Source organism: Myzus persicae, unplaced genomic scaffold (genome assembly GCF_001856785.1).
Source record: "Myzus persicae strain clone G006 unplaced genomic scaffold, MPER_G0061.0, whole genome shotgun sequence".
Lineage (NCBI taxonomy): Eukaryota > Metazoa > Arthropoda > Insecta > Hemiptera > Aphididae > Myzus > Myzus persicae.
Window position 1 is genome coordinate 1,389,455 of NW_019100470.1, and position 136,672 is coordinate 1,526,126.

At 30.6% G+C, this 136,672-nt stretch overlaps 15 protein-coding genes and 1 long non-coding RNA gene across 29 annotated transcripts; 7 read left to right on the forward strand and 9 right to left on the reverse strand.

Moving 5' to 3' along the window:
* Positions 1-262: 262 nt before the first annotated feature.
* On the reverse strand, positions 263-3,233 carry LOC111042717 (zinc finger protein 830). Its single transcript, XM_022327419.1, has 5 exons — positions 3,112-3,233; positions 2,060-2,280; positions 1,775-1,980; positions 1,529-1,698; positions 263-685 (listed from the first exon to the last, which is right to left on the reverse strand). The coding sequence occupies exons 1-5, from the start codon at positions 3,231-3,233 to the stop codon at positions 538-540; spliced, it is 867 nt and encodes a 288-aa protein (XP_022183111.1). The 3' UTR covers positions 263-537.
* A 16-nt stretch (positions 3,234-3,249) lies between these two features.
* LOC111042728 lies at positions 3,250-6,438 on the forward strand. Of its 4 annotated transcripts, none has more exons than XM_022327447.1 (6): positions 3,250-4,307; positions 4,380-4,497; positions 4,562-4,744; positions 4,836-5,259; positions 5,439-5,648; positions 5,726-6,438. In XM_022327447.1, exons 1-4 carry the CDS (start codon positions 4,136-4,138, stop codon positions 4,912-4,914), a joined length of 552 nt encoding a protein of 183 aa, XP_022183139.1. In that variant the 5' UTR covers positions 3,250-4,135; the 3' UTR covers positions 4,915-5,259; positions 5,439-5,648; positions 5,726-6,438. The 4 variants fall into 4 exon arrangements, with proteins under 4 accessions (XP_022183139.1, XP_022183130.1, XP_022183144.1 ...); XM_022327438.1 differs by having other exon boundaries at positions 4,836-5,024; positions 5,102-5,648; XM_022327452.1 differs by having other exon boundaries at positions 4,836-5,024.
* Positions 6,439-9,367: 2,929 nt separating this feature from the next.
* On the forward strand, positions 9,368-11,353 carry LOC111042537 (signal recognition particle 19 kDa protein). Its single transcript, XM_022327173.1, has 3 exons — positions 9,368-9,610; positions 9,703-9,959; positions 11,102-11,353. The coding sequence occupies exons 1-3, from the start codon at positions 9,567-9,569 to the stop codon at positions 11,230-11,232; spliced, it is 432 nt and encodes a 143-aa protein (XP_022182865.1). The 5' UTR covers positions 9,368-9,566; the 3' UTR covers positions 11,233-11,353.
* An 82-nt stretch (positions 11,354-11,435) lies between these two features.
* LOC111042530 (cytochrome b-c1 complex subunit 2, mitochondrial) lies at positions 11,436-12,946 on the reverse strand. The gene has a single exon (XM_022327162.1). The coding sequence runs from the start codon at positions 12,837-12,839 to the stop codon at positions 11,508-11,510; it is 1,332 nt and encodes a 443-aa protein (XP_022182854.1). The 5' UTR covers positions 12,840-12,946; the 3' UTR covers positions 11,436-11,507.
* Positions 12,947-16,601: 3,655 nt separating this feature from the next.
* LOC111042514 (UDP-glucuronosyltransferase 2C1-like) lies at positions 16,602-20,652 on the forward strand. 2 transcript variants are annotated; one of them, XM_022327145.1, is made up of 5 exons: positions 16,602-16,753; positions 16,808-17,706; positions 19,453-19,672; positions 19,755-19,974; positions 20,190-20,652. In XM_022327145.1, exons 2-5 carry the CDS (start codon positions 16,810-16,812, stop codon positions 20,482-20,484), a joined length of 1,632 nt encoding a protein of 543 aa, XP_022182837.1. In that variant the 5' UTR covers positions 16,602-16,753; positions 16,808-16,809; the 3' UTR covers positions 20,485-20,652. The 2 variants fall into 2 exon arrangements, with proteins under 2 accessions (XP_022182837.1, XP_022182844.1); XM_022327152.1 differs by having other exon boundaries at positions 16,602-16,706.
* Positions 20,653-22,211: 1,559 nt separating this feature from the next.
* LOC111042850 (UDP-glucuronosyltransferase 2C1-like) lies at positions 22,212-26,681 on the reverse strand. Its single transcript, XM_022327555.1, has 7 exons — positions 25,860-26,681; positions 24,960-25,179; positions 24,364-24,583; positions 24,030-24,262; positions 22,945-22,989; positions 22,437-22,587; positions 22,212-22,299 (listed from the first exon to the last, which is right to left on the reverse strand). Exons 1-7 carry the CDS (start codon positions 26,679-26,681, stop codon positions 22,212-22,214), a joined length of 1,779 nt encoding a protein of 592 aa, XP_022183247.1.
* An 8,308-nt stretch (positions 26,682-34,989) lies between these two features.
* Positions 34,990-78,247, reverse strand: LOC111040906 (sodium-dependent nutrient amino acid transporter 1-like). Of its 6 annotated transcripts, none has more exons than XM_022325009.1 (13): positions 77,969-78,247; positions 64,604-65,191; positions 44,985-45,105; positions 40,938-41,069; positions 40,701-40,843; positions 40,439-40,575; positions 38,435-38,594; positions 37,784-37,887; positions 37,456-37,693; positions 36,897-37,022; positions 36,632-36,829; positions 36,249-36,422; positions 34,990-36,137 (listed from the first exon to the last, which is right to left on the reverse strand). In XM_022325009.1, exons 1-13 carry the CDS (start codon positions 77,996-77,998, stop codon positions 35,706-35,708), a joined length of 2,583 nt encoding a protein of 860 aa, XP_022180701.1. In that variant the 5' UTR covers positions 77,999-78,247; the 3' UTR covers positions 34,990-35,705. The 6 variants fall into 6 exon arrangements, with proteins under 6 accessions (XP_022180701.1, XP_022180986.1, XP_022180852.1 ...); XM_022325079.1 differs by lacking the exon at positions 77,969-78,247 and adding an exon at positions 75,466-75,701 and having other exon boundaries at positions 35,706-36,137; XM_022325294.1 differs by lacking the exons at positions 64,604-65,191; positions 77,969-78,247 and adding an exon at positions 51,323-51,909.
* Positions 78,248-83,721: 5,474 nt separating this feature from the next.
* On the reverse strand, positions 83,722-87,764 carry LOC111042544 (cullin-3-B-like). Of its 2 annotated transcripts, XM_022327186.1 has the most exons (3): positions 87,335-87,764; positions 84,699-87,171; positions 83,722-83,815 (listed from the first exon to the last, which is right to left on the reverse strand). In XM_022327186.1, the coding sequence occupies exon 2, from the start codon at positions 87,132-87,134 to the stop codon at positions 84,753-84,755; it is 2,382 nt and encodes a 793-aa protein (XP_022182878.1). In that variant the 5' UTR covers positions 87,135-87,171; positions 87,335-87,764; the 3' UTR covers positions 83,722-83,815; positions 84,699-84,752. The 2 variants fall into 2 exon arrangements, with proteins under 2 accessions (XP_022182878.1, XP_022182886.1); XM_022327194.1 differs by lacking the exon at positions 87,335-87,764 and having other exon boundaries at positions 84,699-87,325.
* A 723-nt stretch (positions 87,765-88,487) lies between these two features.
* LOC111042555 lies at positions 88,488-89,939 on the forward strand. Of its 2 annotated transcripts, XM_022327213.1 has the most exons (5): positions 88,488-88,649; positions 88,735-89,037; positions 89,123-89,206; positions 89,269-89,548; positions 89,653-89,939. In XM_022327213.1, the coding sequence occupies exons 1-5, from the start codon at positions 88,585-88,587 to the stop codon at positions 89,677-89,679; spliced, it is 759 nt and encodes a 252-aa protein (XP_022182905.1). In that variant the 5' UTR covers positions 88,488-88,584; the 3' UTR covers positions 89,680-89,939. The 2 variants fall into 2 exon arrangements, with proteins under 2 accessions (XP_022182905.1, XP_022182896.1); XM_022327204.1 differs by having other exon boundaries at positions 89,269-89,939.
* Positions 89,940-93,426: 3,487 nt separating this feature from the next.
* LOC111026307 (U1 small nuclear ribonucleoprotein 70 kDa) lies at positions 93,427-98,898 on the reverse strand. 2 transcript variants are annotated; one of them, XM_022304372.1, is made up of 11 exons: positions 98,805-98,898; positions 98,539-98,746; positions 98,312-98,429; positions 98,167-98,231; positions 97,466-97,528; positions 97,310-97,391; positions 95,657-95,758; positions 95,332-95,575; positions 94,192-94,389; positions 94,046-94,128; positions 93,427-93,740 (listed from the first exon to the last, which is right to left on the reverse strand). In XM_022304372.1, exons 2-11 carry the CDS (start codon positions 98,680-98,682, stop codon positions 93,595-93,597), a joined length of 1,245 nt encoding a protein of 414 aa, XP_022160064.1. In that variant the 5' UTR covers positions 98,683-98,746; positions 98,805-98,898; the 3' UTR covers positions 93,427-93,594. The 2 variants fall into 2 exon arrangements, with proteins under 2 accessions (XP_022160064.1, XP_022160056.1); XM_022304364.1 differs by having other exon boundaries at positions 98,539-98,862.
* Positions 98,899-98,994: 96 nt separating this feature from the next.
* On the forward strand, positions 98,995-104,971 carry LOC111026329. The gene is made up of 2 exons (XR_002603684.1): positions 98,995-99,199; positions 104,898-104,971. It is a non-coding gene; the product is annotated as an uncharacterized LOC111026329 (long non-coding RNA).
* A 1,778-nt stretch (positions 104,972-106,749) lies between these two features.
* Positions 106,750-108,247, forward strand: LOC111026320 (proteasome subunit beta type-4). Its single transcript, XM_022304383.1, has 4 exons — positions 106,750-106,959; positions 107,214-107,368; positions 107,459-107,877; positions 108,015-108,247. The coding sequence occupies exons 1-4, from the start codon at positions 106,893-106,895 to the stop codon at positions 108,133-108,135; spliced, it is 762 nt and encodes a 253-aa protein (XP_022160075.1). The 5' UTR covers positions 106,750-106,892; the 3' UTR covers positions 108,136-108,247.
* Positions 108,248-109,294: 1,047 nt separating this feature from the next.
* LOC111042655 (uncharacterized protein CG1161) lies at positions 109,295-112,992 on the reverse strand. Of its 2 annotated transcripts, none has more exons than XM_022327350.1 (5): positions 112,459-112,992; positions 110,798-110,898; positions 110,602-110,713; positions 110,414-110,542; positions 109,295-109,787 (listed from the first exon to the last, which is right to left on the reverse strand). In XM_022327350.1, exons 1-5 carry the CDS (start codon positions 112,510-112,512, stop codon positions 109,611-109,613), a joined length of 573 nt encoding a protein of 190 aa, XP_022183042.1. In that variant the 5' UTR covers positions 112,513-112,992; the 3' UTR covers positions 109,295-109,610. The 2 variants fall into 2 exon arrangements, with proteins under 2 accessions (XP_022183042.1, XP_022183036.1); XM_022327344.1 differs by having other exon boundaries at positions 110,369-110,542.
* Positions 112,993-113,136: 144 nt separating this feature from the next.
* On the forward strand, positions 113,137-115,789 carry LOC111042671 (DNA-directed RNA polymerase III subunit RPC8). Its single transcript, XM_022327359.1, has 2 exons — positions 113,137-113,586; positions 115,338-115,789. Exons 1-2 carry the CDS (start codon positions 113,354-113,356, stop codon positions 115,714-115,716), a joined length of 612 nt encoding a protein of 203 aa, XP_022183051.1. The 5' UTR covers positions 113,137-113,353; the 3' UTR covers positions 115,717-115,789.
* Positions 115,790-116,950: 1,161 nt separating this feature from the next.
* On the reverse strand, positions 116,951-124,697 carry LOC111042646 (5'-3' exoribonuclease 2 homolog). Its single transcript, XM_022327333.1, has 20 exons — positions 124,243-124,697; positions 124,058-124,185; positions 123,884-123,995; positions 123,632-123,805; positions 121,228-121,390; positions 120,998-121,156; positions 120,396-120,703; positions 120,093-120,311; positions 119,942-120,010; positions 119,539-119,868; positions 119,382-119,471; positions 119,149-119,305; positions 118,245-118,419; positions 118,119-118,175; positions 117,987-118,055; positions 117,787-117,915; positions 117,658-117,731; positions 117,335-117,581; positions 117,183-117,270; positions 116,951-117,113 (listed from the first exon to the last, which is right to left on the reverse strand). Exons 1-20 carry the CDS (start codon positions 124,315-124,317, stop codon positions 117,069-117,071), a joined length of 2,868 nt encoding a protein of 955 aa, XP_022183025.1. The 5' UTR covers positions 124,318-124,697; the 3' UTR covers positions 116,951-117,068.
* Positions 124,698-129,668: 4,971 nt separating this feature from the next.
* LOC111042866 (leucine-rich repeat and guanylate kinase domain-containing protein-like) lies at positions 129,669-134,944 on the reverse strand. The gene is made up of 6 exons (XM_022327578.1): positions 134,756-134,944; positions 134,010-134,087; positions 133,657-133,955; positions 132,880-133,007; positions 130,492-130,626; positions 129,669-129,997 (listed from the first exon to the last, which is right to left on the reverse strand). Exons 1-6 carry the CDS (start codon positions 134,942-134,944, stop codon positions 129,669-129,671), a joined length of 1,158 nt encoding a protein of 385 aa, XP_022183270.1.
* Positions 134,945-136,672: the final 1,728 nt, after the last annotated feature.

The window sequence follows — 136,672 nt, forward strand, 5'->3', positions numbered from 1 at the left end:
GAAGAGTGCAAATGATAGCCTATATTGCATTAATATACATAAATAATAATTATTTATAAATAAAGGCTGAAAAAAGCATTTCACAGGCCACTGACTACACTTTGCGTTCTGCTAAATCAAAAAGTTTTTCATATACTTGTAACTGGTAAAGATAACTATCATTTATATTTTAAAATATTTCACTATTTTCTTGAACATAAATAATAGCACACCACATTTTTGTAATCATTTTCAAAAATATGAAAATATAGTTTATTCAGTATTATGTCCAAAGTATATATTCAATGATTTTAACTTTTAGACCAGATAGCCAATACATGCGTTAAATATTATACTACTGCATTCTCTTAAATCAAAAAGTTTTTCCTATACTCTAACGCAGTAATGAAAAATAACTATAATTTATATTTTGTAATAATTTACAATTAACTTGTTGAAAAATTACAGCACAAGACATTTTCTTAAACAATTTTATACACATAAAATAAATAATATACTTGACATTACGTCTCAAGAATAATATTAAGCTCAATGTTTTTATTTTTTTGACCGCCAATCAATAAACTCGTCCACGTCAGAATCATCTGATTCTTCGGTTTCATCTGGTTCATTTTTAATTTCCATGTTATTCATATTTTCTGTAGCCAAAGCAATTTTTTCTCTTTTCTTTTCCAGTTCGATAACTCTATAATATAAACAAAATAATATAAATAATATAGTCAATTATTAAGAGTAAATGCATATTTATCAAAGCTTGTTTGTTTGTGGATAACTATAAATGGTTTACTATTGCTAAAATAAATTACTGCATTAAACGCTACAACAAAATGTGATAATTCAATAATTGTTGAATCAGAGTTTGGCAAAAAAAAATGATTAATGTCAACTTTGACACATTTACACCTATGTTTAATAAAATATAATTTTAAGCTATTAGAACATATACAAATATAAGGAAAGTATAAAGTGTATTGATTATGATATAATTTTTTAAATCAGACAAGTTAATAATTGTTAAAAATTATTAGTTGTTAATGATAAAAAATAATAGGTATATGAATAGATACCACATAAATGTATATAAAGTTGAATTAAATATTTTTTTAAACATTTTAATGATCTTTTTAAGCTAAAATGTTTATTACATACTTTTTAAATGCTAATTTATATCCAACCAACTACATTTTAAGAATTTTATATCAACAAAACTATAATATAAACTTATTGTCCATATCTTTCATACTCAACTAACACTAATTAGTTATTATTCATAGAATATAAAACAATCTAAAATATTATCACGATTATGACAGCCTTCTTCAAGAGAGTGCTCATTTGGTGAGAGAGTGAACATTTCATATCCCCCTCCCTCTTTGGATTATTTTTGTCTTTAAAATATAAAATAAAGCAATGCAGATACATTTACTGCTATAAAACGTGGTCTGAGAATAGTCAAAAATTCATATCTGCCTTTCCACATAGAGCTGAGCACACCACTGATTGTCTTAATTATTAAAATGAAACATACTTTGACCAATGTTTGATTTGTTCATCAATTTCTTCTACTTGTCTTCCATAAGTAGTTTCATCTTCATTATCTGCCATTATCTGTTCAGATAACATATTCTCTTCTTTAATTTCTTTTTGAAATTTTATAAATTCTTCATCTATTGAGTTAACATATTCCTCTTTTCTAATCTAATAAAACATACAAAACGGCATAACATTTAATAATGAAATATTACAATCATTTATTAACTAATGCAAGACCCACTTTAGCATCCAACATTGGATCATCAAAAAATCCTTTGGGTAGTTCACCTCTGTCGAGATTTAAATCATCAAGAGTCTCTTGTTGTACATCCATTTTTTCATCAGTTTCTTGATTAACATTTGTATTTTCTGATGAGGCTGGAATGGGGCTTTCGAAGAAATCACTAGGAACTTTTTCTGGAGGAGCTTTATAATTTTTTAAAATACCTAAGTAAATGCATTAAAAAAATATATTATATATTTCAAATTAGATATATCTTAATAAAGATATAGAATTTCAATTAACCTTTTAATTTTTTTGGAGGTACAAAACTTTCTTGTTTAGGCAGAGTTCGTTTTAAGCTTTCTGTAGTAACCGCTAATCTTTCAGTCATTCTTGATGATTCTGGTTTACGTTTGGAAATATTTTCTTTGTGAACTTTGGAAGAGATATGAACACTCCACGAAGAATCATCTTTTATGTTCAATTTACACACAACACATGACAACTGACCACTTATGCTATATGTGTACGCCAATAATTAAGGATTTTAATTCAACCAAATAATACCATGCATAAATTTATTTACATTTATTATCAAAAGTTATAATAAGATAGGTACCTATGTTCAAATATTAAGTTCACAATGATGAACATATTAATTATAATCAAATTTACTTTTAGATGTGTATGGGATATTTGACTCATAGTTATAATAAAAGAAATCAAAGTCAAAATTTCATAGTAAAACTTGCATCTTGAGAAACTAAGAATTGTCATTGAATGTGCAAAATAAAAAATAAAAATATATTGGAGAATCAAATTTTAATAATTTTCATTTGATTTCTGATAATCAGACAAATTAAATTTATTCATATTATTCATATCAGTTTAAATAAATTCATTAAATTCTCAATATACAATCCAATATTATCAAATTTTTTCTCACAGCAGGGTTTTGCATAAAAAAACAATTTCTAAAATTACCCACTAAAATAAATTTTAACTCAATTTGTTAGGTATTATTATATTAATAGTAATTACACAATATTTAACATACCTAATTATTATGTTGATAAGGAAAGAATCAAAGACATAATAGAATTCTATTCTATTGCCTATATAATGAACACAGTATTAAATTGTAAAATTACTACTTGATACAGAATAGTATTTCCAACCTTGTAATAAATTTTACGGACTACATAATAATTTATAAGAATTAACAAAAAGTGCGAAATGCACTAAATGCAAAAATTAGTAAAAATTTTAAAAATGTTAAAAAAGTAATATGGTAGTTAGTTTATCAAACACAGCCATCAGGCAATGCAAATTGATTACAAATATTAAAAGGATATTTTGCTAGAGGCGACTCGATTTTCTTCTTCACCCTTTGGGTCTGTAGTTTTTGCTTGAGCATTAATAAACGCAATTCATTCTGAGACACTTGTTTCTTCTTCGCTGCACTCATCGCTGCCATGTTTCACACAACGATTTTTGAAAACTCACAAATAAATTCAACACATGCAATACAACAAGACAATCGTAATTTATTTAAAACTTAACATTCGTAACGTAACATGCAAGGCACAATTAATGAATTGACATATACTATTATAATTTATAAGTACAGACAGTCACTAGCACAATTGAAATTCAAGTTTTGACCAACAATTACAAACGACATCAATAATCAACATAATATTATTATCAAATTTGTTATCTTTTCAGCGTAGATCACGGATAGAAGATAGCACACATCGAAATTTGAATACCACTTTTTGATAATTTAGTGACCTAACCACAGAATAAACCACAGATATTAAGATATCTTAATTCATGGACCTAACTTAACCGTAACTTCAACCGTGGAATGGGTAAACCATGATAAAAGAACATGATATTATGACAATGAAGATTTTCAAGAAAGAATTTGGAGTGTATCGGTACGCATTGGGTCAATTTTGAGCGTTCAAGATATTACACGTGCAATATACAAGCGATACGTACCGACCCGTATCGGACTCGAACTCCGATACAAGGTGGTACGTAACTATTTCGTATCGATACGTATCGAATTTTTCTTCTTGAAAATCTTGATCTTTTCCAAATAATTGACGGACTGCGCACACAAATCGCGGTTCTTTTGATTGGTCAATAGATTCCCGCCAAAATGTATTAATTTTAAATACTTTATCATCATTTATCTAAAATAAATAGTACATTTCTATCATTTAATATACTATTAAATTATTATCTTAATCATGATAAAAGAACTTAGATCTTAGTATTATCTTCCATATTTTTGATTTTTAACTTAATTACCACGGAATAAGTTATTGTGTAAGCTAATGCTGCAAGTTTATTAGTTATCCCTTCGTCATGCCTGTTTGTGTGTATTATGGTTGTACAACCGATAGCAAAAAAAAATCGATTATAAAGGATACCTCGGTGCATATCCATTCTTTCCCAAAAGATGAACAGCTAAGAACTATTTGGCTCAAACGAATTCATTGGGGCAACAAGAAAATAAAAAATATAAATTTTAATACAGGTATCACTAAAATGTTTTATAGCTAAATTCTACCAAGATTTTTTGTTAATAATTTATTTATTAAAATTTTAGATGTAGTATGTTCCTTACATTTTTCTGAATGCCAATATGTTGAGAAATCTTTGCAACAACAACTATTAAATCATTCTCCTAAACGTAGACGTTTAAAACCAGATGCAATACCTATGAGGTAGGTTTATTATAATTAATAAATAGTTATAATTGTATTATTAAAACATAATGAAATATTTTAGTTCTTATGGTTTTGAGTATGATGACGTACCTTTCTGTAGAAGTACTACCAATACTGTTGATCATGTTAAAACTCCAAGTGGCTTATTTACAGTGACTAACAATAATCTTGAAGTACTGAATAAAACATATAGTAATGAATTTAAAAGTCCTGTTGGTTTATTTACTGTAACTTGTGAGGAAAGGTAGTATTTTATTTAAGCATAAGAATATATATATTTTTTCTTTTATTTATAATAATTTAGTTTTAATATTTCCCTTCTAATTATAATTTAGCCGTGTAAATGATATAAATCCGCAGCCTGAAAGTTATCGAAAGTTTATTGTTCTTTTATCATGGGGTAAACCATTTTAATGAAAAATGTCTGTATTGAACACTAAAAGTGTTTACTACTTTAGTTCTTTGCTGCTGTTACTTGTTGCATTTGCACAATGCACAGAATATCTAAGAAAGCCTGAACCAAGGTAGTTATAATATTATTATATTATTAAAGTATTTTAATCTGTGAGAAGCATAAGTAGTCAATGGTTCAACATTGCAGCACACTGCACACACCGTCACATTAGCCACACGAAAATCCTCAACGGCAAACCTCCGGAGAGACATTCATGGTGCGCGTTGACATGGTTCCTAAGACATAACAATAACACCTAACCTCCAGGTTCCAGATATCGGCTGATGGCTATCGACCATATTTGAGTAAACAAAAGTGTTGTACTGTCGCTTCTATAGAAATAACAATAATATCTTTTATACTTTTATAATAATATATAAATTAACGACTATCGTTTTTACATAATAAACTTGTATGATCACTGTTGAAGACTAAACCACAGTATAAACAATAAAAATGTAATAAAACCTTATTATTTATACAGACTGTACTGTGAAACTGTTGGGTGTTTGTTAATTTGGATGTGGACATGCAAGCAGCAAGCTGATACATTATACGTACACATTCAAGGGTCAAAAAGAGACGAGTGATGAAGTATGACTAGATGGAGGCAAAGAGTTGTATTTATCTACATATGTATATAATTTTATGTGCATTTTAAAATATTGAAAACATTGCTTATATGATATTTAAGGTAAAATTTATCTTGATACTTATATTGTAGCTAAAAGTACGACTTAATCTAATAAGGTTTTTTGTTTATACTATTAGGTTGAAGGCGTACCCATATTGAAAATAGCATAACACCTGCAAATGTTTAAAACTATACCCCAATGTTTCTTCACTCGCTTAAACCTGAACTACAATAAGACTATCAAACTTTAACTCAAGATTACAGAACAGGTAACTTATTCTGGCAATTGTAGTGGTTTCACATTAAAGTGCATTGACTTAATAAGTTATGGTATACAAGAATTTCAAGCATCTAAAGATGCACCATTAGGTTTATTAGTAACTAACCTTTTTTAAAAATAAATGAGGCTGCTGAATTTTTTGGTTCGAGAACCATTCCAAAAGCATGAAATATTCAGCTAACATTTAACCTAACTAAAAATAAAACTTGTTATGGAATCAGATGTGCAGGTTTTGATAACTTGTTGTTTGATTTACATTGGTTGATATCTGGTAGTATCAGAAATAATTGAATTTTTATTCAGCTCGATTGCTTATACTGCAAGTCACTGTAGTTGTCTCTCGCATAAGAATTTACTTCTTTAATGGAAAAAATTAAGTTTAAATGTTAGATTTCTTCAAAGACCCAAGTATAGAAGTCGTCAAACTCCATCAACTATTGACTCAAAAAAGGAATAAAACTTTGACCAACACTAAGGAGAAATAGACATTGTGTAATGAGTAATGACCTATGATTGCAATGGTTTTAAATTCGGCCAACTGAAAGAAAAGAATCATTTTGGAATCAACTGTGTGTATGTTTTGATAATTTGTAGTTAATCGACTACTTATCAGTTTTATAAAAATTATTCTAATAGTATTTACATTCAAAATAAAGTCTATGTTCAAACTATTTAAAATTGACTTGAAAATTATTACACTTTGTCATCTATCACCATTGTACATCACCATCTGTAGGCTGGACCACTACAGACATGATCCGACACAATAGTTGTGAATGCGCCTTTAATTTGTATTCAAAGTTTGATTAATTTGTGATGAATGATTTTGGAGAATATAAATTTAGAATAAATGGAATATAATGAAATTTGCTAATAAGTTAAGTTTTATTATAACATTTATATAATAATAAAAAACTTTTTATACTCTATTATGCAAAACAAATTTTCGTTTCTTTTATTTCATACAATTTGCTTCGGGTGAAAATATATGCAGTCATGCAATTATTGCATATAATATAAAAAGTAAATTATTCAAAAATGCATTCATTATTTAGTGTCTAAATCTTTCTAATGCCTAAATTATATTTAACAGCAATAAATTGTTACACATTTATGAGTCATTCATTATTGTATTATTATATGAACTATTTGTCATAACTCATAATGTCGTTATTATTAATATATTGATATGATATTTTGTTAATTTTAAGTAAAACATGTAAATATTTTTCATATGGCCATGGCTGTTTTTATTATATTATACATTATTTTTTTTTATATATATTAAATATCAGCATCAGTTGTTTAACTAATTATTCAAAAAAAAAAATCAATCAATTCTGACTTCTGAGTGTCATTAATGGATGACTTCTCACGTCAAGCGTATCATGATGTAAATTACCTACTCTAATCATATGAACTTATTGTGCCCCTAAGGTATAGATTATTTATCTCAAATAAAGAAGAAAAAAAATATATTAAATATTAATATTGATTTATTTCAAATAAGGAGATAAACTAAGTTCACTAAATTTATTTGTAATTGAAACTGAACTAGTAAACAAAATGGACTTCGATGCCATAATAGATGATTTTGCGACTCAAAAGTCGAGCAGAAAGCCGATGAATACTAGGCACTATTTAATTTTGAATATAATATTTAAGTATTTTTTACTACCATGTTTTTTATCATTTTATTTTATATCATATTTTTTATATTTAAGTTTTTTTTATATAAATGTACATGTATGCATTTTTATAACAGCTGTATATTTTATTTTGCATAATTAAAATTTATGCTTTAATAACATTTTTTAGACTCGAAAAATATTTATATTAAAAAGCAGCAATTTGTTTAGGTGCTTAAAGCGGCACAATGGTTAAATGTGGCACTGTTTATTTGGCTTATAGCAAATGACTAGGAGAGCAGTTTCAAACCGTCGAGTTGATTCAACCCACTTTAATCATACAAAATTAACTAGGAATTGTTATTGTGTTATTATAGGTACTTGAAATTAAAAATAGTGTTGTATAAAGATATACACATTATTGTTACTTACACGTTTTTTTATAAGTGTTTAAAGTTCCAATTTTAACAAAGTTTGATACTTAAACTAAACTATAGCTTCTTTGTTGCATTTCAAAAAAATATTGATTATAGAGAATGAAACTTTACCATAACGTCCATAACTTACCTATAACAGTAATTTCAAATATCTATAAGTATAGGTACTCTTAGAAATTAAATAATAAAAATATTTATTACAATAGTAATTTATTTACCACAAACTCATCCACACAATATTACTGTAGGCGCCCACTGTTAGCTGTTGGATTCATAACTCGTATGTTAGTTTCCAATGTTTTTGGCAAAAATGAGCTCAATGAATGAAGCTCCTTCGTTCAGAATATTTTTTCATATTATGCAATGATTTATCAATACATAATAAATAAATTTTAATCGAAAACATAACCTGTACTATACAATGACAAAGTGAGTTCTACAATTTGTAACACCAAAATCTTATTCTCTTATGATATGTGTAATGTGATATAATTTTTATGAAATGACGATTTAGTTTAGATCATGATAAATTAGCTTTAGTCGATGAATGTCAGAATGTCCAACCAAGGAACGATAGTAATGAACATAATATTAAATTATGTGATATTATCAACACATACTATTACTGGTTTCTAGCAGAAGTAATCAATTTAAGAATCAAATTACATCATCATACAAAACTATGGGTTTTTACATACAGATACCTCTAAGTTACCTATATGTTTGAATTTGCAATATTTAAATACAAAATAATAAACAAATCAACTTAAATAGATAAGGGTACTTTCCTTATTTTTTTTTTTTTTTTGACTTTTTTTGAAAGTTTCACCATTTGAAATATGCAAAAGCCTGTGTTTTGAAAAAATTCCCAAAAACAGCTCAGAGAGGAGCTAAACTACATCATTTCTAAATCTTTTCATGCAGTCTGCGGTATACTGGTATACCCATTTGGCTTATGCCAATATTGTTCCAATCATTTTTACACATGCTGACAGGCTGTTTCAAAAATGTGATCAACATGCCACTAAGTTTGTATCAAAGTTGCCAATTCGGAACTTTTCTGCTTTACCGGACACCCCCACTTTGTTGCAAGAAAAAGGTTGTCCGGTAATGAGGAAATATACCGCCAATTTTAGCAGTTTGTCAAAATCAACACCATTTAAATGCTACAAGACGCGAGAACTAAGAATCTATATTATACCACATCATGTCCATATTGTACAACGTCATGATCTAAGCTGTGGCCTGTGAACTGACTAAAAGTGACAAAATATGACAATATTGACGATGGTTCTACGGTTGGAGGGGTGAAGGGAAAATAAATAGCAATTAGCAATCCAGCCCCTAGCGCTACCTATGTTATATAGTCATAATATTATAAACGTGTCACTAACTCGCCACGGCTATTATAGATAATATAATATTATCAATGATAATCACGAAAATGTGAAATTGTATTACCTACTATTATAGTATTATTAATATATTCTTATTTGTCTGTACTAAAATACTAATATCAAATTATCAGTGCTGAATCGGTAGTAATAGTAGAGGGGCACGACTATGACTGTGCACTAGAATTTTGGAATTTCGTTTTATAATAGTTTAATGCTTGTGGGCTTCAAGAAAAAACATGTCTAGCATTTACGCCGAGAAGAAACCGAGCGATCGGTCCAGGTACGTTGATCTGTCGATTCGACAAGTGCTTGGTATCTGGTAGGTACCTATTTATGTACCTACGATATTAACCGACTTTGTTTCCGTTGTAGGTGGATATGCATATACCCAGCGTATTTGAACAATAAGAAAACGTTGGCCGAGGGACGTATTGTGCCAAAAAAATTTGCCGTGGAGAATCCAACTTACCAAGAGATCCTCGAAGTGGTCAAGGCGTCCGGTTTCAACGCCGAAGTCGAAAACAAGCAGTATTCCCGCGAATGTAGCAAAGAATGGCACTTCCGCGGTCGGATACGGGTACAGCTCAAGAATGATGACGGGACACCTTTCAACCAAACGTTTCCTTCGAGTGAGTTTTTAAAAATTGACGTATTGAGAAGTAGTAAATACAGATTTTAAAACTAATGCTGGAATTTCAGTCAATCCCTCTTAAATTTATGATTTATTAAGATGCACAATCATTCCAATCCCAATGTAACTATTGGAGTAGATAGGTACCCTGATACACAATTACGACAAAACCTAATAAACTTAACTAAACACAATATTGAAATTTTTAATGATGTTGTTGTGATACTCTGAACGGAAGTGTTTCAATGGTTTTATTGTTGACCATAGTGTTTGTTAGTTGACTTTCAGTATTTAACATGGAGAGTGTTAAAAGTTTAAAACTGTTGTGAAACATTGGACTACTTCACCAGTTTTTGCACACCTCAAGGCGACAAAGCTTCATTCACACGTAGCAGAACTAGAAGGAAATTTTATTAATTTGTTAAAATCAGGATATACCGTTTTTGAAATGCTAAATTTCAAGTGTTTTGCAGAATTTCACATTTGCCACTTAGGTATACTTGTAATAACAGTTCTTTACAACAGTCATTCATTTTGATACCAACAACTAATAAGTAATAATTAATTACCAATAAAGAATAATTTTTAAAAGAAATATGAAACTAATATAATATTAAAAATATTTCAGGGCTATACTCCCTCAAGCCCCCCCCCCCCCGCCCCATCCTCAATATCATCTAAATTAATTAATTCCTATTTTAATTGTTTAAATATGGTATTAGGTAAGTATATGAGTATTATGAAAAATATATCTTGTTTTTATAATAAATCAGTTGTAAAACAGTAAAAACCCCCTTTTCGTGTAAATATTAATACCTACCTAAAAATAATTATAATTGCAACAATAGTAATGAAATTCAGTGCACAAATTCTAAAAACTCAATATCAATACCTATACATTTCTGTGATAACTTTGAACTTCGCTTTAAACCGAAATCATTACAACAATAATTTATTATCATCTTTTAATTTTCTCTAAGTTAAGACATTTTTTGCAATTTGTTTAGTAATAGATTCATTTTTCTACAGCTATGAATGTACTTGGGTATTTTCATTATTGACATCTCATTTTTTATTTGTGTATGTTTTATCAAATAGGTACTCAACTTTATTGTTAAAAATGTAAAAATTGTGTTTCAGGAGAGAGTTTGATGAAGCATTGTGGTGTACAAATACCCAAACTAAAAAGTCGTGTTATGAAGGTACCAGGCCCCGAGCAACAAAACAAAAATGAACCAAGTGGAAGCAAAAAGAAAAAAGGCCGTAAATAGAATACCACCAAGGAAATGATTTTATTTAAACTCTAACATATTATTTTATTTTAACGCATTTTTGTGATGAATTAAGTTGTGCAACTTTATTACAATATAAATAATACAATGTTAAGCTTGATGTTTTATTTTTATTTTTTTTTATATTCTATAAATGTATTTAATTATAACAGACATTTAGGTAAATGTAAAAAAAAAAATCATTAAAACAATAAAAGTATATTTAGAGTTTAATGTTTTACTAACAAAGGTTCAAGTTAAAATTAAACACTAAATTACAAATTATCCAAATAAGGTGTAGTTGCTACATTACCGTAACCAGCCAACGACAACTTGCTACCTGCTACTTTGCTGGCTGCTTTCTTTACATCTTCAACAGTAACTGCTTGAACAGCAGCAATTAACTTTTCAAATGGAATTACTTGTCCAGTGGTGGCAGCTTGATGAGTAATATTTTCTAAGATTCCGGCACTAGATTCTGATGCTGATACAAGAGAGAGAATCAATTGGTTCTTGGCCCTGCTCACTTCGGTTTCAGTAACTGTAGGACTCCTTAGACTCTGTACCGCAGCCTTTAATACATTACTGACATCTTTGCCGTTGTATGCTAACAGGAAACCAAAAAGACCGGAATCTGAATAGTTATAGTTTACGGCGGATACAGCAAAGTTATCTGAACAGTTTGTTTTTAAGATATTTTGTTCCAAGACTCCTTGTCCAACTCCCCATTTTACTGATGATCCTTTGCCAAGCAAGTATTGAAGTACTGCGTATGAGGCGCTTTGCGAATCTTTATAGCTTACTCCTTCGCCAACGACGGCCAAATAGGTGGAGTCCAATGGCTTGGACTTCCTCAGGTCCCCGCCAAAGTATTTGGATTTTGGTGAACAGTTTGCGTCTCCGTTGGGCAAACACAAGTCTTCCGAAACGTGCACCAGTGTGTCCATGTCAACGCCGACACTAGATATGATGGCGTTTTGGTTGGTGAAATTTTTCTTGACATAATACAAGAGATGTTCCGATCCCAGTTTCTTGATGTTGTATTTGGGCACGAACACAGTGTTGCCGAGGGAGTTCCTGTAAGCTGCCTTGTGTGCCAAGTCCAAAACCCTCAGCTCGGGCGACACGGTCAGCAGTTCGTATTGCAAGCGTTTCGAGTTGTCGGACAGCTCCCAAGGCTTGAACGTCTGGTTCGAAATGGATTCAATGTAGTACTTGAGACTGCTGACGAGGTTGTCCTTGTGCGCCTCGATGGTGTAAGTGATCGTCTCGCGGTCGGATGTCACGTAGTAGTTGGTGCCCAAGTGACCCAAGTTCCGGATGATCGAAAACGTGGACGACGACTCGGTGCTGAGCCCGGCCGAGCTGCGGACCAGGTGAGCGATGCCCGCGTTTTCCGGTTCTTCGTACCGCGATCCGGCCAAGAAAGTCACCGACACCCGACCGATCTTGGTCGGATGGTCGGGGACGGCTACGACCAGCGAGTTGTTGGGCAATTTTTTCGTCTGCACCTGCGGGCCCTTGATGGACAGCGCCGCCGCCTTGTTGGCGTAACAGCGTTTGGCGAAGTTGTTCATGACGGGGGTCTTCAACGTTGACATGGACATCTTATGCGGACCTATATACGATTTGTCGGTGAACTATTTGATCTTGAGCACGAATTGCGCGATTCACAATTGCGGGTAGAGTAATCGCGTTAGGGCAAACGGGTAGCTGAACGAAAATCTATGATTGAAAAACAGCTGCAATGATAACAAGCTCGCCGTTTGTTTAAGCTCTTTGGAATATTTTTACAAGAAATCGTGATAACATAATGCACGGTTATTGATACTGGAGAGCCTTATTATTGTTCTGTGCTAAAAAGACACCAGTTGTATTTTTATTGTTATATGCATGAAAAGTCTAGAGATGAGTGGGTCGAACTCTACCAAAAAAACGTCCCGTAAAACATCGCTCACAAATTTCTCCACCAGTCAGCGTGGCGGTCAAATCCGAGGCCTATTCAGAGTGTAATTAATTTATTCGTATTAGATAGGGACATACTCGACTTTATTACCTTTAAAGTTTTAACAATTATAATTAGAAAACTAAAAATCATATTTTAAATTTTAATTACACCATCGTATTCAGCGAAAATGTATCATTAAATTACTAAAATAATATTAGGGTTCAATATTTACGTAATAAATGTTCATATACGTAAATAGTGAAAATAGGTAGGTAAACTGTTACGTTTACATAATATTTGCACAATACTAGAATTGAAATATGATTTGACTATTTAATATATTATACAATTGATCGCTTAAAAAGAATCTTTCTTTCGTCACCAAGCAATGATGTAGGAAAATAAACTCTTAATTTTAATTGTTAAACTTTAATTAACTTAGTTTTTCAAATTGAACATTGCATACATTTTAAACCACAAAATGATTTGCAAATGTTCAAGATTTTCATAAATGTTGTCAAAATTTTAGTTTTTTATAAGCTTCAAAAAAAAAACCTTGTAGTGTAAAATCTTTAATACTTTTAAACTTATATTAGGCATAACAATTCATAGAGAATTTTACATTAAATCTTCAAGTTTCTAATATCGACAGCAGTTTAAAAAAAACATGTATGTAATAACTGAAAAAGAGTTAAAATTGTATGATGCATGTATAGTAATAAACATTTTATGAAAATCCAATGAATCCTATGGTTATTTATTTTTGATTTATAACAAAAAAAACATCCATTTTGTCGTATTAAAATTCATTTTTTTTTTGTTACTTAAAAAAAAACTACCAACAATTTCCTGTTTTTACCTTTTTTTCGGTCCCAATTAGATTCAATTTTTTTACCAGAAACCACTATTTAAAGTTGGAAATCGAAGCATTATTTGACTACCTTTTTATCGTGTACATAGACTCAAAAAATAAAAAAAACATTCACTCAGCGGCTCAGCTTAGAATCCAAAATATAAACTTTTAACTAACAATTAACTTACTAATCATACAAAATAAAGTTTACCCACCTACATATTTTATACCCAGCATATTATAGATAAGTGGGTACTTTTTTATAATAAAGTTATTTAAAAAAAACCCTTTAAGTAGAATTTTTTTCTAAAACCTTGCAGGTAACTCGAAAAAATTGCATTTCCGTTGAATTTTGATTTATCGAGGTTCCATGTATTAACATTCGGTGAGATCTGAACATTTGAATTATTTAAGGTTATTTGTTGTTTTTGAGTTACTCAAAAAAATTAAATGTATTTTGTCAAAAATGCATTTTGTGTAAAAATGCTCATGTTTCCTTAATTTGTTTTGTTTTTTTCTACAGCTTTTGAAAACTACTGAGAATTTTCAATTTTAATACCTCAAATTCATCAATTAGATTTACTTATTTCCTGTCAGAACAAATGCTGAAGTAGTATCCCGGAACATTTTTACTCTTCCAAAAGTTGACGATCGACAGAAAATAAACCATAGCACGGTACCCTATATTTTTAATCTGCAAAGAAAATCAATGACCCTTAAATATGTTTTTGCTGAAGCCCCCCAATAAGTTTCCCGATGGCGGTTTGCCCACTTCTGCATAACTCCATAACTGTGTGGCGACGCTATCTAATTAGGAAATTGAGCAGTTGTGATGGCCAGTGACTGCTCTATTCCTTAAAACTATTCTTCGCGTACGTGTTAGAGTTTAAAACTATTTGACGGCCTCAATATTTAGCTCGTCATAGCTTCTTTGCAGTTATCTGGGTTTGAATTATCTTATTGTTATTATTGATCTTACCCCATTCCCAGACGATAGCTTGTTCTCTTCGGATCTTAGGAGGAGCTATATTGCTAGTCATTAATATCATCATATTGAAACAAAAATGAACACTTTGCTACCCCAAGTATAATATAAATAAACAATGGGCAACAGTTGGCGTTATCAACAGTGAAATAAAATGATGGTAACTCAGCAGCCCGGAAATTGAATACTTAGTCAAACAATTTTACATTTTATAACTTATACATTTATATGGGTGCAGAGCCCCATGGGTACTTAGGCTACTATTAATTACGTTAGTCCTTCGACAAATTACACCAAATGCAAAATTGAACGTACAGTGGGTATTCGATTTTATTTCAGAGAAATTCTATTATGGTTTTTGAGTAAGTAGTTATACCACTCTGTTCTACTTAGAATTATTGTAAATGTGGCTTTTAGAATTTTTTTCATTTCGAATTCAATACGTGTGATTACAAATGATCACGACAATTGGTTACTGAACACTAAATAATTATATTGAAATGTTTGAACAGATTGTTTGTTGGTGCAAATGTTGATGTAAAGCTGTGCCCCACCCAAAGTAAAACAGCAAATGTTGCCATGAAGGGATTTGTATTACGAATTACAAATTAGCGATTATACTTCGTGAACGGGTTATTCAAAATGAAAAGTATAAACTTCAAAAATTGTTTTATATGTTTCTGGTATTAAAAATAGGTGTAAACACATAAAAAAATCAATAGCTACCGAGGTTGCCACCTCAGATATCATACAGTGTTTACGATAAATACACCGGTACCAAAAAATTAGAGAATTTATTGTACTTAAAAACGAATAATTTTCAAAATATTGACAGTGTGTCCTTTGATAAAAGTACCCATATAGTATTACCCATGGCCAATTACCGGTTATTTAGCCACGGTATTACCTAACCTAACCTATCATATACGTGCATGCGACCCGATCGCCAACAGAAGACACTAATAATTATTAATTAACCACCCATTTTGTTTTGTTTTGCTATGACAACACAATAATATTATAATTACATCGTAATACCATGTCACCATCATCATTATTCATTATACCTACTGTACTTTACACGCTATGATAATTACGTGTACCTATTATACGTTATTTAGTTATTATATGTATATCAATAACGTCACATATTTTGCGAACAGAATTCCATTCTTCGTGCGCCTACGCCCATGACCGCGATTTCCAAATCGCATTTAATAATTAATGTAACGATAATATACAATATTATTATATTATATTTATAAGGATTGCTCGCTACGGAGGCACCTGCAATGTGTCCGCGCTCGTGACGCACAAAGTACCTACCCATGTCCTATATCTAATGTATATATAAGTTATAAAATTATTATTTTTATCATTACCAGAGCACGCGTATATATAGGTACAATAATTATTAAAGTTTCTAAAGGTCGGCTGAATGTTACGTACATGCCGCGATAATTGACGGTAATAACCATATACGCGTTAACGTGTACAAGTACGACGGCGATACGAGGCCGACACGAGAAGTTTCCTGGTATACTTACACGATATATATTGACATTGCATCGATCGCCGCGGACGACAGATTCGCCGCGCGAGAACTGCAGCGCGTCGTTAAATTATATACCACGGCGCTGTACACGACATATACCACGACGCTATACCACGGTGCCGCACACGACCTGGTATTATATTTTATGATATCGTACCGCGTATACACCGCACCGGAGAAGTACCGTATTATTATTATTATTATTATTATTATTATTGTCATATATTATTATAGCGATGCCGAACGCCTGCAGCCACCGCAGCGGCCGCCGAAGCGATAGCACGGGCGCGGCCGCGATGCTGTGCCGGGCGGTGGTCTCCGCGGCCTGCTGCTTGCTGCTGGTGGCCGGCCCGTGGACGCCGCCGCCGGTCGGCGGCATGAGGGTGTTGGCCGTGGAAACGATCGCGGGCAAGAGCCACTGGAACTTCATGCGGGCCGTGCTCCGGGCGCTCACCGACGCCGGCCACACGGTCACGGTGTTCACGCCGTTCCTGGACGGCGGCCGGGACAACTACACGGAGGTGGACATATCTGCGGCGTTCCGCATGAAACTGGACGTGGACATGGCCGAGGTGATGGAGAAGCTCGTCGAGCCGTCGTCCATACTGCCGCTGATCGTCACCGTCAGCCGGTCGCTGTGCGACGCCATATTCTTGGACGACCGCATGAAGGCAGCGATGCGGCCTCCCGCCGACCGCGACGCGGGTTACGACGTGGTCATCGTCGAACCCATGGGCTCGGAGTGCGTCTCGCACGCGGCCACCGTGCTGGGGCTGCCACTGGTGTTCGTCGTCCCGTCGCCGATGATAAGCTACCACGAGGGCTCGTTCCTGGGACACGTCCCGAACCCGGCCGTCGTGTCCCACGTGATGGCCGACCACGCGGTGCCCAGGACGTTCGTCCAGCGGTTCAGCAACGCTGTCCTGTTGGCGTACAGTGTGTTCGTCGTCCGGTACACCGAGTGGTCGCTGAAGCGCGCCGATGCGCCAAGAGCGTACGACATCCTGGCGCCCGTCCGCCCGTCAGCGGTGTTTGTCAACAGCCACTTCGCTACCGAAGTCTCCAGGCCTGTACCACCGAACTTCGTACACGTCGGCGGACTGCATTTGGAAAAGCCGAAGAGCTTGCCGGCTGTAGGTGAACCTGCACACAGTATAATAATAATAATATATATTTCTATGTCAGTGTGGCTTTGTGTGTTTCAAACATTTTTTACGCGACGAGCCCGATTAAAAAACCATAAAATCAAGTGAAAAATCATGTAGGACCGTCGATTCAAAACTTCAACGATTTAGCAAACTTAAATAGAAACTTACACAATTTGTGATTTTGTAGGTTTTGATTTCAGAAACTTGGTTGAAATATGAAAAGATACGCTGTTTAAAAAATATGCATGTTGTTCACCCTCGACATATTTTGAAATCGCTAAATTAAATGCACTTCACTGCTGCTAAATACAGCTAAACCCCGGTTCAATCTGAAATTATCTCCTTTTAAAAATGCCGAAATTCTACAAGTGCGTATAGTTTTATTTTTTAGGACGTCGTTGTACAATGCAACACCCGCTGACTGCGTTTTAAGTATAGAGGTATACCATTGGTTAATTATATGGTATATAGAGGCGGATTTTCGTTATACCATGTCATGTTTCGTATGTCATATTTTTGAAATAATATTTTCAAGGTAACAAAATGTCGGTAACACGAGTACACGCCTACAGAGTAAACTACGTGTAAATTACAAGTGTACGGAACACGACCCGACATGGCGTAGTAGAAATCTGGCTAAAGATGACCAGATGATAATATATACATGTGAATATGTGATATAATTAAATTATAATCTGATAAAATACGCGGACAATAATCGATTATATACTACCTTTATGTACAAAAATACGGATTAAAGATAGTAAAATAATTAATAAGGAATACGCATAGTAGAAATATGCGTAGTATACATGCGGCATAATATTTAATCGGAAATTACAGACGTCGTTAAATGCGCGAAAATCGTAAAATAAAATCCTTAATATTTTATTAACACAATACAAAAACAGGCTGAAAAATTATGGCTATTGGCTGTTAAAGTCGCTGGGAATCGCGTTGCACATGGTGTGGTGATGGTCTCACAATATGAACTTGTACAACAAAGTTTTACTATACGGACACAGTAGTTTAAACCGAAGTCTGCAGCTGTGTGTGTAGTTTGATTCTATAATACACGCATTCAACGAGCAAGCGAATTAAATCTATATCATACGATTTAAATTTAATTAACTATATATAATACCTATAACGCCCGAGACGTAATATTACAAAAGTGTTGTATTCATTTCCCACGGTTGAATATATACATATATTGAAAATCGATGAGACGGGGCTAAGACGTTTGGATTCTAAGTCTGTTTAAAATAGTGTTGTGATTACTTATCGCGTGTCGTAATCACGCAGTTCAAATAGTTAAATCATATTATTATCTTAGAAGCGTAATGTACTGCTCGACTAATTTTTATCTAACTTATATAGGTACCCACCCATTAATCGGCAAGTTATAAATATTAAATTACATTGAATAATAAACAATTATTGATATTAATTGAATATAATTAAAAATACTCCACAGTTTTACAATATATTTTAAACCATCATATCAATCATATTATTTTATTATTATAAATTTTAAAAGTATATTTTAATGTACCGCAACTCTAGATTATTATGATTGTTGATAACTATTACAATAATGAATAAACAGTAGATGTTCCATAGTTCCATATTTTAATAATTCCATTATGCCACTGGGTTTACTCCATCTGGAAGGTCTTACGACTTACATAGCATAGTACTCTTTTTACAGTTGACTCATATTTTTTTCAGGATATTTTAGAATTTATCGACGAGTCCCCGAATGGGGTGATTTACTTTACTTTTGGTTCAGTGGTGAAAATGTCATCGATGCCGGATTATATTGAAAAATCATTTAAAGAAGCATTAGCTCAAGTCCCTCAAAGAGTTTTATGGAAATATGAAGGTCAAATGGAGGACATACCACCAAACGTGATGATAAAAAAATGGTTTCCTCAACGTGACATACTTTGTACGGTTTTCGGATCAAAACTCGTATTATTGTTAAGAACTGTAAACATTTCTTAGCGGATATTTTTATCTTTTTTTCTTAGTGCACCCTAAAGTGAAATTGTTTATCAGCCACGGAGGTATATCCGGAGTTTATGAGACTGTGGACGCTGGCGTTCCAGTTCTTGGATTTCCATTGTTTTATGATCAGCACAGAAATATTGCCAATTTAGTTGACGCTGGAATGGCGATTTCCATGGAACTATTATCTGTGTCTACAGACAGGGTTTTAAATTCTATTTTGGAACTCATTAACGACGAAAAGTAAGTACTTTAAATAAATAGGGTAAATATAAATATATTATAATGATAAATCGTCAAATCATAATTATTAGGTAACAACAATACCTTATAAATTAATAATGGAAAATAGAAATACCTATATGATATTATATTCCTAGTATGTGATAATATTAGTTTATATTAGTTATATGTATAATACACAAGTATTTAACGCAAAATTTCATATAATTTTATAGATACTCGATAAATGCTAAAATCACTTCTGAACGATTTAAGGACCGGCCGATGTCACCAGAAAAATTGATTGTTTACTGGACGGAGTACATACATCGTCACAATGGAGCCCCACATTTGAAATCACAGGCTCATAACCTAACGTGGTATCAGTACTTTCTGTTAGACGTGATTGCAGCAGTATTAATTTTAATTTTAACAATTGCATTCTTTAGCTTTACCATTTTTACAATTATTTATAAATACAGTCTGAAACATTTATACAATTTTAAACCGAAATCTGAGAAATTATCTTAGTTTTAATCTCCCGTCCACGTGGTACGCTTGTCGCTTGTACTCACACAATAACATTGACTATTTATTTATGTACTAAAATTGATCGTGTATTGTTATAATTTATTAGAGAAAATAATATTTTAAATTTCAAAAATGAAACTTACAATTTTTAACGGTAAATACAATTTATTTGGAAAAAAGTTGGCATTAACTTTATATACCTATATATAGTATATACCTATTATAATGCCCGGAAACATAGGCCATTGGGTAGCACGATAAGGAGTTTTTTGTATATGTTTAGTAGGTTTTAGTGTTGGTGGGATTGTAACACATGTTTGTGTATGTGTGGCAAGAATGTATAGTTAAAAACCCAGGTGGTCACCCATCCGAGAGCAAGCAACAACGGCTGGTACGTAGATACGCTCGGAACATTGGCGCGCCTCACCAAGCCACTGTAATATTGCTATACGGTTTTTGTCCAATTTAGTTTATTTTTCGATATTGTTTGATTATATGCCGAATAATATAGACATATTAATTGCATAATTAGTAGAATTTTTTACTCTTATACCGTGAATAGTGGTGAGCTTATTAAAATTCTAAAATCAAATTTAAAAAAAAGAAATAAGTAATAAATATGTTAAATTTGAATTCAATGACGTATAATTATTGTACCTATACGATAAACGATTCCGAGCTAACTAGCTAAGACCAAAGGTTTAATTCATTTTCGCCAAAAAAATTACATTTTATAATGCCATGTGTATAAAATATAATACTATGGGTACTCCAAACGTTTCATATACCCATGAGTAATCTGTTCAAGTTACAACAAAATAGTTAAAACTTTTATTCTTGGTTTTTATATGCAATTTTATATGTAATGTCCAAGTATGAATTTAAAATATATGTAAAAAAACCCTGTTTTTTATAATATATTTTTAGATTTGTTAGTTACAATATGAAATATTTATGACAATCTTTGTTTTTGATTTTAATTCCTTAGCTATAAACAACTAATATTTTTCAAAATTTGAACTTTAACTACTTAAATAAAAATTTGAAATCCTTATTCTTTTCATTGCGCTTAAAAGGAAATAGATTTACGATTTGTTAGATAAACTTGTGACTACCGAGTTCAAAACCTAAAACTCAAAGTAATATAATGTAATTTATTGAATTTAAAAAAAAGAAACATGTATCTATGCATATATATACATAGTATACTTTTTTTTGAAAGGTGATGAAGGTGATAACACTGCCTTTTCAGATATACTGCGTTTTATTATATAAGATTATAACTGTATACCTGATCTTCAAATAAAAAAAAGGATAATGAATTAAATATAAGCTTGTAAATTGCTATTTATAACATTTTACCTTACATTAATATATTAATTAAGGTATTGTAGTCAAGTGCTTTCAATCACTAATAATCATTGTTATATTGTCAGTAGGTTTGCTTAGTATTACATAAAAATGTTGGTCCTTTTTATAAGGGCGACCTTTGGTACTTGTTGCTCCATTTGAAATAATTGTTGCTGTTTATTAGAATAGGTATTAGGTACACATCGATTTATCTCTTGATTCTGTTAATGCATAGCCCCACAGATATAGATAATGAACACGAAAGACGATCATTAGTTTCTGAAATAAATAATAATACATCAATATTATAATTTGATTATCTCAATAATAAATTATTTTCAACTAACTTAAAATTAATTAGTATTTGAATATTTTGATTAGTTCTTAGTATTGCTATTTTCTTTTACAGGTTTCATTAAACATTTGAGAAAATTAAAAACACTAGGAACTGCTTCGTCATTTAACCTAAAATTAGATATCGTCAATAACTTACTAAAAGAAATAATGTTTGTAAAATTGTTTTTTTTTTATAAATATAATATTATGATACACAGCACCTATATAATAAACAATAAAAACTGGAAAAAAACCAAATAGTTTACCTTCGTAAATTAATATTTGGTCGAATAAGGAAGTCTTTTTCAACAAAATTGGCATTACAGTCTTCAAGTCCTATGGTACTTGGAAGGAATACAATTTTCTCTGTGAATAGCAAATAACCACTGATTTCCCCATTCAGTGCATGGAGGAAATCTAAAATTAATTAATTACATATTACTTTAGGTATTCATAATTATTTATTATAACTTCAATGATCTATAATATACCCCATGTACAAGGTGTAACAGAAAGATATGACAAATATCATGTATATCATATATCAGATATGTCATATGTTTCTGTTATACCATGTATATTTGACCGAATTAGTAGATACTTACGAAAAAAATTGCACTTGTCTCGCCCATCTCTATTAGAAGAACTCAACGCATAGCATGAAACTGTTTAAATTATTTAAAATTGAATGGAAAAACATTGTATCTTATAACATAATATTTATTAATATTGTCGGTGCCCTTTGATCACGTTATACTCATGAAACCTCGATACAGATTTTGAAATTTTGACTGGTTTGAGAAAAGTAATGGTAGTTTACTTGATTAATATTGTTGGTTACCAACCAACCCCCTTGTAATCAATTACATAGCATTTAAATCATTTAAACAACGAAAAAGAAACTTAAAGCTCAAATAATTTAAATTTTGAAGTAAGCTAGATATTCTATAGGTAATCTGAAGTAGTGGGTACTTTTCTTATTCTGAATAGAATGCAATATTGCATTATTGCCACTGTTTCCTTGAGACTTGGAGGGATGAGTAAATAGATTTTTTTTCAATAGCTGAAAGGCATCTCACAAATAGCGAGACATATCATATAATTGCTGCATACTAGGTTGGCTTGGCGCAGGGGTAGGCCGAAGACACTACTGTGTTATGAGGCCAAGCACTGTCTTAATCAACCATAAGACCTCCTACCCCACACAATTTTGGCCATAGTTCACAAAGTTTAAGATTATTGAAAAAAAAAAACTATTTGCGCCTAAATACTATAATTATAGATTTTTTAGTAAAAACACTAAGAACCATAACTTGTCGATTTCAAACCACAGATTTATTAAACATCATAATATTATGAACTAACACTGTATAGATATAGGTACCTAATAGGTAAACGTATATTGAAAAAAAACGAATCACTACCTTGAGTACACAACATTTTTTGGGATAAAATGTGACGAAAAGTGAATAAAGATCACGGTTATTATCTATAAGTAGTTCAATAAAAATACTATTTATTTAAATAATATCCAATATCTATAGTTATTTTTCGTAGATTATAATATCTATTTTATCCCGATCTATGAAATGTCAACTCTATCTTGGAATTTCCGCACAATTCAAAACTAATCAACAAAATCGTATAATATCGAACATATTAAATTATTAACTAAGTATTTGATTAATGTACCTATAATAATGTATATTATTAATGTATAGGTAGTTATTGTTTATTACAATAATTGTCAGGTAGTAATAAACTCAGTTACATCAGTTACTCATAGTTATATGTATACGCCACTTTTACTTCTACTTAAACATAAAATAATATGACTATTTACTATTTATATTTTACACACAAAATAAGTGTTTTATAAGTTATATAAACGGTCGATACAATTAATAATAATATTACAGCAAACACATCCAAAAGATAGTATTGATACCATGTCAGGTCGAAGGCGTAAGATTTTAAGTGAGTTGAGCTTTTATGACGATGAACATATTCTGTCCAATAAACAACCGAACTTACCGGACTCATGGGTCGATCTTTGAAACAATTAGAAACGATATTGGCATTTATCCGGTATCTTTAAAAAAAAAGTTCATATTCGAACACACATGTTTTCGTCAATTTCACCGACAACAAACTCATACGATAATTAAAATTAAAGCATATACTTCAACTCACTTTTCGTTGTTAATTAATTCATTTATAGCATTAGAAAGTTTCTCTCTAGTTACGGATAGTAAGTCCATAGATATTGCCATGCCTGCGTCTACTAAATTTTCTATATTCCTAGGCTGATCATAGAACATGGGAAGTCCAAGAACTGGAACGCCGGCATCTATAGCTTCATACACGCCAGATATACCTCCGTGACTGATGAATAATTTTACTTTGGGATGCACTATAAGAAACGTATTACAACTTAAAACAATATAATATCAGCTATTGTCATGTTTTTAATTGAAAAGCAATTGCATTATACAATATATATTTTTTATGGCATTAACTCATAGTTATATAATTCACCGGTTTTTACTGTGGTGAAGGGTACGGTTGGATCGGAGCACGTATACACGTGTGGCAAGGATTTGTCACCAAGAACCCGGGTGGTCACCCATCCGAGAACTAGTGACACTAACTGATGTGACTAGCACTCAGAATACGTTTCATAACTGAAGCCAAACACCATGTCACAATATATTTAAATATATGAAATACATATGTCATATGTCATATGTAGGTACGTAACTACAGGTGAGTAAATACTAAATACTTACAAAGTATTTCACGCTGAGGAAACCATTTACGTGTCATCACATTTGGTGGTTTGTTTTTCATTTCGCCTTCGTACTTCCACAATACTCTTTGAGGAACTTGCGACAACCCGTCTTTATATGCGTTTTGAATGTGATCCGGCAACGTTGACATATCCACGATCGATCCAAATGTAAAGTAAATTACTTCATGTGGTGAATTATCGATATACTCTAAAATATCCTGTAGTTCAAAGAATTATGTATATTTTTTTAATATTATATTAGTATGTATTAGTAATAATAACTCGCGGGGATAAGAGTAGAGTCATTTGAGTTTTGATGGCTGGGTGGTGCTACAAGGAGGGAATTTGTTTCCTTTTAATTTTAAAAATGTCCCGACTAATCGAGAATATTGGCGAGATAGGCCTAATTTTCTGTTAGATTCCTTCAGCAGACTATCGTTACCTACATGCATTATAAATTTTTTTCATGGGTAGTTTAATTTTTTTTATAGATTAATAATTAAATTTATTATTGGATAAATTTTTCTCGTATTACACACTTTTTTTTTTTTTTATTCATTTGTAAAATACAATTTAAGCGTAAACGAGTAAGTTGTACATGTATTACTTTTCTGAATCAAAAGATCTAGGTATAATATTAAGTATACCTAATAAATATTTAAAAATATTAAGATCGATATGTGCCTATAAAAAATACAATATTAAAAAACAGGAGATTATAAATTATAATTATATATGCTCAGAGTACAAAAATGAACAAGTGTAGGATAAACTTTGAACATTTTTCTGAGAGCCATTTAAAATGCCACATCCTTTTAAAATAAAAACCTGTAATAGTGATATTAATGACGCCACTGACTAATATTGACGCTAGATATATAAAACTTTTATAACTCACTGCAGGTATAATATCATCCTTGGGTGGTTGTAAATGAATTCCGCCTACTTGTATGACGTTCGGTGGAAACGGTCTTGGAGCCTCGGTGACGTAGTACGTATTAACAAACACGAGAGACGGCTTAACTGGTTCCACTAGATCGTGCTTGCTAGGATTGTTTGTCTTCATTTCAGACTCTTTTCGTTCACTTAAAAATGCGCTATACGCGAAAAATAGAGAATTTTCAAGCCTCTGAAGAAACGTTCTCGGGACCGAGTGATAGGCCATTACATGAGACACGGTTGCTGGATTCGGATTGTTTCCTATTAAACTATATTCAATAGTCGTTTTCAACGGCGAAGGCGACGAAAATATGATCGGTACGTCTAATTTGGCGGCTACGTAAGTGACACATTCAGATGCAGCTCGTTCGACAATAATTAAATCGTAACCAGACTTATCGCTATTCAATATATCTTTCATCTTGGGATGTTCATTGATGATATCGCAAATGCAACGGGTCCAGTTCATGACCAAAGGTATCATTACCGTAGATTTTCGAAAGCTTTCCATTACGAATTGCGAGTCGATGCCGACATCCAACGTGGAAATTTCTTTCGATATATCAATATCCGTATAGTTGATACGCTCTCCGTCGAGGATTGGAGTGAACGCGGTTACACGATGACCACTGTCTGTCAAAGCTCGGAGAAGTGCGCTCATGAAATTCCAATGGCTTTTTCCCGTAATCGGCTCTATAGCCAGAATGTTCATAGCTGTGATTGGGGTACCAGACCACGAAACAGTAATGGCAGCAATAAACAACATCGTACAAACAGACATGGTGTTTATATCATATTATTTACAAACGCCGTTTATATGAGTACTTGATGAGTTTTTACTCTAAAATAATAATACCTGTAAATTTGTCAAGAGTCAATAGTATTGTTTTTTGATTTTCTTACGATATGAGAAATGTTTAAAGCAGTAACACTTTGGGAGGGGGTGTGATTTATTTTGGGTCCAAACCTAGTGGACATGATTTTTTATAACTAAGTTAATTGTATTACATTTTAATTATTATCTCTTATATGGGATGATTCACCAAACCATGCCCCCCTCCTTTTTTCAATAATGCTGAAGTTGGCATTCAAAACGGATTTTTTGAATTATTTTATATATTTACTTAAAGACCACATTTTCAAGTAAATGGGGTTTTTTCTACTTAAGGAGTTTCTTATGGAGACATATAAACTTGGATTTTTCAAATAAGAATCCTTCTTTTCAACTGCACATTATTTAGCGTATAATTATTCTGAAAATGTTTACGTAGAAATAAAAATAAAAATTCAAACGAGTAATTTTTGAATTTACTAACTTTGTGTAGGTACTAAAGATAAAAATTATTACATCCATAATGATGATATTGGAAGATAATATCAGGGCTGTAGTGACTTGAATATTTTAGTAATTAGTATTAATCTGTCTACATTTATAATTTGTAAACATGATCAAAGTATAACAAACACTAGACCTAATATTATATATAATTTATATTTTCGTAAAAACATTTTTGAGGACTTTTAGCCTTAGTAAAAACATTTTAATAAATTAAAAACTATTTGGTTGAATTCTAAATTAGATAGGTACATCACATTTTTAAAAATATTTAAAAATCCAAAAATCAGAATTATTCTAAATGTATTCTTAAATTAAAAAATGAGAGGGACATGCTTCGTGAATCGCTCCTTTATAATTATAACTATGGGCTACGTCGCGTAACCTATAAGTACAATATATTTAGTATACTGGACACTTCGAAAGGACATACCTAACAAGTGACTTAATTGTTATAGATATCTACTCTCAACACCTATATCGATTTAAAATATTAATTTTAAAGTATTGAACTGTGAGTTATATACTCAAATGAATTTACACAAATAGCTAACATGCAGTTGCAGCTACTTATTGTTCATAAGTTAGTTATTTAATTAAATATCTTACAAAGCAACATAAAATTGCTGTAAACAGTCACTTTAGACTCTTAGAGAACTGTCAAAATTTGTCAAAATGGACCATGTTTTATAATTTTAAATATAAAATAATGTAAACTAAATAATAACATTTTTACTTACCTAGTTAACCAAACACCAAGTACTTATTAAACGATAACGGACATACAGTGACGACAAGTCCTTGATAATAACTAAATCATTGTAATTAAATATTAGATTAAGTAGGTACCTATACATTATACATAATATATATGATTAAAAATATTACTTTACATCAATTTAATGTGTATAGTACGTTTGTAGGGGGACAGAGTGGACTAAGGCATCGGTTGCAATTTGCACCGTCCGCCGGTTCGACCCTTGGCCACGGGCGGCACTTTTCTCCGGGCAGACATCTGTCTGAAGAGAAAGCCCCCCCCCCCCCCCCAACCGGGCATGGCAGAAACCTACGGGTGCCCAGTCAAAATTCTGCCAAACACAAACGTGTTAAAACCTACCGTTCCTCCCCCTACAAACCAACAAACATACAAACCTACAAAAACAGTTAATAGCCATAGTTGCCGGGCTTAAGATCAATTTAAAAATTACGTTTGTAATCCATTTAGAATATTCTTGTTCAGATGAAATATAAATTAAAGTCTATAGTATGTAATCTAATATTTTGTAGTGATAGTTTTAAAAATACTCAATTAGATTATAAATTATAATGTTGTTGTAAGAAATTATTATTAAAAACGTATTATAATATATAATCGATTAAAACACATAATATAGGTATTACATTTGTATTATAATTTATTACTTATACTTAATTTACTTTTAATTAAAAACACATCGTTGATACAAATATTTTTAACAATAACTAAAGTCAAACAGGCACATTTTGACATTTTGTACATATTATAAGTCAAGATTTTTTACAATTATATAAAGATTGAATTAATTAAACTACAGAAAATATCAGTAGTGTAAAGAGTAAGACTAGTACCTGCGTCAAAATTACCCAAATAGATAGAGCTCGGCCAACAATTTGTTCACTACAAGTAAGATAATAAGATGTTTTGCGTCTTACACCACTGTCGACTCCACGCCACGCCACTGGTAAGATGTTTTGCGTATAAAAAATCATCTGACAATCTCTCATAAATCGAACCACTCGTAAAGTTGTAACTTAATTAAACTTTATTTAGTAAGTACTATGTAGCATCATGTGTTTGGTTTCTAATGTGTACCGATAATCTTATCTGTAACAACCACTTGGTCTCTATACAAATATGACCAATTTTTGGATCAGTTCGTTTACATAAAAAAATGTTTGTACTCGCTATATTTAAAGAATAAGTGTTGAAACCGTAAAAACCTATTTATAAGTTATAACGAAATATAACAAATTTAGAGGATGGACAATATATGTTTTGATTTTTATGAAGAGATAAATCGTTATTTTACTTAATATTCGTCTTGACAGTCTGACGCGTCAGTTGGCAGCAGTCCGGTCGCTGTATGCAATTGAGTATAAGTGATTGTGTCTGACACTAACACCTAATATTTAAGACATATTTCTGTACAACTCGAAATCAATTAAGTAGGTACCTACACAATGTTCACGTTGCAGTAGGTGCCACGACGTCGAATATATAAGGTTGGGTAGTTTTACAACGAATATCTAGTACAAAATAAGGTATTACCTACCTTATTTTGGACTTTTTAGTTATATCCGACGTCGACGGGTGCTTGACTAGGCGGTGTTGTTGGACTCCCCACAAGATCTCTGGCTATCATCCAATTTTAAGTAAAAATTTGCGTTTTCTCTTAATTTTTCTTAACTAACAATAAACAGAGTGTTACGAAAATTTGCCTCTCGAAAATAGGATGGAAAAGTATTAGGTACAAAGCCCAAAAACATATATTTTATGTTGAAAATTCCCAGACTTGTCCACAGACCACATTTTATAATAAATACAAGATAATTTGAGCTTAAGTGTAAATTGACCAGTTTTCAAAATTAAATGTAAAAAATACTAAAACTGTTATCTCAATGCCCAGGTAGGTATCGAATTATTTTTACTACTAGACAATTACTTATTATTCTGTATTCAAATATTTTGAACGATTGTACAGCGTATATAATATCGACTATAGTTTTACAACGATGGCCAAGTGATAGGCACTTTTGAATAATTCTATTTTTGTGTTATCAAATACTATTATAAATAATATTATTTAACAAAATCTCAAAATTACTATCGTATATTGAAACATCGAAAAATACATAACATTGCTACTACACGTAGTAACACATTATTCAAACTAATTTCGGTTTAAGATTTCAATACACAATATTTTAGTTCAGTATGCCGAAATGTCGAATTCGTGTTTGGAGATTTTCTCCAAATTTTTGTTTTGGTTAGAAGGTTCGTTAAATATATAACAATGTGTGTACGATAATATTAAATGCTTAAATAATGATAAAAAAAAAAACTATTACCTACTGTTCGTCTAAATCGCAATGTTTGCAAACATGGTAGGCATGTAAATATTATATTACCTACAAGGCTACATTACTTTTTCTGCACTTTATGACACAATATTGTTACGAGTTATTATGACTAAGTTTTGTATTCGATAACATCGTAAAATATACTCTCCGGATTCACATCACGCAGAAAAATTATTATTTTCAAAAAAGTTAATACTTTGAACCATTGTCACATTCAAGCATGACTGCATTACTACAGTAGTCTAGTGTTAAGTCTATAGTGTCTACACTTATTGAAGAATCGCTATTCAACCTATATGCAAAAACATTAAATATACGCATTTAGGTATTCAGTAATAATTATTTATTTATTTATTTCCATAAACCTAAAGGTATACATTTGTAAAGTTTCAACCGCACAGGCAGTGATACAGCTGAAATAAAATAGGTTTAAAAGGTACTCAGTAGTCAGTACATAAAACAGCTTGTTACGATTATAATTTGTATACATTTTTCACTACTTCGGCCGTCCGTCCACTCCGATCACAGTCAGTGAAGTGATAGTGAAGTCGGATATTGAAAGCATTCGGAGCTCTAAAAATCAAACATTTACTCGTATGTAGATTGGAACACCTGTGTGATTAAATCATTCAGCGGAAGCCCAAAGCACTTCCATCAACTTTGCGAATTCGGCACCTGGCACGGGCCTCCGCTCCGCATTTCCACGAAACACCTGTTACCTACAACTGGTCTTGTCATCGTGAAATCATGAAAAAAGCTACTGTATATAAGTATAGGATAATATTCACAAATGAAATGTTACACGACATCGCCGTACACAGATACTATACAGGAAGTAATTTGCACTTCCGTTGTATTCACAGCAGACTATTCAAGGTGCAGAGGAATTATAATAATTAATGGCAAATAATAGCGCGATGACATTCCGAACAGCGTATTCTGTCGGGACCTACGAAAAATATGCGCAGGGCGTCCAATAAAGAGCAGACATTAACCAAATATTTGAAATTAAAAACTTTAAATTGGTTGTTACTATTATTAATCGACAGAGATATAATTGTTCAACGTTTGGTCATATCTTTCTTGGGCATCCTATACATATAAAAACTGCACTTGGACACTACAGGTACTCTTCGATAGCCGTACTATCTTAGTATCTTACGATGCAGTTTGAGCATTTCCGTTCGACCTATCGCCAAATACTGAACGAAATTCCACTCCAAATCCGAAATCGTATAATCTTGATAGTAACATTATGTCGATCGACGCCGTTTATCGTCCCGTTGCTACTTGATTCTGCGAAGCCGAAAAAATTTAATGCTATCGTAATTGATTTCTTATATTTTAATTTCAATAAATCGAATTTCTGATTTCATATTTTCATTACGGCCTTACGAGTATTATCTGGAAATATTGACACGCCTAATGTTTATGGTAACCTATAATCTACATACATATTTTGATCAACTTAAAACTATTTATGTAATAAATTATAAACGATGATTTGGACTTACATAGGTGCACTTAGGTACTTAGATACCTACTGACTAACAATTTTTTTATTTAATATATAAAATGTACAAAATATTTTTTAATATGAAATAAATCATTTAGCCGTTTAGGTAATTTGGTTACTAAATAAGTAACTAGATAAAGTTGTTCGTGGAATCCAATAATGGAATTATAGGTCGTTCAAATCCGTTTTCAATATCAAAACCCTATCGTTGGATCGATGGATATGATATAATTGATATAATTTATACTAATGGTTATTACGTAAACACTACCACTGTGGTGGCATTCACGGGAGTCCCAACAAAGGGAGTGAATGGTTAGATTAAAAAAAAAAATAATATGTACAACATGTTCATGTTTTTATAGTCTTATGATAGTAAATAATAGATCACACAATGAGCAATTTTCCCACCACGCCAACCTATTCAATACCTATAATCAATAATCATTTATAAAATTTAATATTTAATAATAGTTTTGTACAGTATAGGTTCATAATATTAATGAACGTAAACTATATACAGCATAAATAATGAGGGTGCTAATATAAAACAGGAATTGTACACCAAAGCAACCCCAAATAATATTATTACAATAATATTGGGAGATGGTATATTGCGCCAATTTAATTACCTGTAATTTACGCCATCAAAAGGTACATTTAAGGACGTATGTAATTTGTGCCGAAATATAAAAATATAACATGTATTTTGCGCCACATATACAAATTAATTTTGCTCATTTGCACCATGGCAGAAAACGAAATGGAATATATAATTTGCGCCACACCTTCTCCTTCAATATTGTTGGAATTTACCATCTCAGGTCAGACACATAAAGTGTAAAAAAAGAAAGTAAAAAGGTGTGAAAAAATTATATATTAAAGTAAATTAAATTAAAAAAATAAATTTTTTCACACCTTTTTACTAATTTTTCACAACTTTTTATAAATTTTTTCACACCTTTTTACCTTCTTTTTTCACACCTTTTTACAAATTTTTTTACACCTATTTACAAATTTTTTCACACCTTTTTACTAATTTTTTCACACCTTTTTACTAATTTTTTCACACCTTTTTACTAATTTTTTCACACTTTTTTACTAATTTTTTCACACTTTTTTACCTTCTTTTTTCACACATTTTTACAAATCTTTTCACACCTTTTTACTAATTTCTTCACACCTTTTTACTAAATTTCTCACACCATTTTACTAATTTCTACTAATTTTTTCACACCTTTTTACAAATTTTTTCACACCTTTTTACTAATATTTTCCAACCTTTTTACAAATTTTTAGACACCTTTATACCAACTTTTCACACCTTTTTACTAATTTCTTCAAACCTTTTACCAAATTTCTCACACCATTTTACTAATTTCTACTAATTTTTACACACCTTTTTAACTTCTTTTTTCACACCTTTTTACAAATTTTTTCACACTTTTTTACCTTTTTTTCACACCTTTTTACAAATTTTTTCACACCTTTTTACTAATTTTTTCACACCTTTTTACTAATATTTTCACACCTTTTTACAAATTTTTTCACAGCTTTTTACTAAATTTTTCACACCTCTTTACTGATTTTTGCTAATTTTTTCATACCTTTTTACTTTCTTTTTTCACACCTTTTTACTAATTTCTTCACACCTTTTTACTTTCTCTTTTCACACCTTTTTAATTTCTCTTTTCTAATTTTCTTTTTCTTTTATGACTGATTTTTATATGTTTTATTACTAAACGAAAATGTACTTAATATTAAAATATAAGTACATGGAGTTCGTTTAACTTGTGGTGCTAATTACAATTTCAATAAGGTGAACTATGGCGCAAATTACAATATTTTTATAGGTAAACGATGACGCAGATTACATATTGCCTTTTTATTTAGTTTTATTTGGCGCAAATTACAAACTTAAAAAGTGGAGCAAATTACCAAAATACAATTTTAGATGTGGCGCAAATTACATATATTTTTTTTTTGGGGGGGAGGGTTGTTTTCGGCGTAAATTACATACGCCCATTATATTATGTATGTTTTAATTTTTATAAACTACCGTTGATGATTCCGATCTACTCACATCAATAAGGAACCACTCACTTTTCTATCGCTTATCTAGTATATGGTTACAATCATTCCACACACAGAATGCTTCGACGGTGTAATAAATATTTTTTTGTTTTTAAGCTACCTTACTATTATTTAATGTATTCCGTTTCTCATGACTGAAGTTATAAACTATAAGCACTCCATCTTATACATTGTTTCGCTAATTGTTATTGATATATTATACATTTTGTCAAATGTCATATTATGGCATCAAAATAAATAAATAAAATGACAATTATAAACCTTTAAGTCAATGTACAAACTTAAGACTGTTAGAGGAAAAAATTATTTTGGTTTAGATATGCTGTCGTACATTTTGACCAAAGGCGCACCCAAGGGGGTGGCTAACGGGCTTTAGCCCCCCCCCTAAATGGCTAGCCCCAAAACATATTTTATTAGGTTTATTGACAATTGACATTTGACTTTAAATTATTATAAAAAAAAAATATCAACTATCGAAATTTAAACATTAGGTATAACAATATAATGTCATAATATTATATTTATACCTGTCATTCCGGGCCCCGGGAGAGACCTCTGTTGTTTATTATTATCGTCGCGACGTCGCTAGTTGAAACTGTGTACTGTGTAGGATACCGGAAACGTCTAAATTATACATTTTTATCGATACAATTTAGTTTATCTCAAACCGCTATGCTTCATATTCACAGAGAAATCGATGTTCACACTTCAGAAGTACTATCAATAATGGGGAACCAGGGGATAAAGGACCAAGGCGTCTCAACTTTATAAGATTGTAAACAAGCTTTAAGATTTCTGTACATATTTCAAAATAAATACTACCTATTAATATTAAAAATTTTTTGAATTTAGTCCCCCCCCTCAAAAAAAAAAAATCCTGGGTGCGCCCCTGATTTTGACCGAATACTGTGTTTAAGTCGCAGACCTTGGTTACGTACATTTTAAAAATATTTAAGTAATACACACACTTTAGAGCTTGTTTTGTTTATAGTCAATAATTTGAATAACACACAATTTTATGTGTTTCATGGTTTCATACGTATATATATTATGTGGTTCAATTATACTACACGTTAGCAGTTGTTATATAAACAATAACAAAACATTTCATAAACAACTTAATCATAATATATTATTTTATTATTTACATCGTAACAGTAATAATATATAGTTACTAATAAAAAATAAAGGTCAACGTTATTACATGTTAAACCTTTGAACAACTTAAACATGTAAAAAAAAAATATGTACAAATCAGTCCTTTAAAAAAACACGTGTATATAAAAACCACTGTCGTTAGACTACAACAAAAGTTGTCATGTTAATCAATGATGGTAACTTTAAATTATCCTAAACCTTACTCTAAACTTTGGAGAGACTTAAATATAGTACCTATTCGATAAATATAATTCAGTGATTTTGGTGTGGACATAAAACATTCATACCCTGGTTAAATTTAAAACCAACAATATTAGTCATCGAACACTTTTGTTGAAAAAAAATTAAAACAAAAAGTATTTAAGTCTCTCTTAACTCTTTTTAAAATAAGGATAGCTCATAATATAATGTATCATATAAAAATTAAAAAGATAACACAATGCGCAAGTAGAGAAAAAATCAAACAAATCAGACACTTCAATACGTTATCATTTCCATATGAATAAATAAATAAAATATCCTAACGTGTAATAATATAACTACAAGTTATAACACAAACGATGAATACTAGTCGTTACGGATCACATATAATTGATAGAAGTCCCACCGCTGTTTTTGGGTTCCGCGGCGGTCCACCGCCTTTGGTCGGCCATTGTGTGGTTGTAGTGGTACTGGTGAAGGTTTTGTTGTTGTTGTTGTTGTTGTTGTTGTTGTTGATGTTGTGATTGTTGATCAGAAGAGTGCTGACGAGACAAACCTCCAACACCATCTATGCTGTAACATGATGACGTACGATCCAACGACGTCGGGCTGACACTATATGCCGTGCCTGGAGGTGCAGCGTGTTTGCCCCGCTTGATGGAATGCGTGTAGTCCTTGGTACCACGTCGCCTCAACGTGAAGTCCCTCTCACCTGTAACCTGGTACTGTTTCTTCCACTGCACCCAACAGTGTCTATATATTGGGTCCACCGGACCCCAGTTCCGTGCAGGTTTGATGGTGCTCAGGAATTTCTGCGGAGAACATAAACCAACCGGTGAGTCAAAAACGTCATAACATAATACGACAATTACGATACGGCACCGACCGACCCATCGATCGAGTAGCATTGACCGAGTACTTACTTGCGAAAAGTTGTAATCCACCTGAGCGGATATCTGCCACACGGCTATGCCGATAATCATCGACCACATGAACAGGTAAACGATCCAACCGATCACATACAGCCACATGGAATCGTGAGAGCTATAATCAGACTCAGTTAGCGGCATCACGAACAGACTCCAAAACTCAAACACCTGTAGTGATGGAATTAATCATTACACATTTTAATTATGCTGACGAGTTTTATAAGTAGGGGAACCATGAAAAATAGGTTTTGAAATATTCAATATTGATTTAAAAATGTTCAAGTGTTTCAACAATTGATATTCGTTTTTCGAAAATATTTTACAACAAAATATTAAATTTTATAGGGGCGAACATACGGCAGATCTGTGGTACGTACCATAAACAAAATCGGAGTACCCAACCACACGAATTTCCACACGAAGCACAGTTTGTATCCTAGCACAAACTCGAAATCGTTGGATAGCGATTCCAGCCCATAGATCCAGACGAAAGCAATTAGTTCCAGCACCGTGGATGTGACTACCATTCGACCAATGATGTACTCGTCCAACAAGTGCACGGCTTGAAGGTTCTCCTGAAATTCAAAACGGTATCGATAAAATCAATACTATTATTTACAGGCACTCACGTCGTGTACTTACTGGCAAAAGGCACAGGACACCCATCAAGAAGGCGATAAAACAGACCATACAAGTTAATATCCACCACTTCCATTTTTCCTTGGTCTCCACGGATAACCCTACAATCGCAGTGTAAATGGCCGCTATCTATAAAACGAGAAGAAAAGCCAAGTTTATTTATATTTTTTTGTTCTGATTTTGAATTAATTGTATTTAAAATTATTTATGTAAGCAATTCGTCGAAGTTTTATTTTCGTAATTCAATCAATTTTCATACCCATGAAATACATAATATTGTATTGTTATATTATTTATTTTTTAAATATTCAATGTTTTTATGATTATTTGTATGTAATTAAATACAAGATTGTTCGCACTTTTATCTATTGTCACTTTAATCCCACTGTCGGGTGTTCTGTGATTCTTTTTCACCATGATTCAATGTCTACAATTTTAGAACGATTTTCAAATGTTTTTAATAGTGAAACTTCAATACTCATTACTAATTAGCAAGTGCCCAGATATAATACATAATGATGTTAAACAAAAACTATTTTATAAACGGTTTTCGGTCGCTTACCAGGCTCAGGAATCCTGAAAGGAACACGAGTGTATAGACCAAAGCGGCCCACAGATTGGACAGGATGCCTCTGGTCGTCAATTCGTACACAAATGTCAGGAACCAGACTTCCGATAGAGCCGTCGAAGCCAACATTTTTTGTCCGGCTTGTAATTGCAAGTCATATATCCACATTGTAACTATCGAAACGCTACACAAGCCGACCACGATGCTCACCACCGTGAGCATTACCGAAGTCCTGTCAATAATTTAAAAAAAAAATGTTTGAATTTCAGTCCACTAAAAAGAAAATGATTAAAATATTGAATAAACATTTCCGGGAGCTTACCAAAAAGGATTAGACTTTGAGTAAAGTCGACCAGCACTTGTTGAAATATTACCAAAACCTAAATGAGTAGTGAAAAAAAATTGTACAACGGCGTGATACCATATCTGAAAAAATAAATATATTTATGAGAAATGGTCTTCGATACATAACATATTCTTACTATACTCACCTCCTGCCTAAACGTTAACTCGCTATATTATTTGAACACTTTTTTAAATACGTAACAATAAAAAAATTCATCTCTATTACCTAATTTAATTAATTATATTAATTTGTATAACATGAAAACGTTATGTCTTAATTTTTTATTTAGAGTTCAAGTAAATCAAAAACTATCAGAAATTTTAACAATTTTGGCTGTATAATACAGTAATAATAATCTCGCCTAAAATCAAATTTAAAAAAAATTTTAATTGGAAAAAAGATTTTCATGGTAAAAAATAACAGAGAGACTAAATACTATTTAAGTTACTCTAAATAAAAATATACAAATCGCAATTCTAAATTTAAAACATTAAAAATATCGAAAATTAAATTTTAAAATATTGCGCATCTACTGGATAACAAATTAAATATATTGCTTTAAATTTTTTTCTAGGAGTGTAAAACTATAATATTCAAAGTAAAAATAAAAACAATTTATAAACTTACGTCTAGTTTCCACAAAGTATCCCATTGAATATCCAGCAGTATTTCCAGTCCTCTTTGATTTGCATTAAGTCCTTTGACCAATAAAACCGCAATAGTTACAAACGTTGCAGGTACGACGAGTAATGCTACTGTTCTGTATGATTTACTGTTTTTTATCAGGCTAAACAAATAATACAAATTAATGGGTTTTCTATTACTAATCTTGAGTATTTAATTGTGTACAATATCTATTTATATTAGACTAAATTAAATGTAAGTTGACTGAAACTCTGTGGAACAATAAATATTGTTGTCCACTCTGTTGTCCTACTCATTGCTCAACAACAATGTATATAACTTATAAGTAAAATGTCAATATTAGGATTTAGTTAATATTAGTCAATATTATTATTTTAAACGTTATATTATAACGTTTCGTGAAATGTGATGTTTTTAGGAGGTTTTAGGAAGTCCAAGTATCAAGTATTAAGACCAGGTGAACAGCGATAAGGTAATTATGAAATCAGAAACCGATTCACTCGATGTGATGGATAGCGTTAGGAATTGTTAGGAATTATATTTGACAGTTAGATCTTAATGGTCGTGCACGACAGAAGAATAAAAATAAGATTATATCCTAAGCCATATATTTATTCTAAACTAAAAAATTTTAAAAAAAGTTGAAAACCTAAGACAATAAGGTATAGTAAGTGACTGTAGTAATAACGTGAAATACTTTTATACCGAATTAATGCATTGGTAATAATAATATATCAACCTTTCAGATATTATCACTACGTACTTATGGTTTGCAAAAGCGTTGAATGAAGGGAAAATACTGCAAGCCTACCTTGATTGATTAGCTATCATTTATCATTTATCATGTATATGTTATGTAGAACTCGAGCATGGCTTGAATAGTTGCTTGAATAGTTGTATTGTATCCCCTTTGTACAAGACTCTCCCAAACCATAAGCGTCCCGGTTCCCTGGTAAGGCATTATTCCTTTATCTAGTCCATTCTACTTTAGACAGTTTTTTAAATAAACCGTTTTGACACCAATAGAAGCAACTTTTTTAGATTAAAATTAGGAGCAAAATTAATCAAAGCGTAAGACATGTTACTAGCTAATTGTATGATTGGATATTGATATAACTAAAAAACGATATTAATGTTAGTTAATTTAATACAAAGGCTAGTTTAATAGAGCAGAAAAAAATTAGCCCTTTGTCTAAACCTAACCTGGCCTTGGAGCTCGAGAGTCAAGGTTACTGTAACAAATTCATTTGAATAAAAAAAAAATTTATTTTAGAACCAGTTTTAAAAAACGTAACCGAAGTCAAAAAATGTGTTACTTAAGTACCCAAACCTGAACCGATATTTTGTTAAGCTATTCTAGTTATTAAAGTGTTTTAAATACGAGTCCAAAAACTATAAATCGAATAATTATTCATTCATCCAACTAGAAAATAAAGACTCAAGGTACCGAAGTTGTGTAAAATCTACACTGGAGAAAGATGTAATATAATTAATTATAGCACATAGACGACAAAAGACTGCAGTGAACAAACATAATAAATACAAAATGTTAATAGTTATTTTTTTAAGAACTAAAAGTATGAAAATTCATTAGATGATAAACTATATTTATTTACACAATCGGCTGTTTAAAGGTGCCAAACCATAATTTTAGCTATATAGTCGAATACCGTATTTACCTTAGGCCTATATAGCTAAGTATTATGCAAATAACATAAATAATACCCATGACCTATACATAAATGAGTAAGTCGTAAGTTGTTATTACTGTATGGATTTGTTGTTTGTTTAATTTTTTTACAATAAAAGTAACACACAACTATACAATATAGTTCCAATAATTAGTCATTATTTTATAAATAAACTTAATTTTGTATTTTCGTACGAAAGTGAAAACAAAATAGGCTCAATCGTTACACAGACCACTAAACAATATTTATTTAGCAGCGCAACTAGTGAAGTCCCAAAATAACAGAAGATACGCACCTTATCGCAACTACGATCCAAATAAGTAATATGAGCAAAACGTCCATCACAATCCAGTGCCAGCTCAAGTGCGGCGGCTTGATAAAAGTCTGCTGAAGACATTGGTCACTGCTGATAGCATCAGAACTCACCCCTTGCTATAATACAGGCAAACAAAAGTAAAAAACAAATGTTAGGAAAGCATCAGATTGAGATTTCTAAAAATCATTATTTCCGGTCGAAATTGCTTGTAGATGCCTACTAAAAATGCTGTGATACTCACATAAAAGCTGATGGAATTGCTACATTCCGGAAACGGGATACTTCCGATGATACTCCGCGAACCGTAAAATAACGATAATGCCATGATTATCGGGTAGTACGCGGAAAGTAACACGGACGCCAAGACTTTGACGAACCCGACACCTGTAAAATGTTTGAAGAAACAAAAGTTTGCATTAATATGTAGGTACGAACCCAATGACCGACATTTTATGCAATATTGTACGATGAAGTATACCTTTGAGCAGAGGCACGGCTCTCCATAGCTTAGTGGTGCCCTGTTGACAAAACTGACCGAGCGTTATCTCCAAAAACAACAGGGGTACTCCAAACACAATGGCTACTGCGAGATATGACACCAAAAATGTACCTATACATATAACAAACAATGCAAATCAATTAATTGATAGTAATATTTTGAAAGGTACCCACTTGGAGTGTAGGTACTTATTTTTTAACCCTCTACGAGTAACTATAACAATACGTATTACATCAATACATCATAATATAGGCATAATATTAATAAGGCTATTTTTTTGTGTCCATCTAAAAATGATATTCCCAGTATGATTTCCTTAATAATATGAAAAATAAACGAAAAACAGAGGGAAAATGGGAATATATATTATACTCACCGCCAGTTATCGATTTTATCTGACATTGTGATTCAGTATCGTAACTATATTAAAGTAAAATAAATTACTTATATAGAGCAATATTATAATAAAATATCGTTATTCTTAAAAAATAAGACAGGTAGTTTCCGCACAGAATCGTTTTTCATCGCACTCAACGACTTATTAGTTATTATTGAATTCAAATTTAAATCATTCATTAAGTGACCAACCCAATGGAGAAATACACTCGACACCTATTGTTGAGAGACATCTCTGGTTTTTTTCTATACATTTTTATGATTTAGTGCATAAATTATAATTTAAATAAATGGTTGATGGCTATTATTTAATATTTATACACTTCGTTTCAACGTAAAAACGTAAATATTTTTTTAGGATGGGTGCACGATAAAATGTTTCTGACCAATTTTTCGTAAGGTTTTCGTTGTCATGGCTACTTATTAACAAAAACATATTTATGATTCATAGATTTTTCCTTGTAGTGGAAAAATATCAAGTGGCGTGCCATGGTTTTTATACATAATTTAAACTACCTAAATATACATATAGTACTGCGCGCATAGTGCAAGTGTTTTTATTGAATTAATTAATTTACATTTACATAATTGTGCATAATATAATATTATGTAAAACGTAGGCGTCTATCGCGATACTCATCTATTACAAAATTCGTATTTTAAAAGTATAATTCTTAGAAATACGATACATATATTATCTTGAATAAGAAAAAATACTTTGATTCCAAAATTACGACTAACACGAAAATCGATACGGTCGCTTAAAACTTTTACATACTATAGAAAAACATTGTATTCCCAACTAGGTACACTATGCCTATTACACGGTGGTTTGTTTGTGAACCATATCTTAGAAAAATACAAGGAATTGAAATAGTTTTTTTTTAGTTCTAAAAACGAATACTGATAATCTAATATTACTTACTACTATATACTGAAAATAGTATGTTCAAGCGATTAAAAAAATAATAACTTAAAATGTCCTTGTAAGTTCTAAAACAGTGTCACAATAAAATATATAGGATGATTAACAAGCTTATGCTCATTCCTTTTTCCTTCAATAACGCAATTATTCAAAATCTGATTTTTGGAATTTTTAAATATACTTTTGAAGAACATAATGTTTTTAAATAACTAAGTATTACTTAAGGAGTGTTCTATAGGGATACAAACTCCCATTTTTCAAATGAAAACCCCAACTGTTAATTATTTGTTGGATGTTCTTCTGAAAATGTTGGTGAACCAAAATCAAAATTCGATCGGGTATTCATTAAGTTATTTGACTTTGCATACTAAGGATAATAGGTCCATGATAATGGGCTTAAAAGATATGGAGGCTATAATGATTTGAACATTTTGGTAATTAATATTAATCCATCAATATTTATAATTTGTAAAAATATAGTCAAAGCATAATGAATACTAGATCCAATGTTACATCTGGCTTATATATTTTACTAAAAAAATATTTAAGGGCTATTATCTTCAGTACACATTTCAATAACTAGGAAACTGCTAGATCGAATTTTTAATTAAATACCTGCATCGAAATTTCCAAAAAAAAAATGATCTACTAAATAATTTAAAGTGGAAGGAAAAAAATGGAGATGAACATGAGCTTGGTGAATCACCCTGTATAATGTATAACTGAATAAGTATATAATCACACTGCGCATTATACACAATAACGCAAAATGGACACGCCAGGACTGTACTGACGACTCACGGTCACATATCATAGTTGTAAAAATCAAAAAATCCCAGTCGTGTACCTATGCGTAAACCACGTAAATACGATTTATTAGGGTGGACTTAAAAAAAAACAATAATTCGTGTTTTTTTAGCGTGCCACAAAACAAGCGTAAAATATCTATAAATTGTATTGTGCCTATCGCGTGACGTTCGTAAAACAGTTCTGTCATTATGTTATATTATCAACGGGACATAGAGAACAGCAATTTTTGTGCTTCGTGGATATTTTAACGCGAACCATAAAATGTTTTATATTCTAATTACAGCAATACACACTGTATATAGTGTACATACTATTATATAAACACCAGTATTTCAGCATGTGTGTGACTTGATAAAGAGAACACTTGTGTGTATACTGCACGTAATAATACAATATGGTAATTCGTCATTATACGGTAATATAATACTACGCGCTGCAGTTATTTTGTCGCGTTTTCTATACACTTCACGTGCGCACACACATGCCTATACGCGATCCACGGTGTGTGTGTGCGCGCATACTTATTAAACAATTAATATTACTTTTACGGTTTTGACGGAAAGTCGCTCAATCCTCAATCGAACAAATCGGTGCGAATGTAAAACAAAGGAGGAAAACCTGACCTGACGGCATAGGCTAACACGATTATATAATATTATTATATATTATTATTATTATTACGTTTTACTATAAAAATAATAGTTATAATATATTACGCTGCTGCTGCAGCTGGCAGCTTCCTGATGGGTAGCCGCTGGTCGAGCTGTATAGCCTATAAGCGCAAAATATGACCCAAACGCGACCCAGAAGCGCAAAAATTACCTTTTTGGATTGCCTTTGAGCGCAAATCAATTTTATATAAAAAAAGTGTATTTTATTAAAAACGTAGTTATAATTAATTAAGGCATTTCCAGTGATATTAAAATTAGTAATATTGAAATAAGTTCAAAAAATCAGTAAAAATCAAAAAATTACTAATACAAATCAGTTACAAATAAAAATTATAATTTTGAGTATTATTTTAAAGGGCGCCCGGGAATTGGGCCACAATTCACCTTTTTTTCCAAAGGTATACGGTAATTGGGCCACTAAAATGTTATATTTATTACAGGTAGGTTCGGTAATTGGGCCACTAAAATTTTATATTTATAAAAGGCAGACACGGTAATTGGGCCACTATTACATTTTAAATTGTAATAAAATAATATTTAATATAATACACTGCAACGCACACGAAACTTTACTCGAAGCGACTGCGTATGATTTATCAAAAGGTAATAAATTATCCAATATCTTATGATATAGAATTATCAATTGTCAAATGAAATGGATAAAAATAGTCATACGCGTAGTGTGCAAAGATTATGAAACATTGTAAATTGTGATCGTTTAGTTGATTAGCAAACTTAGTATAGTATTATAGTATATTTGTGTGCTATACTTTTATGGCCCAATCTCCGGGTACACTTTAAAAATATAGATTTAATTTGTGGCCCAATCTCCGGGTAATAAAATGTAAACAAATATTTTATACGAAACAGGTAGTTAAAATGTGGCCCAATTCCCGGGCGCCCATTTTAAATTAGTTGAACGATATAGTATCAAGAATAAATAAATAAATATATTAAGCTATAATGTAATAATGAGTAGGTACCAAAATTTAATTTGAAATTTGAAGCCCACTGTCTGTTTCGAGTAAATTTATTTTGCGCTTATATCTCACTACCAAGGTACAAAAGCGCAAATTTCTTTTTGCGCTTTTGAGTTATCGACAAAAAAATAGAATTGCGCTTTCGGGTTTCACCGGCTGGTCGTCGTGAACTCGAAGGTTTTGGAAGGTATGATATTGTGTCTCAATATTTTACACTTTTTTATGGGTATAGGTAGGTACTCACCGCCGCCGTATAAAAACACCATCCGAGGCAGTCGTATGACGTTCGCCAGACTCAGTGTCAGCGAGACGGTCATCAACAGCGTGCCAAAACTCTGCAAACAATTTGATTTGCAGCAATATATCTGAAAGAAACAAAAAAAAAAAACCGTCAAACGTTGGAACTTGGTGTGGAAAACGGTTATTTTTGCGGCCACATTATATAATATGGTTTTCTATGATGTATTAAAAAAAAAACATATATATAATATGTACTATGTACATTGTAGCTGTATCTGAAAATGTGGAACGGTACACTTCTGTCGCACGGGAAGAGAAACATATTAACCACCGACGAACATTTTTGTGGGTGAATCACAACAATAATATTATAATATAAAATCGGCTCGAGACGAAAACACGACTGACGCTTAGAATGGTTAAATAAAATTGTAGCTGCACCGCCGGCTGCGGCAGACTGACTAATTACTGTGAGTTTTTTAATTCTGCCCACAGCTACTAGTTTTTAGTTTTTGTTTTTGCCCCGTTTGCGTTACCCGACGTCGAGACAAATAATAATTGGCGCTGTAAAAAAAACTTTTAAAAGTTTATAATATCGACTCCGCCGATGGGTATACCTGCTACTAAAATTTTCCCTATAGCGCTTATACTATATGTTCTGTAATAATTATATATAAGTACTAATTAGATTTAGTCGCAATAATACGTGTGATATTATAGTTATAATTATTATACCATATTGAATTAATTTAAGTTTTTTTTTTTAAATTTTTATGAATACACGATAAATTAAAATATAACACCTATTGAATGAGTATAAAAATTAAACCGTTACATAGGTAGGTCATTAGTTTATGAGCTGCAAAGATCAACACGTTTTGCAGATGAAATAGGAAATAGACTTGTGCCTATTACCTACGTTCAAATTGATAATATCGTTTACTTTTAAAAATTAAATTTCATACATTATAGTTGACTAACTCGGTAACTTACATTTTTTTGTAATTAATCATCAAAACAGGAATACACAACCACGCAGTCAACCCCCTCGGTCCCTCCCCTCATCAAAAAAAAAAATTGTCTCATTCTAGGTATTGCAATAACAATAGTACCTGCATAACATGATATTGACGATATAAAAAATAAAATATCACTTAAACAGAACGTGAAAAAAATATGTTTATCGAGTTACGGGTGAAATCCGAATCTACCTATGACGTCATTGAGTCAGTCGTCGCACAGCACTGGCAGGCGACCGAAGCGAACCGTTTGAATGATAATAGTATAATACCATTATTAATACTAGTATTATATATTTATAATCAATACCATTGTATATTTTAAAATCAATGTCAATAGGTATGAAAATATTCTCGTCGCCTGCCGATTGTTAAATATATTATTTATCATATTCATATTATATTATGTATATTAATTAATACTGATTTGATATTTTATTTTTAGTTTACAAATAATATCTAATACTGGCTACCAAAAATGCGTAACATAGTATTCCAGACTCCAAACCTAACACATTCCTACTCCTAACCCTAACACATTCGTGAGTACGTGTACGTGGTCACGCTCGTCACATCGGATCGTTGTCGGGTAATATTTTGTTCCATGTGTAGATTTTACTAGTAACTTTTACTTGCTCACTACTATGCCCTATTGTAGAGTATTTTCTTGTAGTAACAATAAAGGAACCAACTCGTCGATTTCCCAATCGTGAAAATTCACCTACTCGTTCTAAAAAAAGTTGTGTAGCCATTGGACGTAACATTACATTTCAAATAAATTTCAAATTACATGATTACTTAATTTATGGTAATAATTAATAACAAAAATAATGAAAAACAATAAAATTAAATACCTATTAAGTATTTGAAACAATTTAAAATTGATTTATAAGGTGAGTTTCTGATAGAAAGTAGATGAGCTTAGAAACGTTGTTGGGTTCAAAGTATAATCTATATTATAGTGCTGCATAAAAGTTATTTTATTTTTGTAGCCCAACATTTTTCTTGATTTTTATATTTTGAGAAAATTAAGACCCTTTTACTGCAATAGTGTGTGATTTCTTATGAAGGTGCCTTCATGGATACTTACCTATATAAAGTAATTTATACGTTAAGTTCAGTATCCAGACCTTATAAGTTATAGTCTATATAGATGAGACGTTTAGTTGATACTTCAGAAAGTTAATTATTCAAAATTCCCTACAGTTATATCAACATCGACTATTTGAATCAAACGTTAAAATTTTCAGTACCCAACTAGATATTAAATAAACTTCATTGAGTTATTTATTCATTTTTAGTAGTGTTAAAATTTTAAATCCAACAATTTATTATTCCATTGTACTCATTCTAAAATCCAAACTACAACTAAGGTATCGACTATCGTCATGTACTAACTAATTATTTTTATTTTATGTTAAGTATTAACAATCTCTAACAAAAAAATGGTGTGTTAAGTTTGATAGTTGTGTATTATAAAATATATAAATTGTAAAAGTTGTATTGGTTGAGTAAGTATTTAGTTTAGTAGAACAATATTTATTTTTTGAGCAAAGTGAGAAGAAAATAATTATTGGGTTATTTATTTGGAAAAATAAAGTATACCTAAAATACTTTTTAACAATATATTATTATACAACTCAAGGCAAAAAATCGTATTGATTATAATAAACATAATTTTGGTGGTTGATATTAATCGATCAATGTTAATAATTTGTAAAAATAGTCCAAGTACAATAAATACTAGATCCAATGTTACATAATTTGTTTTATATTAATTGTGTAAGATACATTAATGACAGTTATACTTTGAACAAACATTTGAATAACTCAAAAACTGCTTGTTTGAATTTCGATTCTGATACAGTGATAAATCAACATATTCAAAAAATTATCTGGTAAATGATTTACATTCGAAAAGGAGAGTTCTCGTTTGATAACAGGAGTTTATGACTCCATAAGACACTCCTTTAGTACTGCAACAAATTCAAGAATTTAAAATATAGTCTAAGTATATTTAAAAATTCCAAAAATCAAAATTTGAATAATTTTATTATGAAAGGAAGAAATGAGGGTGATCATATCCTTGTTGAATCACCCTGTATAGTGAACATAAGCAATTTCGTCAGATTTATATAATCAGCCGATTTGTTTGAAATCTTTATCACTGCAGGTGCTGTTGTGCTCACAGGTATTATTACTATAGGTATGCGCTTATTATTATAATTATATTTATATTATATTATGTGACACGATGGCGACCCCCTCGGGGCTTGAGGGCCTCAATGGAAGTATATTTCTTCTCACGTGGTACGACGAAGAAGAGTGTCCGCGGGCGAAATTAAATTCCAACCACATCATATCGAATGCGCATAATGTTTATACTACATACCTTCCTAGTTGGTTTATGATATTATATAAATGTAATTTATATATTTATATATCTACATAATAAGAACGTCGTCATCGAAGTCACCTTTTTCGAGGAGCCAGCGAATTCCGCAAGCACACCCAAATTACATAACGGCGAATACGAACTATATAATACACCCGAGACACTGTTTCAATAATATGACATATTATATTAAACGTAATTTATATACACGCACGTATAAATCAAGAAATGATTGCGGTGTTTTGACGACCCGAAACCCGATCGTGACACAAGAAAAATAAAATAATTATACAAAATTAAGTTGTTTTTAGCACTAGCCGTGCATGGAGACTACTTGCATTACATTATTATTATTATTATTATTATTATTATTATTTCTGTTGTTGTAAAATGCAGTAAGTATGGCTGGACGATGACGAAACGGCTCGCTATAACGATTTGGCCCGAACTACAGCTATATAGGTACCGTATAATATATTGTATTGAGTGTGCAAGCGGTGGCCGTTCTCAAGAGGGAAAAAAATAACGATATGAAATAATAATTATTATTGTAAATCGATTCTAGATGTTCTATATAATTACATGAGTACTGTTATATTGCCACTATCAAAATCTGTATACATAGGTACTCCCGTCCATGGCTATATAGATGACTGCACTAATATCTATGATGTAGCCGTGCTCCCGTCTGAGAAGTTAATTTTGAGCAACGAGCGTCTGGTTTTAAACTAAACGACGTATTTTTGTGACCTAAACATTATTAGTCTTATTTTTATGCGATATTATCTTATTTTTAAAGAACTCGATTGAATTCAAAACACTTGACCTCGCCGCTTACTCAATTAGCAGAATACAATATGCATTATATATACGATTTCAAGTACTATTTTCGTATATTTTATCGTTGTTAAGAACAATACGTTTTTTTGGAACCCGAAAGAATTATAAACCTAGCCCGTTTTATACTTTAATAATACATAATAATAATATTATAAAATGTGTAATACCCATGTAACCTAACCAGCTTTGCTTGTATATTATATTATAAACAAAACAATTTTTTTCGAATCTAAACATTTGAGCGTTAATGCGTTATCACTCAGCTTAATTTTGTTTTAATTTCTGTAGGAAATGTTTTTATATGTAAATAATATGATGCTTAATTTGAAGCAGTTTCAAATAACATTTTTTTTTTTTTAATTACTATACTCTGAGGTAATTTCTAAAAAATACTTTTTTAGCAGTTATCACGATTATAAACAATAATTTAATAATATAAATATACGTATATATAGTTATTTAAAATATACATATTATTGTTTAAAATCCAGGAATTGTATGTCGTATTAAACATTATCCACGTAAATGTATAATATATAAACAATCGATCGTAATTTATAGTATTAATTGATAACAAATATGAAAATAACATTTTGAATGTTGACGTTGTAATCTAAAATAATATGTAGTGAGGTACGTGTATCATTAGTAGACCTTGCAGTACTTTCGCCTGTTAAATATGATATTAAAACTACTATTAAAATATTTAGAGAAGATGCTATAGTAAAATATTTTATACGCCGTTTTACGTTATGGATCATTTTAAACTAGACATTTATCATAAAAAAATATCATAATTGTGTGTATTTAATTTTTAATTTTCCCACGATTTCTCATACTATGTAACTAATTAACAACAAGTTACGTTCACGATTTCATTTTCCCCAGTATACAGCGAATCTGCAGTTTTAAAACTAAAAAAAAATTAGCTTTTGTTGGAAACCAATAACAATATCGATTGACGCGGTATTCTATTATAAACCAATTACAGGTAGGGACCTACGCATTTAAAAATTTGTAAATAATAAAACCAAACAATTCTATGCTATAAATATAATAGCTAAATACTTTTTTAAAACTACGTAAATCTATATATTATAAATTATTATAAATATGTCGCGTAATATTCCATTTTAATTTAATGAAGCAATAAAATATTTCTAAAAATTGATTTATGACAAAATCGTGATCGTGAATAATACGGTAAACATGTGTTCGAAATTCCGATGCGAATAGGTGAGTAATAGGCACCTATAGATGGGGAAAAAACAAACAAACAAAATAAAATATTCAATCACATTTTAATTCGAACGGCGATTAGCGTATGTGACTCTTTTAGTATAATATAATAGTATACAATATGTGATAGATACTTGGAATTTTTTTATATCTTTTAAAATATAATCAACCCAGACCCAAGCAACATCCACAAAATTCTAGATTTCCTATTAAGAATAATCCTTTTCAGATATATATAATGAACATGCTTATGTTACTAGCTCTTTATGCAAACACCTTTAAATGTGATCAAAAGCATATTATTAAAAAAATGCTACTTACAATACGTATTACTTCCATTAGTCACGGACGGTGTTTTAATAAATAATAATAGTAATAATAATAAATATTATCATACCAAATATTTTTTATTTTTTATTTTTCATATACGCTTTTGGTGCCCCCTGTCTATATATTACACAGTGTAAACAGTTAGATCGGGGTGGCGATGCTTGTATAATATATTACTTCGGATAATCGAATTTGGAGAGTTAACAGCTCAATAACTATATCGAACATATATTTTGGATTAGATAGAGATGACTTATAAAGTAGTTTTTTTTTAGCTTGTGTTTGGGTGCCACGGTGATGGCGAGGAAGTTTATACAGCGGTCGAGGGGGAGACGAGACGGGAAGTCGTAACCCGATCGCGTCAAAACATTTTTAAAGCGTCACTGGTGAGGTCATATCGATATACACGCGTAATGCATACATTAAAACATATTTATAGAATATTGTAATATATATAATATGTATATTATTACATGTACACACCGAAATTCGCTTTCGCACTATTATGCAGCAACCTACGTCTAATGCTGCGAACTTTCGGCGGATGGCCGCCGTCAGAGACGACGAACACATGTTCAGGACAAAAACTCCGCCCTCTCCTCTCGGCACGGTACACACATCCGACGTACAAATCACGCCATCGCCTTGGTTTAGATAAGTCTCATCACCAGCTATAGCACCGTTCGTTCCCGATGGTCTAACTACACGATGTACATTAAGACGAAATTAATAAGACGTCAATAGGAGCGACGAAAAATATTGAATCGGTAAGATTATAATAATAGGATAGAAAATTATTTTTCGACATATAGTACAACGAGGGTTGACGTGCACCGAAAGCCAACAAACTTCTAGTGGATGATCGATGCAACACGCGACTACAAATTAACTCTGTTATTATATTATTATAATTATTATTATTATTGTTATTATTATTATGCACACGCGCACGCTTCGCTGATGACTACGTGTGTTGTGCAGATCATCGCGGAATCGAGGTAAATAATAGTATAACCTGCAGCCGAATGGACGAAATCACATAAATAAGACGACAACAGTGTTAAAATAATAAAATAATAATATATAGGTCTACCTATATCGACAGAGACCGCGATACTAGCCTCGTTATTATAGCGGAAGTGTTTGCCTCCCCCCGCTACACGTGAGCGTCGCGCGTGCGCAATTATTAACACGACGTGACGATTGTTTACACACATTTTGCGGCGATGATAAATGCACGAGCACGTGTCGATGACGACGAAATACTTGCATATTATTGCCGGCTGTAAATATTTGTTGTATATACGTTATTACTTATTACTTATTAATTCGTGATGTGTACAAGGTAAAAATTATTGATGCGGTCATGGTGTATACTTGACGCCTCCCCGTCGTGGCTCATCTCCTCTGGGGCCCAAGGATACCTTCCCTTATATTCATCAAGTGTCCTCCTCGATCTGTTGAATTGGCCTAGTTCCTAACCCCGCAGAGTCAGCTTCCACACATCGCCAGCATCGTGGATTATGATTTTCACGGTTTTCAGAAATATATAGTAATATCAATTTTCCTAAAATCGTAACGCTTGTAACATCCTATCCCTTCCGACTCCACATGCAGAATTTACATATACCAAGTCCACTAATTTCAAGCCCATAATATGTATAAAGCCGGAGCCATAAGTGATTAAAAAACGCTCCGGATGGCCTTTTTTGAATGTAGCTACTAGCTACACATACGCCTGTTTGATTATTGCAGCCGCATTCTATCATTTTGCAGAAAATACGCAGATGATAAGCCCTCCCTATGACCCTATGGCTCAATATGTTTTAATGGCAGTCCCATGAAAAACAGTTCTGAAAAACTTTGATTATTGAGTGTTCGTTTTAATAAAAATAGATTATATTATAAGTATGTACCTATGTAGATTGTACATACGAAACATTGCAGATATAATAATTATTTTGTAGAGGCAATTGCATATAGATGATGTGTAATGAAGAATAGAAAAAAATATACCTAACGCCTAAGCGAGAAACGACTGGAAACAACAATAGATTTATTACACTTCTATTGAGAATCAAAACATTTAAATATGTTGGCAGCACTGAAGGTATTAATTAAGACAAAGTTTCAAACTTATAAGAGTAAGACATTTTTATATATTTTTTTAATAGAAAATGAACAGCTAATCACCTCATACACGACTGAAATAATACTACTCTTGTACCATAATAAACCTAACCCCAAGTATAATTTGTTTTTAAAGAATGTCGATTAAATTATACAATTGACGGTCATAAAGATTTTTCGTTTAAATTTAAGTTTTGGTATTTTTACAGATAGTACAGAAATAAAACAATTCAACACTAAATGTCACTGACAAGTGAATTAATTATATATAACTTCACTTAATCAGCATGTAAGGTAATGTGTCGTTTCGAAGATTAGCCCGGACAAACAGACGAACACTTCAATTTTATTTATTAGTACGGATAAAGATAATATAGAGTATAGACTATGAAAATATTTGTAAAGAAATTGTTCTCTGTACCTTCAACACAACAGGTTCTATATAATAACTTATTTTATACGATACATATACAGGATTTAAGATATTGTTAGTAAGTATTGTTTTTTTCCTATTAAATAGGAAGGGAAATTAAAACCTAACTCGTCGGCCAAGCTTTACAGATTCGTATAATATGTATTCATGGTTATTCACGTTAATTCATATTTTAAATGATCATATTATGTATGCACAAAGACACATTGTATTGGTATTTAAATTTCTTACTCTACCTACTTCGTAATTACTTGAAAAACTTGTTTGTACAGTGAACAAGGAAAAATGGACGAAGCCGTTTGGGCGCGAGGACATTTAGACGCATCCATTTGGGTGCGAGTACATTGAGACGCAACAAAAAAATTAATAATAATTAAAATACAATAATGTTCTTCAAAAAAGTAGCCGTACAAAAAAGTTTAAGACATTCACAACCGTGTTTCGTAATCGTAATGTTTTCAATTTGTGTGAAAACAACATATCTTTTCATAAAAAGTTAATACTTCCCGCGACAATAATACAGGACTTAGGTACTATTAAACGAATCAATCAGTAGGTACTGGAAGACGATTTATTTAATCACTGGTGACAATACACAGATAATACAACGCACTCAAGGTTGATCTACGGCTTCTATGAATATAATTACAATCTCGAGTCTATCGGAGAAATCGAATCATAACCTTATTCAGGGACGTGAAGATGGATGGTACGTGTGGCAACGCGTTCGTTCATGACACCGTTTTACGAACGAAATATTTCCTGGCCGATGTTTTTTAAGCTACACGTCTATCATATAGCGATATGGCATATACCTACGTATATGATGCGCTAGCATGACGAGTATTTTATTATTATTATTATTATTATGTTTTACTTTTTAATAATACACGTTTTACAAGTTTTAGCGAGTTTTGTGAGAAAAATCGATAGGCATAAAACTATAAACGTAAAAATGTGCTACACAAAAGAAAAACCGGTTATCACTTTCCATATCACTATACCTGAACTTATTTTTAATGCTGTGGCATTTGAAAACGCATGGATTTGAAACATTTGACTTTCGATCACGGTGGCGTGTTTCATGCAGGTACACATATTGAATTCATATGTTTTTAAAACTAATCAAAAACAATAAGGAACGAGTTTAAATACTTTCCGAAAAAACAGCGTGCGTCATTATATTGTTTATCTTCATTTGTTTTGTCACGGGTCTTATTGTGTTTAAAATTAAGACTGGTTAGTAAATTTGATCTAAATACAAATTAGTATCATAAATATTTAAGTCCTGTATGATCATGATTTATGAGCAATCATGAATAATTTAATACGAATTTAATATCTTGTTGATAACTTTACACCATTTTATTGTATTTTATCAACGAATACGTGAAATCAATTAGTCACCGATGGAATACTAACATTTAATATTTAAAAACTCGTAACGAGTCGGCTTGAAATGTTCGCATATATTAGTATATTACACGGGTGACTAAAAGAAACATGTTTGGTATTGTAATACAGTATAATATTAATTTATTATGTACCTATATTTTTATAAGAACAACTTCTCTGGTTCAGGAAATAACCAAAAGAAAAGTCATCGAACTCGATTTACCCGTTTACATATTTTAATAACTTTCGCAGAGTAATAAACCGGACCATGCAGATAATGTCACAATGGCAATGATACTAATGATACTATTTAATGGTATCATTAAAACACTATCATTTCAATATTATCCAAAGGTTACAGGTGTCAGATGCGTTTCATAAGGATTAAACACGTCAAATGTATATTCAAGATAAAAAAAAATAATTAAATAACTCATTAAAAAGTACGAATTGATTTTATTATACTAATTTCGTTAACAAAGAAATTCAACCGCAGAACGTCATATCTAAACTGAATAAAAAAATATCAGTAAATAACGTCATTTCAGTTCATATCTTTTCTAAAACCAAATAACCGCAATACTTAATTAAATTGCATTTAAAACGAAATCGAGTTTATGGTTATTTTATTACACACTTCAAACTTAAAAATAATTGGAAAAGTAGCTCTGCTGTATAGTAGGAGTGGAGTATACCTGATCATTGTGTAGATCATTGTGCAGATCATTGTGTGATGAATATGTTAAATTTGAATTCAATGAGATATAATTGCATATTTTTTTCCATGAATTGGGAATACGACAGGTTGAACTAATTATTAGGTTCCGATTTTCTTCCAATACATATAGGTACTAATAAATAGCTTGACCTTATATTACGTATATACATTCGTCTACTATATAGACACATAGCTAATATACATACGTTAGCTTGAAAATTGGTACCTAGTGACTTTTAAAACAGATATCGTCAAATTATATTTGATTTGAATTCGGCTTGCGAAGTACGATAATTATAATAATTATTACTTCAAATACAACGGAAATGCGCATGCCTGCATAAATACTTCATCGACAATATAATATATTAATATATTAATGCACTGCAATATTACCGTATTCAGCTAAAGACCATCCTCACAAAAATTCATATTATTTTGTTCCTTAAAAATTGTATGGGCAATTTTTAAAATTAAATTAATGTTTAGGTACTAAGAAACAATTCCATTCAAATATTAAATGACAAATATATCATATTATTATCATATTAGTTATTATTCATATTCATGAGTTCATGACTCATGTAATTTATATACTTAGGCAGGTAATTTAAACGTTTAAATATTTGATATAACATTTATAAAATATACATTTTTATAAATATTTTTTTTTTTAGAACTCAACAATAATTATAATACAAAATAATGGTATATTGTATACACAATATAAGTAAGCAAATATGAAGTAAAACATTGTTGTATAAACACAATGGAAAAGTAATAATTTGTTATTTAATGCTATTTAGAAAAAAAAAATGTTTTCATGAATAAGCAATAAAATAAATAAAAGTAATGCTATTGTTTATGATGCATTGATGCCTATTCTTTTTCGATTTTAATATAATTGTTTTATTTATAAAAGCCCTCTTGATTATTATGTTTTCTCCTTCTCCGAGCATACATTGATGAGCTCGTTAAATCTTTAAATATTGTTTATGAAAAAATACTAGTTCAAATAAATTATTTATTTATGATTTATTATTTCCTTGTTTTGAAGATCCTTTTAGTGTAATTAATTTAACAATATATTCTAATGTTTCCTTAAATATATCTATACATAATAAGTATCAAGTATTTTATATTTTATCATATGTTTTAATGTTTACTATATTGCAAATAACTTATTTTACTATTATAGTATTAAGAAAGGTTGGTTTTATTTCTAAATACAGGCGTATACAATATTATAAAATATGACATGTGGTTAAACTAGCACATAAGTAGAATAAAAAAAAATAAGTTCCTTACTACATATTTTATCGGTTACATTTAATTATTAAGAAAAATGTTTGAAGTCCTTTTGACTTTAAGGCTTATTTTGAACTCAGTAATTGTCTAGGACTCTAGTCCACTGTAACTATACTATATTATAAATCCTAGTTACACCCATGTAAATACTTAATACAACCACCCATTTATGATAAGTATCTTTCAAACACAACTTACATAATGTAGGGCATGTATAATATATTTAAAATCGATTCAAAAACAAACTACAGATTACGTAATACCTACCTATCGACTATCGAGTTACTTGTAATAATTACTTTAAGATAGGTAGACCTACCTTGTAACACATACCTAAAAAATATCCGGCATCGGCGTTTCTCAAATTGTTTGTCGTGAGAAGTTAAAGTTTTTAAGCTGAATATAAACTATAAGCTTTGAAGTATTAAAAATCCCAAAAATTACCCAGAAATCGTCATATCATTCCTGTTATCATGTTTGTATATTGTCGGTGTGTCGTAAAGACCATCGAGATACGGCAACCAATAAATTCTCGAACTTTCACCAACCAGTGTCAAACCTATCACTGCGTCCGCAACAGAAATAAATATAGACCAGTGGCTGTAATGACTTTTATGTCCCGCAAAGCATGTGGGTCGCTTTAGATTTCGGTAGGAAATTTGGGCCAAAGTGCTAAAAAGACTGTGAAGCACTGACTTAGATAATTTTTATCGTGTACAATAATTGATAACAATTTATAAGACAAAGGCTAACAAGCATATAATAAACACGAGAGAAATATGTATATTGTATATTAGGAAAGAATATTTCCACTTTGAATTGCAACTAAAACGTCAAATAAAAAAACTCGCTAACTATACAATAGAATATATATACCTATGTATACCTATATATACCTATGTAACAATGCAGAATGCAGATACTCTGTAGCGGGATTATGTTATTTCTAACGAAGAAAATAAAAATCATTATTCTCAACAAAAAAAGAAAAAACGAAAGTTGTGTATAACTGCCGAAACGACGATGGGTGTAGGTAGCAGTTGGAAATTGAATCACAGACCGTCGATTGTTTACCTGAGCCTGAACCACTACCTCGAGAGTACCTATGCAAGTACTAAATATACACTAAACCAATTGTTTGCGTCGACTCACTCACATACAGTGTGTACACGGCACACATGTACTCTAGCTACGCACAAGGTGATCCATTTGCACAAACTATTTTGGGAATATTATTTTTGCATACATTTATGTCATTCCTAAACAACCCTTTTTGAAAAATTGTTTATTTAATTAATTATTTTCATTAAAAACGGACAGTGGTCCAGATTTGATACTGTGGTCCATACAATATGGCATTAGTTAGAAGATAACATATGAAATAGTAACTTGAGTTAATATCACAAAATAGAACGAAACGTAATAATACGTCAACAAATCACTGATATCTACATATTATGTTAATAGATGTATTGTATTGTTTATAGGTTGCGCACTCTACCAAAACCTTCAAACTGTCATCGATTCCTCTTTTATCAATATTTTCTAATCCTTTGAATATAAAAAAATAAGAATCACTAAACATAATATTTCAAAAGCTCCATGCCGTCTATACTTACGAACCTAACCAATTTTTGGAGTGTACAAGTCACGTAATCATTCTACAGATTGAATTATATAGATATGACAATGTTCTATTACAAAGTGATCCATGTTTACACTCACTATTTCGAAAATATGTGACTTTTTTGAAAACATTACATTATAGTTTTTGGAAAAAATTGATATTTATCTTAAATTCTGAAGTTTTTACTTTTTTGATAGACAACATACATTTTTAATTTCATATCCCGAAGCAGAATATTTTACTTATTGTTTCGATACGTTAAAATCGAATTACAAATTCCAAGTTAATAAAGTATTGTAATTTATTAATATTTCAATTTTAAAATTTAGATGGACAGAGTAAAGTGTTAGTAGGTACACTAGGCACTCAAGCACTTATAATGATGCCTAAGCATTGTGCGCCATGGCATTGTATCAGGTACCCCATCAATAATAATAAAAAATATTGTTTTCGTCCCGGTGACGCACGGCGTGTTCATTATACGCCCTTAAGACGAACCACACGAATTTAATATTATATAACCGAATTATCATTCTATTTCATATTCTATTTTTTCCTCGTTAAAATTAATATTCTGTGGACGGCGGTACGTGACGGTCATTGTTTGTGTGACAGTGTGACACCATTTGGGCACGAGCCTCTCACCGGTTTTTCTAAAAACAATTTTTTTTTCATAGTTCCGATTTACATTCTATTTCCTTCTATGTATATAGTATATAGGTAATATAATAAATAGGATATGTAGGCGATTCGTAATGGTCATCGTCTTCGTGGTAACTACCAAGGTCCTCTACGGACTAAATACTGAAGTATAATATTATTATTATTATTATTATTATTATTATTATTATTATTATTATTATTATTATTACCGTCAACCGCGCGAGGAGCGAATAACAAAAAGGGCGCATTATACACACGCTGTATATACATATACGTATAATAATATACACCTGTAGGTGACGGAGACGACTGTAGCGGACTGAGGCGCGGTTTACATATTATATATATATATATACGCTATTCGATTACAATGGAATGGTGCATGTAGACACACACACACACACACACACACACACACACACACATATATATATATATACGCTATTTGATTACAATGGAATGGTATGTGTCGTACATATGCACGACCGACACGAAAATTAAAAATTCTCATTACAAACCGTATAGTCTGTATACTCGATGTCAATGTCAACGTGCAACGGTGCTTATTGTGCCGGTGCGCGCCTACAAAAAATACAAACGAAAAGATGACAGTATGTGCGCGACAAATAAATTAATATATTATTATTATTATTAATATTATTATTATTATGTAGCACCTTTATCATTTGTATACATACATCGACACATACAGTGTAAATGGGTACCCACCTATACGTGTGGCGACGTAGCGTATCAAAAACTGTGCTATTGTCGTGTTATAGTATATCGAATACTACCATAAGTCGTAGTAATATATAGTAAAGCTGTGCGTATGCTCGACGCCCGCGGACAATGGATAGAGTGATTTTTTTTGGGCAGGGGGAATGCAGCGCATCGGACGATAATGGGTATCCTCCCCTCTACGACCGATCCAAAACAAAAAAGATAAAGCGCGTCTATAGTCTACACTCATTATTTCGAAGAGTCCTAACTTTTTTGAAAATACTCTTATCACTTAAATAGTTACACAGCAAAACAAAAATCTTGAAAACAAAACGGTAGTTCTTATGATTTTTAAGTTTTTACATTTTTGGATGACAATACATAATATTTAACTTCATTAAGTTTTGAAGAGCGGAATAGAGTGACACTGGAGAGCCTCGAAGAACGTTATTTCACTACTCTGCTTATCTAAACTTTATACATTTTTAACTAATAAGATCAATCGTTCGAAAAATATTCATCAAACATGAAATTAAATAGGTATAAAAAATAAAAACTTAAAAATGACAATGATAAAAAATTGTAATAAAATAAAAATATAAGTATGATATACCACACAGGTTTTTCTTTCAATTATTCTAATTTTCTTTTATTCGCGGACGGTTAGGTCGGGTTAAATCCCGAGGATTTTTGAACATTTTAATAATCTGGAGCATGCTGTGTTTCTGTAAAAAGATCTTAATAGTATTTTCAATTGTTGCATTCCTATGTATCTAAACAGCTTGTATCTTAAATTCTTAACATAAATAAGTGTCAATTTATTTCTTTTACAATAAAACATCATATTCTTATTTTTAATTATAACTTCTCGAGTCATGTTTTATTTCGCACTTCTCAAATCAAAGAACTAGTTGTAATAATAATATTTGACTCTAAACTTATACTTAATGTACATATATTTTCAATAGAGAAAAAATCTCTCTCTATATTTATCTAAATAAAACTCAATTGTTACGATTTTAATGACCTATTTACCAACATTAAAAAATCTTTATACAACCATTATTCGTTTACTAATAGAATATGAATCGATTAGTGGAAAACTTACAATATTAGTTACACTGTGCTCCAAGTGAAAAAATTCAAAAGAAATTTATAAATAAAATATTTGTGTCAAAATTCATTTTAACAGGCCTTTTAAATCAGGTTATGACAATATCCTCAAATACCCATATTCATTTATGATCTTTAAAATAGAAAAAAAAACAATAACGTTGGCGGTTCTTTTTTACTCTGTGAAATAACTTTTAAAATAAAAAATATTATAATATATGCGATAACTATCGTTTTTACATTCCACAACCTTCAAAAAAATATGCTTTACTCATTTATACATATTTTGTTATCTGTTGGTAATACACTATAGATAATACATATCTTTTTAAATAATTTAGGTGCTACATTTTTATCATAATGTCATGTCATATACATATTATCGGTTTATTTATAAATAATAACATATAAATATATTATTTTAAGTACCTGGAATGGACTAGAAGAAAATTAAAGGAAACTATAAGTTTGACATAAGGTTTGAATTTTATATCGTTTATCAATAAAATATATTTTTGCCTACCCACCACCTTAACGTAAATTATTTACATTACCATTTTATTGGTTCCATTATATCGAGTTATATGATACACCATATTTCATCGTATTATATCGTCTTATAACAAGACGACAAGTAAATATCCATCAAACAATAATATCAATATCAATATCAATCTAAAGCCACATGACACATAAAAAACGATTGTACTATTATTCGCCGTATGTAATATTAGTCATTAATATTATACACTATAATTCATTACGCAGAAGACAAGTATATAAAAAATTCAAATTAACTATAGACATAACTTATATTGCCGATAGGCGATAATACAATATAATATTGAACACTTTTTCTCTATAAAATTTTATTACACCCATAATATAATATGTGGTGATCGTTTCTAGAACAATGTTTATACAATGTGCATTACCAATTATTACCATGGATTATGAATTTGTACACATGATAATAATATACCCACGATAAGGAAAAAGTTAGTTCTACATATTACAGAATTCCTACTGTACAATAACATAATTAACTTCCAAAAAATAATACACTCTTTTTTGTATGAACCCTAAAATATTACTTGATTTGTATGCGCATTGAAAATTTACCACGCTCGTGATTTTGGTGATGTTTCCTTATGTTTATTCAGGAAACGAATCGAGTAAACCAAAATAATTTCCATTTCCATTTTTTGAGTTTGTTTTTTCTAAAATAATTTGAATAAACAGATTTGTGTGGGTCACGGTCCGCAGAGTTTAACGAGCTGTGCAATTTCGCCTTGTCAAGGCCGCCGCGCATGAAACTATTTGACTATACATAGGCACTTACTACCCATTATATAGTTAAAGGTTTTACGGTGATCGAACCCAAAATTCGGTTCAAAATATTACTTTATATCACAACAAAAGTTTTTTTTTAATGAGTTCGGCTTAAATTTATGCGCACTAAAAAAGTCACGAAATATGTTCTATTACATACGTGCTTATGTACCAAAAATGGTCAAATATGCGGTAAAATATGCTCGTAAAATCCATGTCTTAAAAATAAAAACAATAAAACATTTAAATTGGTAAAAACTAGTTAAAAAAAGTATGATTTTTCGTAAAAAAATGTGCTTAAAATTGTAAAATATGCTCTAGAAATAGTAAAATATTATACAGTATACATAAATAGCTCTATTGGAATTCGTAATTTTTATCACGCTTTCTTGAAATATAATATTTTTGTATATTTTGTGCTTACTTAGAATACTGTGCGATCGACCAGTAAAAATATGCAAATGCGCATGCAAATCCTAGTCCTAATCACTAATCAGTCATCACGATCACTTTTTGACTAAGTAAATTGGTAATTACCAACTTCAGCTTATCAGATAACGGTTATTTGTATTGATCTTTTGACTTCGCAACCGACGTAGCTACCTACCCACCGACATTCGAACGCATAACGATTTTAGTACCCACAATACGCGATACATACGCGGGTAAGGAGTTATATTAGTGTATGATATTTTCTTTATTAGTGCTACTATTGTTTGGTTTTTAAGCCCTGAAGATATTCAATTAGTTTCTAACGGAAAATAACAACAAAATTATTCATACTATAAAACCTCCATTGATTGTAGTTCAATTAAATCTTGCCAACAGCAGTACATTCCGTATGCGTGGATAGTATTTTGATTTACGCAATATATATTTTTCAAGATGTTTGATATATAGTATATAGGTACTATACAATATAGTATATACAGACAAATTAATAACCAAATCGTTACTAACATTAGGTACGTATAATTTTTTATTGTGGCCTTGATTGCGTTGACAAATAGCGTATTTTAATACTAAGTACGTTTATGTTATTATAAAAAAATAGTAATATTTAAAAATTCAAGTATGAAAACATGTAACTTGCTGCAGTTTGTCGAGTCAAATTACTATACGATTACAAACATATAATTTTGAATTTTGCTTGATACATAATAATTACTATCATAAATGTATCTATAACATGTTCTTGTCCTAAAATCAAGCGTGGTCAATCCGGTAATTAATAATATCAATAATAGGTCATTCACGGATTACATTTAAATAGATTTTTACTCCTTGCAAGTTGGATAATACAGACAAACATAATACGCGTTGAAGAATATTCTACATTCTATGATATAAGATATTTGGTTTATTTTGAGAAACAAATATTAAAGATGTGTATGTGTGTCTGGAACAAACATTACCACACAAATGTGTGTCAATCCTTATATCTATAAAAACACAAGACACTTATATAATCGATCAAAACAGATCCACGTGCAGTGCACTTAAAATATAATATCAACATCGCCCTTAAATTTACGTTCATTGCTTGTTGATAATACTAGGATACCTTTATAATAATATATGGTTATCCTATTAAGTATCCTAAATACACCACTATAGCTGCAAATACTTATAACTTCATCCCCAATTGTTCAGTGATCCACACCACGCAGTAATATACGTACATCATATATATCTTTATTATATTTAGCTTGAGCCAAGTAAGGAAATACTTTTATTAAGTATGAATATATACGATGTAGTAAATCTCAATATTATATGCACCTCGACATATCGGAAGGGAGAGTAAACAAAAAATGAAAAATAATTGCTTAAAAGACATTATAAGAATTGGTTAGTAAGAAAAGCGAAAACTCCGATATTTGGGAAAATTCTTATACCGGTAATATTGGACACCCCAACGGACACGAATAATACGTACACATAAAAATTACAAGTATGAGCAACGAGTATATGGCAAATGGTAATAACGGACATTGGACAATAACGACACTATATTTATTGGAATCATCAGATAATCTGGGTTTAACCGATATCTAGTGGGCAGTGACGTATTTAAGGGGAGGGTCAGGGGCACTGGACCCCCAGAACCCCAAAAATAAGGCGACTAAAGATATTGAAATTGTATTGTATATAATTATATTAGTATACACAATATAATCTCGATAGGTACCTTTTTTTCCCTCTGTTCGAAAACCCAGACAATATATATCAATAGGGACCTATAAAATGTTAGAATTAAAAAAATTGCTGGACTCCTCCCTCCCCCCCCCCCAAAAAAAAAAAAAAAAAGCTGAAAATACTCCTCCGGTAGTGGGTATACTATTAGTCGGTACGTACCTTTGGAGTGTCATCGCTGTTGGCATCGATCCCCACGAGCTTGGTAGTTGAGCCCATTGGGGTGTGACTGAATGGGGCGGCTGCGCCCCTGTGGAGATCGACCGTGGTTTCCACCGCGGTGGCCGCACTACAGCAGTAGTCGTAGTCGTCCCAAGCGACCGCACCACCGAAATCGCTCAGCCCGCAGTCGTCGCGGCCGCCGGTGGAAGCCGCGTCCGTCGTTACCGTGGCCGTGGTCGACGTAGTAACCGCCGTGGCCGTGTCACAACCGTACACCGAATACGTTTCGCGGTCGAAATTGCAACTGTCGTGGTCGTCGTCGGCCGCTGCGGTAACGTACACGAACGCTGGCACTCGCGGACTGACTGACGTTACCGGCGGTGACGGCACGGCCACGGGCGGTCGTGACTGCGGCGGCCGGTCGGCTGTGATGCGCTCTCCCCCGCCATGGACGGTTTCCAGTTTGCGGAACACGCCGTAACACGACATTTCGGCGCTCGCCACTTCCGACAAGGCGCGCGACGACGTCATCGACGTCGATTCATTCTTGCAGCGCATCGCCGAAATGTTCGACACCGACCTTGTTATCTGTAAATGCGCGAACAACATAATATTATGATTTTATCTGTTATTAAATATTATAATAATGGTAATAATAGCACCGTATAACGACTCGAACGTGTCGTTCGATATAATAGAATTCGTATATAATAGTAAAAATTGTTAAATTTTAACTTATACTGCAATGAGTTATAGGTAATAGGTGATAATTATTTCCTAATGATAATAATTTGAAAACAATTCAATGATTCAGATTTCAGATTCACGATACATGGCCGCCGGTTGAGGTTCAATTTTGCCATTTAACAATCCTTCAATGCGCGCGCGTCTTTGTTCAGCCAACATAGACTGAGCATATTTTTGATACCGGACCATGATCATGTGGAGGGCAAGGAATTTTTAGTTTACGTAACTAGCAAACCGAAAAAACTTGCTCTAATCTCTCTCAAGTCACCATTAGTCGCCAGCCGCGTATGAGAATCTTACACAACACAACCGTAGGTACTCCTATACTAGTCCCGCCGTATTGAGCGGACAAGAACATAATATTATACTTAGGTAATATTTTATCAGACATGCCTAACTGAAATTCTTTTGACAGCCTCGAGACGAAACCATGTGTTCCGAATGCCTTACAGCACCCGTATATATTCACACTCACAGGGGCCTTCTTGTATCATTAATGTTTTGAGAAAAATGTCTTAGGCACTTATAGCCACTTAATATCAGCTAATCACGGAGGAGTAAACTCATGTTGGGATCATGTACCTGTAGCGGTACTGTAATGGTGAAAACCATCATAACAGTATTCATATTTTATTAAAATATATTAATTATCCCGGGGTGTGTGATCTTACATTCGTCATCCTGTGTTATCACGGACTCCAGACATATTATATTAGGTACCTATAACTATTTTTGATTACCTTACAATATTTGTAATAATACTGCTTCGGCCCGCTACATATTATTATACATTTATACGTATGCCGAAGTATATTAATATATTATACCAAAATAGTAATTTAATATACGTTAAACTGCACTCGATATATAATTAAATGTCTTGTCAAATTATAAACATTAAAATCCTCTCGTATTCCTATGATTGATATATAAGAGATAGACAACGTTGCATAGTCGCTTAATAGTATACTACGTTTTGTTTATGATGGGCCAAATACATAAACCGATATTGTAAAGGTATTGTAATTTAATATATAGGGTCAATAAATTCGTATGATCATATGCATACAGGTACCTACTTTGGTTGGGCTAATATAGGTGCATAAACCAATGTTGTAAATATAAATACACCAGTAGGTCACAAGATGTAATTGTATATAAATCAGAGGAATTTTCGAAGGGGGGAGGGATTTTGGATTATGAACAGAGCGATTAATGTATTCGTTTTACAAAGATGTGTATTTTGTTTTGACAAAAAGAAGTAGAAAAAAGTGATTTTATTTTACACTTCCAGTTTCTGCTGGAAAATAGATCTATTTGGTACTTTTGAAAGATCAGAAATGAAAATACACAATATTTTTCAAAATAACCAGGAAAATCCGTTTTTAAACTTAGCGGAAGCATGAGAAGTACTAATTCACGCTATAAAATGTGTTCTTTTTTTGAATAATTCACAGACGATAAGTATATAAGTATAAGTATATAATAGTATATAATTATATATTATTATTATTATTATGCCACATTGGCATTTTCCATGGATGAGTGATAACATTTTAAAAATGTTTTGCCACTTTTTGAGCTTTTTATGGACACCATTGAACAATTCACATTTTCGATTTTTTTTTTTTTTAAATGTCGATAAAATTTTTTCGCTCATTCAGAGTTTGAAAATCTAATGCCAAGCTCCTTATATAAATTGTATCCATCAATTAAACATTTAGTTTGTTAACTACTTGTAAAGTTGTGGGTACGCTTTATTATACCGGATATAACTTAACGAGCTACTGCTGAGAGAAAAATAATTTACGGAAATAAAAAAGTTATTGTTCAATAGTTGGGCATCTAGAGACTTCACTATATAGTCCTTGAGATCTAGATGGCCTTCAAATAATCTACTATTTAGAACAAATGTGTGTATACTTTATTTACCAACTACAAATCGGTTATCCAGTTACCTATTGACAAATAAGTTTATTATCTTATTATATTTAAAGTTCATAAAAAAATTAAGAATACAAATATAAACTTTTGATAATTGCTGTATTGCATTCATTTTTAATAAATAAAAGCATTTAAAATAAAAATTTTAACTTTATTTTGTACACCCTTATAATTAAATACCTAACAAAATTATTTGAGCAATTATTTTCAACAATGTAACTTGTAAAAACAAAAAAACTATTGGAGGTCAATAGTTTATAATTACAACTTCATACAGCAATCTTCAAACCCGAAAAAATAGATTCATCTTTATTCAAATAATTATTTTTTCATTCTTAAAAATGTATAATAGTATATTTACCTAATGTCCAGTCACTAAATGTTTTAATCACCTCATCTCATCGTACATGTGATGTTTTAACATATTAATATATTATTGTCGAAAATCAACTAAGGACATTTCCCAAAACGTTATATTTAAAGTTTAAATACCTAAGTTCATTATACAAATCTACCAGCTATTGAAATTGTAGGATAAAAGTAAATGGAAAATGATTAACTTTAAATTTTTTTTGTGGAAACACTGGAAAGGAATTTTATTTTTAGCTATTCGTATTATTTGTTACCTACCTACCTACCTACCTACCAATTTCTATGTATTATACAATATAAACAATTTAAATAACTGTATAAATTGTTCAATTGATTTATGATTGATGGGTAATAGAAACGAAACTTTAATTTTATTGTTACCCATATAATATTATGTATACATTTTTTGTACGCTTGATCTAGTTAGAGTCTTGTATAGTCCATACGGCGTATTGAGAATGTATTATTATTAGGTATTACTTATTAAACTATTATATAATAGTGTAAAAAACTCACTCATACCATTAAATATAAACATCATAAGTATTTATTCTTTTTATCACTATGTTCAAAACATTTTTTACGTTCATTTTACAAGAATTAATTTATTAATTACACTAACCAAGGTGTGTCACACTGAGTCCCATTCCCGAATAAAGAAACAACAAATAATAACAACCAAGTATAATAGCTATAATAACACGATGATAAAATGTTGAGAATGTAATCGATTATGTATATTTTTTTAAATTGTTTTCATCATAATTGAAATCCAAATATTTATGCAGGTATAGTTAATCAATATTATACGAGTAAGTACTAAATAATTTATATAATTTACCTTAACTTTTATAGTATGAAGTTTAGCATTTGAATAAATGATTAAAGTTATTTTATGAGTTGAAAAAAGAGAAAAAATGTCTATAAGATATTACCTATTAATTAATTCGTTTACCATAATAATATTTTTAGATTTGATTATCTGTATTCTTAGATTTTTTACTATGACAAGTGCTTAAATTAAATTATTTTTTTTAATCTCAGTCTTCGATTATCAGCTTTAAGGATGGTTTCTGGTAGCAACTTTAGGAGGTCGAAAAATTCATAGTACTTTTCAAAATTACTAGGACAAATGAACAAAAAATTTGGAAAGAACTGGATTTTTACGCAAATCCAGTTACGAAAATCTATTTTGTTTTCTAAATTTCTTGTTAAAATGCAGGTCATTTAAGATCAAGATAACAGATTATTGTAGTCATCTTGAATCACTTTCATTTAAGTCTCCTTTTATGATACACAATACATATAAATACATAAACTACATGAAAGTTTAGTTCTTGAATAAATTATTAAAGTTATTTGTGTATCTCTAGCTCGATAAATTAGGAAATTGAAAATAATCGGGGAACACTCATTGCTGTTTAATTTATAGGTGTCAGGTGTACCTCATCATTGAGTAAATACTCAGTCTCAAAAAAGAGTAACATTAGGTGGCAGGCCTTTGTGGAGGGCTGCGGTAATGAGTGTGATGGATAACCGCTAACACAAGCCACACGACTATTATTATCGGGAGCGTCACTTAATAGAGTTTATTCTTAAAATTCTTGAATTCTTATAAGACTACACAGTAATTAATTTGTTTGGCTACCAATCATCGGAAACAAAAGCAGACGACGAAAGTCAACAAAAAACGATTTAATCGATTGGTGTAGTTTGACCGAGCGGGGCGAAAATGTGTCGTCCTGAGATTACTCTTATTTCAGACGAGTATACTCAATAACGAAGTATACTGATTGACAACTACTAAACAACAAAGACACTTTTCCAATATTTTCCTATTTTCTAATTTTTCGGGATTCAGGATATTTTATAACAACTTCAATATCTAAACTTTGATGTACCTATAGTTTATGTATTTATATATTATATATAAAACCTTAACATTTAAAATTAAAACTATTAAGTACAAATTACCCATACCTACAATGACTAACGTTTTTATTTTTTAATGTTTTAACATACAATTACTTACAATGATGTTCATAATTCGCAAAGCATTTTCGATAAACTATATAGGAAACTTAAATGGAAGTGATTCAATATGATTACTATAACCTTGAATCTTGACCATAAATTATCCTATAGAAAAATATTTAAATCATACATTTTTTGATTTTACAAAGATGATTAATAAATTATTAATATCATTGACTTATTGACCCCTCCCCCTTATACCAACGATCGAAAATCGATAATAGACAATTCTCTAATAGTATATTCCGTTTTCATACATACAAATATTACGTAATTTATTTTTTTTACCAATATGATCATCATTAAATTAAACAAAAAACGATTAACTATTTATCAATCCCACTTATTCATATAATATTATCGATGAATAAACATAAAATTATTTTGACAGAATGGGGAAAACATATGTGGTAGAACAGATTATATTTTATTGAAAAATTTTATATCAATGATTATAATCATTTTTAAACGATTTAGAACATTGTACTATAGTAATAGTAAATAAAGAACTATATTATAAATAAAGATAATAAAGATTTTTAATATAGCTAAGTATATTTTAGAATATATGATATATGAGTATTATTTGATTAACCTAGTATACGAATTCCCAGTTTTTGAATAACAATAACAAGGATTTCTATAAAAGGTATTAAATATACTATAGTACATTAGTACAATACGTCATGTGATGTCATTTATAATAAATTATATTTCATACAGTTATCATATATTTTTATAGTTTAAACTTATCATTTCCTGCAAAGAACTGTGTTCAATGGTCCAATTGGTAGGTAATGATGACTAATAAGTAATAACTATAATTACAATTTATGCTATAAAAATATATATGTTGAATTGAATAAAAATAAAAATTCGAAAAAAGGTTGATAAAAATATATAAGATTACATTCAACAAATTACAAAGTATACGTAAACTATAACTATAAACCTAATTTTCTTTTTTACTCATTACTCCTTAATACACTTGTTATAATAAACTGCATGCATTATTATTTCTGTGTACTTTGAGAAGTAGATACGCAGCATTATTAGGCATAATAATAATAATAATAATAATAATAATAATAAAATAATATGCAATGAATAATTATTTTTTTATTTGTATATCAAATTAAGTATGCAATAATTAATTATAGGCAATATAGTCATTAAAATAAACCGTCTATTACTCACTAATCACTTTTAGTAATCCTTTATTTATAGGTTCTTGTAAAAAAAAATATTTTTCTGCATGCAAATTACTCAATTAAGTATATACAGTAGCATATTTTTCACAGAATTTGCTTGTCTAGCTTAAGCCCAGTATTTGCGATGTTTTTAATATAATAAATACTTTGAAAGCTACATGAACGAAGTCAATTAAATAAGCAATAAAAACTTTGATACACTGATACCTATAATAACTCTATTGGAATTTGTCTGAAAAAAATATAGCATTTAGTTATAAATAGTAATCACTATTCACTATGATATTTAAGAAAAAATACAAATCATCCGATGGTGCATAATATTATTTTTGTTGCAGACCCTGAGAATTAAAAATGTATAAAAACATAGATAAAACAACTAGTCAAAATACATATATTATAAATGTAAAACCAAATAGAAAATCTCGCTCTGCTGTATTGCAGTAAATATCAGGGGACATTTTTTTGGAATATTTTATTATATGTAAATGTATACTTATATTTGTAATAAGGTAAGTTAAACTAATTTTTTAACGAATGCAAGTAGATTTTATTATATTATTTAACTTAATATCACTACCTAGCTTAATATTAACTAATACGTTTATACCAATGTACAGTAAAACAGTATGCATAGATTCGTGGTATAAACAGCTTAAAATTAATTCAAATATTTTGAAAATATGGTCGAGATGGTAAAAATAAAAAAGTGGTATTGGTTGGAGAAATTCTATTTTGGAAGGTTAGCGTCATACGGAATAAAAGCAGAAGGAATTAAGTAGAGGAAATATCTCAAGAAATTTTTGAAGAATAAATTCAAAGACCAGTACAAGAAGATTCTATGTAACAACATGGAACAAACGAGCTCTTTTTTTAAATTAAGTATACTGTATTTTTGACGATATAGAATTTAAAACAAATAAAAATGAAAATTGTCAATAACAACCAAATATAGTAGATTTCTTTACATTAAATATGTGTTCAAAAAAAAATTTCAACTACCTATGATTTTAGTATGAAAAGGCCAAAATATTTTGAAAATTATATTATTTCTAGACAATAAATAAAAACTATACGAATATGAAGCTGCGGAGGTTTCGGAAATATTGCCATTTTTTAACATTTTTTAATTCGACTTTTAAATTTTAAGTAAATTACTGAGAATTTTCTAGTCTTTTAAATACAAGCTATAGGTACAAATTACGACCAAAAACCACCCTATGGTGTTGGTGATGTTAGATACTTTAAAACAAGATGCCATAATTTTTTTCTTTATATAACTGATTCCTATATTTTACACTTAATATGCGTCTTAATCAGCTAAGAATTTACAAGTAATTAAAAATAGATGAACCTTTACAAAATTCTTTGATTTTCGAGTAGAAACAGAGTATAAAGTAATAAGACAATGTCTGAAGGTTGAATTAATGAAATTACAATAACAGTGTAATCTTTATTATTATAAAATCAAGGCCTAATGTTCCAATGTAATACCTCACCTAACCTGAATAACTTCATTATATTCGTAACAATTAATGTTTATTTAAAAAATCAATTATGATTACTGATCGAGGGACGAGGATATAAATAAATATAAAGGATAAAAAATTAACCTTTCTGAAAAAATTATTAACAATGTACTAACCAACCAATAATAAATAATAATCCAAACAACAAGTAGACAAAATCATAATAGTAATGTTTCGAATATTGCACTAATGCAATACATTTTAATATAATACCTAACCTAGTGCTGTGATGAAATCTGTGAGAATCATATTTCGATAAAACTATATTTATATTTTTCTCATTAGGTAGGTACCTACAGCAAAATTTGTAACGAAACGTATTTTCCCACGAGTTTTTATATACCTATTCTACTATATTTCTTAATACCACCTAATAGGGTTAACACATAGTTTTTAAAACCTATAGTTTCTAATACTATATTCTAGTAGTCAGTACTATACATTATACATTTAAACGCACCTATATCAATTTTTAATAAATATAATGTTAAGCAAAATTATAAAGTCACATGATGGATTAATTTCCAGTTCTTAACTTATGGATCAGTATTTTCTTTTTAAATTTCAAGAACCCATGACATGTCATTATTGTACATCCTTATATTAAGATGTAGACTTAATATTTAATAATGATTGTTCATTTGTTCGTCCTATATAGATTCAAAAAATACTGGACTGTGTTCAATAAAAGTTATATCAATAGATTCCTTAAGACTCGGGAAGGAATTGTAGATTAGTTTTTCAACTCATATGGATCGCTATAAGGTTTCGATTATTTCGGCTCACGGAAATTGAATATTTTTTTTGTTTTTACTTTACATAGATAGGTTTGCCATTGGTTGCACATAATAAAATAGTTATTATGATTGGTCATATAATTGTCTATATTATATTTTGTTTTTCAGGCCAAATTGAGTAACAGCTATTATATATATTAGAGGCAGAATGTATGGTTGAAGTTTATATATATAAAAAAAAATTGACCTACCTATTGAGACAAAAAAACAATTAAGAATATTTCAACTAAAACAAAACGAAAAGAATAGATTGATTGATTATAATAATTAATAGAGATAGTCGGCTCATACTGATATTATTAAATAGTCGGGTTGTATATAGACACATATGCAAATCCACAATACTCTACTGATCGTAAGACTATAAGAGTATAGCATTTAGAAGCCACGGGGGTAACTGCATTTATGTATAAAAGGCAAAGTGTATGGCTGATAGAATCAAAAAATACATGACTGAATAATAAATTAAACAATTCAAGGTTTAAATAACAGATTGAACCAATTACTTAACCGCTATTAATAATATTAAAATCATAACAAGCTGTTAATGTAAGAGAATAAAATTTCTTAAACAAGGATACTATATATATAGAAATTTCTTAAACGTCTATAACGTGGCTATAGCTAGCCCATCTCAGTGCCATTAATTTTCCAAGCCGGGTAATACAGCTATAGCTATATATTATAAATTAATAACCAAGTAGCCATATATATAAAAATATTTATTTTTTAATTTTATGTCTAAAGACACGTTTTCTAGTAGAAAAATGCTGTTATCATAAATTTCAGTGAAGGTTTCTGGTAGCAAATTAAAAATTCAAAAATAACTTATTGAAATAAGCGAAAAAAATTTTAAAAAATACAAACAATATTATGTTAAGATTGTAATATAATTCCTAAAATAAATGTATAAGAAGCCACTGTTACCAAAAAGATAAACCATCTTCGCTTAGAATCTTTTTTTTTCGTTTTTCAAATCAAATTATTTTCAACAACAATATAATTTAAATAAAAAAAAATGTTCAATATTTGTTTTTAATGTTATATTAAAGGTCCTGTGACCCTCGAACTTGGACATACCTAGTGGGCCCCAGTGGCTCTGGTCTAAATAAGACACTGGATACTTAATACTCTTGAGCAAGGAAGTTAAGTACCTTTTAAATAGTTACCTAGGTTACGCTATTAATTATTGAATCAGTGATACAGCCAGATTTTTAAGGTGGGTTCCCATGCTTTGTTGGATTATGTAACATTTCATAGTTTTCATAATTCTCTTATCATTTTTGTTGTATCATAACACAGAACTATCGCTATCAATTAAGTAGGTATAGTTACTTAATCAATGTTATCACAAAATAATTTGATAGTTTAATGTTTGTCCAATATCCATATTATGTTCTAGATTTAATAATTAGACTATTTTTAGAGTTTACATTTTCGACTTAACAAATTATTATACATAATCAAAGGGAAGGCGGCCAGGACTAAAAAAAAAATTGTACATAAGTGTAGTTACAAATTTTTAAAAACGACAAAAACGCGGTTCTAATCAATTTTCAAAAGTCGTTAACTACCATTATAGTTATCCCGAATCAATTAATGTGTTTTTCTCAACATCGTGTACCTGCTATACAACCATCGCAACATAATAATAATATTATATTTTATTAACATACACAACATACAGTGTATTTTGATATAAAAAATAAAAATGACACATTTTACTTGGGTGCACGTCTTTAAACTTTTGGAACAAAGAAAATCAATTTAAAAAATAATTAGTGATTTCTCAATTGCTGTGACTATAGGTACCTACTTTATATCAAAGTTAAGACATTTTTATGTAGGCAACACATTTTATTATGAATATCAGAAAACCAATGACATTGTGTTCCAATAGAAATAAATTGTTCAGTGTATTAAAATATGGCGAATATTAAAAATCGGTGCCTACATTATTACAATAATACAGTAGGTATTTTGAGTTAACTGAGCGGGTAAACCAAATAAACAATAATTTAATTTATTTTTAGCTTTTGAAAATTTATTTTTGCACGATTATTGCACCAAAACGAACAGAGGCCTACGACTTACAAGTAGGTGACCTACCCGAATTATTTAACATTTCAAATGATTAGACGGACGAACCCTTTTAGCGCTTCGTAGTGTAAATTTCAGCGAACGGTAGAATAATATAGGTAGGTGTATAGTATATTGTCATAACTCACTTTTTTCGGCAATCCCGCTAACATAATTATTTTTTGCTAGCCACGGAGTCTTCCAAAAAGAACTTTCTAGTTTCCCCTATAGTAGACGTGCGCACGATTATTATATTATTGTCGAGTCATTTATTGTGATAAAATCATTTTCAGATTAGGTATAATATTTTCGCAGGCGGAAAACGGTAGCACTCAGATATCACTGTACGCGTGGATACGGTAGATAAACGATCGCGCGGCTCGCCAGGGCGACCGTTGTCGCGATACTACGATTACGAGTGTGTGGTGTCTGATGTCTACGATCGCGATTCTCGGGCAACGGCCAACGGCAACGGCGGAAATCGAAAATACCGAATGCGTTGAATAAATGCACTCACACACTATAACGGTCACGTGAGAGTGTGAGTTCAAAAAACACCTGCTGCACAGTGCGCACACCCTCCGCCGGTGTGCATGCCTACACTACACCATGTGCACAGTGTACGACAACAACAATAATAATAATATATTATGATAAAATACGCGATCGACGACGGCCCGACCGGGTATAAGTGGTAACCGTCATAATAATAATCATATATAGTAATATCGCGAGTGTGCGTCGCTGACAGAATTCATAGGTGCATTTCGATAGCGATTCGGTTTTTTTTCTTTGACCCCGATACGCAGCTCCGTCATTCGCAGAGTGGTTTTTCGTCTACTTCCCGGTCAAGCGGCAACAGGCGACAAAGGCGATACATGTGGAGGTAAAACGTTACACAGTCGGATTGACGTATATTTTGTGCACTTTTGACGCGTTGCTTTATGATCATCGTTATTCATTAAATACAAACATACATTTTGATAGTGTCTGTTGTGTGGGAGGAGGGACGAATACGAACACATTTGATTACTTTGCAACTGAATGACAATATTACAACTGTACCTATTCATGCCTTGTGTAGTTGTGAGTTCTGCCTGTTGTGCATAATAAATAAATAATTCAAATATTCTGGTCCTACTCGTCTAGAATTTCAATATGTTATTATGGCCAGGCCTTGCACCCCGAATTAACTGAAACCCTTAACACCCCTAAAAACCATTGAGAAATCGAACACCCGAAAACCATTAAACCCGAATGATTTATTTTCAAAACGACCGAATTAACTGAGTCCAGAATATTTTATATTTTGAGCGGAACAGTGAATGCAATTGATTTTACCATAATATTGTGTTCTTTTTGTCTGTCTTCGCTCGTCTTTTGGGGCAGAAAAAATTCTTCGATTTTCAACTTAAGTGGTGGTTTCTGGTAGAAAATTGGATCCAGTTGAAATTTTGTAGGCTAGGTTAGAGACAACTTTACGAAATAATCGGAAAATTCAAAAAAGATTAGGCAAAACTGCCGAATTCACGAATACCAGTTATTTTGACCAAATCGATTTTGTTTTTTTGATTAACTCGAAAACAAACAACCATAGATAGATGCAATTTACACCAAAATTTTATATTATCATTTTTTCTGCATAAATTAATTTTCAAAATATTTTGGATCTTTTTGAGCTATTTATAAAAAAAAATGAAATTTGAAGTATGTTTTAGTTTTTATTCTAAAAATGTCGATGGATTTTTTTACCGAGTCAAAATTTAATACAAGGTTCCTCATAAAATCATAAGTATCAATTTGAAAATATTAAAGATGTATAAGCATGTTTTTTTTCATAGGTAGTCATTTGAATTTTAAATGTTGGCAAAGTACGTCAAAAATTATGAAAATTTTGAGAATCGTTTTGCAGTTAAAAATGTTCAACTTTTTTTAGCTAAGAATTATCTAAGAATATTGAATACAAGGTTATCTACTCGTAAGTAGAAAACATGGGAACCAAATCTTAAAAAAATAAATAAGTACACATTTTTGTATAGATATTCTTAGTTTAAACTTTAACGAAATTATAAATATTTAAACGAAGAATAAAGATTTTAGTTGGTTTTTCGTAATTTAAAAATAATATTCGTGAGTACCTAAAAATTTTAAAGTATATTATTATATTTTATACACACAATAATAGTTTCAAATACAATATTTTTGGCGAAACCTAGGGTACCCCAGTCGTTCAGTTTTTTTAATAAAACTCGTCCCCCATAATTTCTGTGAACGCTTCTGCTGGTTATAGCTTAAACTAAATTATAGTAACTATCTACAGTTCATGTAGAACAGTGACTTTACTGAGTATATTAACATTTAGTACGTAAAACGCACTTATAGATACCTATCATACTAACTAGCATTTAAATAATTAGTTCATGGACGATTTGATAACAGATTAGTCATTAGTCTACCCAAGGTTTTAAGGGTGTGAAACAATTACTAAATGAGTAAATGCAATAACTTATCTTTTTAACTACCTAACCAAAATATATCTTAATACCCAGGTAATTTATATATAGACTTATCAAAGACAATACGCTGACCATTAAAACCATTAAACCTTCACGTATAAATTAAAAATACATATATATTATTCAACTGCATTACCTGCTGTACTGAATAGGTAGTTTTTTGCATGATATAATATTATACATACAGTTATAATAACCGATGACAATCGGCGTCTGTTGATTTGAATTTTGTTCACGTGTATTGGCACCAAAAAATCTAAGTACTCGTACTTTTTTTGCGTTTATAAAATATTTACTGACCACTGCAAGGACGTAGTCCGTCTGGTTGTGGATGTGTATCTGTACTGAAAACGAAAATAAACTTGGTTTACACTACAACAATAATTAATAATAATAATAATAATACGTAGGTGCTGCACGTGTGTATAGTTTGCGACTGTGCGAGAGTACGAGTCTGCTCGTAGAGCAGTCACACGAGGGGTAACACAAAGAAGTAAGAACTAAAGAAGTGACCAGATGGGGGTATTCCATTGGGATCGGTGTGCGTGTGTGCAGGAAGGTTTGAGAGCACATGTTTGGGATTGAGAGAGAGAGAGAGAGGGAGTGAGTGAGTCGGGAAGAGGGCTAGAGAGACGTCGGGGCATAGATAGGTATTTCGTATATAGAACCTTTTTATAATAAAATACACTGAACCTAAAGAACAAATCGGCACTTGCCCATTATAATAATAATACCTAATTATGTAAAAAGGGAGGTAAGCATTAATATAAATATATAATAATGTAGGTATATAGCGTATTGTTATGTATACGTAATACGTATAACGTACTATAATATGTATTGTCATCAACATACCTATTATAATGATAATATTATTACTGCGATTAGTGAGTAAATTGTGCACATTGATCATTAAGGTCAACAATAAATTGTACACATTTGTTTTTTTCAAATATTAAAAAACGTTATCTCAAAATCGGCAATGACAGGGTCGTTTATTGTAAATATTGTTGGACGTGCATACACGTATACCTACAATGATTTACTGACGTTTCAGATAACTTGATTTAGATATTTTGGAAGAGTATGCAGACGTATTATACATTTATACATAATGACAGAATATATTATTATGGAGTACTTTACTATAGTAAAAAGTAAGTAATCTAATGTTAAAACAAATAAAGTGTGTCATAGGTATATAGCAACATATATAGACATAATTATAATGTGATACGTGACGTAATCTCGGACAATACCCTTCTCCTCCCTCCCGCGATAATTTGTTAAATAATCTTAGGGCTCCAAAACGAGTCTTATAAAGCCTCTCAAAATGTTAGCTACTAGTTGCATTTCACGGAAAAAATGTCTTCTGAATAATGGCTTAGACATTGGCGTTCATACGAATTGCAGCCCGTGATTTTTTTGGGTACATAGTACATACTAACTCAAAATATAAAAATAAATGACGGACCTTAATTTTCTTTGCTATCAGGGACGGATTCAGGGAGGGGGAAATGGGTCCAGCCCCCCCCCCTCCCCCAGACATATTATTTCGCAAATTCTTTTAAATAATTTTACAGATCCTGATATTCCTATATTTCAAATTACACGTATATCTGATGATATAATATATTTATTTATTATTATACATATCATTCTGGGGTACACAAACTAACATAGTACTATCTTAGTTCATGGCCGACAGTGATTCCAATATAGTAATTTTACATAAACAAACAATTGTACCCCCCCCCCCTCCAGATCTTTGCTCTGGATCCGTGTCTGCTTGCTATTATTACACAATATGTCTGTAGCATTATTACTACAGGCTGTATGGGTATAGGTTGAAAATGTTGTTTTACATGTTTGTCAAATTTTTTTAAAAAAACTAATATTTTGGATAATTTTTTTTATAAATTCAAATTTGTAAATTTATTACTGCCATCATCAAACAGTCAACAATAAGATAATATATGATAGATTTATCTTAAGATTATGTTCCACAAATTATTAACATTATAAAATTACGATAATATGACAATACATATGTCATAAATCTATGTGTATGATGATCGTCGAGTGTCGGCTGTCGTTACTGGTAGGTACTTATTATTAAAATGTGCAACGGTAGTAATTAATGTTATATACAGCAGAAATCGTTAATAATGAGACCGACTGTAGTGACATATTGGGTTTTATAACCTTTAAGTAAAGGACCCGAAAAATGCATAGGTAAGTTTTATAAGTTCATTTTTATCGGCAGTTGATAGTTATACGACAATCGGTTGTTATGACCTATTTTCCTTGGTCCCTTGAACGTCATTATAAACGATTTCTACTGGATATATTATGTATTGAAGGTACGATGGATACATCTTAAAATCGTAATTATTAGGGGCCCTCTAAAACGTGTCATTTTTAAGGAGTTGTGCTTAGGCAATTATTTAGTCCCTATTGGGGTCATTGCTCGTCTATGTGAGTGTAGTAAAAGTAAATGATCATTAGTTTATGACGTATATTGTATAGGTTTAAGAGGTATATATCATACATAAACGCACGTGCATGCACATATAATTTAGTCATTAGATCAAAATATTCAAAACTGATTTAGGGACGTGAAATAACTTTAAGCGCATGACAAAAATGTAAGTACCTACTTCCAGAGGTTCCAAAAAATGTAAAAACGATTGATTGCATAATGAATAAAATTACTTTGCTTTGGTCGGAACACTTCTTCAATCTTAGCAAATTATAGACGGCATTTAACATTTGAAATTGTATCAATTTTTATATTAAATATATTAAAAATATTTAATAAAATAAAGTTTTTGTCAGTTACTTTCGTCATTCTGTTTAACACAGAACAATTGTTATCACAATAATTCATAAACAGCGCATAAAACTCGGATAAAACGTACGAAAAACGGATTTTTTATATCTTGGCAGAAAGTTTACGGGGACAGTTTGTTACATTTAAAAAAAATTTCAGATTTCCAAATTATCAATATTCACTAGGTTAGGATACAAAATCATGTTTTGTATGACATTTATGCAATTCTGATTTTAAGGAGGAAAGATTTTCATGCGAACTTCCTAACAGATATTACAAAATTCATGAGAATGGTAACCTAATACCTATAGATATTGACATATAAAATATCGGAAAAGTAAATTATTTTTCTATCGATGAGCTGGTGAAACCTATTGCTTACCAACACACATTGAATGTGGAATTTGGATTCCAAAATAAATGCATTATGCATTTATGCATCCACCTTGGATTGAATATTTACCACGTTCATTATTTAGAACTTAGAAGTACAAGCATATAACATTATTCTTATATAATATATAACTATATAAGTACTATACTAGACAAAAACTACGGTGTATAACAAGTAACAACAACGTTACGAGCGGCGCCAAAATATCTCGCAGTGGTATGATAATATATGGACTGGCTTGACGAAAAATACAGTTATGTAATTATTTGATACAAAATAAGTCAATTCAAAATTTCAAAATTTCAAAAATTACAAACTCATTTGAACGGGGCCTCTGAAATAGCAGAGGCCCTGAACTTCAGGTTCAGCAGCCCATCCCCCTTGTGTGCACCCCGTAGGTAGTACCTAACTGCTAAATATAGATATTTTACAACGTTGTCAACAATATTGTTCTACGCCGATATAGCTCCTACAACTCGGCGGTTGGCTATACCGACTTGAGGTGTATAAGACGTACGGTTACACAAGAATGATTACAGGACTAGCTTAATACTTCATATTTCATATTTTCATAATATATATTTAAATAATGTGGGCGCCCAAAGTCATATATTAACAAGTAAGCGATCTAAAATGATCGAGCAATTAATGAAATACAAAAAAAAAAAACAATAATACAAAAGATGACCTGGCCGCAGCATCCGTGCAGCGTTGACTGCACAGCCACTCCGTTCCACACTCGAACCTGGTAAACGTGGCTGGAACCCTCTCCAAAATTAGGCAGCACACTTGGATTGCACACGGCGTGTTCGTTGCTGGCGGCTGGACTGCAGGCACGGGGTGTACGCACACGGCAAAAAGGTCCGCCAAAGTGACCAAACAATGGCACTTGGGCCGATTGCAAGCAAAACAAAACTCGGGCCGGCGAGGGACGAGGAGTTACGTCCAACTCGACGGCACAGAAAAACAGGACCCGAGCTCGACCGTATAATCGCAAACGGCGACAGGCAGCGGCGGTACGTAGGGGACGGAAGATGCTCTAGAGCAGCGTTTCCCAAACCACGGGTCGCTAACCTACCCAATAGCGAGTCGCGAAATTTTTTTGACGGGTGGCGACTCGGGGTTACGATTACTATTATTTTAGCCGCAAATTGGTATCTCTATATTGTATAGTAATAATGTTAAGTCCAACTAGAAATTGTAGAATGTATGATAGAATTTTTTTTAACAGGGGATCGCGTACTCAATAAATATTAAATTTATGAGCCGCTATTGTAAAAAGTTTGAGAACCACTGCTCTAGAGCTTCGGCGCCGGCAGCGTGGCGGGACGAACAAATATGGGTTTTAGTGTAACTTAGTAAGAACTGTCCAAAACGGATCTAATGTCGATGGATTCTATCTGAGAGGGAACTTATTTTATTTCTACAACACTGGTCTAAACTATAGTTGTGCTCCACTGGAATTCAAAAGAAAGATTCTACTTGAACCTTAATCTAACCTAATCTTAAAAGTAGGTATAAGTGTATTATACGTTATTCTATGCCTTGTTTGTATAAAATGGTAAACGGCCTGAAGCAGGAAAACTCAAAAACATGACAGATAAAAATGAAACATTTATATGAATGATAATATTTTTAAAATTATAATAAACTAATAAGTTAAAAATAAATCATTGTTAGGTAAATGTTTTTATATATATATATTTTTTTAGACTTAATACCTAAATAATTAATACTTAAAGACATTAAACATTCCCTTAAACCTTAATTTACCTAACCCATGAGGTTTAAGAGCTAAGGCTCGCTTAGGTACTATTCATCATAGTACGTAATAATACAAATTGAGCATGTTGATGTATGACAGACCAGTAATTGTTTTATTCCTTGTTATATTTATAAATAACTCTGCAGTTCAATTTATGGCATGCAAATTTTAGTTTTGCATTTGAATTTACAACAGAACACTTTTCTAAAATGTATAATTTATAAATATTAAGCAAATAGTTTTAGAATCTTACAAATACTGACAATCTACATAAAACGTACAATAATAAAATAAATGCATTTTTATTTATAAACAATGATATATTACATATTTTATAAAATTAAAATGAAAAACTATTCATTATTTTAATATATATAACATAAGTATAGGCATACAAGTTAAAACTGTATAACTGTATATGTGTAATAATTATAATGTTTATTATGATATCATGAAAATATTTTATTTTTAAAATCACACCTTAGCACAGAGGTGTTGATACAGATATATATAAATATGAAATAAAATATTTATATTGATTCATATAAAATACTAGATGATTTGCACTGAAAACCACATTAGTTCACAGTTAACAACATTGCATAATAATAATTATTAAAAAATTAGATACCTACTGGCTACAAATAATGAATACAATTCATTTTACACTAAGTTAAACATTTCAAACATCTGTTCATATATTTAAATTTGAAAAGTAGAATTTTTCAAAATTAAATCGATATCATTAAGATAAGACTGAAACTATAAAATGTTTATGCTACAAAATATTCAATTATTACATTTAATAGAAATAATATCTAAGTATCACTCTATTTTAAACATTAAAAAAAAACATAAATTATAAAATAATTGGTAGAATACATGTTTTTTTTTTTATTAAATTAAAACCAAATATAAAAAGTAATTTTGAAAATTATGTGTTATTCAGTGTTTTAAAATGTAGTTATTATTCTGCTCAAATACCAAAAACCTGCAAATAATAAAAAAAATTATTATTTAAGTACATTTTACATAATAACCATTATAGTACATATTATTAAGATCTTATATTATTGTTTCAAAAATAAAATTTTTTTTTTCGATAAAAGTATAACACATTTAAAATCATTATGGATTTTTTAAAATGAAATTAAAAACATCTCATATTATTTGATTTTAAAACAGTTAGTTTGATTACAATAGATGAATACGAGAAGAACTATATTTACTTTTATCTATCGATGCGAGCACACAACCAAATGGCCCTTCAAGGTCTTAATCCAATTTGGGATAAGTACAAACATACAGTTTTAAATAATTTACATTACTATAACATACTTAACAATTTATTTTTTTATTTACCATAATTAATAATTGGTTACATATGTTAAACCTAATACAATGAATTGTACTAAATAATAAATAGTGCAGTGTGAAATATTACATATTCATTATTGTTGCTGTAGTCTGTAGGTAGATATTTTAAATGTTTTTCCAATTTTAGTACTCTTATAATATTTTTACTATTTTTACAAATACAAGGGATTATATTGTATTTTAGAAGCATATTGAGATACAATTTAAGTAAATATTTAATGATACACCAGATATGTTAAATTGTTTAATAACACTTGTAACATTTTAGATAGATGAATGACATTATTCTGATAATATTATTCACTTACAAAGTTTATAAATTTATTGTAGGCATATCTTACCAATTTAGGACACTAATAAATTTAATTTACTAAGTACTATCAATACAAAATAAGTGAGAAACAACTTTTAAGAGCCTATAAATAAAAATAGATATTTCTGTTCATAAGCTCTTAATAAAAGTAAATGCCTTAAAAAAAGTTGGTTTAAATATTTACCTTATTTATTTGTATATATATATGCAATATATTGATGGTGGTACAATATAATATTTATGCAACATAGTTGTAAGTATTTCGGTCTTCTGGTGTCCGTGCTAAATACTCTCTTTCGATTAAGCATTCGATACGTTTCTTAATAAGAACAGGTGAAGGCATAAACCTTGATCTTAATTGTTCAGTTACCTCCATAATAAGTGTATTGTGTGTTAACTTTTTACGAGCTTTCATAATGCGTACCAGTGCTGCTTCTATTTCATGTTTCCGATCTTCTTCAACTTTGTCTTTAGTCTTCCTCCGCTCTGGTTCGTTTTCTCCTTTGGTAGTAATTGACTGGATTTTAACACGATACAATTTAGAAGTATAAGACTCGTTGACAGAAAACTCATGATGGGGTTCAATCTCTTTTGTTTTGGGACTTTTCAACAACACCCTTTGGGATGGCTTTCCCATTGCTAAAGATTGTAATGCCCTAGTCAAATCTTTTTCATTGATGTCAGTTTCATTCATTATAGTTTCCATTGTTATCTTTTCGTAACTGTTAAACAGCATCAATATTGCCATTTGATAAGTTGATACTTGGAAAATATGCTTACGTACAGCCGAATTAGCATTATTCACACTGGTACCAGAGTTAGAAGACGTAGACACAACAGTACTACCACTTCCATTTGAACTTATTACAGACGTTGCACTATTCTCTCTACGGTTGTCATTAAAAATAGCAGTCAAATCTGCAGAACCTAATTGTGGCTGAAGTCGAAGTTGTCTACCATTATGTTTACCCAGATAAAAAGTTCTAAATTCTTCATACGCCAAACGTGCTATGCTTGGTACATTGCACTTTGGAGTAGTCGATGGTAAAGGCCAAAATCCAGTAGTTAGAACACGAACTGATAAATCAATATTATTACAATTAGATGACGGTGAATTGGACAGGTACAGTTTGAATGATTCCATAATGGTATTTGACAAAGACATGTCTTTAAACATACCTTCTAGTTTAGAAGTAAATTGACATCCACATTCAGTTTTTAATTTTGAGATCATATTCTTCTCATTATCATCACTTACAGACTTGTTCAACAACAATCTTTTAGCTAAATGTTGTTTGTAGTATGTTTCAAAAACATCCTTGTCCTGTAAAAATCGGAACAACACCATGGCTTTGTCTAGCACAGGTTCTAGATCATTTTCATCAATACCGCGCACTCCTTTTTTCAATTTGTCATCAATAAATAATGACATATATTCGGGGGACTTTGGGTTAAGATTTAGAAAATGTTCAAAATCCGAAGATATCGTTTGTTTAAACATTTTATCACTTGCAAACGAATTATTTAAAAAATAATCCAATTTGTCTTTGAGATCTAACAAGCTTTGTACATATGTGACGGGATTTAAATCAGTCTCGTCTTCTTTGACTAATGATCGACCTTCTTCTCGCAAGTACTTACTTAAACAGTCAGACATGGTTTTTAAACCGTCAGACAAATTGCTCAGTAGCTTATACATACAAGCCAGATCTTTTGTTCTCTGATTTTTTAACATAAAAACAAATCCAGAGTTTTCCATTTCGACAATAGTCTTCATATGTTTTTTAATTAGTTCTTCTTCGACTACTTGAATCACACGGCTTTCTGTAGAAACATCTAAGTAATTTTTAGCTCGTTCAGCTTCTTCATTTATCCGAGATTCAGCTTTTTTTATATAAATGGAAGCACTGTTTTCAGCCAAAAGCATTTGACTTTCAACATTGTAAAATTCGCTAGACTGAGCAAGGAATGGGCGTTCAAAATCTTCTTGATAAACTAATCTATTTTGAATACCTAATATCATAAGCATTTGACAGGCGTTTTTCAATGCAATACGGTCTATCACTTCACCGTTCCTTTCTTTCATCACCATGCTCAACAATGTCTCGCGTAAGTGATCTCGTATGCGGTCGTGCCGCACAATTATGTCACGAAATAGCACAAGTCCAAGATTGTAAACACTATCAACTTCGTTGTTCTTCACATACACCTTGTCCATGTACATTAAGATGTCTCTAATCATGACCATTGACGTTTGATGGTCTCTCCAACATTCGTCCAAGGTTTGCAGGAAGTTGTTGTTTAAAGCAATGAGAACGTCTTCTCGCACTTTAGTCTCCAAGTGCGCGGAAACCGTATCTCTCATGCCGTTGTATAAGCGTTCACCGTGCTTCAACAGTATCATTGTATATGCGTTGCGGTAAAGCTCTTCAAAGCTTAGACACGAGTTGTTTTTCTTGTGTATCTCCTGTATGGCATTTTTCAGCATTGCCCATGTGGTGTCGACAAACTTCTCGTCAGTGCGTGACGGAAACGCCTTGACACGCATGTTGCCCCTCTTCTTTGGTACAGTGCTGTTCATGATACTCGTGCGTCTCCTTCCCAGCGGATCACTACTCATAGTTGGCACGCAGTCACCATCAGTGCACGACGGTCGTCTGTCAAATGAAAATGGTTGAATGTATAAAAAAACATGACACACAAGTCGGAATACAAATGAATGATCTATAGCAGTAATTGGCAATGGTCTTTTGGGATATTCGTCTGGTGAAACTGAGGGGGGAGTGAGGGGGGTGAAAAATCAGAAACCGTGAAAAATACCCGTATGTACAAGACTCCGTTCTTCCTCTTCCGATCGAACGATTGGCGGATATCAACTATTATTTCTGGACAACTACAGCGGTCGAAGTCTGATAGCGCAGATCGTTTGGCCGTCACCTCGGTGGAATTTGCTAGGACGATGGTGTCTGAATGATCCCGTGGGGACAACGATTAACTAAAACTGATGCGGCGACATAGAGCGGCACATTTGATTCCGGACAATCGGACACTTTCACCACGAAATACAACAACGATCAGCCGGAAGAAAAACCTCTAGCATCATCATTTGAGCATTTGACGATGTTTCAAAACATCAGCATCAAAAACACACTACTATCAGTATAATACTGTACACATATATAATAATTGTTCTATTGTACAGTCGCCTACAGTGGTAGCGCAAATAATATTATATCGTATAAAATGTAGTGGGTATGTACACAATATTAATGTCTTTTCAGACACGATTTTTAATCGTTAGGTTATATGGGTTATCACAAGTTTTTTTTTTTTATTGTTCCATGAAAATTGTGGCTAAATTCGAATATTATCCTCGACGTGGTCACCGTCTAGAGCGGCCCCCGCACGACACTGACCGTGTATGCCGTATGGTGTATCGGATTTATTGAAAACATCAAAACCGTATAAATATTGACATCAATAATATTGATCGTGTACGAGGGGCGGCTCAACAAGCTCTGACTCTGAGACCAACTACCAGTGACCCGAGAGGTCGAGTGACGAGTACCACTAGGCCACTTTGAGTCTCTGCAGAAGATGGCTAAAAGGGACGTCCCCGGTAACCCAACTGTCCCCCCGACTACAATATCTACATTCTACACCAGTGGTTCCCAACCGTTTTGATACTGCGGACCACTTGCAGAATGTTCGATGCGTCACAGACAGACCCATAGAAACTATAGTTTAAAGGTCAATGGTCAGGGAACACATCAATTTATTGTAGACGTTATTTTTCCTATAAGCAAGAATCAACTGTTTTCACCATAGATAATAAAGAAATGGATAGGCCATGGCTATGCTTATCTCAAGTGTGGTCGTGATCCCGGAGGGGCGTGAAAGGAGAAGAAAACTGAGGCGAATTATCACATATTCGTTATCACTTATCAATTTATCATACATTATACTGATTACCGAATAATTTGATGAGTTGATCAATATTCAAAATTCTTAATTCATTATTCAATTTGTTTTTAGTTTTTGACATTCATTTTAAGAACTAAAAATTTAAAATGGTTCTAACATGTGTGTTTTGCAAAAATAATGCCCATCGTAATCCAGACCTATCTTTTCATAGGTATGTTTCTTATTTGGACACATTACATCCTTCACTTTTTAATATTATTTATCTTATGCTTATATATTTTTGTTTGCTGTTTTAGTTTCCCTAAAGATAGTGAACGAAAAAAAATTTGGCTACATAACTTGCGATTACAAAATGCAAAACCTTGGCACAGAATATGTTCAAATCATTTCAAAGTCAATGACTTCAGTAGTGACACTTTGAAGTTACGTATATTAAATACAAATGCTATACCACATTCAAACATAGACAAGCAGATATGTACAATAATTGAGACCGAGAATGATGAAAATGTATCTTTTAGCAATGGAGTTAAAGATGTTGAAAGTGACACTAATTTGACTCTTGAACATAATATTAGCTCACCAACAACTCCTGAGAGGTATTTCTACAACACTATATGCATATCATTTATTTGACATTATTTTTAAATTTAAATGTTTCAATAATATGGTTATTGAATTTAGAGAAAGTTTTGGAAATTACATTAGTTTGACTCTCAATCCAACTCATGAACAATCTTCTACTCCTAAATTGAATACTCCAAAAAGGTAATAAATTAACAACTAATTTTTTTTTTTTTTTTTAACAATTTTTAAATTTTATTTAACAGAAAATTAGATGTGGAAATGTTTAAGACATCTAAAAGATGCTTAAAGTACAGCAACTCTTCTCGGTTTGGAGATTTAAGTGAAAATGACTTTTTGACACCACGCAGAGCAAAAAGAAATCTTAAAGTTGTTAGATCTACTGTTTTAAGCTTAAGATCTAGGAATAAAGTGTTAGCTGCTAGTAATAAGCGCTTAAAAAATAAAGTTACATCCTTAAAAGGAATTATAAATAGTTTATCTGAAAAACGACTGTTATCAGACATTGCAGCTGAAAACCTCAAGGTAAAAGACAATAAACTGAATACAATTTTAAAAACCAAACCAAAACATAAATAAATTTCAAACTTCAGTTTAATTGTGTTTTGACATGTATTATGTATATGCAGGGTTTGGAACATTCATTCAAAAAGTGAATGCATTCACATTTACATTCATAGAGCTTAAAATTGAATGTATTCGCATCCAACATTCAATTTTTCAAAAAGAGTGAATTCATATTTGCATTCTTTTAAGAAAAGAATGCATTCTTAACCACATTCATGTAAAAAATATTTTATTTTATTTGAATAGAACATAATATATTAATTTATTTTTCGTGTTTAACAAGGCATTTTATATATTGCATGGACCATATCAATAATTAATAAACGACTTTGGTAGATATCTGATTTGATATAAAATAACATTTATTTTATATATCTATGAGTACTCTGTGATTGACGAGTGATATTCAATTGAATTCATTCATTCCAAACTCTGTGTATATGTCTTATGGCTGAGTGTCATTCTGTTAATTTGTGCAACACCGAGAGTGTTACTGTCGAGACGGTGAATGTTTATAGCAATCAGTTGTTATGTAGATATTTAAAAAAATAAAAAAATAAATATATACATTATATTTACTGTAGGTAAATTTTATTTACCTACAGTTTAATCCTTATCTCATATCCAATACCTAATCGACATCGACATTCTTATGTTAACTGTATTCAGTAGAAACAAGACATATACATGTACTGATGTATATGCAAGTAATGTAGATATAATATAGGTTTTTTTATTTCAAATACTTACAGGCTTTAGGTTCTGATATTCTTGAGCAAATTATTTGTGAAAATTTAAAAAAGAAAACTAGAGCACCATATTCCGAAGAAATTAAAAAGTTTTCAGTTACTCTTCAATACTACTCCCCAAAAGCTTATTTATATGTCCGTAAAAAGTTTAATAATTTATTGCCACACCCTAGAACATTAAGGCGATGGTTTATGGTAGTGAACGGACAACCAGGCTTTACAAAAGAGTCATTAGATACAATTAAAAATGTTGCTAGTAAAGAAACAATTTATTGTAATTTAGTCATTGATGAAATGAGTATTAGAAGACATATAGAAATGGATGCTCAACGAAATGTTTATGGCTATGTAAATTTAGGTGTACAATGTAATAATGTAGATGGAGATGAACAACCTGAAGCTAAAAATGCCTTAATGTTTTTAGTAGTTGGGATAAACGGCTATTGGAAACTGCCAATCGGTTATTTTTTTATTAATGGTTTGTCTGGCACAGAAAGGAGTAATCTTCTTGAAACAGCAATTGCCCTAATATCTGAAACAGGTGCTAATTTACACTCAGTGACATTTGACGGTGCTGCAGTAAATATGAGCATGGTTAAATCATTAGGAGCAAATTTTGATATTGATCACAAAATGGCATACATTTTAAATAAAACTACAAACGAACCAATATTTGTATTTTTAGATGCTGCACATATGCTAAAGTTGGTTCGTAACTCTTGGGGGGATAAAAAGTTTTTAAAAAATTCTAATGGAGAATCGGAATTTGTGGTTAAATACATTCAAAATGCTGAAAAGAAAATTATTAAATGGGAATATATTGAAAAATTGTACCAGTATGAATGTAAAAATGGTTTGCGAGCTGGAACAAAGCTAACATCTAGACACATTCAATACTTTGATGAAAAAATGAATGTTAGACTTGCAGCACAAACAATGAGTCAAAGTGTTGCAGATGCCTTAATTTTTTTAAAATCTTCTGAACCGGAGTTCTGTGACATAGATGCAACTGCAAAATTTATTATTTATATAAATAATGATTTTGATATTTTGAACAGTAGATCAAAATTTTCAAATAAACTTTTTAATAAACCAATATGTGCAGAAACAATAAATTTCTATAAAGAATTTATCAACAATTTTACTACTTATATTAAAGGTTTGGAATTCGTTGAATATAAAAAAGATGGACAACCTTGCATAACAAAAGTTTTAGAGTCTAATAGAAAAACAGGTTTTATGGGATTGATTATAGGTTTAATAAATTCAATACAATTAATTGAGTTCTTAATTCCAAAAAATTGTATGACATATCTGCTTACCTATAAGTTATCGCAAGACCATATAGAAACTACTTACATTTAGTGCTATAAGGAGTCGAGGAGGATATAATAATAACCCTACGTGTAGGCAATTTGCTGCAGCATACAAAAGGATTTTAGTTCATAATCAAGTAGTTGGCTCAGTTTATGGAAACTGCACAATATTAGACAATACAAAACATATGAGTGTTTCAGAACAATCAATCAATGAGACAAATATTGATTATGATTTTTTAGATGTAAGGGAGGTTGGATTATTTATTGAAAATGTAAGCTATTATGTAGCTGGTTTTGTGAGTAGAGCAATTGAAAAAAAAATTAACTGCGAAAACTGTAAAAAAATTTTGTATATAAATACATCTGATAGTAGTTCAAATAGAAGTCGGAAGTTGCTTAGTCAAAAGGACCGAGGAGGATTGTATAAGCCCAGTGATACTGTTATGAAAATATGCTTGGAAACGGAGAGAGTTTTTAGAAGCTATTATAATGTTAAAAATTACAAACAGTCAGTTTTGTTTTTAACTACTCAAGTTAAAATGAATTTATATCAATACAAGATAAGTTTCCAATTAAGTGGCTGTGATGATAATCATTCTATTGTTGATACACATAAAGATCAGTTAACTAAGTTAGTAATTCATAATATTTAGACATAAGGATGTTCCATGAAATAAGAAAACGAAATGACCAAACCAAAATAAGATCAAAGTATACCAAACTGATACTTTTCAAAAACCAATGACTGGCAATGAGGTATTAATCAGTGAACATATTATATTCTGTGATATTATGATATAATAAATAAATAATAATATTAAATACCTATTTTGTTTTTATTATAAAATTAATTTTTAAATTGTACTTTAATTCAAAATAATTAGGTTTAATAATTAATTCATTTTAGCTTATAATAATGATTAATATTTTTATAAAAAAAAAATCGCCTCACTTTGTTATCAGTCTTGGAACACCGATAAGAATCTGATGGCCTATCCATTTCTTTATTATCTATGGTTTTCACACATTTTAGGATTTAACTTATGAACAAACAAAAAACAATGAAATTCCTCATAGCAGGCATACAATAATGCTGATAATTGATTCATTTTCAGTGAAATTGTAGAAGTATTGACAATTCAGAGCAAATTATTATTAATCTATTCTTACGGCTAGTAAATGTATAAATCTTTGTTGTTACCATTAACCATCGGTAACAGGCATTGGAAAAAATATACAACACAAGTCATTTACTGCTAGTGTTTTCAATATCATAAATTCACAGGGCTCAAATATTTTTCCAACTTTCTGATATGAACACAGTTATTACTTATTACTTATTAGTAATACTAACATAAAGAATTGGTGTGTCAAGATTTACATAACTCGTTATGGAGTACATAAATATCGTATACACAAGACATAAACTAAGTGTGATTATCGAACTATTATAATATGTTTATACAATTTTTCAGACCAAGCATATTTTGAGCTAATAAATTCTAATAAGAGAAAAACTGCAATTAAAAAATACTTAATTCATTATAAGTTCATTGCCATTTTGACAAATTAAGTAATTACAAGTATATTTTATAATGGGGAACTTAGTGTGAATTGTTCAATTTCATAACACTGATGAAATCTTTCACTTATTTATATAAATAAATAAATGTTATTAACTTTTATAACGATAAAGTAATTAGTAGTTTTTAGTTTTTACCATATAGGAAATTGTATATAAGGAAAAGCCAGCAATAAAAAAATAAAATAAAATTAAGATGTGGAATTTATATACTTACTAACACATAGAAACAGAAATTTGTTTTAAAACATTGAACTAAACAATAGTTATTACTTTTTAAATTCCATTTGTCTTAAGTTTTACAATTTTACTTATGTTAAAAATAGACAATATAGTATAAGACAGTCCATTATATCATATTACATCATTGCTGTAACGGCTACCATTTGCAGTTTCTTCATCAGGTTCTTCTTTTTTAACCATATCTGGATCATAATCATCATGAGGACTGTTGTAACTATCATAGTCATTATTGTAACTGTCATAATTATTGTCATATTCTAAAAATAAAAAACATTTATAAGTAGGTAAAAGTTATAGACATTTTTTTACAATAGGTGCTAAAACATTATTTATTTATTTGTAGTTTAAATAAATGTTTGTAAAAAAAGTCTCCCAAAACAATCAATGTGTTTAAAATGAAAAAATAGAAAAATATATATCAACCATCGTCTTAAACATGTGATATTTAAAATTAAATTAAAGTGGGGAAACTACCATCAAAATTGAAGATCAGACATTTTTCTACTAGTCTTAAGGAATACAAAAAACACCATTATTCTTCATCTAAAATAAATATACTAACCATCAACAGGTTCTTGTTTAATATGAATTTTGTCATCACGTTCAGAATTGTCTTTATCATGTTTATCACGGCGATCTTTACTCCTGTAGAATATAAAATTAAGTTTGAGTTTCTAAAACTGCTACAAATTTAAAATGACACTTTACTTGTCTCGGCGATGATGATCTCTTTCTTTGCGATCCTTCTTACGTTCACGGTCCCTAGAACGACTGCGCTTTCTTTTTCTTTCACGATCATGATCTTTATCTCTAGATTTGGTAACGGGAACCTCCTCAACTTCATCATACTCTGCATCCCTAGCACCACGATCTCTGCTACGACGTCTCTTGCGTTCGCGAGAACGTCTATAATGAATTCACATATATTAATATAATTATAATAACTTATCGGCATAAATGCATTTCACTAGGCACCCATGTTCAAAATTTATTTTTATTTTTTATAATCCAGAGTATCTAAAATGCTTGTTAGGAAAATCTAAAAAGAACTTTAAATAAGCAATTTTAGTATTAAGCGCTCACACCTTAAAATTGGATTTACAGTCACTTTTCTAGGGTGTCTATGCATAAAAATGAAAGGGTTTTTTTTCGATTTGCGAAGTGAAGCGGCGAAAGAGCAAAGCTAGAAGTGCCAATCAACAAATAAACTTTTTAAATAACTAGAAAAATATATTTACTCTTTAATATGTATAGTAGGTTATGTATTAAAAGAATAATTTATTGATATAGACCACAGTCATGACTAAGCATTATTTGGATTGGACTTATTTTTCCTAGGGTTCCAAAAAAAAAATTGTAAAATAAAAAGGTGCCTGGAAAGTGTATTTGTTCCAACGTTGTATTGGATGTGGTACTAATTGTGTTACAATCCAGTACATAAAATTAATTATATTATTATTCTCAAAACTAGTTATAAAATAAGTATTTAAAAATGTAGGAATTAAATCAGACACCTAAGTAATTTAGTAATATAATTTCAATTAAAAATTAAACATTATTTTAAAATTTGAGTCAAATTATGTTGGTAACTTATTTAAAGATTGTTTTTTTAAAAGTTTAAACAATGTTAGACTTATAAAAAAAAATGACTAGCACAAGTTGTATTTTCAAAATTTAAAAAGTTTTGTTTAATAACACAATAAACATACACTTTACAATAAAAACAAAATTTAACTGTATAATGTCAGTTTTTTTAAATAATTTGTGGTCAATCACATTTAACACTTCATAGTTTTATAAATTGTTTTCAACAAATATGTGTAGATTATAAATATATTTAATACATACGACTTAGAACGATGACGTTTTCTTTCGCGGTCTCTACTACGAGGACGCCTTGGTTCACGTTCACGATCCCTATCACGGTCACGGTAATCACGTTCTCGGTCTCTTTCTGTAGTAACACTACGTCCGGAACGACTACCAGCCATTTCACGAGCATACCTTTCTCTTTCTCGTTCATTATCTTCCCTACCAGAATGTTTCAAATTGACTTCTGGTCCACCTCGTCTAGTACCACCTAATCCACCTCCTTCATAAATTAAAAAAAACCATTAATATTATATTATATTTTATACTTTTATAGTTATAAATTAGGTTAAAATGAATTTACCCAATCTTCTGGGAAGCCATCCTTTGACTGTGCGTGCTCTCTCAACATCCACCAACACTCTGCGTCCATCAATCTTTTTTCCATCAGCATGTTTATAAGCAGCTATAATAAATGTTATTGGGGGAAAACAATTAGAGTGAACTAAGACTTTATGTAAAAACTTTGATGTCCTTAAGAAAATTGAATACCCGTCCCAACTCAAATGAAAATGTATAACCAGTTATTGAAACTCTTGAATAAAATTGTAAACTGAAGAGTTGATAAGATAGCACAGATTGTATCTTTGAAATGTATTGAAACAAATTTAAAGTACATCGGCACCAAGACTTACCAACCTCAACAAAACAAGTCTAAATCTCGTAGAAAAAATTAGAAAATAATCAAATATTTAAGTACCTACCAATTATACTTATTTGCTATTCCCAGATTGTTTTTTTTAGCGCAGTTTGTAATGCCAAGTGAATCCAAAATTTGTCGATTTTTTTTACTTTACCTGGGACGCCAATACTTACAATGGGCGCAAAATTTTTTTTTTACCCAGTAAAATTAGGAATAAGAAGAATGTGTAAATGAAATAAAAATATCACGTTTTCTTCCACCAAATTCACATTATCTTACCTTTGCATATATTCATGCTCGAAAGAATAAAATAAAATGTAAAATATACTATTATTTAAACAAACAACATTACAGTTTACCATATTCTGTAATGTCACTAACATTACAGTTTACCATATTCTGTAATATCCCTAAGTTGTGTAATATCCCATGAGTTGTTTAATTTTTTTGTATATTAACTAATGTAAGTTGAAAGTATTATTCTCTTTAAAATTAAAAAATAAATAAATAACACTTGTTAACCAATAATTATGGGTTACTGAAGTAACTAATAAGTAATGTACATTTAAAAATGCATTGTACTTGAGAAAATTTTTGGAAACTGAAATGATGGGTTAATTTGTTTTGTAATTTGTATGTTGGGCTTACCACACATACAAACCTATTATCAACAAAGTCGTCTACGTATAATCACAGGGTCATTAAAGAAGCTCCAATCAGCGAGCTCTTCACAGTTCACTGCATCAAGAACAAAATACAATTATTAAAACTGTACCAGAATTTTTTTTTTTTAAATTTTGAATTTTAAAGATCAATGTTTTTATTTAAGTACGCGCAAGGGTTGATAGAAACCAAGTATTTAAAAAAAAATTTCAAAACTGGCGAGTATTCAGATCTTGAAATTTTGCAGAATTAGTTGAAATTAAGGAGTAAATTGATTGTACTAGCCACGCATATTTTGAAGGTTATAAAATTTCAGAATATTTTTTAAGGAACCAGTAATGAACATAATAAAAAGCAAACACACAATTATAATACTATATCTATTTGAGTATGGGTTGTTAATTTGTAATTATGTTAAGCAAAGTTGCATTTTTACTATCTAAGTTATAACTCATAATGTAATGAACATTTTCAAATAATTATAAAATTGGAAATTAAACGCTCAGGCATGTAGGCTGTAAACAACTATTTTTCAAAATATTCATAGGCCAGTAAAATCAATTTTGGTAGAATTTGACCTCAACAATCGCCATTTGAGACCACCAGGCCATTTTTTGAAAACAAAAAATAATTTTTATGTTAATTACTTACAATGCATATCACGTTCATATTCGTACTCAATGAAAGCATACCCTCTCGGTTTACCATCAATCTTATTATGTGTGACAACAATCTATATAAATGAAATGCAATGTTAAGATAATACAAAATACAAAAGGTTTAAATAAAATAATTTCAATAATTTACCTTTTTTATAGGACCATAAAGTTCAAATTCTCTTCGTAATTTTGATTCAGATGTATCATAATTCTAAAACGATCAATTGCATTAAAAACATTACCAATACATATATTTCACTAATTAATATATATAAAGATGTATAAGGGTAAACTGTAATTCTTTATTCGGTATACTGGTTGCTTTCTATTGGTAAAGTTAGTTATGTGACCTCTATGTCCCATAAAACTGGCCACCGTCAATAATATTGAATGATAAAGTAACATTTATAGTAATTATTAATATTAGTGAATCATTCAACTATGTTAAGGCTGATAGTGAATCAAATCACAAATTACAATATTTAGTGTAGTGTTGTGATAATTTTGTAAGATTAATATTCTGTTTGTCAGTAAGTTTATGAGAGAAAATGTATTGTTATTTGATATTTTTAATAACGAAGGAGCAATGGTCAATTATTTGAAAAATAGAAGTTTGCTTCTGTTTGCTAAATTAAAAATTGTATTTATTTATTTATATGCATCTGTCTATCTAGTAATTTATATGTACATAAATATTTTTGTATGATTAAAGTTACGTAAGTATTAAATTATAAAAGTTTCTAGGGGTTAAAAAGAAATGTAGGCTATTGTAACTTTGCTTAAGAACCAGAGCCAAATAGTATAAGAATAAAAAATTATACCTTCTGTATAAACAACAAAATTACTTACAATTCTAGCAACAAATAATGTTTTAAATGGATCTGTTGTAGCATTTGCAACTGAATGCGGTTCCCCTGAAACGGAACAAGAACAAATGATAATTCACACTCCACATGTGCCATATAAACAAAGACAGTGTCAATGTGGTGCTTACATAGAGCAATTTCTTGTTCTAACTTGTACGCAACCTGTTCGGCCTTCTCACGACGACGGCGCTCTAGTCGTTCTTCTCGGGTTTCAATTTTTGTTGGAGGAGGCGTGTCTTCGGGATCCTGTGGAGCAACAACAAGACAAGATCATAAAAGGTATATTACGTAGGTGTGAAGAACAAACACTGGAGAGTCTCAACTTAACGTAATTATTAAGTTCGGCCATACTCACTTCAAACAAATCCATAAAACTCCCAACGCCCAGATAGCCACGGGTCTTCTTCTCGTGCGGCAGTTTGGCGACCGGCGGCAGGTAAGGGACTGGGTCCCTCGGCGCGAAAAGCGCCAGCAAATTGGGCGGCAGGAATTGAGTCATTGTGAGCTATGCTTATGCGCCTATTAAGTTCTGGCTTGACGCGGAGTACACACAAACAGAAAAACTGAACACATTCACAATTAACAATTAACAACGATAAAAACGACTATTTAGCGATTTACCCTTTAGTAATTAGTATTTAGTACACACTACGCCGCGTCCCTGCGTCCAACGCTGTCGAATTCGAAGAAGTTATAATAACAAAAATGGTCGACCATTTTAATCAAAAGTCATGGAACAAAAGACACGGTGCGTCGGAACATTACCTTTTGTTCCACAAGATTTTTGTTCCGAAGTCAACTTGTTCCAACATACATTTGTGGAACAACGTGTATCGGAACTAGGACAGGTACCTAATAATAATTGTGAAACGTGCGAAATTTTCAAGAAAAATCGATACTCACGGTTCAAGATATATTCAAGGTGGTATACTACCAAAAAGTCCAGGGTAAAAAAGTCCTGGGAAATAGTTCAAGTAAAAAAGTCCATGGTTAAATGTCCTTGGTGAAAAAATCAGGTAGGTACCTAAATATAATTATAGGTAAGAGAAAAAATGTTTAAATATGATATGATGGACATTCAAACCTCCAATTTAATTTGTATTTGTATTAATATAATTTGTAACTAAATGATTTACCTGACGAAATTAATAAATAATCTCGTAGGTACCATTGTACCAATATCGACAAAATATTCGCAAATATTGTGATACATGGTACTCGGTAAAAAAGACCAAGGGAAAAAAGAACAATTTTTAAAAATTTTAAACAGTGTCCCACTAATGAATATTTTTTTAAAAAAAATTTTTAATATAATATAGACACTTATGCTTTATTTTTGGTATTATTTACTATAAAAAAAATCAGGGTTGGAATCCAACCGTTGGATGTTTTAAACTGATTTGTTTTAAACACGTGTTTAAAACTTTGTTTTAAAACGCATTTATTAAAATACAAATGTTTTTAAACAATTGTTTAAAACAACTGTTTTTAACATGTTTTTTAAAACACATGTTTTAAAATGTTTTTTAAATCTTAATTTTAAAATTTGGGTTAAAAACTCATTAAATAATAAATATGTAAATTGAAATTTTTATTAAAAATTCATTATTTTATAAATAGCAAATAATAACATAATATAACATAATAACATAATATAATTTAGGGCCACTGCCCACTGGTTAAAACTTTTATACTTTATAATAGTATTAAAACAATTGTATTTAATGGTAAACATAAATCATTTTAACTTTTTAAAATACAAGATACTAGTGTCTGACTACTCTGACTAGTGCATAAAAAAAAATTATATATTAATATTAAATAACAAATAATAGTTCTCAATTTAGAGACTTAAAAATGGTGACTATAACAAATAATAGTTCTTAATTTAGAGACTTAAAAATGGTGACTAATTTAGCTGCTTTTTCATTACCTAATCTATTTCTGATGTCTGTGTGAACAAGTCCAAAAGTTGAAAAAACTCTTTCAACTCCAGCACTTGAAGCCACAGCAGTATGAAGTTGATTGACTACTTCCATTGTTTCACTATTAATATCCTTACAAATAGACTTCCACCAAGTTAAAGGATGTACACTGTCACTAACTGCAGTTTCTGAAAACATATATTCCTTGAATGGATGTGTATTTGCTTTATATTTAAGAATATCAGGCAAAATATCTGAGTGGTATGCTAAAACAAAATCCATAGCTTCTTCATTTTGTTTTTCTTCCAACTTTATTCCACGGAATCTTGGATCCAATATGTAGGCTAAGTAGTGAGCCGGTGAGATGGCCATATCAAATCGATATTCTAGTTTTTGAACCATACTTAACGGTACTTGGTTTTCTTCATAAAGGGTTTTAAATTGTTGTTTTAAATTGTTTAAAAACATATTAAAAAACATGTTTTATTTTGTATTTTAACATATTTTATATCAAGAAAACACAATATGTTTTAAAACAATTAAAAACAATTAAAAACAATAAAAACATGTTTTTTGTTAAATATTATAAAAAAACGTTTTTTACCCAACCCTGAAAAAAATACAAAACATAAATTTTTGATTTAGAACGTTCATCGAATTTGAAGACACATTGAGCATAAATCTCGACTGGATTTGTACAGGATTTCTTAGCCATTAATTTCATTTTTGATACTGCTTTCATAACATTTACTTCGGATTGGTTCTCAGGATGATTGTGTTCTATTGTCACGGTAGGATCAGTTTTCAAAATACTAGTCCTTAGTATTCCAGCACAATTTGTCGTATTTTTAGTCGAAAATTTCCATGTAAAATAGTTTTTACCTTTGTGCTTTGTGTTTGTGATATAAGTATATCCTTCAAAAGCTACTTTTCACCTCCTTTATTAGATTTAAAAGTTTCCATTTCAAATGTATTTAAAAAATTGAAGTATAAAAATTTAATGAAAACACTTGAACACTTCAATGACTGTCAATAGACTAAAATATGTTCACTCAAATTATAGCTCTAAAGTATGAAAAGTTTACATGGGAAATTTCCAGTAATAAAATGTTGTTTTATATTTTACCACTAGTTATATTTTATGATAAAGTATGAAAAGGTCACCTATAGTCAACTATAAGGGCACTAGGATTACTTGGGGCACTTCCAGTAATAAAAATGCATCTTACTCTATATTATTATACTAACCTTTATTGTATTTATGTTTCTTATTTTTTTTATAATAAATAATAATAATAATAATAAATAATACCAAAAATATAGCATAAGTGTCTATGCATTAAATTAAATTTTTTTTTTTTTAAATATTGATTAATGGGACACTGTTTAAAATTTTTAAAAATTGTTCTTTTTTTCCTTTGTTCTTTTTTTCCGTGTTCTTTTTTTCCTTGGTCTTTTTTTCCTAGATTCGTTATACACACATATATACCGGGATTTTGTTGTTTAAGATAGTTAGTATAAATAGTCAATACTTTATTCAACTAAGGAATTATAGTAATGTATATTGTGTATATTATGATGGCTATCATGATATTCATTGAATTTTTTTTAAATTTATTATTTCAAATATTATTCCATAATGTATGTATTGGACTTTTTTAAATCCCGAATTTTTTAGGCTTAGGACTTGTCTACTTCGGACTATCTTAACGCGGTTTATTTAAAATATATCTTTAATCGTGTCGATATGTGATAGGTTATTGACCGAAATCGAATATAGATATTAGATATCAGTATCTATAGCTGCGATTGTGAGTTATGCAATCTCCTAGACTTGTGGCCATGAATTAAGATATTATACTGATTAGTGTTTATCTTAATTCTTAATTCATGCTCGTGGCGGACTCCGGTCTCCGGATGACGGTGCCACAGTGGTCTGATTTTGAAAACTGGCGAGAGTCCTTTTTTTTTTCCAATAAACCATAGGTAGGTTGGGTACCTATTCTTTATATTGAATCCCGGGAAAAAAAGAACAATTTTTAAAAATTTCAAATATATTCATTGATTATGAAAAAAAAAAAAAAAATACTCGCATGCATTTTTAATTAGCGTGTAAAGTGATCACTTACTACGTACACATTTACACGGCCCAAATGCACATAAAAAATTGCCTACATTGAGCTACCTCAAAACGGTCGGTATCAAATCCCCTTTGAAAAATGTATATTTAATTTAATAATTAAAAATACTGAAGTATAATAATGTATTTCTTTTGAAAAATCTTATTGTTTTTATTCCATAAAACTATGTGAAAAATACATCTTTCATTCTTCATCTTTATATAGGTAGTATATTTAAATATATATTAAATACAGTACAACTTTTTTTTTTCGCTTAAACCGACAGCAGAGGAGGATCTGTTTGAACACTACTATACTCCTCTGCTGCCATCGTTTATTAATGTTGAATAAAAACGCTAATACATACACATACATAATGCATAAATAAATTATGGTTGCTTCGCCTTAAAAATAAAAATATTAATACAATAATAATTACAATACATTACAATACGATACAATAAGTAAATAAAGTCCGTCGGTAATCACGGTCCGCTGTCGAGTGCATCTTCGTGTGCTCAGTCAGTTGGGGCGGCTGCCAATGCATTCGCTCTTCGATCGGTCTCAGCTATCCTTTCATCACGCTCCTTACAGCTTAAAATGTTGTCGACCATATCGTAAAAGGACTGAGTGGCGCGTTGAGAGGCAGCCTGTAGCCGGTCGTTCTCGCTGGGCGGGACATCAGAGGGGCCGCATAACAAATCCTGAACGTCATCCGGGGTTATATTTCGGTTACCAACAAACATCTTCACTGGCAGCCGAAGCGGATCCCAGTAAGCACAATCAAAGATCGTGTGCTTCGCAGTGTCCTCCGGGTGTTGGCAGTGCAGGCAAGCCGCATCAGGGGCGCGCTTCATCCGGTGCAGGTAGTACCTGAAACACCCGTGTCCCGTAAGAGCCTGCGTTACATGGAACGCGAGGTCTTTGGGACACCTTCTCGTCCATCTTAGCAGGTCCCGAAGAATCGTCCAGGCTCCTCTAATGCTACGACTCCACCTGTTCGACCAGGCAGCAAGCAGGATGTCACGCTCTGCTCTCCGGATCTCATCCTTTGAGTCTGCTCTGTCCGGGTCGTCAAGTTTACTTCGGCCGAGACTGTGCGGTAGGCCCTCGTGACTCTGAGAGCCGCAATCCTCTGTGCCCGAATCATGAGGTTTCGACAGATAGCCTACTTGCATGCTCTTTCCGCCCACGTTGGACAGGCGTACAGCAGCATGCTGTTCACCACTGACATTAGCAGCGCTCTCTTGGACTGTGAGGGTCCTCCAAGGTTGGGTATGAGCCGTCCTATAGCCAGTGCTGCCTGAGACGCCTTCCCCGAAACAGTAGTGAAGTGTCCACTGAATGTAAGGTGAGAGTCCAGATGGAGTCCTATGTATCACAATTTCCTTAGCAAAGGAACTGTGTGACCCCCTACAGCGAACACCGGATCCCGATACGCCCACTTCTTAGTCAGCATGATGGCCTCGGTCTTGTGCCGTGCTAGTTGAAGTCCATGAGCGCCCATCCATCCAAAATACAGTACAACTTGACACTTGTGGTATAATAATGAGTAAAATACATTTGTATTGGGTACTGGAAATTCAGTATGTATAGAGATCATAATTATTATGACCTTTTCATATTGCTAAATGATTTATAAAATAGGTTTTTTTGGAATTTTAATATTTTTGTTGATTAAAACAAATTTTAATTCTTAAATGAGTGAATAATAAATTGGTCTCTGTATACACTTATTACAAATGTATGTATTTTTTAATTTTCATAATCAATAAGTATTATATTTTACATTTTTAAAAATTGTCCTTTTTCAGTATTTTTTTTTTCCTTTGTCTTTTTACCTATTAGCATTTATATTGAATGACGTTTAGGGTATAGTTTAAGTATAGCTATAGGCCTATGGTAAATACGGTATTCGATTGTATAACTAAAATTATGGTTTGACACCTTTCAACAGCCGATTGTGTAAATAAATAGTTATCGTTTAATACATTTTCATACTTTTGGTTCTTAAAGTAGGTAGATATTACATCATGTTTAGGTTTAAGATATGTATTTTGTTAGTTCATTGCAGTCTTCTGTCGTCCACTCATCCAGAGTGTTGTAATTAACACAATTATATTACATAATACTTGTTTATACACATTAGGCATATACCATAAGCATATATAGGGGGGCTTAGATCGTCATCTCACCTGATAATCGATGAAAATATTTAATTATTATTGAGGGAATTACTCAAAAAAACATCATTGGTGACCAATTTCCTAATTTTTATCATGGCTAAAATACTTTATTCATAGCCGGAATAGTTTTAAAAGTAGGTGCCAGTATTTAAAATATAAATAATTGAACATAATGTTCATTTTATTTTTATTATACTTACCTAATTATTATGTGTTAGTTTGTAGTTTTGTACAACTAACTTTAACACTGTATTCATGAACGAATTACTTGTATACCTAATGAAAAAAACATTTATTTACATGTTAGTTATCTACTATTATAGATTATAGAACTAGACTGCAGGAAAAGTATTCTATTCTCTAATGTTTTTTTTTTTTTTTATTGATCTTGATTAACATCGGCAACAAAGGCTATTAGTTACAATTTTATAAATATATACAATTATACTTTTTTTACATTTAAACTTTAATTTTACTATGCAGATTTGTTTCCCTCAAGAATCTGTGTGGTGGTTTCCACGTCTGGTGCGAGTGCTGCATCCAGTGTGTTGGGTATGTCAAAATTCTAACGTTCCTCCATGTATTGGAGGCACTCGGTAACAAAATGATTGACCGACAGTTCAGTTCCACAAGAAATGCACCATCTCTAATGTTTTGTCCATTTGTATTTTGATAGTTCATACCTACATGGATTTAATACTATTACTATTTATTTTTTATAGTTTAGGTATTTATTTTATTTCAATAATTTATAAATATTAAACCAATTAATTATATGTTAACTAACCTAACCGCAGAGCGCGTCTTCAACTTCTATCCTGAAGGTTGATCCGGAAGTATTGAGATAAATGACATTTATAAGAATGGAACGAAATAGGTAGGCGAGGACGTATTGGTCGTATTGGAAATTTAGAACCTTTTAGTTTGTTCGTCTCAGAGTTTCAGACAAATGTTGTTGGCGCTACTAGCGTTCAGTGCTAATATAAATAATAAAAATATATAACACTGATTGCGCTTTCACACTATGAAATAGAAATAATAGATAAAATACGTATGTGCGTGATCTGACTATAATTAATAAGAGCAATATATATAATATAAAATATAATTTTTTATGATGCTTGATTAGCACATGAATATAATGTGTGCCTCAGTCGGCCAAAGTATACAAATGAATATAATAATGAATATGAGTATAACAATAAATATGATTTTAAGTGCTTGATTAGCACATGAATATAATAATAACTGTAATTTTTAAAGTGCTTGATTAGCACATGAATATAATATGTGCCTCAGTCGGCCAAAGTATACAAATGAATATAATAATGAATATGACAATTATTGTTTTACAGTGGCAATATAATAAAATATAAAATGTATCAACAAAAAACAAAATACTCACAGCCACAACACAGGTGGTTACCTAAAGCGGTGGATTTTATCCCACGCGACCGTGCCGGGGACGTATTTATAGTAATAATAATAATACACAAATTTTAATAATATTGACAACCGCACACGTGCGACCGCTTTGGGATAACCACTGAAGAATCAAGAATATAACACAGGAAAAGCACCACAAACAAAATGTAGACCAAAATATGACCACCCTGCTGAGAAAAGTATAATAATATAATAGTTGTGCATATAATGCTTTTAGGAACAATACGTTACCAATAATGAAAAAAAACCAATGATGTATTGATGTGAAGGAACTGACTGGCACATGTGCTTTTATATACGAGAAAACAATCACGATGACTTCGGACCGAATAATAATGAAAGAGAAGCGATCGGAGCCGGTGCGTCCAGCCTTTTATAACCTTTGCTGAGGACAGTGTCATCGAGATACAATAAAATAATAAATTTAACACAATATTTGATGACACTGACGCACAACAGAGATTATACAGAAAAAAATAAATAATAAAAATAGAAAATCAGCGGACAAAACCATAATAAAATAAAAGCTACGAATATAAAAATTTAAGAAATAAAGATTAACGGACTGTCGCAGTCACAGGCCATCCACTATCAGCTTGATAAGAAAAAATGCTATCGCAAGCTGAAATATTGCTGACAGTGGGACAACGTACGCAGACTACGCAGTCTTGCCAAAATATCGCGCTGCAGTTGGCGCGAACAAAATATGTCATTTGCCAATATTGCCATGGATTATTTAGAAATTATAACATTTATAACCTAACCGATGAATTTATTTTTAACATTAAAATTTTAAATTGTGTATCAGACAGACCATAAGTTCTGCCAACCTTATCAAATAATCTCAGTAGATAACCGCGGTCGTGATATGAGTTTGTAAGGTTATGTTCGTAATTATCTTAATGACGATTAGATATTTTGATCAACAATAAATTGAAGCTGAACAAAGTGAGTTAAAACCTAATAAACCTATACCTAACTATAACAGAACTTGGAAATATTCATTATTACTTAGAAAAAAAGCTCTTCACTATGGACGTTAAACATCAAAACTGGATTCCTGGAAACTTTAAGAGTGTTCCCGATACTGGACGTTCAGGTTAGTTAAAATTATAATATATTTTTCTAGTTAGAAAACACTTGTTTTTGATTTAATCGACATCAAAAAATGAAAAGTTAGTCCACCACAATAACCGTCATCCTTTGGTATCATGCCTGCCAAATTACAGAGAAACCACTATATGTTAAGAAATTATTAGACAGTATTTATATGGTCCTATTTTACTGAAGTATAATAGAGATATTAATTACTAAACAAATTTTTTTTTCAAATGGTTGGTTTTTGATTATTAGCACAAAATGATGTTGTACAACACGGCTGGACTCCAATCACAACTACTACTTCTGTGCTTGGTGTTGTGTTTGAATCTGGTGTAGCTTTGGCTGCAGATACACTTACTTCGTATGGTTCTATGGCATGTTTCCAGAATAATCCCAGAATATTGACGGTATGATCATTTTATATAGTGTTTTAATCATTATTGGGAGGTACCTTAAAAATTAACTTTACAATTCAATAAATCATGTTGTTTTAACAGGTAAATCAAAATATTATTGTAGCTGCTGCAGGTGAATACTCTGATTACCAATTTATTAGAGATGTTGTTGAAGAAAAAGTAAGGACTGAAAAGAGCCTCAATGATGGAATATCGATGAAACCAAAAGCTTTACACACTTGGCTGTCCCGTGTCTTGTACAACCGCAGGACCAAGATGAAGCCACTTTGGTCTACATTCTTAGTGGCTGGAGTCCAAAACGATGTTCCCTTTTTGGGTGAAATCGATAAATTGGGAACAGCATTTGTAGATGAACAAATTGCTAGTGGGTATGGTGCATACCTTGCACTGCCATTGATGCGAAAAGCTATTGATGAAAAGCGTGAAAAATTCAATTCTAAACTAACAAAAGATGAAGCCATTGATCTACTCAAAAAGTGCATGGAAGTGTTGTACTACAGGTATTTGAAAATGATTTATTTCTATCTCAATCTGTGTTTCTAAATTTGTATGCTTTATTGCTTATTTTACTCATTAATCCTAGATTCAATCTAATTTGTTTTAAATTCACAATTAACTATTATGATGTATGTTGCAGAGATGCAAGGAGCCACGATAAATATCAAATTGGTATTGTTACTAAAGACTCTGTAGAAATACAAAATCTTGTGTTGAAGCCGAGATGGGAAGTTGCCAAGCTGGTACAAGGATATGAATAAGCTTGAATCTTCAATAACATACAATTTTATCTTATCATTATTTTTAAATAATTATTACATTTATGTAGGGATTACTTTTTTTTTTGCTAATAAAAATGTGTATCATGGAAAATTATTTTTTAAATTGATCATTTTTTCTATAATTATATACAGTATAATATAAACTCTATCTTGGATTATTATATGTACATCCACTAAATCCAAATTTAATCTTTGAAAGGGGAATATTTTTCTGTACTATTGTAAGTAGAGGTGAGAAGTGTAGAATCATGCAACATTTTGGTCCACTATTTAACTCATCTAGTCTTAAATACTTATAACTCGTCAACTATACTCAGTTAAACTACAGAACACGCGGATTCTGCCCATCCCCCTGCTACCAAAATCGGTTCCCTTTATGCTGGGTGCCTTGTGTTCTCAGAATATACTATTCTTTACGTTATGTAAATTACATGAACTATGTACATTAAATAATGCAGCTAGCATATTATACTGCTAAAAATGTATTTTGGTTTATCCTAAGTCAAAAAATCCATTTTCAATGAATGTGTTTTACAGCTTATGCAAAAAAAAATACTTTTTTGATTAATTAAAAGGTTGCTATAGGTTACATATTATATTACTATTATAATTAAATTAGAAATATGACATAAGTTTTGATACAAATATCTCCATAATATATATTGACATCTTTGATGGGAGACAGCTAGTTCTATAATATTGTGTTTTATTCTATATATATTTATAATTCTATCTTTAACCATGGTTAAAATTAACAATATTTTATCAATTATTATTGAAAATAAACATTTTAAAAACATTTCATCCGTTAATTAAATAAATCAAAAAGAGAAATGATGGTTTGAAAATTATACCATGTATAGAAAATGCTAACATAAACATTTGGTAAGTACATAATAATAATTTAAAGTCTTTAGAGTTATTAATTTATAAACTGCTTTTGGGTAAGACTTGTTTTTCCTAATTACTTTGAAAAGTATTTTTTACTGCTCCAAATCATGATGATAGACGCATAAATAAAAAACAAATCATTGTTAAATCAATACATTCTTCGGAGTTCTTAGGATCTAAAATGTAGTTCAATAAATTGGATTTATTATTTTTATTGTACACATTAAATATATTTAAGATATTAATATCAATGACCACATGATAGGTATTTTTACTGTATTTATACAAATATGCCTAATACAATTAATGACATATTGACTGATAAAAAAACAAATACAATGCATATTATACAAATAATTGAAATTACAGTACATAAAAAAAACTACTTTTTCTCAGAAAATTAAAATAATGATTTAATATAGATGACCAAGGAATCGAATATATTATTTAAGACAGAAATATAGTAGTATTAAATATTACTGATAAGTAATAATAAATGGAGAAAATGGATAAATGAGGTTTCCTTAAATGTTAAAATAATAATATTATTAATGTTATAACAATTAATTAAGAATAGTATGACGATCATAGATATTTTTTCTTTGTTCTTTCACCTGTTTCTTCCATTTGTCTTGTTGATGTCCAAATCGGTTAAGAACATTACTGCTGTTGGCTACAGAAACCATTGGATCACTTCCTCTCCTTGCATTTAATGATACAGCAGGAGGGGCGACATCGTCCTATATTCCAAAATGGTTGGTAAATAATGTTTATTAATACACTTTTTAGTTAATGTCCAATATAAATAAATTAGAAAGACAAGTACCTAATAATTTAAATAAGAAAACCAATAAAAAATACAAACACATGCACTAAATTATTTAAAACTTCTAAAAAACAAAAAAAAATTATAATTATTATAAGCCTACCATTTGTCGTACAATATGTATCTTTAATATTTTTTTAACACACATTAAGGGCCCACATAGTGTAATAGACACATCTAGTGTATCCAGAAATTAATATGATTAACAACATCAAACACACTGATATTGTGATGATCAAGTTAAAAAATGTGTACATTATTCTAGTGACAGAAGAGAAAACAAAACAAGCACAACAATACAAAACTCAAATAATATGTCCAACTACAACAATATTTACTGTATAAACCACAACTTTTGATGAATTTTTGTAATTTTTCCAATTTATTTTGACATGGTCAGGTTGAAATATTTTTGCATATCACGGAATGTTAGGAAAGAACTGCTGTTATTATATACTTGGTAAGAAAAGTTGGGAGAGAATTGGTTGGACTTACAAAACTACCGCTATCGGATATGGTCGCCTCCAATAAAGAACATACCTCTTCGTTGGTGTGCTCTACGTATGCGCCAACTAGCTTGCGTCTCCTCATCATTGGCTCCAGACATAGCAGGAATAACATGTACATCACCAAACACGATATCACACACAGCACAATTAATACAACCACCTAAAAAACATATGTTAGAATTAGTAACATACTCAAATTATGTTAGACAAACTTGTTACTTTCATAGTTGTGGTGTTTCTACTCTCATAAGTACAAGTGCATCGTGGGCATAGTTCTTTTTTTGTATTATTCACTTCACCAATAATTGGTAAGCTTACTCCGTTACAATCACTGAAAAACAATTAGATAGTAATTATTAATTTTTAATGTCATAACTTATAATACAAAAATATATAAGACATTATTTTAACTCACTTGCTGGGAAGAACATTAGCTATATATAATTTATTATACATTTCTGTACCATTCACTATAGTACACACACATTTGCAACGGGCATCTTCATATGATTCAGCCTGAAAAATATTTGTGTAAAATTAGAAAAAACATGTTTTCTAAAAAGTGTTCTATTCGCTTGGCAGTTATAAACATATAAATAAATACAAAAAAAAGTAAATGTATATTATTAGTATATACATAATATTTTGCTTAAAAACAATAGTAAGGTACCTATCAGGACTTATTTTAACATACATTCTTACATACTTTGCGTAGCTTCAGTTAAAAAATGTGAAGAAGTGAGAGGATTAGTATACATTTTTGGTATGGGGGTGGATCAAATGAAAGTTATGAGAATGTAGAAAAAATTCTTAAAATAAACCCTGACCGATGTGAAATAATATTAAATTGTAAAAGAATAAATATCTATATTCAATATGACATTGTGTAATACAGGGAAATTAAAATGAGGTTTAATAGGTATGGTAAAACACAAATTCATAGAAAAAAAAATACTAAAAAAGATGTAAATCTATGTTTGTACTTAGAGAGATTCAATTTTTTGAAAGATATAAAATATATAATTATATTATACAAAAATTTGATTTTATATATTTTGTCAATATATTCTGTACTTATTTCATTTATTCACGTATAATTTATTAATTTTTTGATATAAATAGGACACCTGGTCAGTTGGGTTATTGACCTATGTTTATAATTAGGGAATTTGAACTTATATCTAATATAATATACCTATGACATAATAGAAAAATAAACAAATTTAGTAAGTATTTGTTTTCAGATTTTTTCTATGATTCTAAGTACACAATAATATATTTATTTTGCAAACTCGTAAGTTATGGTATGTTACAAAAACAGTGATCAAACCATTTGTACAATTCTTTGACCATCAACTATTATTTTATAGTTTATAGGTAGGTAGTCGAAACATTAATTTTTATATTTTACAAGCTGGATATGTGGTACACCTCCTCCATCACTTCCATTACTCTTGAAGACACGCTCAAGAGTAAGATGAAAATATTTGAAACATGTAATTTAATAATTAACCGACAACATAAATTAATTAATGTGGCTTGGTGTGGCGCATTGGCTGTTACCAGTAGTGGAATGCGACTGTGAGTAAGTAATGGCCACAGCTACTAGCTCCCGGTTGGGTGACCACCCGGTTTCATAGTAGTTAAAAACTTTGCCACACGTACAAGTGTTTTTTCTACCTACTGGAACAAATGTAAAAAAAACAAACCTACCATACCAACCTTACCCCCACCAGAGTTCATAACCCCTACAACAGCTAATTAGCCTTAGACGCCGGGCTTAAGTTCAATAAAAAAATAAAAAAATAAACGAATATATTAAAATAATATAACCTAGGTACTTAAAAGATTAATTAACAGTAGGTATTAAGATTTGTAATTTTTGAATAGGTAATTAAAAATAAACTCCTTTTAAAATGAATATTTTAATATAATGAATTTTAAACATTAAGAGCCTGGTCATTAGAAATATATTTTATACAGTAATTACTCGCACTTAACTAATTGAAAGATAAACAAACACATTGTTGTGGTATGTGAACAAAAATGTCCAAAATTGTCAGGTAAAAAGCTTACCTTCAACAAGGTGATCAACGATAATACGCCCACCATAACAGGAATCTTGATCATTTTGCGTTGGACTATGACACCTAATAGAAGTTACGTTTAACAGTTGACGGTGGTATGGTAGGAAAAAGTATTGAGCATGACAATATTATTATAACTAAATTGTTTTAAAACTTCGAGAATTTAGTGACAGAAAAAACAGTAACAGGATCGACAATAGCTTTAAACAAATACTATAATAACGATCAATCACGACCGTTCAATACATTTTTTATTTTTAAAGGTATTAACATGATTAACATAATATTAAATTATATTATAAATGTTGTATTTATGATTGGGGTGTTGTTGTGTTAACGCGAATAATAATTGTAAAAAAACTAAAAATGTATAAAAAACTAGGCATGTAACAACTACTTCAGATACATATTATATCATAGTAAACAGTAAATACCAAGTAGAAGTAACAAAAGCAGAAATAGTAAAATAATAAATATTATTGGGATAATAAATAATAATAATAATATGAACTATATAGCCATAACCACGGACTAAGATATCACAGCTGCAGTGATCCCATAGACTAGAGTACTATTTACTCTATGAGTGATCCGCTCATGATTATGATAATAGCGTTGTTCCACTTGTTCCGTGATAATAGCACGCAAGGACGTGTAACGACTGTAACGTCGTGTTAGCCGTTAGGTTATGTTCTTAAACAATTCTCCATCCTTCGTGCTTACACACCGAGTTTCTTTGATGCCACTTATTATCACCTCCAAGTTCTGAGGGCTGAGGATACAGTCGTCACTTGTCGCTAGTATCAAACGATCGCGATGATATAATATCATACAATACGATTGCGTATTATGAAAATTTATGATCTAAGGTATGAAATATTGAGATGTTTATCGTCAGCGAATTCGAAGAGGTCGTGAAGGTGCAGCCGACGCATTTGGAAGACGATCAAATGTCCCGGATCGTCATACACCTCAATTCGATGCTCGCCAACAAAGTGGTAATGGACGTCGGCTTGTGTCTGTCGTTATTCGACATTTTGGAAATCGGCGATTCGATAATATACCCGAGCGAGGGAGCGTATTTTTCCAAGGTGCGATTTAGATTCATCGTCTTCAGGTGTGTACCGACAAAGTAATGGCCTGGACTGTCAAAATTCCTCCTATTTTTCAGTTTGTCTTCAGGTTGTGGGTTCTTGGACCCCTAAGAAGTCTGTAGATATAGCTACTTGGTGGTATTTGAAGAAGTTTTTTATTGATGTTTGGATGTATTTAATTTCATTTAAGTGTATTAAACTGCCAGCAATTCTTATAACGAGAGGCTGATTTTTCGTTTTTTATGGCTATAGGCACTTCAAATTTGCCACCCCTATAATAGTCTAATTCTCTAAATATTAAATTAAAATATAATAAACAATAGTACCTGAATTCATTTGAATTGTTAGACCTTTTTTCTTGCTTTTAGTTGATTGCGCCTACTTTAGAAAAAATTTTATGAAAACCTACAATGATAGGTAGGTACCTAATTTTTATGAATTATGAATCTTCATTAGGTTTTACTTTTAACCATTGTTTGGAACATTAAGTAAAATACAATATTTTACAACATTTATAATAACAGACATACAAAACAGATGTTATAATAAATATTTTTTTGTATTAATTCTCAACTTAACAAGTTTAATTTTAGAAGTTGACAACTTTTAAAATATTTTATTGTATTAGTACTTACTTTTTTATTCTCAAACTACTAAAAGTGTATGTTTAGTTTAGTAAGATATTACAGAGTTAAATCTTTCAATGAATTTTTTTTTATTTTTTTTTTTTTTATTTATCCCAATAAATGCCAATACATATGTATAAAGCACCTGGGTATTATCTTGTTGATTCGTAAAATTCACGATCATACCACAATTTTTCAAACAGACCTGATAGACAAAAAAATAATAATAATATTATTATTACTACCGAAAATTTTTGATTATTGTTATTGTTGCCATTTGAATAAGACGCGTGGCTGTGTGGATGATTTTCAATGTGGTAACTTGCGCTTTGCGCTGACTATTCCAACAGAGCTCAAGGTGTTAAAATATATTATAATATCATCTAAAACTATTTTCTATACAATAAACACAGTACTTGTGGATTTACAAATGTATTATGACTGTAAATTATATTGAATCAAAATAGATACACAATATACATTAAAATAATATGTATACAAAAATATATTATACATTACTATACAATTATTTTTTGTAAATATACCTTAAGTAACTAATCTTTCAAATCCTTCCAGAATATGCCACCCTATGCAGCTGCATACTCTGCGTAATGGGAAATCTGCCTCTGCTTATAACTCATACTCATAATAATAATACTTTTTTAGATAATTATACTTTATAGTATAAAGTTTTTTCTCAACAAAAGTCCAAAATACAGAAAAGAGTAAGAAACTATAAATCCCTGGATTACACGTTGAATGCATTCAATAATCACATATTATATAATGACTGCACTTAGTAATTTATTCATATAGAATAAGAACAATATTGTACTCCAAAGTTAAGAATTCACCAGTTTTGTGCACGATGACTGCCTGACCTCCTTGTGATTGCTTTGCATTCTTTGATTGGTCAACAGTCATCGGCGGTGCTCGTTTTGTGGTGGAAATGCGTGAGCAAGACGAGTTTTCGTTAGCCGAGAGGTGTATTCTTAACATGAACAGAGTATAGTTTTTATCTGGTTGATTAAATGGGCACAAATTATGTGAGTTATAATTTAAAAATTCTGAGACACCCAAACTCCCCCAAAATTGCGCCCCTGGCGGTTACAGTGACATTGTTACACAACATATTTCTCATGTTGTAGACCATTTGTCGAAGAAATACTCATTGGAAAAGTAAAGAGCTCCAGTCCCGATGGAGCTGTACTGACGACTGGCTTCTTTGAAGACATATTTGTGCCAGCAGCAAACATGCAAAACCCCAGTCGTTTTGACGTCAAAGACAAAGTGTGGGTGTGGGAATACGACAACTGTGGAGATACAGTTGAGTTGCACATGGACATTGGTGAGACAGTTAGGTTTCGTGTAGTTTCAGAACAGTTTGTCGATACGCATCCAGGGGTGGACAGCGGGCTTTTAGACGCCGGTGAGATAGCCACATCAAAATCAAAATCACCATATTCAATTGTTGGGACAGTAAGAGAACCTGGTTTAGGAGTAATTGGATGGTGGACAGATTTATAAATTGTTAAATAGGTAACACAAATTATTTGTAAGTATAAATTTTAAATTAAATGTTGCACATAATGAAATCAAATAATAGTTGTTTTTTTATCATCTTTAGTTGTACATTATACTTTATCCTATATTGACTTTAAAATTTTAAAATCATGTGCCTCAGATAATTCATTTAGAACAAACATTGATTTAAAAATGATTGTATTTTAAATAGTTCTACTGTACTAAAGAACCTTGCTGCTTTGAAATGTTTTAAAAAAAAAAAAATATTTAATACAAATTTAATTGTTCTCGAATAAGAAATACCTGCTATTGAACCATAAAAACAACCTTCTGTAGGACAATTCTCAAGTTTACATTGTGCCCATAACATTTGGGTATACAATTCAACAAATTACTAAGATAAAATAAAAATATCTTGTTTTCTAAATATTTTAAATAAATAGTATTTAGATTTTCTTCATTTTTTTAAAAAAATATACTATTTACATATTATGAGTTAAGTATTGGTACTTGTAGCTTTGCCACCAGTCAAGTAGCTAAGTGTCCATCAGCAGTATTTAATCTAAAAACTCAAAATGTATGATCTATATTTTTATCTTACATTCACATAAACACAAATCTAATACTTAAAATAAAGAAGACATGTATTTCAAACAAATACTTCTCAGTTATAGTGTTGAATAGTATTTTGTAATATCTTATCATGATAATATGCCATTGCATGTGTCAATAAATTATCATTAAAAATAAGTTTTTCATTTTTACAACAAATATATATCATTAGCAAATTGAAATGTATGACAACGACCATCAAGAAATGAAAATGAAGAATCTTTGGAGTTTAGGGAATATTGTTATTTTTATTTTATTTTAAATTATTTGCATGTTAATTAGGAAATATTAATAGTTAACTAAGCTACAATTAATTAAAAAATGTCCTGGTGGCAGAGCTATAAATTGTATACGGCAGGATGCCATGTTGGAAGAAGGATAACTGATAAAAACGGGAACATACAATACTTAAAAGTTATACATAACAAAATTTAATCACACTTTTTCTTTTGAAATTGTTTATTTTATTTCAATTTAAAAAAACTATGTAGTAAACAATCATTTTTAATAATAAAATTACCAATAATAGCAGTAGTATAAAAAAAAACAAGATAAAGTCTATTATAAAGAAATTGGAAAGTATAAAAACTTTAAGTTGTCATAACTACATTTTTAAATCAATTATTAATTTAGGGGTTTATACTATGTTTATTTTAAAATTTTAATTTTAATAATATTGGAGGTTCATCAATTATAAAATTAAGTGTAAAGTATTGATAAAATCTGATGGCACAACTGTGTTGTCAATAATTTCTGTGTGGATTATAACCATGAGGCCTTGGACCACCCTGTTAAATGTGTAAGTAAAATTAACTATCAGTAAATAAATTTATAAAATTTCAATTCAAAACACTTACTCTTTGGGTAGTATGATTATATGGTTGATAACGATTATTTTGTGATCTTCCCATTGGACCCACATTTCCATTAAAAGATTGTCTAGGCCTAAATTATGATACAAAAATTTGAATTCATTGTTGGTAATAATAAAAAAAAATTAACAGCTTACTGAGAATTATTGGCTTGAAAACCAGCAGTAAAATATCCTGGTCTATCATTTCTGCGCATAGACGGTTGATCAGATGTGTATTGAGTTCCATAATTTGGATATGCATTGTTGTCTGATCTATAAGAGTTATTTTGTTGACGACCATAATTGCCGTGGTTTGTGTTCTGATCATTTTGAGGAAATTGGTTTTGATTTGCATGCCAATTACTACTTGGACGCCTAGAATTTGGGTAGTCATTTCTATAATCTAAAAAAACAAAAATAGTTAGAATACGTCTAACATGGTAAAATAATCAAATTGATTGATAAATAATAGTAATTACTTTGTGGTGGAGGAACAGAACCATAATTACTTGAATTTCTTGGTACGTGACTTCCATTTCTGGGTGAATAATGCCTAAAAATAAAATGTTTCTTAATATGTAAAAAAAAGTATTAAAATGTATACTTACGATAATGTTCTATGACCTGAAGTTGCAAGCCTTCCACGTTGATTTGAATGAGTCATACCAATCATAGGCCTCCAAGATCGAGATTGTTCATCAGACAAATGCTTTGGTTTCAATACCCTTGGAGGTTCTCTTCACATAAACATTTTTTTTTTTAATTATACTTATTTAAATCATAACTAGTAAAGGAAAATTACACTTACATAACACCTTTAAGACGAATAGCTTCAAATATATGATTATCTCCATAGTTAGGGTCTTCAAATTTCACACTAAAAAAAAGTTCTATTAAATGATATTTTATACCATACAGGAAAATAACATTTGAAACTTACCATATAACTTGATTTGATCTTACAACGTTTAATCCCATAACTGGCGACGGAAGTGACCTAAAATTATTTATTATGTGTAATTAAATATTTTCAACAGTGATTAAATTAACTAATAATTTATATTACCCTCCAATTTTGACACAATCATCAGCCAGCATAACTTTACCTTCCATACCATCAATAAGTACAGATGTCAAGTTTTCATAGTTATCTTTATTTAAGTATAACTCTTTAAGTAATTCGTACTTAGAATTATCTTGTTGAATATACAAACGATCCATGCCTTTTACATTGCGTCGTCCTAAGTGTTAATATTTCAAATTAGAATTAAAAATAGAAAATATCCTACAAAGTTATTACTTTTAAATTAAAAAGTAATTGAATATTATGCGATCTCATTTTTAACTTTTACTTGTTGGGACAGTGTATATAAATTAGGATTAGACTAGAAAAAGTGTACTTTTATTTATTCAAATGTTGAGTTTTTAATAATAATATTTTTGTATTAATTTCGAAAAAAATTTGAAACATGTAAAAGTGCATTTCTCATTAAACTGCCATAAAACTAATTTGATTGAAAATTATTATACTCTGTTCAGCTTTGAACTTGCCAGTTCTGCACATCCCTCTATCAAACCGGTTTGCCTATGTCAGCGTGTAGCGTAGGGGAACCAAATTTGGTCGAGGCGCTGAGTGTTCTTTCGCAGGATAGAGTATAGTTAATGATGTTGGCCTACTGTAATGTATATTATTCATCGTTTTGAAAATAATGACATTTTGCGATTTACTGATAAGTGATAACACTTGAATTACTAATTAGTAACTTTCTTTATTTAAACTTTAAAATAAAAATACTGGAAACAATTGATCTTGTTTTTTAAGTTGAATTTAATATAATGGGTTCTATCAGCCACAGGGACTTCTGATAAACAGAGCTCTATATTTACAATTTATAAACTAAGCGTTACACTTAAAAAATAACTTAACTTATTACTCTCATGTTTATGTTATAAATATAATGTTTACATACTTTCTTCAGAAGTCAAAAGATCATAGTATGGTTCTAAAGCTTTATGTAGTCTTGCTTCCTCGACAAATGGCAATAGTGCAACACCTTGCCAAGCAAACTTTTTACCATTTAAATCAATTTTGAAGTCAACTGGATAAAAATCAATTATTGTTGATTCCTATGAATTAAATAATTCTATTATAAAAAATATATATTTATATAAATACCCAGGACTGGTATGAAAAATTATTTACTGGATCACTCATCAAAACAGCCCAAGGTTGAGGTACATGATTGCTACTAGCTGCAGGGAAAACACTCATGAGTTGTTCTAATGGACGAAACTGTGAACAAAATTGGAAACATTAGTTATTAATTAATGAAATGTTAAAACAATTATAAGTAACATACTGGCACGGTTCCTTTTTCAAACTTTGTTGATACTGCAGATATATTAAGAAAGTCAGATGCAAATGGTGCATAATGATAAGGGAAATACCATTTCCAAGAAGGACAACCTTGGTAATAATATTGAAGAACCCAACAAAGACCACGCACATACTCCAAAGCCACTTGATGTCGGAAACCACTGTTTGTCCTGTCTACATCAAATTTAGATTCATAGTAACGTTCCTTAAAACCATCTTCCCACAAACGAACTTCATCGGGTGTTTCTTTTTCTTCATCTGATGATTCATTATCATCTCTTTTACGTTTCAATCCTTGATTATTTTCATTACCCTAGTAACAAAAAATAATTCAATCCACATAACATACTAAAATATTTTACGATCAATAAACTTTTATAACTAACAACACTTTGTCTCCTCATTTCATCAACAGTTTGTCTTGGATTAGATATTGAAAATGCTGCATTTGGTGCCTATAATAAAATACATAAGCATATTCAGTTAATTCACTATTAGAAAAACGACATTAAGTTATTAATAAAATTATATAATTACTGATGGTGCATATTGACCCCCTAGTACAAAACTGGGAGCGCTTTTTGAGCGCATTAATTTATCTCGTTTTTCTCGCCGTTTTTTCAATTTGTTTCTATCGGCAAACATTTTTTCTGTTTGTTGCCTTTTTTTAAATATTTCATCTTCAGCCATACCCAAGTCAGACATTATTAATTGTACTCTATCCAAATTTACGTCACCACTAGCAGTCAAGAATCCCTGAAAAGAAAAATAATTTACACATTTAAATATAAATCACATAAACAGAAATAAACAATATATATTTAATATTAAAACAATTACCCCAGTTTTGTACACAGTTTTCTTATACAAAGACACAAGACGATCAATTGCATTTTCTCTTATTTCTAATGATGGCAAATGAGGCAAAAAGTCATTACCAACAAAAAAACACATAAACACCCAATCATCCAGAGCTCGTTCAAATTCATATTTAAATGGTAAGTTAGGCATTTCTAATTCTCGTTCTAAATATTCACGTAACACATTCAAACGTACAAATATGAACTGAACATCAGCTGAAAATTCAATAGTTGATCCATCATTGAATGCTTCTCTTTCTAAACCTTGGCAGTCCTTAATTTCATGTCCTAAACATATTATTAAACATAAATAAAATTATAATATCATATAATATTATTAATGACTACTAATATACTAAAATAAATATTTGTTGGGTCTCTATCATTACTCATATAGAGTCAAGTATGGAAACAAATTTATCTCCATGCCTCACAGCTTGTGACTAATATAAATCGATATCTTAAATAATTTGTGTGATAAATTATGATACTTTGATTTTAGCCATGTAATCGCAATCATTAAGTAGAAAGAGACAACAGAAAATTAAAATGATTGATAATATAATAAGTCAAAATTTATACCCATTTGACCACACATATCACAAGGCTTGGGTTGATTGGGTTTAAATTCTTCCCTAATTATTGTAAAATTTGGTTCATGAGTTGCAAGTCCTAACATAATGAGATCAGCATCAGCACCACAAAGAACATGTTGTGTATTTGGATCATGATTAGGTTGTGCTGAAAATTAAAATATATAAATCAAATTAAACATGAATTTACAATACTAAATGTAACAATTTTATTCATACCTCTTTGTTTTCTTATAAAATCCATTATTTTATGTTCACCTTCTCCTGGGACATTAGCATCAGACAATATAACTTTGACACCTTTCCATCCAGGATCATTGTTTAACCGATCATGGACATAATAATGCAAACATGCAGATAGTTTATCCATAAATGGTGTTCCCTATAAAACCATTTTAATTTAGTTAAAGATTTATTTAATACATGTTTAAAGCACTAGTATTGTAAATAAATGCTATGAATACAACAAAACACAACAAAAAAAACAGTCACAATAGTTTTTCTGTTTACCTCACGTGACCATTAAAAAAAAAGAGTACGCAATTGAACCAATATTTAAAAATTATAAAAAAATATTTATTTGTTTTTTAAATTTAATTGTGCTATTGATTTTTATTATTATACCTAGTTTGACAAAAATAATATTATGGTGTTAATAAATATCATAAAATAGTGAGTTAGGTTTTACTAAAGAATAATAATAAATAATAAATCACTGTATTCATCACACTTTTTAAATAAAAAATATGTTGATTAATAGAATTGAAATTATGTTGAAATTTAAATAAGTCAATGCCAATTTTAAATAGTTTAGTAAATTCAAATACCCTACTTTAGTTTAGAATCTTAAGCTTTAATTATTTTAACATTTATTAGTACTTATTTGGTATTTACTTAATTTTGTATTTAAGGAGGATGCAGAGTGATTTGTTTTAAGGAATAATATTTAGGCATTTCACAGTGTTAGGAAAGTTCCTTTTAAAAAGGAACTCGTGTCCGTTCCTCGTTCCTACTGTAAAAAAGGAACTCGTTCCCGTTCCTTTACACATTTTAACGATTTAAGTGGTGGTCAATGGTTTTTTTTGCAAACAGATTCTAAGTCTGATAATCGGACCGAGAGAGTTAACCGATTATTTCTGACTTAAAATGTTTTCACAAAAAACACCATTGACCAGCACTCAAATCGATTAACTCACTCCTTTCTAAGGAGCACCGATTTTTACTATAGTATACAGTATTACAGCGTATACTATTACTATACACGATACACCACACATAGAGACATGCTATAGGTCAGGGCTCACCAATTAATACTTTCCGTGGGCCACATTAAGAATTCGGAAAATTCTCGAGGGCCATAAAAATGCAAAGTATGTTACATAATATTTATTATAATAGGCCGTTGGGCCAAAACTAATGTACAAAGATAAGAAATTATCGGCTTCTTTTCTCCTTATCTGCGGGCCGGTTACAATTCATTCACGGGCCGCCATTTGGTGATCCCTGCTATAGGTTATAGCCCATAGGAGTATAGGACATAGAGATAATAGTATAATACAACAATCTGTTTTTTTTAAATTCAATTTATTTCCTATTCTAAAACATCAAAATGAAGAATGAAAAAAACAATTCATCAATTTACTTTAAAGTCAAAATATTTATATGTTATTTTTATTTATAATAAAGATGAAAAAATATTTTTATACTGACATTTTGTTTTGTTTGAGAAGAACTAATTTTTCAAACAATGAATCTTAAATTAAAATTAATTTGATTCCCATTTGTCTACGACAAAATTATTATTATTTGGTTATACAGATTATTTGTAAAACACATCAATATTTCGAGAACATATTTCGTTTATTGGTCCATGGCGCGGAACCGGTGTCGACACATAGTCAACTGACGGCGTCACAGCTCAGTTTTGGAGTGGAAACACACTATAATATGCGTTTCATAAATACTGTGGCACTCAACGTGTTAAAAATAACTATTTTTTTCATTATTTAAGGAATGAAAATTTTATTTCAAGTTCCTTAAAAATAGGACCTCTTTCCCATTCCTCGTTCCTATATTTTAAATAGAACGCGTTCCGAGCTTTGTTCCTATAAAAGGAAAGCGTTCCTTCCCAACACTGGCATTTCATGTATATTTGAGCTGTGCTACTATGTGAGAAGTAAGTGAATGTTAGTGTGTTTAATTCATAAAATTTGTTATCGAGTATCGGGCACTGACGGCTCACCGCCCGCATATAAATTTCTGCAGACAGGTCAAGGACACAGATTTCATCAACTATGCTATTCAAATGACAAAATGCTAAAAAGCTAGACAAAATTGAGGGACTTGGATTCAACAATTTTAATTTTGAAAATGGATATAATAGATAATTAGTCATTGTGAAGTTAGGGAATGGCCAAGAGTATTTTATTCATTCAAATTCTTCTATAAAATATCAACAGTTTAAAATTCTATGGTCATGCTTTAATAGTTTTTGAAGATTTTCAATTAGTTTTTAAAATTAAAATATGTCAAACCCAACTCCCACAGTTCTGTTTAGTTTTTGGCCAGTTTATGTGATTATGTGTACCTGCTCCAGCCCTCCTAATATCAATATTCAACTTACAGGTGTAATACAGTTGCTATCAAAATGCTCTCCTTTCTGCTTCTCTGGTGGTAAAATGGCCCCAGCTTCAATAAGATTTTTTCTCACGCGTGCCAATTCTTCAGTTTTTTCTGTTGTTTCTTTAGATGCCCTAAAACGCCTTGACCTCTGTTGGTTCATTTTAGCTCTAGGAGCCTAAAAAATATTAATACATATACATACTACTTGTTGTATAAGATATATATCATTAATAATAAACATAAAATAACTTACCACACCATCAATAGCCATGTACAAGACCTTACGAGGCCTCACAATTCTAAATAGACGGTCAATACATTCGAATATTGCTACCATCATTTCATCTTCATCTTTTGGAGCAGGTCTTTAAATATTAAAAGAAGCGTTAATAATTTATTAATTTGGATTGCATTGTTTAATGTTTACTTATTTTCAGGATGTGTACAAGGGTGTATAATCCCATTCATGTCCAAATATAAATTGTCGAATTCAATACCATTTGGATTTGGCGAGGTTGAATCTATTGGAATTTGTTCTCCATTTACATCTGTCGACTAAAAGTAAACAAATTACAAACATACGAAGCCAGCCCACTAACAAAATAATCATACTTTTTGCTCAATACAATTGACAATAACTGATGGATATTTTCTAGTCAACCATCTAAAAAATGCAGGTACACCCATGTTTGAACTCTCTTGGTTGTTGATTAATCTTAAAAACTGTTAAATGTAAATTAAATTTGGTATTCACTATTCAGTGTAGATGTAGATATTATGTTTATTCGGACTACAAAATTAAAATGTTAAACGCTGATTAAACACGATGATAGCCAAGAGGTACTTGTGATCAATAGTAAATATTGTGTGAATTTTCTTGAACGATTGAATCATGAAATAGATACTGAAATTGGATCTTGTATAGCAGCTTATGTTGTACTTAAAAAATTCATATTTCGGGTTCAACACCGAAAACTAGTTAACACTCTCCAAAGTGTCGATGTATTTGGCAACATTTTAGAAATTAGCAATTAGCAATATTAGCATGCTGTATTGCTGTTATGGATATTATGCCTTCGTATTTTGTATACAAACGTTGACAGTGTCGCCAATCGCTCACCAGTTCATTCTTGATTTTTGTTAAGAGCCTGCAAGTGATAATATCAAAAGAAAAAGAATTTATAGAAATTATTAGAATAGGAGGAAAAGATATCTGCCCTTTGGACTGACCACTGAGAAACTGAACTAGAGTTCATTGAGTTCAGTGGAGCAGAGTGGGCAGACGGATAATCTGATGTCGTATTCATTTATTCCTTCGAAAGGTGCCAAAAAATATAATAATCCACAACCATCTGAATTACCTTTTATTATTAAAAACAAACACAGACAAACAAACGTCTAGTACTCCTCAAAATCAGCACTGCCCCGCATGGCCGCATACCGTAGTGACTAGTGCTACGTCTTTAAATATAATTTTATAGAATTGTGTAGATGTAAATGATGTACATTGATGATATACATCATGATGTAAATAACATCATTGATTCTATTAGTTGTTTTTATATAATAGGTAAATCTACAATGGTTAATTGTTTTACATAAAAGGAAATGTACCTATTTATTTATTTTTTGTATAACTATATTTCCATAATTGACTGTTTGTATAGAATAAAGATTATTAGATAATCAGTCCTATTTTAAAAGGCTAACTTTGATTATTTTTGAATTTTTTATAGTTAATATTCAGAAATAACTCAATTTTATTTAATTTTTAATTTTTTAATTTTTATACTTTTTACGTTTATCAACTGTTTTTTATAAAATAAATGGAAATATTTTATTTTATGATTTTTTTATGATTATATATTTCATAGTCACGCTATAATGTTATATATTTGATTTGTTTTAAAAAAAAAGTTAAGTTATAATAAAATACAATTTTTTTAATTTAATTTTGTTTTACTGTTGGTTTTTATATGACATGCCATTTTATGAGTACAACAGTCAACAATTGATTTCTCGCCTGTTAATTATTAAACAAATAAATACGAATTTAAAATTTTTAAGATTTTTTTTAAGGTAGGTAATCATGATTATAATATTTATATATACTATTGTCCTTCATGAGAAAGTCAATATCGGGTTGAAAACTGGTTGGTTTTAGAATTAAAACTTTCAACATTCAGTCAATTCCTATTTTAGCGTTAATTATACACTAATTGGACACTGACTACTGAGTGTAGATAATAATGATAAATATTATTATAACCAGAAATATTATAATGTATTTACTAAAAATATATACTAATATTATTTTAAATATATATATATATAATATATAATATTAAATATTATATATTTATATGGTTCACGGCCCAGTATCACTGTGGTACCACGCTGCTCGAGACCCACAAGTGGGCCACGGCCCATGGGTTGGGAACCATCTGGACTACAGGATAATAATACTGAAGTCGGCAGCCATTTGCCCATTGGGCAAAATTGCGCAGGATTGTTATACCCTCTAATTTTCCCATTTCAATGTCTTATTTCGTCTAAATTTGAGCTTAAAATATATATTTAAAAAACTCATGTTTATAAATTTTTTAGAATTTTTCGGTTACAGTACGGAATATTAATGAAAAAGTTTGCTTAAAATTGTAAATTCTTAGCTAAAAAAAAAATTCTAAAAAATCTAAAAAAAATTTAACATTATACATTTTTAACTACAAAATAGTTTGCAAATTTTCATTGAAAAATGTCAAGCCTCCGGCTATCAAAATGCATAGGGTAGTGGTTCTCTACCGGTGTGTCGCCAAAAAAATTGTTAATTTATATTGAACACGTTCAAAGTAGAAATACATGACATTATTATCACACAGATAACAAAAAAATAAGATGGTCTTATTTTCAATTATTTACATATTATTGTTTTACAATTATTACTTTTTCAAAAATCCATTAATTGTCTGAAGCGTGTCTCCATTTTTTTCTGAATCTAAATTTTAGGCACGGATAAAATATACATTGATATGGGACAACCCTTATAATTATCATTTTAATATTATTAAACCAGAATTTTTCGCAAAATTGGTTAAGAAAAAAACAAATTATTGAACTTAGAATTTTATTGTACTAAGAATGCAGTCAATAATTGTAAATTAGACCGACCGCCACACTAGTAGGTAAGTAGTAAAGTAAAATCATTTCAAAGCGACTGAAATTGCTTTACTGTTCTATGAAAAATAAAATATTTGTGGTTTATAGAAAAACTGCACACTGGCAATGCATAGTCAGAATAAAACAATTGTGTCTTAAATCATAAGGTCCAGTCAAGAATATTACCCCTTATGGCTCAACAATAATAATAACAAAGCCATTATTCTGATTTCTGCCCACTAATACTATACTATACAGTATAGTTTAACCCACCTAAGTAAATTATATGTTTTCATATTTTGGGGTTCGGTAGTCCACTTAAAAACTTGTTTTTAAAATGCTTAAAAATGATATCTAATGCCTGCGGTTAATTTTTGATGCATAAACAAATTTTATTCGTGCCAAAAATACTATACGAATTAAAACAACATTGTACTACCTATATAATTATTTCCTGTACTATAAAATAAAATAAAAATAATGTAGCAACTAGTACCCTAGTTTATATAGGCGTTCCTAAAATATATTTGGTTGTATTATTAAATGATTCATGAAGCACCTATTATATAGATTTATAAAGGTAGCAGTAAACAGGTGTATAGTTATATAAATATATTTTCAATTTAATCATAACATGGTTTAATGTTGTGTTGTTGAATAAATGCAGTACACGACATTATGTCATTATTATTATTACAACAGTAGGTACAACATATTTGGTAATATTTTCATTGGCAAAGTTCATTACATAAAATTTTTTTACGAACTTGTAAATGCTCAAGCGTATGTTTATTTGGTTGTTTTTGTATTTTTGTCTTTTGATTAGTTTGGTATTTATTATAAACGTCAATCATAATCGTAATTACTTCTCTTGATGCATTTTGAAAGTTATCTATATAAACCTAAAAACAAAATTTTGCCTCATAAATCGCAGTAGTATTTAAATATACAATGAGTGATTCATTTATCGTATAACTTATTATTTTACAATGTATTACATTAAAGATTCTGAGTAAAGCGACAAATGTATTTATATTTTATTTTTTTTATTTAAGATTTTACAATGATGTTTATTTTTATTTTGTTGTGTGTGTCTTCATCTGTCTACACGATAAGTAGCTATAGTCGAAGTAATGCTTCGATTTTTAACTTCAGTATCTTGTTTACTGTTAAAGTGAATCTAGTTTTCAAAAGCCCAGGAAAAAACAAAAAAAAGCGGGGAAGTGGATGTCGCTCAGCTGTACATTAGGTGTCTAGATTCTAGAAGATCGCTGTAATGGATGGAATTAAATTTGAATTCAATGATATCAAATCATTGTATACGAAAAACGATTCTGAGCGGAGATGGTATGTCAGTCTCAGATATTTAATATTGTAATTACTTTTTATTAATACAGTAGCCTGTAAGTTGAATTAATATTATTCTTAAATTAACAGTGATGCTTGAAAAATATTAAATCTAACAGACCGTCTTCTTTCAGTTTTATTTTTCATATACAACGAATTTGTTTCATTGAATTCGAATTTTCCATTACATTGACTTTTTAGACACCTAAAGTACATCAGAACGTAGTTACCCACTCACCCGCTTTTTTACATTTTTTTCTGTTGCCTATGATGAAACATAATTTTAGTTCATATTCTGAAACAATATATTATTCGAAGTACCTATGTAATCACTAATTATATTGCACTTCGGAATATGAAATTGAGAAATACGTCGTCTTACACAACAGAAAACACTAATTATAATCAAGAAAATAGTAAAAATAATAAATATAAATCAAAAATGTGGTCTTGCAAAATTAAACTTTAATTTAATAATTTTTTTAGAATTAAGTAAAAAAAATAATTTCAAAATCGTTAACAATTTTTTAGAATATTTATAATGTCCATCGATAAACATTCAGGGTTCAGTATACCTTCCAGTTCCAGCTAGTATTCAGTAATCTATATACTAATTACTAATAATACTATAATATTACATACAGTGAAGACCGATTAGTATTTATAGATGTAAACTTACCAAAGAATGAAATACGTCTACGCTTTTTTCATAAAGGTTTTGATATATGTTAAGACTGTTCATACATTCATTAGTAAATATTGTACAAGGATCATTCAAAACTGGATTGTTGAAATCGTGTTTAATATCACTATTTCTGTATCCAATTGTTTTACTTTCTTCAGCAGCAATCGTGTTAGTTTTCAGTGAACAAACTGCAGCAGCAGTGTATGATTGTATCGAGAAACTATCAGAGTTTGTGCTGAAATGGAGTTATAACTTATAATAGTTATAACTTGGAGTTTTTAACTAAGTTTCTAGTTTAAATAGTACTAATAATAACTGTAAATCAAAGCATCGATTATAATTGATTATTATTTATTATAAGTATTTATAATCAAATAAACAATGATCCGTATTTTTCATCGGAAATTTTACTGGATGTACCTACTACTACTGTTATTATCCGTTTCATCGAAATATTGCACATCTATTCCTTTATTTAGTGTTGACTTCTGCTAAACACACAAATCAAAGTTACAATATTATAGTTTAATAAAACTGTAGGTAAGTAAATGTTTTAGTTATTTCTTATTTTACATTTTCATTTATTGAACGGTTTTGATTCATATAGTATTTTTCTATACTATCGTATATACATTTTTTGTATGATAACTTGTCTTCTGGTAATAGCAACACGAATGTTGGATTGTAGCCTTTATTTTTTAAAATTAAAGCGCCTTCTAAATTTGTGAACGTGATTAATACTTTATTTTCGCCAGTACATTTCGATAGTTGATCTTTGTCTACAGTACTTATTAAATTAGTAAGTATACGTAGGTACAGTAATAATATCTGTACAAGTATTACGTAATTACTAACTTAATCCATAAGAATGGCCTAAAAATTGGTAGCTAAACACAAATTCTCCGGAAGAATTCATTTCATTGAACTCAGCGACTGTAATTGTTTTTAATGTTCTATTTTTACTTAAATCGTTCGTTGTATAAATAACTGCGGGATACAATTTATCAGCATGTTTCTCAAATATCGTATTTAAAAGTTCTTTCTTGTGAGTTTTTGGTGGACCGACTAAAATTACCATCGGAAGTAATCGGTCTTTGTATCCACAGTTATTTCCTGCGCCTATAGGGGATCTTCCTGCAGATAAATGTTCTAAAACAGTAGATTTTAATGCACTCTTTTCTGCCATAAGCAATGAAAATATTTCCATTTCATTTAACTCCTATTTGAATAAATTTGAACAGAACGCATATTATTTAAATCATAAGTAGGTACCTACCTACATAATCTGTGTATAATAAATTAATAAATCATATTGATTGTAAAGATGAGTCTATTTTATTTCGACGGGGAATAAAAATTGGAATTTTGTCATATAAAAATATATGTAAGTACTGATTTAAATTTGTATCTATCAAAATCTCCAATAGTATAATATGGGAATAATGAAAACATTATTACAAATAGATCCATCATTAAAGTTAGTTTTTTTTTATTATTCCGGTGAATGATTTTGATTTGTTTCCTTAACTGTGGCCGTTACATGTGTTAATTATACTAAAATTCAAAAATTAAACCCTTTATTAACACGTATCAATACAAAATTACATTATGGGACAAGATTTACTCATCTTGGGCTTATTTAATAAATAAAATAAATAAATAAATTGACAGACCCTCTTCTTCATCTTCACTGCTGAGTACTATGCTAGCTATCCTTGAAGCTTTATCACTCAATTCAAATCTTACCTCTAATAAATTCTTAATTACTTCTGATTCAATGAAATGTCTACAATCACTAATATCTAATCCTTTTAACATCAAGTAAATTATATTATCCAATTTCTTTGGGTTCCAAGCCACATCGGTATACACGGGAACGCGCGAGGTCGCCGACAATCTGGCGAAATCCACGTCCAATTTAATCTGACCCGCTCTCACTCAACTTCCTCGTACCGATTTTTTTCCAATTTTACAGCATTATATATCCAACCTTTGGTCCACATACTGGTCCAACCTCCCAGCCGAATTTATCAAAAAATACAAAAACATTATACCAAATATTCTGAATAAAACATGGTTCAACAAACTTAATTTACCAAGATCAACAATTATACGATTCAATCGCCTACGTACAGGTCACACATTATTACCTGTCCACGCTTATAAATTAGGGGTAAACAACTCTCCACTCTGTACCCTACATTCCAACGAAAGTGATTGCAATATCCCTCACCTTCTCTTCGATTGCTCTTCTCTCCACGCGAAACGCGTGATTTTGTTTAATTCCCTAAAATCCATCAATATTTCCCTCAATCTTTCCTACAGTTTCAACACCAAGTCTGAAAACGTCGTCAATATAATCATTAATTTTATCTTGGAAGCTGGTTTTATCATATAATTTTATAATTTATGTATTTAAAATGTTTTGTATTTTTCTAGTTTACTAGTTTGCTGTAAAATAAGTTATGTTGTATGTATAATTGTTGAGCTGTAATATTATAACTAAAAAAAAAAATGACAGACGTCATAGTCAGTGCGACCACTGTCACGACATAACGACATAACTAAACGAGTTCTGACTCTACTGACAAGAGACAACTGTATAGTAGGTACTAGGTATGTACTGTGGTCTGTACTCTATACTAGCCAGTCGTAGCCACTAGGTAAATATATATCTAATCTTCACGGTAAATACATAAGAAAAACAAATGCTGTCACTACAACACATCCAATCTTACAATCTTAACACATAGCCTCCCTGACCATTGATTTGTCCCTAAATCCTCCACAATACTTACAAATGAATAATACAATTATAAATATTAAAGTTTTCATAATAATAGGAAAAACATTGTGAATGAAATTGTAGCATTGTTGTCTGTTTTGTGATTAAATTATTTAATATTGATGCTAAATTATTGCTATACTAAGCAAGAAAATAAGTAAATAGGTGTACGGGAATATTTGTACCATTGAAAGAAAAACATTTAGATTAAAGAAAAAAATAGAAATTAAGGACTTTGTAACAAAAGTTATAGAAACATTAAGTATAAACAATAACATAATATACTTATGTCTCATTGTTAAATAATACTGTTGTCCGATGAGAAAATGATGTTGTATAAGTATTCAAACAAATCACAAGATAATAATTTACCTAATAAATATTAATTAGTAATCACATTCAAAAACAACTAAAATAAAAAGAACAATGAATCATGTTTAAAAAAATGCTGTGAACCTAAAGCATATTATTATTTATTAAGATATTCAATATACATATTATTAAGCTTGTAAGGTGTAAATATATCATTACAGGCTACAGCTGCTGACGAACACCCAAACGCGTATCGAAATAAATATGTAACAGTTAAAAATATAATATTATATGTATAAACATGTTTACCTGCAGGTCATCAATTTTTATAAATGTCTGGTCAACCGTTGATCTCAAAGGCAAATTGTTTGAAAATATCAATTGCTTATGAATATTTATTTTGAGAAAATCGTTGTTTTCGACATTTAAGAGTCGAAGCTTTGTAAGCGTTTTTATATATTCTACTTGAAGTACATCATTGATCATATTGGTTTGTAAATTCAATACTGACAACTGTTTGGCGTTCTATAATTTATTTTTAAAACATAAGTAGGTAATTATTATGGTCAGTTCCTATTTCTCATCAGTCCTGGTTTCTCGGCGAACAGAGTATACAATACTTTTATTTTTTTTTTTTAATATGCTATAATGTACTACAATTATTTGTTGATATTACTAAAACGTTGTATAATACTCTTTAATACAATTTTCATGGCAGATTTTAACTTTTTAAACACTTTTTGTGTATAATGATTATTACTAGTTTGAAATTGTAGGTAGATTCAATTGAAACAATTATGCATTTACATTTTAAATAAATATACATATACATATGTTACTTATTAGCCAATTTACTTTATAGGAATTTATGTACTAGAATATTTAAAAGCTAGTTGATTACTTACTTTTAGGAAATCAAGCAATTTTAGTTTGTTATGTGACAAGTCGAGTATTTCACACATACTTGAGGACATGTCTAAGTGTATAGATTCTAAATCGTTGTAAGACAAGTTGATTTCCATTAACGATCTTGGTAGTGAATAATTTATATGTTTAATACCATTGTGAGACAAATTTAGAAATGCCAAATGACTATATAAATAAATAGGTACCAACTATCAATATCAGTAAAATGATTAGTACCTAGTAGGTGGTACTATAGGTACCTACTATGGAGAATACAATACTGAAATAGTGAAATACCGCCAAACTAGGTCACTTGTAGAAGTTTTAAAATCTAATTATAAATCAAGAAATATTAATTAATATATTATATTTAAATTAGTTTACCAAGTATAGGTAACAAAAACCTGGATATTAATTAGTAATTACTTTCATATATTATATGAAATAATATAATATATAATAATAGGTAATGTATAAAAATTAAATATTTTAAAATCTGCCTGATAACGCATAACAAAATAAAAACTATTAAGGTGTTTAAAGTAACAATTATAGTAGCCAGTAGGTACTTCATCGAATGACAAACCAGAATAAAAATATACTTACCTAACTACTTAGATACTTTAGATAAATAATCCCAAAAGCAATTGGGGCTAAGATTATTTTATAATATTATTGATGATAATAAGAGTTAATGCACAATAAATAAAATCCGTTTTTCCCAAATCTTAATACTAAGAGTAAATAGGTATATTATTTTAGCTCCAAGCTTACCAGTTTGACGGCACCTATGCATAGTATTGATTTTTATTTACTGCGCATAAGCGTTTCTTACTTTAATTCCAATAGCCCGTTTACGTGTTCGATGGAATTGTACGATAGATCTAAATATGCTAAACTCCAAAAATGAGACAAATCGTCCAAATGTTCGATATTGTTGTTCGAGTAATCGACATGGTATAGCATCTTCGGTGGTTTGAAGTTTAATATTCGTTTCAAACAATTGTGAGACACATCTAAGTACTCCAACTCGTTTAGACTATTTAAAGCGCTCAAATCTTGTATGACATTATGACGTACCTCCAACTTTTTTAAAGATATATAATCACCGACGATGTCGATGTTTTCTAAATTCTAAAAACATTCATGGTACATTGTAATAGTAAATAGGTACTAATTAGTAATTACCCAGTGTGTGAGGGCGTAGACACAAACAGTGGCACAACAAATGGGTATGGTCCCCTTGCCCAACCCGCTTCCTCCCCCCTAAAAACCATGTGATTTTTAAGTATATTTATTAATCTAGGATATTATATTGATAAATACCTAACGATTTTGCGATAATTTGACTTATGAATTATAATAAATTATGATAATACAACTTCAACTTTTTGGAACTTTCAACACTGCAACAAACGAAGTATAAACGGTTCTTAATGGACCCACTAATACCCAGAAAAATTTGGTGCATACTATTTGCGTCCGAGATTATTATTAGTCGACGAGTTGTGTCCCCCTAAAAAAGGTTTGAACGGGATCATACAATCATAGGTAGCCATAGGGTCATATTTCATCTAGGAGTACCGATATAATTTATTTTTAGACAGTTCTAGTTTCAGTCTAGTTGTATTCCAGTTTTTAATAGCATATAAATTATACATTATACAGAATAGATTAATTACATAATTATTCCATTGAATAAATTACATTCACCACACATTTAAATTAATACAAATGATGTACCTAAATAAACACAACACGTCAACACATTAAATTATAGGTAACACATTAAAATTTAATTTACTACTCTCAAAATACCCACCTTTTTTGGGACACAAGTATAGTAGGTATGCAGCCGAAAAATTCTGGTCGCGCCAGTAGACAAATATTATGCGTAATATAGGTATCAAGTTGAAATCAAATAATTATTTTACCAAATTATCTAAAGCAAGTTCAGTAAAACAAAAGTAATTCTCAATCTCCCCGTGTCTTATCATATTAGTCAGTCCTTTAATCAGTGTACTACGATTCAACACTCCGTCTTGAATAGGTCTTGTGAGTGTAATTATAGGATGTAAACGATTTAAATCTGGTGCGTTCAAAGAAATATCCGGCAATGACATTTTGTTAATTGATTTGATTTTCAGTATTAGGTATCTATACCTATTATAATATGTTATATAAACTAGTAAACAATTATATTAATTTTAATCGACAAAATAAAAATTGATAGTAAATATATCTCATGGAAAATTCAACGAAGTTATTCATCACTTAAGTAACCAGGAATACTAGAAATAGCATAATAATTTGGCCAATAATCTAATCATTTATTAACATTATACCTACCTATGATTAATAAATATATTAATTAATGAAGACATTATAGACAACATCTTTTACGATAGCTGATAAGTGTTACTACGTTCGCGAGCAACTGTATCGTAAGAAAAAAAGTAGTAGAAATGTCAAATGTGTATAACAAATAACAATAGCCTTACGAGCGGCGCCGGCGTAACAGCATCTCGCAATGATGTAGGCTATCTTTACGAAAAAAACAATTATCTATATAATATGATATATCAATATAAAATTCGAATTGTTCGATTTGATTTTCATTTTTCATAATTAACTAACATTTGTATTAAATATTATAATTAAGAATATACATAAGAAAAAAAATAATTGTAAATAATATAACAACTAATGAGTAATGGCCGTTGTCGTCGATGTTTTGTTTAGATTAATAAAAAAAAAAACAATTTTAATTGCACGAAAGTAAAATATTATTTTACGAAATATTTAATAATCATTTCGTACTAGAGGTTTATTAGTTATAAATTATAAATTACAAGTATTTAAAGTTTCGATGAACGGAGTAGGCCGACCAACATTTTTCCAATCCATTCCACTCATCTAAACTTTTAATAGGTACCTACAAGCTACTTTATTACCTAATAAACTACTAATCCAAAATTCTATTTCATGTATCGAATTAGGACATCTAAAAAATATATTGGTGTTGAAGAAGGAATTAAAAAAGTGAGTAGGTGCCTCCGTACACCTGTTGTACGTCTAGTGGGTCTCTGTAATGGATGTGTTAATTTGGGTGTCGCTCGATTGCGGTCCAAAGTAATCTTTTTACCTTTTCACCTATCCCAATATTGCGGCCTGTACACATTAGGTAGGAAACTACCTATACGGTGGTTATCGAAACTTAATAAATATCCCGATACGTATTTTGACATAAATATATAACTATAGTATTCACAATTTCCACGGTCACCAATATTCGGCGTAGTAATTTACGGTCCATTAAAGATAAAAAACAAAAAAATAAAATGTTAAGACTAAATATATATTATATACTATTTATAGTCTTGTAAGAAATACTTGTATGTTTATTCATATATTTATGATAATTATCATAAACGAGACGTTGTATTTGAGTTGTATCTACAAATATGTCTAATACAAAATGCTTAATTTTATTAATTATATATATTTTGTGAACTAATGTGTGTTTGGAAGGGCCGCAATCTGGATACTTATACTTGGGATAAAATACGACTACTTGTATTCGGGCAACTCCGGTTTAATTTTAGTTAAAATTATTGTATACGAAAAACGATTCTGAACTTAAATCGCTTATCAGTCTATATAAGTAACATAGTAACCTATGTGCAGTGGCGGCACCAGGAATTTTATCTTGGAGAGGCCCATTAGTGGCCTTTGAAAATTTGGTAGGGCCAAAAAAAGTCCCAATCCGTGGTCTTTTTCCCATTCATAGGCTCAGTATAGGGTAGGAGGGGGCTTACACACTATTGTAAAGATTGTGTTGTATATAGTAA

Coding starts and splice junctions, on each gene's coding strand:
- LOC111042728 (XM_022327430.1), top strand. CDS start 4,136: ATGCCTGTTTGTGTGTATTATGGTTGTACAACCGATAGCAAAAAAAAA. Junction 4,308..4,379: donor AAATATAAATTTTAATACAG/GTATCACTAAAA, acceptor TTAAAATTTTAG/ATGTAGTATGTTCCTTACAT. Junction 4,745..4,835: donor ACTGTAACTTGTGAGGAAAG/GTAGTATTTTAT, acceptor ATTATAATTTAG/CCGTGTAAATGATATAAATC.
- LOC111042850 (XM_022327555.1), bottom strand. CDS start 26,681: ATGTCTGTTTGTACGATGTTGTTTATTGCTGCCATTACTGTTTCGTGG. Junction 25,180..25,859: donor AGGATGATATTATACCTGCA/GTGAGTTATAAA, acceptor TTTGAACTACAG/GATATTTTAGAGTATATCGA. Junction 24,263..24,363: donor GAATTAATTAACAACGAAAA/GTGAGTTGAAGT, acceptor TTTTTTTTAAAG/ATACCGGATAAATGCCAATA.
- LOC111042555 (XM_022327204.1), top strand. CDS start 88,585: ATGGTTCTAACATGTGTGTTTTGCAAAAATAATGCCCATCGTAATCCA. Junction 88,650..88,734: donor CCAGACCTATCTTTTCATAG/GTATGTTTCTTA, acceptor TTGCTGTTTTAG/TTTCCCTAAAGATAGTGAAC. Junction 89,207..89,268: donor AAATTGAATACTCCAAAAAG/GTAATAAATTAA, acceptor TTTATTTAACAG/AAAATTAGATGTGGAAATGT.
- LOC111040906 (XM_022325009.1), bottom strand. CDS start 77,998: ATGCAAAAAACTACCTATTCAGTACAGCAG. Junction 38,595..40,438: donor TGGATCGTAGTTGCGATAAG/GTGCGTATCTTC, acceptor TTATTTGTTTAG/CCTGATAAAAAACAGTAAAT. Junction 36,138..36,248: donor TGGATTACAACTTTTCGCAA/GTAAGTACTCGG, acceptor TGTTCTCCGCAG/AAATTCCTGAGCACCATCAA.
- LOC111026320 (XM_022304383.1), top strand. CDS start 106,893: ATGGACGTTAAACATCAAAACTGGATTCCTGGAAACTTTAAGAGTGTT. Junction 106,960..107,213: donor TCCCGATACTGGACGTTCAG/GTTAGTTAAAAT, acceptor TTTGATTATTAG/CACAAAATGATGTTGTACAA. Junction 107,878..108,014: donor ATGGAAGTGTTGTACTACAG/GTATTTGAAAAT, acceptor TGTATGTTGCAG/AGATGCAAGGAGCCACGATA.
- LOC111042646 (XM_022327333.1), bottom strand. CDS start 124,317: ATGGGTGTACCTGCATTTTTTAGATGGTTGACTAGAAAATATCCATCA. Junction 120,011..120,092: donor GGGGTCAATATGCACCATCA/GTAATTATATAA, acceptor ATTTTATTATAG/GCACCAAATGCAGCATTTTC. Junction 118,176..118,244: donor GATTGTGTCAAAATTGGAGG/GTAATATAAATT, acceptor AAATAATTTTAG/GTCACTTCCGTCGCCAGTTA.
- LOC111042655 (XM_022327344.1), bottom strand. CDS start 112,512: ATGATCAAGATTCCTGTTATGGTGGGCGTATTATCGTTGATCACCTTG. Junction 110,714..110,797: donor GCTAATGTTCTTCCCAGCAA/GTGAGTTAAAAT, acceptor ATTGTTTTTCAG/TGATTGTAACGGAGTAAGCT. Junction 109,788..110,368: donor TATCCGATAGCGGTAGTTTT/GTAAGTCCAACC, acceptor TTTGGAATATAG/GACGATGTCGCCCCTCCTGC.
- LOC111026307 (XM_022304372.1), bottom strand. CDS start 98,682: ATGACTCAATTCCTGCCGCCCAATTTGCTGGCGCTTTTCGCGCCGAGG. Junction 98,430..98,538: donor GTTTTATGGATTTGTTTGAA/GTGAGTATGGCC, acceptor GTTGCTCCACAG/GATCCCGAAGACACGCCTCC. Junction 94,390..95,331: donor AAACGTCATCGTTCTAAGTC/GTATGTATTAAA, acceptor AATTCATTATAG/ACGTTCTCGCGAACGCAAGA.
- LOC111042537 (XM_022327173.1), top strand. CDS start 9,567: ATGTCTAGCATTTACGCCGAGAAGAAACCGAGCGATCGGTCCAG. Junction 9,611..9,702: donor AAACCGAGCGATCGGTCCAG/GTACGTTGATCT, acceptor TTTCCGTTGTAG/GTGGATATGCATATACCCAG. Junction 9,960..11,101: donor CAACCAAACGTTTCCTTCGA/GTGAGTTTTTAA, acceptor ATTGTGTTTCAG/GAGAGAGTTTGATGAAGCAT.
- LOC111042866 (XM_022327578.1), bottom strand. CDS start 134,944: ATGTCATTGCCGGATATTTCTTTGAACGCACCAGATTTAAATCGTTTA. Junction 134,088..134,755: donor AACTTGCTTTAGATAATTTG/GTAAAATAATTA, acceptor CATGGTTTTTAG/GGGGGAGGAAGCGGGTTGGG. Junction 133,956..134,009: donor TCTACGCCCTCACACACTGG/GTAATTACTAAT, acceptor GAATGTTTTTAG/AATTTAGAAAACATCGACAT.
- LOC111042717 (XM_022327419.1), bottom strand. CDS start 3,233: ATGGCAGCGATGAGTGCAGCGAAGAAGAAACAAGTGTCTCAGAATGAA. Junction 2,281..3,111: donor ATCGAGTCGCCTCTAGCAAA/ATATCCTTTTAA, acceptor ATTGGCGTACAC/ATATAGCATAAGTGGTCAGT. Junction 686..1,528: donor CAAATCAAACATTGGTCAAA/GTATGTTTCATT, acceptor TTTATATTATAG/AGTTATCGAACTGGAAAAGA.
- LOC111042544 (XM_022327186.1), bottom strand. CDS start 87,134: ATGAGTAGTGATCCGCTGGGAAGGAGACGCACGAGTATCATGAACAGC.
- LOC111042530 (XM_022327162.1), bottom strand. CDS start 12,839: ATGTCCATGTCAACGTTGAAGACCCCCGTCATGAACAACTTCGCCAAA.
- LOC111042514 (XM_022327145.1), top strand. CDS start 16,810: ATGCCGAACGCCTGCAGCCACCGCAGCGGCCGCCGAAGCGATAGCACG. Junction 19,673..19,754: donor TCCTCAACGTGACATACTTT/GTACGGTTTTCG, acceptor TTTTTTTCTTAG/TGCACCCTAAAGTGAAATTG. Junction 19,975..20,189: donor GAACTCATTAACGACGAAAA/GTAAGTACTTTA, acceptor ATAATTTTATAG/ATACTCGATAAATGCTAAAA.
- LOC111042671 (XM_022327359.1), top strand. CDS start 113,354: ATGTTTATCGTCAGCGAATTCGAAGAGGTCGTGAAGGTGCAGCCGACG. Junction 113,587..115,337: donor TTTAGATTCATCGTCTTCAG/GTGTGTACCGAC, acceptor CTCATGTTGTAG/ACCATTTGTCGAAGAAATAC.